This window comes from Mixophyes fleayi, chromosome 1, assembly GCF_038048845.1.
Source record: "Mixophyes fleayi isolate aMixFle1 chromosome 1, aMixFle1.hap1, whole genome shotgun sequence".
Classification (NCBI taxonomy): domain Eukaryota; kingdom Metazoa; phylum Chordata; class Amphibia; order Anura; family Limnodynastidae; genus Mixophyes; species Mixophyes fleayi.
Genome location: NC_134402.1, coordinates 12,421,380 through 12,565,558, shown reverse-complemented (window position 1 = coordinate 12,565,558; position 144,179 = coordinate 12,421,380). Strand labels below are relative to the sequence as shown.

The window sequence follows — 144,179 nt, the reverse complement described above, 5'->3', positions numbered from 1 at the left end:
CGGTTTAGTGTCCAAACCGCCGCATTTACTATAGGGCAGCGTGAGGCTTCAATTTAAAATGACTGGCGATGTATGGCGGATTGAAAAAGCTAAACCGCGGCGAGTTTGGATGAAACCGCCATCAAAACCACCATCCAAAAGACAGGACAGGACAGTTTTAAATCCAGCTTCAGAACAACTTGCTAGCTTAAACATGCTGTTTGAACTATTTTGCCATTCAGAACATAAGAGAAGCACCATTGACATTTAAATTATGTTGGCAATCATTATTTATTGATTAAGAGGCAAAATGAATTAAATATTAACTTATGAGGGAATAAAAAAAATTCATTATATTATATTAAGGAGATCAAATTATTTAATTATTATATTATTTGGACAATATGTCATGACAAATTGTGCAACATGAATAATTATATTCACCATTAACAATCAGTTAATAATATTTTATATTCACATTTTTACATAATATAATGCTATAATGAAAACCCCAACTTAGTAATTCCGGCTGTTTGTATGTTCATCATTGTTAAAATCGGGATGGCGGTTTGTAAAGTGGTGGTTTTGAAAAATGTCATTTCTGGTCGTTTTGACGGCGGTTTGGGCTTTAGTAAATCCGACGGTTTCAAAACCGCTGGAAAACTAGCCGAAAAGCGGCGCTTTGAGCAAACCGCCCTTTAGTAAATCTATCCATAAGTGTTAAAATACGTTTAAATGTACGTAATAATCGCAGAATAAATTAAGACTGCAGCAACAATGGGAAAAGATAAATAAATGTAGATCTAACATATTACAGAATAATTGTCCCAATTTAAGAACAACATATTGTACCAAATGATACTTGTGTTGCTACCAGACTTTCCTCGGTGGTATGAACACATGTACTGACCTCTGTGGATAAAGATTAATCCTCTACGAGGGTGATATCATAGGACCACAGCCGATATCACTACATGTCTCTACTTTCATACAAACTTTACATTTTATTTAGCTGTTCTTATCATATAGCGCAGGGAAACTAATTCAAAATGTATTTCATTGCATATCAATAAAGAATACATTTTATATATCAATGGTCTGTTATTGCAGCCTTTTTGTCTTTTGTATAATTTGGTGTTAATTTGGGTCTCGCCTCCTTCAGAGAAATGTAGACTGTGAAATAGAAGTATTAGATAATTGAGGAGATGAACAAGAAGATATGGTAACGTGTTATCCGGTGTGGACTCTACTTTTGTGTGTAAATAGCAATACACAACTTGTTGGTTTTAATTAATTTTATGGCTTCTATCAGAAAAATAATTTCTTAGCAACACTTTCAACTGTGAGTATATAGAAATGTCTTCAGTATACGTAATACAACCTGCTGCTAAACTCACTTTTATGTTTCTTTTACTCCATTGTTATGATGAGTCATTATTATAGACTGACCCCCAATGATTCTAATACCTGAAACTGATGTACAGGTGGAACAGGGCTCGTTAATCACAAAATACAGTTCAGCTGTACACTCTGGGCCTGATTCATTAAGGAAAATAAGGCAAAAAAAAATGAGTAAGTTTTCTCCTGGACAAAACCATGTTACAGTGCAAGGGGTGGCTGTTTTTTCATCTAGCACACAAATACTTGATAGCTTTATTGTTACACTGACATTAAAAATTTATCTAGGATATGCTCTACCCCAAATATAAATCTGTCCCCACATTTTAAATTTAGCTCAATCCTCCAATGCAACATGGTTTTGCCAAGGGTGCAAAGTTACTCGTTTTTTTGCTTTTCTTAATAAATCAGGTCCTCTGTATGGCAGTGGGTGGCTTTATCTAGGTTGGATCTGGCACATAGTCCTCACACCATCATGACTGGCAATGGTGGTGCACCCCTCCACACAGCAAGGAACCCCCCTGTAAATGCTTGTACTCTACCTATTTATTCATATTTATAACGTCACACAGCAGACTGAAACCTGGCTTTTTAAGTACAACATATAACTAAACATGATCCATTTATCGTGTGTTCCAGCTGTATCACCAGCTATAAGTAAATCAGTAATTATCCCACAGTCACTGAGCCACTTTCTGTGACATCGGCATACTGCAGGAGAACTGCCAGACATCAGTACATTGGCTTTCAATGATCACATGGTATGTGTGTCACGTGATCTTCAGAAGCCACCAACAGCCAATGTAAATAACACGAGATACCAAATAGATGGCTTGGGACACCATTGTTTATGTAATTTTCTCATTAATTGCATATAGTATGCTAAAATATGTTACATTTTTGAGCAAAAATAGTTTAAAATTCTCGTTTAGCAATAAACAATAGAAGACAGCCCAGAAATATCAGTTAGTTAAAGTAGTTCTATAAACATGCCCTGGATTTATCATCAGTTATAGGGACCATTGAAGGAGATGTCACCAGTTGCGTAATGTAAAGGTTCACATACATTGTCCAGCAGACACTGAACATTGATCCGTTGTGTTCTATAACGTAAACGTTCTATCATTCACCTACTCGGGGGTCTAGAGGGAACATTCTAAAGGGTTATGGAAGATTCTCTCTCAGTTATGGTTCTTACAGTTTACAGGGGGCAGTTTATCATGTAACACACAAATACAGTGTGCCCCCCTCGTTATCACGCCAGCCTCCCTGTAATGCCAGCGTTGGCCTGTGTTATAAAGAGGGATCACTATATACAGTGGGATCAGGACACCTGCACGGCTTTGTTCCCAGTTGGTGCAGTGACTCCGTGTACCGGGGGATGTATCTGACCCTCATTCCTCTCTCTTACAGGACGTCATTGCTGCGATCATACCCAAGACTGATCCTCCCAGTGCATAGCCTTGTGTGCCTTGCTGCCTTCGGACTGGCTCTCCCTCTAGCCATCAGTCTCTTCCCACAGATGTCCGAGGTAAGTGCCCAATGCTACCCACCTCATAGACAGCAAATCCACCTGCACCTCTGTGCTCTTTTATATTTATATATATATATATATATATATATATATATATTACACAGGAAAAGTGTGTGCTTCTACAGCTCAGGTATAATCAATAATCTGTAGTGTGGACACAGTGTCGTCATGATCTTGTCATGTCGGAGGACAATGCAGCCGCCATTTCCATATACACTGTATTGCTACAAATTGTGGGCATGTATAGCATCCATGTGTAAAACAATATCGCATCTACCTCAGACTCTATGTCGGGCTTAGACAACCAGCAGCTGTCCAGCTGTAATTGAACTACAAGTCCCAGCTTGCCACAGTTTGCCAATCTCTGCTCTAAGGCTGGGTACACACTACAGGTTTTTCACCCGATGATCAGGCCAATCACACGATAAACGACTGTTAGGTCTGATACTGCAGTAGTGTGTACACTGCAACAATCATGTTTTATCGTTCCAAAGCTCATCGTATCATTTGATTTGATTTTTAAACTGAATTAAGAATCTTGTTCAACGATGGAACAAGTCGTTCCAATCCTGCAGTGTGTATGTACTCAGGACCGGCAGTGTCCATAGATCTCTATGGTGTGTGCAGAGTCACCATCTTTTCAGCCGATGGTTATGACCGATGAGCACAGATGTGATGGTAAATCATGTAAAACGTGTACAGTGTGTACACAGGAATCAGCTGCTGATCGGGGCTTTCAGTCGTTGGTAAAATCGTTAACAATATCACATCAGGAGAAATTTTCTGTAGTTTGTACCCAGTTAATTTAAACAATAACAGATATTTCTAAATTGAAGTCTATAACTGTGACTGCTTCTGTATGTCCCTTCCTATATGTGTACTCATACAATGTACATACATGTGACTGCTTCTGTATGTCCCTTCCTATATGTGTACTCATACAGTGTACATACATGTGACTGCTTCTGTATGTCCCTTCCTGTATGTGTACTCATACAATGTACATACATGTGACCACTTCTGTATGTCCCTTCCTATATGTGTACTCATACAATGTACATACATGTGACCACTTCTGTATGTCCCTTCCTATATGTGTACTCATACAATGTACATACATGTGACTGCTTCTATATCTCCCTTCCTATATGTGTACTCATACAATGTACATACATGTGACTGCTTCTATATGTTCCTTCCTATATGTGTACTCATACAATGTACATACATGTGACTGCTTATGTTTGTCCCTTCCTATATGTGTACTCATACAATGTACATACATGTGACTGCTTCTACATGTTCCTTCCTATTTGTGTACTCATACAATGTACATACATGTGACTCCTTCTATATGTTCCTTCCTATATATGTACTCATACAATGTACATACATGTGACTGCTTATGTTTGTCCCTTCCTATATGTGTACTCATACAATGTACATACATGTGACTGCTTCTGTATGTCCCTTCCTATATGTGTACTCATACAGTGTACATACATGTGACTGCTTCTATATGTTCCTTCCTATTTGTGTACTCATACAATGTACATACATGTGACTGCTTCTATATGTTCCTTCCTATATATGTACTCATACAATGTACATACGTGTGACCACTTCTGTATGTCCCTTCCTATATGTGTACTCATACAATGTACATACATGTGACTGCTTCTATATGTTCCTTCCTATATGTGTACTCATACAATGTACATACATGTGACTGCTTCTACATGTTCCTTCCTATTTGTGTACTCATACAATGTACATACATGTGACTGCTTCTATATGTTCCTTCCTATATATGTACTCATACAATGTACATACGTGTGACCACTTCTGTATGTCCCTTCCTATATGTGTACTCATACAATGTACATACATGTGACTGCTTCTATATGTTCCTTCCTATATGTGTACTCATACAATGTACATACATGTGACTGCTTCTATATGTTCCTTCCTAAATGTGTACTCATACAATGTACATACATTTGACTGCTTATGTTTGTCCCTTCCTATATGTGTACTCATACAATGTACATACATGTGACTGCTTATGTTTGTCCCTTCCTATATGTGTACTCACAATGTACATACATGTGACTGCTTCTGTATGTCCCTTCCTATATGTGTACTCATACAATGTACATACATGTGACTGCTTCTATATCTCCCTTCCTATATGTGTACTCATACAATGTACATACATGTGACTGCTTCTATATGTTCCTTCCTATATGTGTACTCATACAATGTACATACATGTGACTGCTTATGTTTGTCCCTTCCTATATGTGTACTCATACAATGTACATACATGTGACTGCTTCTACATGTTCCTTCCTATTTGTGTACTCATACAATGTACATACATGTGACTCCTTCTATATGTTCCTTCCTATATATGTACTCATACAATGTACATACATGTGACTGCTTATGTTTGTCCCTTCCTATATGTGTACTCATACAATGTACATACATGTGACTGCTTCTGTATGTCCCTTCCTATATGTGTACTCATACAGTGTACATACATGTGACTGCTTCTATATGTTCCTTCCTATTTGTGTACTCATACAATGTACATACATGTGACTGCTTCTACATGTTCCTTCCTATTTGTGTACTCATACAATGTACATACATGTGACTGCTTCTATATGTTCCTTCCTATATATGTACTCATACAATGTACATACGTGTGACCACTTCTGTATGTCCCTTCCTATATGTGTACTCATACAATGTACATACATGTGACTGCTTCTATATGTTCCTTCCTATATGTGTACTCATACAATGTACATACATGTGACTGCTTCTATATGTTCCTTCCTAAATGTGTACTCATACAATGTACATACATTTGACTGCTTATGTTTGTCCCTTCCTATATGTGTACTCATACAATGTACATACATGTGACTGCTTATGTTTGTCCCTTCCTATATGTGTACTCACAATGTACATACATGTGACTGCTTCTGTATGTCCCTTCCTATATTTGTACTCATACAATGTACATACATGTGACTGCTTCTGTATGTCCCTTCCTATATGTGTACTCATACAATGTACATACATGTGACTGCTTCTGTATGTCCCTTCCTGTATGTGTACTCATACTATGTACATACATGTGACTGCTTATGTATGTCCCTTCCTATATGTGTACTCACAATGTGCATATGTGTAAACAACAGAAAAAAAGGCTTTAAGTATTGTAACTGATTAAATAATGAAATAATACATTAGTAGTAATCAAATAAAGTACACTTTTATTAGTAACAAGCACAATAAATGTAAAAGGTCAGTGCAATCACTGCGGAGGATAAAACAGTGCTGTGTTATACGTCTGTTCATTAGCTTTAGTTATTAGTGGTCTAATGGGCTGAGAAAATATATTTATACACACTAGATGCCACAAGGACGAAGATCCTTAGCAGTAAACAGTTGTCCCAATTTAGATATATATATTTAGTCTCTCCAAAATTGTCGCCAAAATGATGTTGCTGCAATAATTGTATATGGAGGAATCCTAGAAAGCGAACACTTAGCAACAGTACTTGTAGTTTAAATGAGTCTCGATCACCCCGGTGAGATGTCCTTCTCCAAAAAGAGGATAAACCAATGATTTTGGTCCACATAAAATGAAGTAATTATCTGGACACAAAGTCCAGGGACCCACTGATGCAAACTAACGCGTTTCGCTGTACCCAACTTCTTTAGTGCCCTCTTTCCCCCGGTTAAGCTGCTGCTCCCTCTATATATTTAATTTTAGAGACATAAGGGTATTTCTTCCTCTTCTTTTTATTTTAATAAATGTTCCTTCCTGTGTGTGGATGTATACTATGTAGATAATAAATGTTCCTTCCTGTGTATGGATGTATACTATGTAGATAAACCTGCAGAATTGTGAGCGTAGTTTGCATTAGAGGTGCAAGTTTATGTCTGCACCCTGGCTGTGCTGTTCTTATACCATTCCGTTAAAGAAACTTCCCCAACGTACTGTCGTTTGCCTGTTCTTGTGATCTTCATTTAACTATTTACTTATTTGTGGAAATGAGGAGACAAATTTGACGCATTTCACTAATGTGTCCGGTTTTTATTTTATGCCTTTTAATACCATTACTTTTCAATATACATATCAACTGTTACAATGCTTAAAGAATAATTCCACGTAAGAATTAGTTTGCCTAATTCAAATTATTATCCTGGGTACATTATCTTGCAAAAGCCCTGATATTTGAATTAGTTATTGTGCCTGATAACGTGTTTATTTGTATAGCACCACCATAATACACAGATAAGGCCCTGGTCGGAATCGAACCCATGGCCCCCAGTGCTGTAATGCAGCAATGCTAACCACTGTGCCACCGAATGCTGTAATAAGTGTTGAAAACTCACAAGCATACTGTTGTACGTATGTGGCTCGCAAACTGTAAGATGAAGGCCTTTGGACAATAATGGCTGTCTGGTCAGCCATACCGCAACACTTCACTGCCGTAGTGTGATGTTGTTCTCTTAGAGCTGTCTTTTCCCTTTAACGTTGGTGTCATCTATCCAACAACATCATGTGAATTCACTTTGTCTTGCAGCGCTCGCCAAGAATTATGTGGCCAGCAGCCCTGAGCTCCCTCAAATTTGTGGGGAATGCCAAGTGCCCAGATGCAATTAGTGGTTTATTTTTTTTCTCTATATGTCGTACAAATGTACTCTTTCCTCATTACATGCAGTCTGTGTTGGCTCTATTACCACCGTCTGAGGTCATATGGCCATCACTGATTTTATGATTAGCGAAATGATTAATAACAACATTTGAGAATTAATGAGACGGCTGCACTGACTAAAAATGAGCCGAGATCCAAGAACAAAACAAGTGTTATTCTTTCTGTTTTTATTATACCTCCTGCTTCTAATACCCTTTGTCATTCATGTATCTGCTGGTTCCATTTGCCCCTGCCCCTAACTGTAATACACTCAGTCTCATAAATGGTATCTCCATGTTCTGTTACCCTATGTGCTATATATCCTTATGTATCTCACATTTCTAAACCCATCTCCAGGTTCTGTCCCAGTGGTATATATTATGCCCCCACTTTATAGTGTCGTGCTCACTTAGCTCTATGTAAATGTATTAATTGTATTATATAACACCCTTTTTATAGCATGGCCCTTGCTATAATCACTGTAGCTCCCGGTTCTAATATCCTCTGTCTTATATATCTCCTGGTTCTAATATCCCCTGTCTTATATATCTCCTGGTTCTAATATCCTCTGTCTTATATATCTCCTGGTTCTAATATCCCCTGTCTTATATATCTCCTGATTCTAATATCCTCTGTCTTATATATCTCCTGGTTCTAATATCCCCTGTCTTATATATCTCCTGATTCTAATATCCTCTGTCTTATATATCTCCTGGTTCTAATATCCCCTGTCTTATATATCTCCTGATTCTAATATCCTCTGTCTTATATATCTCCTGGTTCTAATATCCTGTTTTATATATCTCCTGATTCTAATATCCTCTGTCTTATCTATCTCTTGGTTCTAGTGTTCTCTGAATTATCCATCTCCTGGTTCTAATATCCTTTATTTTGTATATCTCCCCGTTCTAATATCAGCTGTCTTATATATATCCCATTGTTATTATACTCTGCCTTCTATATCTCCCGGTTTTAATATCATCCATCTTATATTGCTCCTGGTTTCTAATAACTGTCATTTTACACATTTACCAGTTCTAATCTCATCTGTTTCATATGTCACCTGGTTGTATTATCTCCATCTTATAGATCTTATAGATTTAATATCCTGCATCTGACACATTTGCTAGTTTTAATCTCCATCTCGTATACATCCAGATTATATTATCCGCTTTCTCATACATCTTCAAATTCTGATAACCTCCATTTTACAGATCTCCAAGTTCTAATATCCTCTGTCTTATATATCTCCCTTCTCTAATCTCCTTCGTTTTATATATCTCCCGGTTCAAATATCCTCTGTCTTATATATCTCCCAGTTCAAATATTCTCTGCCTTCTATATCTCCCGCTTCTAATCTCCTCCCGTTTTATATATCTCCCGCCTCTAATCTCCTTCGTCTTATATATCTCCTGGTTCTAATATCCTCTGTCTTATATATCTCCTGATTCTAATATCCTCTGTCTTATATATCTCCTGTTTCTAATATCCTCTGTCTTATATATCTCCTGGTTCTAATATCCCCTGTCTTATATATCTCCTGGTTCTAATATCCCCTGTCTTATATATCTCCTGGTTCTAATATCCCCTGTCTTATATATCTCCTAGTTCTAATATCCTGTTTTATATATCTCCTGATTCTAATATCCTCTGTCTTGTGTATCTCCAGGTTCTAATATCCTCTGTCTTGTGTATCTCCAGGTTCTAATATCCAGGGGCAAACGCAGGATTTGAGGAGGGGGGTTTCCACAGCACACTACCAGTGGGCGTGACCAGCATGCATGGGGGCGTAGCTATAATTTTAGACAGTGCTAGGTAGCTATCCAACTCTTCCAATCCCCCTTTTAAAACACGAGCAATGCTGCGTGCACTACAGTTAAGTGCATGCATCTCCCCCTTCATGAGCAGAGCAGTGTGAAGTGGGACATACCTAACTGTCCCTGTAGTCGGGACAAAGTCCTGACTGAGTGGGTCAGTCCCCAAACTCAGGACTGCCCCACCAAAATCAGGACAGTTGGCAGACTGTCCTGCTATCTCCTACCTGTTCTTCCTGCTTTCAGTACTTGTTGCTGCTGCTCGTGTCCGTTGCGCTTGTCTGGAGCCTGGAATGTTGGGTCCCTGTTTGGAAATAGAATAGGTACATGAGATATAGAAATACAGGCAATGAGTGAACACAGTGGGCCCCCTGCCTCTATGCAGTCTGACATTAAATCAAAACAACTCATGTTTTATTATTAGTGACCCTCTCTTGTAACCAGCCCGACTGTAAAATAATTTTATTCACCTTTAGTAAAAATAACTATTTCCCCCAAACAACCCCAACATTAATTGTAATCACATTTATTAAATAAACCTATTTCCTACCATACATTAAATAACTTGCATTCACTTTTAAGAAATAGCAATCCTTTTTCCAAAACTCTGACTCACATTTAATTAATAGCGCCCACACCACCCCAACATTAAATGAATCATCCCAACCTACATTAATAAGTCTGCACCAACCCCACTATTAAATTAAATTGCCCCACCATCACCCCACAAACAAAATAACACCCATTAATTAGATACCACCTACCTCACACATTACATTGCCACAAGCCCCCTGTGCCATCACACACACAAACAATACATTGGCACAAGCCCCCTGTGCCATCACACACACACTACATTGCCACAAGCCCCTGCCATCACACACACACTACATTGCCACAAGCCCCTGCCATCACACACACACTACATTGCCACAAGCCCTGTGCCATCACACACACACTACATTGCCACAAGCCCTGTGCCATCTCACACATACTACATTGCTACAAGCCTCTGCCATCACACACACACTACATTGCCACAAGCCCCCTGTGCCATCACACACACACTACATTGCCACAAGCCCCCTGTGCCATCTCACACACACTACATTGCCACAAGCCCCCTGTGCCATCACACACACACTACATTGCCACAAGCCTCCTGTGCCATCACACACACACTACATTGCCACAAGCCCCCTGTGCCATCACACACACACTACATTGCCACAAGCCCCCTGTGCCATCACACACACACTACATTGCCACAAGCCCCCTGTGCCATCTCACACACACTACATTGCCACAAGCCCCCTGTGCCATCACACACACACTACATTGCCACAAGCCCCCTGTGCCATCTCACACACACTACATTGCCACAAGCCACCTGTGCCATCACACACACACTACATTGCCACAAGCCCCCTGTGCCATCTCACACACACTACATTGCCACAAGCCCCCTGTGCCATCACACACACACTACATTGCCACAAGCCCCCTGTGCCATCTCACACACACTACATTGCCACAAGCCCCCTGTGCCATCACACACACACTACATTGCCACAAGCCCCCTGTGCCATCACACACACACTACATTGCCACAAGCCCCCTGTGCCATCACACACACACTACATTGCCACAAGCCCCCTGTGCCATCACACACACACTACATTGCCACAAGCCCCCTGTGCCATCACACACACACTACATTGCCACAAGCCCCCTGTGCCATCTCACACACACTACATTGCCACAAGCCCCCTGTGCCATCACACACACACTACATTGCCACAAGCCCCCTGTGCCATCACACACATACTACATTGCAACAAGCCCCTGCTATCACACACACACTACATTGCCACAAGCCCCCTGTGCCATCTCACACATACTACATTGCAACAAGCCCCGTGCCATCACACACACACTACATTGCCACAAGCCCCCTGTGCCATCACACACACACTACATTGCCACAAGCCCCCTGTGCCATCACACACATACTACATTGCAACAAGCCCCTGCTATCACACACACACTACATTGCCACAAGCCCCCTGTGCCATCACACACACACTACATTGCCACAAGCCCCCTGTGCCATCACACACATACTACATTGCAACAAGCCCCTGCTATCACACACACACTACATTGCCACAAGCCCCCTGTGCCATCACACACACACTACATTGCCACAAGCCCCCTGTGCCATCTCACACACACTACATTGGCACAAGCCCCCTGTGCCATCACACACACACACTACATTGCCACAAGCCCCCTGTGCCATCACACACACACTACATTGCCACAAGCCCTGTGCCATCTCACACATACTACATTGCCACAAGCCCCTGCCATCACACACACACTACATTGCCACAAGCCCCCTGTGCCATCTCACACACACTACATTGCCACAAGCCCCCTGTGCCATCACACACACACTACATTGCCACAAGCCCCCTGTGCCATCACACACACACTACATTGGCACAAGCCCCCTGTGCCATCACACACACACTACATTGCAACAAGCCCTGTGCCATCACACACACACTACATTGCCACAAGCCCCCTCTGCCATCACACACACACACTACATTGCCACAAGCCTCTGCCATCACACACACACTACATTGCCACAAGCCTCTGCCATCACACACACACTACATTGCCACAAGCCTATGCCATCACACACACACTACATTGCAACAAGCCCTGTGCCATCACACACACACTACATTGCCACAAGCCCCCTGTGCCATCACACACACATTACATTGCCACAAGCCCCCTGTGCCATCACACACACACTACATTGCCACAAGCCCCCTGTGCCATCACACATATTATACTGCTACAAGCCCCCTTGTCAACACACAGACACACATTGACATCAGCACCTCTCACTTACCTTTAGCTGCATCCCTCCTCACTGCTCAGACAGGAAGTGAAGTGAGCACTTCCTGTCTGAGGCCAATCGGCAACAGACAGCCTCACGATTGGCTTCCTGTTGCTGCCACTGACCGCCAATGATTTGATTGTCGCGCCCCCCACTGTCTTATATGTCTCCCATCTCTAATATCCTGTGTCTTAGATATTAGCGTGTTTGGCCATTGCAGCCACACCCATTGATAACAGCAGCATAAAATCAAGCATACAGTCATACACTCTCCATAGTCACACAGCAGTAGAAGGTGTCGTAGAACAGCTCCGCAAAGCAGTCGGCCAGACAAGTTCAGAAAACCGGACCGTCGAGTGTTGAACTGTGTAGTGGGTAAAAGTCGTCTGTCTTTGATTGCAACAATTACTACCGAGTTCCAAACTGCTGCTGAAAGCAACTTCAGCACATGAACTGTTTGTTTGGAGCTTCATGGATTAGGTTTACATGGCCAAGTAGCCGCACACAAGCTTCAGATCATTATGCGCAAAGCCAAATGTCAACTGTAGTGGTGTACGGTACACCGTCATTGGACTCTGGAGCAGTGGAAACGTTTTCTTGAGTGACGACTCATGCTTCACCACCTGGCAGTCTGACAAATGAGTCTGGGGTTCTGCGGATGTCAGGAGAACACTTCCTACCCTAATGCGTACTGACAACTGTAAAGTTTTGTGGAGAAGGAGTAATGGTCTGGAGCTGTTTTCCTTGATTTGGCCTGTGCCCTTTGTTCCAGTGTAGGGAAATCTTTCTTATTGCTACAGCATACAATGACGTAATAGAGAATTGTGTGCTTCCATCTGTTCTGGCAGTAGTTTGAGGAAGGCCCTATCCTGTTTCGGCATGACAATGCCCCCATGCACAAAGCGAGGTCCTTCAAAAAATAGTTTTCCGTTTTCGTGTGGAATTACTGACTTGGCCTACACAGAATGATGACAGCAACCCCATGGAACACCTTTAAAATTAATTGGAGAGCTGACTGCGAGCCAGGCCTCATCACCCAACATCAGTGCCCGACCTCACTAATGATCTTGTGGCTGAATGGATGTGAATCCCCCGTACAAATGTTCCAAGATCTTGCTGAAAGCCTTCCCAGAAGAGCGGAGACTGTTTTAGCAGCACGGGCGGCATTTAGGGGGGGCCAATTCTATATTAATGTCCATGGTTTAAAAATGAGATGTTCACAAACACATATGGATGTGTTGTCTGGGTGTCCACATGCTCTTGGCCATGTAGTGTATCTCCTGGCTCAAATATCCTCAGTCTTGTATATCTCCTTGTTCTGATATGCTGCATCTTATATAGCTTCCAGTTGTATCATGCTTATATAGCCCCTGTTCTAATATCTTCTCTCCTCTATAGCTCCTCGGTTCCCTTACCTGCCTGGTGCACACTTCTACTTCTGTAGCTACCTGCTTCACTTAGCGGGCAATTAATGGGTTCCTCACTTGTCCGTATGTGTAACTGTTGCTTATTGCGCAATAATTACTTTTGTGTTTAAAATGTTACTATTCTAAGTTTCCATCTAGCACTGTTAGTTTCTACACAATAACAGCAATACGCAGGGGTCATTACCTGTCCGGGTATGGAGTATGTATCGCTATAACTCTGGAAATATGGTTCCACTTCTGTTGCTCCTACCATTGAACTTTTCTTTCACCATGAACTCTCTACCAGCCGTCTATGATTACATTTGTACATGAAAAGACTGTCTTTTCCCACCCTCACACCTCTCCTCCCAGAACAACAGCCCGCAGATCACATTGTTGTTTCCAATCTGTTTGAGCCTCCCAATTGCTGGCAGACCAAGTCAAAAACAGCAAAAGGTTAATGAGCCAATGTGCAGTGGGATTATTTCAGGAAGATGACAGTGAACCAGTAATTACTAATTAGATGCAGTTTAACAGGAGGAAAAAGTGAAATCTCCTCTTCACCAACTGTCAATAATTAGCAGAGCTGGTGAGGGTGAAATGTGTCCACAGTTAAAAGGCTGATGCTTTAATGAAATGCTGCTAAACAAAAAAACCTGTACAGAGGTCGCAGGCAGGACCCACGTGACACCTTGGTCCCCCTATTGAACTAGAACTGTGCGGTGATACTTATTGTCCGGGTGTAACTGGATGCTGGAGGTATAAAGGTACAGTCTGTAGCTCCAGCTACTAGATCCATACATGGTGCTACAAGCTCACTTACCTCCATGTATAGTCTCGTAACAGAAATGTTTTAATTGTATTATATACCACCCTTTTTATTGCACAACCCTTGTTATTATGACTGTAGATCCCGGTTCTAATATCCTCTGTCTTATTTATATCTTGGTTCTAGTGTTCTCTGAATTATCCATCTCCTGGTTCTAGTATCCTCTATCTTGTATAGCTTCCGGTCCAATTCCATTGTTTTGTAGAATTCCTGGTTCATATATCCTCTGTCTTATAGATCTCCTGGTTCTAATAACCTGTGTCTTATATCTCTCCCATTCCTAATATCCTCTGTATTTTGTATCTCCAGTTCCTAATATCATCCATATTATATGTCTTCCAGTTCTAGTATCCTGTGTTTTATATATCTCCTGGTTCTAATATCCTTCGTATTATATATCTCCTGGACATGTGTCACCGACAGCATACCCTCACTTATTAACTAGTATGCTCATTACTCACCCAGACTGCACCCCTCTCTCAGTGTACCTAATAATACCATTACCTACCCTCAGTACACCCCTCTCTCAGTATACCTATAATATCATCACCCACCCTCAGTATACCCTCTCTCAGTATACCTAATAATATCATCACCCACCCACAGTACACCCCTCTCTCAGTATACCTATAATATCATCACCCACGCTCAGTACACCCTCTCTCAGTGTACCTAATAATACCATTACCCACCCTCAGTACACCCCTCTCTCAGTATACCTAATAATACCATTACCCACCCACAGTACACCCCTCTCTCAGTATACCTATAATATCATCACCCACGCTCAGTACACCCTCTCTCAGTGTACCTAATAATACCATTACCCACCCTCAGTACACCCCTCTCTCAGTATACCTAATAATACCATTACCCACCCTCAGTACACCCCTCTCTCAGTATACCTATAATATCATCACCCACGCTCAGTACACCCTCTCTCAGTGTACCTAATAATACCATTACCCACCCTCAGTACACCCCTCTCTCAGTATACCTAATAATACCATTACCCACCCACAGTACACCCCTCTCTCAGTATACCTATAATATCATCACCCACGCTCAGTACACCCTCTCTCAGTATACCTAATAATATCATCACCCACCCACAGTACACCCCTCTCTCAGTATACCTAATAATATCATCACCCACCCACAGTACACCCCTCTCTCAGTATACCTAATAATATCATTACCCACCCTCAGTACACCCCTCTCTCAGTATACTTAATAATATCATTACCCACCCACAGTATACCCTCTCTCAGTATACCTAATAATATCATTACCCACCCACAGTACACCCTCTCTCAGTATACCTAATAATACCATTACCCACCCTCAGTACACCCCTCTCTCAGTATACCTAATAATATCATTACCCACCCTCAGTACACCCCTCTCTCAGTATACCTAATAATATCATCACCCACCCACAGTACACCCCTCTCTCAGTATACCTAATAATATCATCACCCACCCACAGTACACCCCTCTCTCAGTATACCTAATAATATCATCACCCACCCACAGTACACCTCTCTCTCAGTATACCTAATAATATCATTACCTACCCACAGTATACCCCTCTCTCAGTATACCTAATAATATCATTACCCACCCTCAGTACACCCCTCTCTCAGTATACCTAATAATATGATTACCCACCCTCAGTACACCCCTCTCTCAGTATACCTAATAATATCATTACCCACCCTCAGTACACCCCTCTCTCAGTATACCTAATAATATGATTACCCACCCTCAGTACACCCCTCTCTCAGTATACCTAATAATATCATCACCCACCCACAGTACACCCCTCTCTCAGTATATCTAATAATATCATTACCCACCCTCAGTACACCCCTCTCAGTATACCTAATAATATCATTACCCACCCTCAGTACACCCTCTCTCAGTATACCTAATAATATCATTACCCACCCACAGTACACCCCTCTCTCAGTATACCTAATAATATCATTACCCACCCTCAGTACACCCCTCTCTCAGTATACCTAATAATATCATTACCCACCCACAGTACACCCCTCTCTCAGTATACCTAATAATATCATCACCCACCCTCAGTACACCCCTCTCAGTATACCTAATAATATCATTACCCACCCTCAGTACACCTCTCTCTCAGTATACTTAATAATATCATTACCCACCCTCAGTACACCCCTCTCTCAGTATACCTAATAATATCATCACCCACCCACAGTACACCCCTCTCTCAGTATACCTAATAATATCATCACCCACCCACAGTACACCCCTCTCTCAGTATACCTAATAATATCATCACCCACCCACAGTACACCCCTCTCTCAGTATACCTAATAATATCATTACCCACCCTCAGTACACCCCTCTCAGTATACCTAATAATATCATTACCCACCCACAGTACACCCCTCTCTCAGTATACCTAATAATATCATCACCCACCCACAGTACACCCCTCTCTCAGTATACCTAATAATACCATCACCCACCCTCAGTACACCCTCTCTCAGTATACCTAATAATATCATCACCCACCCACAGTACACCCCTCTCTCAGTATACCTAATAATATCATTACCCACCCTCAGTACACCCCTCTCTCAGTATACTTAATAATATCATTACCCACCCACAGTATACCCCTCTCTCAGTATACTTAATAATATCATCACCCACCCACAGTACACCCTCTCTCAGTATACCTATAATATCATCACCCACGCTCAGTACACCCCTCTCTCAGTATACCTAATAATATCATTACCCACCCTCAGTACACCCCTCTCTCAGTATACCTAATAATATCATTACCCACCCTCAGTACACCCCTCTCTCAGTATACCTAATAATATCATTACCCACCCTCAGTACACCCCTCTCTCAGTATACTTAATAATATCATCACCCACCCACAGTACACCCCTCTCTCAGTATAACTAATAATATCATCACCCACCCACAGTACACCCCTCTCTCAGTATATCTAATAATATCATCACCCACGCTCAGTACACCCCTCTCTCAGTATATCTAATAATATCATCACCCACCCTCAGTACACCCCTCTCTCAGTATACCTAATAATATGATTACCCACCCACAGTACACCTCTCTCTCAGTATACCTAATAATATCATTACCCACCCACAGTACACCCCTCTCTCAGTATACCTAATAATATCATCACCCACCCACAGTACACCCCTCTCTCAGTATATCTAATAATATCATTACCCACCCTCAGTACACCCCTCTCAGTATACCTAATAATATCATTACCCACCCTCAGTACACCTCTCTCTCAGTATAACTAATAATATCATTACCCACCCTCAGTACACCCCTCTCTCAGTATACTTAATAATATCATTACCCACCCACAGTACACCCTCTCTCAGTATACCTAATAATATGATTACCCACCCACAGTACACCTCTCTCTCAGTATACCTAATAATATCATTACCCACCCACAGTACACCCCTCTCTCAGTATACCTAATAATATCATCACCCACCCACAGTACACCCCTCTCTCAGTATATCTAATAATATCATTACCCACCCTCAGTACACCCCTCTCAGTATACCTAATAATATCATTACCCACCCTCAGTACACCTCTCTCTCAGTATAACTAATAATATCATTACCCACCCTCAGTACACCCCTCTCTCAGTATACTTAATAATATCATTACCCACCCACAGTACACCCCTCTCTCAGTATACCTAATAATATCATTACCCACCCTCAGTACACCCCTCTCTCAGTATACCTAATAATATCATTACCCACCCTCAGTACACCTCTCTCTCAGTATACCTAATAATATCATTACCCACCCTCAGTACACCCCTCTCTCAGTATACCTAATAATATCATTACCCACCCTCAGTACACCCCTCTCTCAGTATACCTAATAATATCATTACCCACCCTCAGTACACCCCTCTCTCAGTATACCTAATAATATCATTACCCACCCTCAGTACACCTCTCTCTCAGTATACCTAATAATATCATTACCCACCCTCAGTACACCCCTCTCTCAGTATACCTAATAATATCATTACCCACCCTCAGTACACCTCTCTCTCAGTATACCTAATAATATCATTACCCACCCTCAGTACACCCCTCTCTCAGTATACCTAATAATATCATTACCCACCCTCAGTACACCTCTCTCTCAGTATACCTAATAATATGATTACCCACCCTCAGTACACCCCTCTCTCAGTATACTTAATAATATCATTACCCACCCACAGTACACCCTCTCTCAGTATACCTAATAATATCATCACCCACCCACAGTACACCCCTCTCTCAGTATCCTTAATAATATCATCACCCACCCTCAGTACACCCCTCTCAGTATACCTATAATATCATCACCCACCCTCAGTACACCTCTCTCTCAGTATACCTAATAATATCATTACCCACCCTCAGTACACCCCTCTCTCAGTATACCTAATAATATCATTACCCACCCTCAGTACACCTCTCTCTCAGTATACCTAATAATATCATTACCCACCCTCAGTACACCCCTCTCTCAGTATACCTAATAATATCATTACCCACCCTCAGTACACCTCTCTCTCAGTATACCTAATAATATGATTACCCACCCTCAGTACACCCCTCTCTCAGTATACTTAATAATATCATTACCCACCCACAGTACACCCTCTCTCAGTATACCTAATAATATCATTACCCACCCTCAGTACACCCCTCTCTCAGTATACCTAATAATATCATTACCCACCCACAGTACACCCCTCTCTCAGTATACCTAATAATATCATCACCCACCCACAGTACACCCCTCTCTCAGTATATCTAATAATATCATTACCCACCCTCAGTACACCCCTCTCAGTATACCTAATAATATCATTACCCACCCTCAGTACACCTCTCTCTCAGTATACCTAATAATATCATCACCCACCCACAGTACACCCCTCTCTCAGTATATCTAATAATATCATTACCCACCCTCAGTACACCCCTCTCAGTATACCTAATAATATCATTACCCACCCTCAGTACACCTCTCTCTCAGTATAACTAATAATATCATTACCCACCCTCAGTACACCCCTCTCTCAGTATACTTAATAATATCATTACCCACCCACAGTACACCCCTCTCTCAGTATACCTAATAATATCATTACCCACCCTCAGTACACCCCTCTCTCAGTATACCTAATAATATCATTACCCACCCTCAGTACACCTCTCTCTCAGTATACCTAATAATATCATTACCCACCCTCAGTACACCCCTCTCTCAGTATACCTAATAATATCATTACCCACCCTCAGTACACCCCTCTCTCAGTATACCTAATAATATCATTACCCACCCTCAGTACACCCCTCTCTCAGTATACCTAATAATATCATTACCCACCCTCAGTACACCTCTCTCTCAGTATACCTAATAATATCATTACCCACCCTCAGTACACCCCTCTCTCAGTATACCTAATAATATCATTACCCACCCTCAGTACACCTCTCTCTCAGTATACCTAATAATATCATTACCCACCCTCAGTACACCCCTCTCTCAGTATACCTAATAATATCATTACCCACCCTCAGTACACCTCTCTCTCAGTATACCTAATAATATGATTACCCACCCTCAGTACACCCCTCTCTCAGTATACTTAATAATATCATTACCCACCCACAGTACACCCTCTCTCAGTATACCTAATAATATCATCACCCACCCACAGTACACCCCTCTCTCAGTATCCTTAATAATATCATCACCCACCCTCAGTACACCCCTCTCAGTATACCTATAATATCATCACCCACCCTCAGTACACCTCTCTCTCAGTATACCTAATAATATCATTACCCACCCTCAGTACACCCCTCTCTCAGTATACCTAATAATATCATTACCCACCCTCAGTACACCTCTCTCTCAGTATACCTAATAATATCATTACCCACCCTCAGTACACCCCTCTCTCAGTATACCTAATAATATCATTACCCACCCTCAGTACACCTCTCTCTCAGTATACCTAATAATATGATTACCCACCCTCAGTACACCCCTCTCTCAGTATACTTAATAATATCATTACCCACCCACAGTACACCCTCTCTCAGTATACCTAATAATATCATTACCCACCCTCAGTACACCCCTCTCTCAGTATACCTAATAATATCATTACCCACCCACAGTACACCCCTCTCTCAGTATACCTAATAATATCATTACCCACCCTCAGTACACCTCTCTCTCAGTATACCTAATAATATCATTACCCACCCTCAGTACACCCCTCTCTCAGTATACCTAATAATATCATTACCCACCCTCAGTACACCCCTCTCTCAGTATACCTAATAATATCATTACCCACCCTCAGTACACCTCTCTCTCAGTATACCTAATAATATCATTACCCACCCACAGTACACCCCTCTCTCAGTATACCTAATAATATCATCACCCACCCACAGTACACCTCTCTCAGTATACCTAATAATATCATTACCCACCCACAGTACACCCTCTCTCAGTATACCTAATAATATCATTACCCACCCACAGTACACCCTCTCTCAGTATACCTAATAATATCATTACCCACCCTCAGTACACCCCTCTCTCAGTATACCTAATAATATCATTACCCACCCTCAGTACACCTCTCTCTCAGTATACCTAATAATATGATTACCCACCCTCAGTACACCCCTCTCTCAGTATACCTAATAATATCATCACCCACCCACAGTACACCCCTCTCTCAGTATACCTAATAATATCATCACCCACCCACAGTACACCTCTCTCAGTATACCTAATAATATCATTACCCACCCACAGTACACCCTCTCTCAGTATACCTAATAATATCATTACCCACCCTCAGTACACCCCTCTCTCAGTATACCTAATAATATCATTACCCACCCTCAGTACACCCCTCTCTCAGTATACCTAATAATATGATTACCCACCCTCAGTACACCCCTCTCTCAGTATACCTAATAATATCATCACCCACCCACAGTACACCCCTCTCTCAGTATACCTAATAATATCATCACCCACCCACAGTACACCTCTCTCAGTATACCTAATAATATCATTACCCACCCACAGTACACCCCTCTCTCAGTATACCTAATAATATCATTACCCACCCTCAGTACACCTCTCTCTCAGTATACCTAATAATATGATTACCCACCCTCAGTACACCCCTCTCTCAGTATACCTAATAATATCATTACCCACCCTCAGTACACCCCTCTCTCAGTATACCTAATAATATCATCACCCACCCACAGTACACCTCTCTCAGTATACCTAATAATATCATTACCCACCCTCAGTACACCCCTCTCTCAGTATACCTAATAATATCATCACCCACCCACAGTACACCCCTCTCTCAGTATACCTAATAATATCATTACCCACCCTCAGTACACCCCTCTCTCAGTATACCTAATAATATCATCACCCACCCACAGTACACCCCTCTCTCAGTATACCTAATAATATCATTACCCACCCACAGTACACCCCTCTCTCAGTATAACTAATAATATCATTACCGACCCTCAGTACACCCCTCTCTCAGTATACCTAATAATATCATTACCCACCCTCAGTACACCCCTCTCTCAGTATACCTAATAATATCATCACCCACCCACAGTATACCCCTCTCTCAGTATACCTAATAATATCATTACCCACCCACAGTACACCCCTCTCTCAGTATACCTAATAATATCATCACCCACCCACAGTACACCCCTCTCTCAGTATACTTAATAATATCATTACCCACCCACAGTATACCCCTCTCTCAGTATACTTAATAATATCATTACCCACCCTCAGTACACCCCTCTCTCAGTATACCTTATAATATCTTTACCCACCCTCTGTACACCACTCTCTCAGTATATCTAGTAATGTCATTACTCATAGTACACCCCTTCCCTATCCTTATTCTCATCCTTTCCCCTCTTCTCTCTCTACCTTTCCTCCTCCTTCCCCCTCTTCATTCTTCTCCATTCCTCTCCTTATTCTCTTCCCTCCCCCTGTTTGTTCTCCTCTTTCCACATCATTATTCTCCTCCTTTCTCCTCCCCCCTTCTTATTCATTTTCATCCTTATTCTTCTCTTTCCAACTCCTTTACTTTCTTATTCTGCTCCTTCTACCTCCTTATTCTCCGCCTTCACCCTATTTATTCTCCTCCCTCCTCCTCCTTATTCTCCTCCTTTCCTCACCTTCTCCTCCATTCCCCACCTTATACACCTCCTTTTTTATTCTCCTACTTCACCCTCTTTATTCTTTTCTTTCCACGTTCTTATTCTCCTCATGCCCCCTGCTTATTCTCCACATTCTCCATTTTTTTTCTCCTTCTCATTTTTAATTTTCCTCCTTCCCTATTCTTATTCTCTTCTTTCCCCTCCTTATTCTCCACCTTCTCCCTCCTTATACTCCACCTTCTCCCTCCTTATTCTCCACCTTCTCCCTCCTTTTTCTCTGATTTCTCCCTATTTATTCTTCTTCTTCCCATCCTGATTCTCCTCTTTCCCACTCTCATTATCCTCCTCCCCCTCCTTATTCTCCTCATTTTCTCACCTTATTCTCCACCTTCTCCCTCCTTTAAATTCTCCTTCCCCCTCCTTTTTCTACTTTTTCCCCCTCCTTATTCTCCTACTTTATCCTCCTTTCTCCTACTTATTCTACTCCTTCTCTTTCTGTCTTCTCCTCCTTCCATCTCCTTATTGTCCTACTTTTCCCTTATTATTCTTCTCCTTTTTCCTCTTTTCCCTCCTCTCCTCCTTCTATTTTTCCTCATCCTCCCCCTTCTTCTTCTTCTCCTCCTTCTTCTCCTCCTCTCTCCTCCTTATTTTCTCCCTTCCCCCTCTCTATTCTCCCCTCCCCCCTCTTTATTCTCCCCCTTTCCCCTCCTTAGTCTCCTCCTTTCCCCTCTTTATTCTTCTCCTTCCCCCTCTTTATTCTTCTCCTTCCCGCTCCTTATTCTTCCTCTTCCCCTTCCTTAGTTTCCCCCTTCCTCCTCCTTTGTCTCCCCCTTCCTCCTCCTTTGTCTCCCCCTTCCTCCTCCTTTTTCTCTCCCTTCCTCCTCCTTTGTCTCCCCCTTCCTCCTCCTTTTTCTCTCCCTTCCCCCTTTTTATTTTCCCCTCCTCATCTTCATTCTTCCCATTCTCCCTCTTTATTATCCCCCTTCCCCCTCCTTAGTCTCCCACTTCCCCCTCCTTATTTTCCCCCTTCCCCCTACTTATTCTTCCCATTCTCCCTCTTTATTCTCCCCCTTTCCCCTCCCTAGCTTCCCCCTTCCCCTCTTTATTCTTCTCCTTCCCCCTCCTTATTCTACCACTTCTCCTTCCTTTGTCTCTCCCTTCCCCCTCCTTATTTTCCCCCTTCCCACTACTTATTCTCCCCTCCCCATCTTCATTCTTCCCATTCTCCCTCTTTATTCTCCCCCTTCCCCCTCCTTATTCCGCCCCTTCCCCCTCCTTAGTCTCCTCCTTAGTCTCCCCCTTCCCCCTCCTACCTCTGCCCCTTTCCTCCTCATTAGTCTCCGCTTTCCCCCTCCTTATTCTGCTCCTTTCCCCCTCCTTAGTCTCCCCCTTCCCCTCTCTTTATTGTTCTCCATTCCTCTCCTTATTCTCTTTCCTTCCTCTCCTTGTTCTTTATATGATGTTATTAATCTCTCTTTGAGTAAACTTTAGAATGTCATTTCTGTAGGAGATGTTGTTATAATTGTTATTTTTACATTTCTTTATAGTTTTGCTCTTTGTTTCGGATAGTTTAATTCTCAATTATCATTGTTATTATTATATATTATTGTTCACTATTGGCCTCTGGTTGCTGTGACCTTTCACCATCAGGTGTAAAACCATTATCTCTATGAGATTACTATTCCCTGACTGCTTTTAACTTAAATAAAAGTAGCCCCAACAGCTCAATCTGAACATGAGTGATGGTGAACTACACTGTGTATTGGGATGATAATAGTAGTGTGGGTATAATGTAGGCCATGCTGAATGATGACAGCTCCATCCACGCCAGACTTATACTTTAGAGTCCTTCTTTTTACATTGCGATTATCACACACATGGGAAGCACAGAGCCATTCACTAACATCTTCCGGATAAGTTTGCTGACTATGGAGATATTCACATTACACGCACTAAATACATTATTAGGGACCAGAACGACCAGCAATGATACTTGTCATTCTTGTGTAATACCCTTTGGCTGACTTGCTCATTAGCTCTATTTCAGGGGTCAGGATGTGTCACAAAGTGTGTGTACACAAGTAAACACTCTATAATTAACCTCCGCACCGTGATCTTGTAATATAGCAAAACCATCTTCCGTTTAATTGATAATTGCCAATCAAACAGAAGTAAAAGCTGCCAGTTTAAGAACGTAAAGCCGGACACAAGCCGCATGCATTGTAATACAACCAGTACACAATCCGTATCAGTTTTCTTTATTAGTTAACAGTCCAGCCTTTGTTCCCTAAAGCGTACGTATTCTCCATACGTCTGCAATGTACACACCAGAGATGTGGCAGGACACCTCCGAGACACAGGGCAGCTTGTTCTGTTGACAAAAGCACAATTATCAAGTACCGGAAAAATGCTTCTGTCTTATCAAGTGCCTTTTAAGTGCTGCTTTCAACCCCCCGAAGGGTTAAGGGCAAGCTGTTTAGCCGGGGCTGTCGGATGTCAGCCTTTTTCCCTTTGATTCCTAATGGCTTCCAGCTATGGAGAGGCAATCAGTGCTGGAGAGGTAGGGTGTGTGGAATGTGTCCATGTCAGTGTCGCCCTCACACCTGCACAAGACGCTCTGTGGATACTTTACATACCTGAGCTTGTAAACAGCAGCCCAAATCCCAGCCTGCACCTGAACGACAGGGGCTAAGGAGGCATTTCCGGAACCTGCAGAAGGTACATTACCTGTTCTCGTGGCTGACAACTGTCACACAGTAGCCAGAATGGCTAAACAGCAGCATTATAGCTTCACGTAAGAGGCTTCTTGTCTAGTATGTGGAGATGGTACGTTGGTGATATAGGCTGACATCCATGTATCCTTATTAGCATCCACAAGTAATGAGCCCGGAGAACTCTGCAATAGTAATTAACATGTTATGGGATTCTTGGTTAGCATAAAATAGAGCAGAGGTGTCCAAGCTCAGTCCTCAGGGGCTACCAACAGGTCATGTTTTCAGGATTTCTTTAATCATATACAGGTGGGTTAATCTTATTGGCTGGTTCAGTAATTATCCCACCTGTTTCTACAGACAGAAATCCTGAACATATGACCTGTTGGTAACCCTGGAGCACTGAGTTTGGACACCTCTGGTGTAGAGTAGTAAATGAAGCTGGCAGGCCGCATCTCAGCCTTCCTTTGTTTGACCAGTTCTGTATCAATTTTGCACTTACGCGTTTCTTGATTTTCATGAGTGAGCCTAATTTTCTACCAAAGCGCACGGCTTTGTGGAGTAAGATGGCGGCGTTTGTTGTGCAGCAAACGTTTGCAGAGGGGAAAGGGTTGTGGGGGGTGGATGTGAGGATGTTCCTTGCTAAGGGGGGGAAGCGATTATTGAAATGAGATAGAGGGGTGGAAAAGCGCAATTTTAGGAAAGTCGCATTTTTAAGTACAGCTTACAGCCGGTTCTCATGTGACCCGTTTTGCGTCTTCGTGCTGCACTATTGCGCAGTATAAGGTAGTGTAGTAAATGTTTGCACCCCGCCTGCCTTCTGAAGTCACTGGGCTTCTTTACTATAAATGGGCCTGGTTCCCCTGAGTAATCCTTCTCTTACCAAGGAGTTATTACAAGTTATCACATTATATGCACTACCTGAGAGCTGTATAATAAGGTATTAAACATTTCTAATACTAGAGCTGTATATAGTGGTCTATAGTCCACGTGATCTATACTATACATACATCCAGGTCACAGCATCGGAGGCCGTCTGTCCTCTCTCTAGTTAGTAAAAGTTTCCGCGTGTTGTAGGCCAAATCCTCCCTCTCGCTCAGATCTGTCACCGGGCATCAGAGATTATTTAATGCATCTAAACCTTCCCATCTGTTCTGCAGTCTGACTGCTAATGTAAACGAGGACAAGTCACAGTTACATCACAATAACAAATAAGATATGAATGATTATGTCCTTTTTATGCAGCGCGTTCTCTCCTCAAGCTGTCATCTTTTCTTCTGACATAAGTAGGAGAACATTAACCTCACACAGCTCTTCTGCCACAATACATTCTCCTATCTACATTGTAGCTCTTTTTTTTTCTTATATTTGTAGTTTATTATGACACCAGCTTGCATTACACGCTAAATTAGCTGAAGAGAAAAGAGACAATGCCAAATCTGTCACTCAGAGCTACCTGTCAATTGTCAGCGTCCAGTTGTCACAAACTCTTCATCGCTTGTCCTAAAAATACCCTGGCCAATAGCAATATTACACTCAGGAAACCTGACGTGAGCTGTAAGGTCCATTGTGTCTAAATCTTACATCCCCAATCTGCCTGGTGTCAGTACAAGTGGTCCGTCTCCACTGGCCACGCTGTAGGGACACGCAAACAACTGGGTACGTTTGTGGTTCTACTAGTTCCACTCTGCCTGGCTGCCAGGGCCTGCTGGCACTTCTAGTTCTACACACGTCAATGGCTGTCATTGCTTGCTGGTGTTTGTAGTCCCACAAAAGGACTTCATTACTTCATAACTTGAAACCATTGCCCTTACAGCGACCAATGTTTTTAACGTTCTATTATTAAGATACAACATAAATTACGACGCTGTGAGATGGCGCTGATGTTATTTTTAGGTGGCGATTTCATATGAGACACTAACACACACTGGTGGTCTCAGTTCAATGAACAAGGGGGGGCTGGAAGCAACGGCAGCTGAGATCACTGGCTTCAGTAAAGGCTTCGTTCAAGCAAAATATACCAAGGAATAATCATACCAAAATATGGTTACAGTATTAGGCTCTTCCTTTGTGGTTTTACCAAGATCTGGTTTATTTAAATCTACAGGGTGATGTACAAAAGCTCAGAGACCACTACACAGCTCTACCACTTGTGGCTCTTCCAACATGGATTCATTCTACAAGATATAACTTACAAAGACTCTGATAACTCATTCCTTGAACTAGTCTCCTACACTACTGACAGATATGAAGTAGTGTTGACCCAACTATGACCGTGTATGTTATAAAGATGATTTCTCTAATGTAAAATTATTAAAATACTAGCAAGTCCCTTCTCCTGGCAGGAGGGAGGTTACATGCCCAAGTCCAGGTTGCCCCCCATACAGATGAATCCAGTGTATAACCCACCTACTATTGCACACAATTCGTAGCGGATTACCAGCCATCGGGGTCCCTGTGCCCGTCCTTGGAGGGCTTTTCTTTTCTCTCTTCTGAAGCTCATTTTAAGCCCAATTCTACATTTATTTAATTTTTTTAATGGATAGTTGTTTAAAGTTTATTATATATATTTGCCATTTTTCATGCCACTCTTCCTTTCACTTCCGCCCTTCTCTCCCCACCCCCCCCCCCCCATACATGTCTGGAGCATTGAGCTTTCATTCTGGGGTTTGAAGACAAATGGTGAATAGAGAAAAAAAGTAGAAATGACTGATCAACCTACCACCTCCTCCTGGGAGGACCCTAACAGTATGGGCCTGATTTATTAACAAGCTTAAACAGCGTTTTTTAAACAACACACGCACATCGGGCATACGCTCGTCTGTATTCAACAAGGAGCGGATGTAAAGATACGTCTAGTGATGAATACGGGTCTAGGGGCGCTCTGCTCTAACAGACAATACACTGCAGGATACGTCCAATACATATGTGGAATATCAAGACCCAAAAGAACGCACAGAAGAAAAAAAAATCAACTAATGTCACCTGTTAATAATATAGTCATTAATGACAAACATTAAAAAATAATAAAAAAAGGTTTTTTTGGTTTTCCATTTCAAAAAATACATCTATTAGGCCCTTCTTAATATCTAGTGTACATAAAATATTTTTTTTACAGTTGACCTTGATTGCAAACACATGTTCTAGCTGCATCCACAGCCGTCATCACTACTAATCAGCACGTACACCTGACCTGTAGCTGGTGCAAGTGATACGACTGGAAAATACGTACCTGAGAGATGCCCAAAGCTTGAATCCGACGCTGCTGCGTGCGCATGAGCTTGGCACGTCCTTACTGTACATTGATTATGTGCATACGCCCAGTCCCCTCCTTGTTCTGCCCCAGAGATTGTAAGATGTCGTAAGTGTCCTTTTGCTCGAAAACGAATTGGAACCTGCTGCGTTCTGTGGCGTATAGTCCGGATGTTGCCATGCGCAGAGTAGTTGTGCGCGTTATACGTATCATATCGCCCTTTACATTCCTTAATGAAACGGGCCCTATAGCTTTTTTTTACCCTTTGTATTTAGGAAGCGATCGATGCTTAAAACTATTTGTGTTACAGAAAAGTAGAAGAAAATACTGTTGACAAGCAGGCGCTGCAGCCATTCCCAGTAACACACTGATGTAACAGAGCCTGGTTAATGTGCCTTACTACAGTAGCTGCAGAGAGCTCCTGCTGTACAGGCTTCTGCAGAACAGGCCAAAAATAGCATCTGTGGCCATGTTGTGATTAGTAAGTATGGGCCAGCTGGTAGCAGAAGTCTCCTACCATCTTTCCATATATTCCTACTAGATTACAGGCCTTGGCGGCTCTCCGATATGGTGACACCAGCTATTAGCGATAGCTGCCCACCCTTCATTAAAAGTGCCCAGACTTATTAGACTGGTAAACAAAGATGCAGAAATGTAAATGGAAGCATTTGGTTTTATGTACAAGTGTCAGCATCTTTTTTATTGCCATTATTAATAGTAATATATGACCTGCCCCATTCTCACACTTGTATAATACTAAACAGCTGCATGTGTATTTCAGTTGTGTATTCCTTTCGCTTTCTCTGTCTATAGAATACAGTTTAGGTATTGCTCCTCGCTGCACCCTACCCTGCCTTCCCTTATAGTCTGCTCCTCCCTGCACCCTACCCTGCCTTCCCTTACCTTACAGACTGCTCCTCCCTGCACCCTACCCTGCCTTCCCTTATAGTCTGCTCCTCCCAGCACCCTACCCTGCCTTCCATTACCTTACAGACTGCTCCTCCCTGCACCCTACCCTGCCTTCCCTTATAGTCTGCTCCTCCCTGCACCCTACCCTGCCTTCCCTTACCGACTGCGCCGTCCCTGCACCCTACCCTGCCTTCCCTTATAGTCTGCTCCTCCCTGCACCCTACCCTGCCTTCCTTAACAGACTGCGCCTCGCTGCACTGTACCCTGCGTCCCTATCAGACTGCTCCTCCCTGCACCCTACCCTGCCTTCCCTAACAGACTGCGCCGTCCCTGCACCCTACCCTGCCTTCCCTTATAGTCTGCTCCTCCCTGCACCCTACCCTGCCTTCCTTAACAGACTGTGCCTCGCTGCACCCTACCCTGCGTCCCTATCAGACTGCTCCTTCCTGCACCCTACCCTGCGTCCCTAACAGACTGCTCCTCCCCTCACCCTACCCTGCGTCCCTAACAGACTGCTCCTCCCTTCACCCTACCCTGCGTCCCTAACAGACTGCTCCTCCCTGCACCCTACCCTGCGTCCCTATCAGACTGCTCCTCCCTGCACCCTACCCTGCATCCCTAACAGACTGCTCCTCCCTTCACCCTACCCTGCGTCCCTAACAGACTGCTCCTCCCTTCACCCTACCCTGCGTCCCTAACAGACTGCTCCTCCCTGCACCCTACCCTGCGTCCCTATCAGACTGCTCCTCCCTGCACCCTACCCTGCGTCCCTAACAGACTGCTCCTCCCTTCACCCTACCTTGCGTCCCTAACAGACTGCTCCTCCCTTCACCCTACCCTGCGTCCCTATCAGACTGCATCTCCCTGCAGCCTACCCTGCCTTCCATAACAGGCTGCTCCTCCCTGCACCCTACCCTGCCTTCCCTAACAGACTGCTCCTCCCTGCATCCTACCCTGCGTCCCTATCAGACTGCATCTCCCTGCACTCTACCCTGCCTTCCCTAACATACTGCTCCTCCCTGCACCCTACCTTCCTTTATAGTCTGCTCCGCCCTGCACCCTACCCTGCCTTCCTTTATAGTCTGCTCCGCCCTGCACCCTACCCTGCCTTCCCTAACAGACTTCTCCTCCCTGCACCCTACCCTGCGTCCCTAACAGACTGCTCCTCCCTGCACCCTACCCTGCCTTCCTTTATAGTCTGCTCCGCCTTGCACCCTACCCCGCCTTCCCTAACACAATTCTCCTCCATGCACCCTACCCTGCGTCCCTAACAGACTGCTCCTACCCTGCATCCCTAACAGACTGCTCCGCCCTGCACCCTACCCTGCCTTCCCTAACATACTGCTCCTCCTTGCACCCTACCCTGCCTTCCTTTATAGTCTGCTCCGCCTTGCACCCTACCCCGCCTTCCCTAACAGAATTCTCCTCCATGCACCCTACCCTGCGTCCCTAACAGACTGCTCCTCTCTGCACCCTACCCTGCCTTCCCTGACCCGATATACTGCTCCTCCCTGTACTCTTCCCTCCCTACCTAATAGTTTGCACATGGGGACTTAACCCTGCTTCCCTTATTTAATGTACTGCACCTCCCTTCACCCTACCCTGCCTTCTTTACCTGATAGATGGTTCCCTGCTGCCTCCTATGTGACTTCCCTTACCATTAAGATTACTTGTACTTGCACCCTCCCCTGCTTTTCTTACTTAATAAAATGGTCCTCCCTGACCAACATCAAGCTAGAAAAGTGCGACTAAATATACGACTACTAGTATTAAGTGGTGTGAGATCCCTGCAGATGTGTGACCTGTCTACTGTGCTGGGTGGAGACAGGGCGCTTGTTCATTATACGGGCGCCGCACTTGACACCAGGGATGAGCCGTAGACGCACTGCCTTGTGTCCTCCGCTGCTCTCCGGTATTTCTTCCGCAGGCTCAGTGTCTCCCTGGTCACTGATAATGGGGATAACTGAATCCCTGGACTGGCAGGTGGGTGAAAGTCATGTTAGAGCAGCTCCTCTGTATCAGGCACGGTGCCCCTATTATTAACAAGTACCCGAGCAAGAACTGGATGGAGAATAAGCTACATACATTCAGTTTGTTTAATTCACAATGGTCTATGGGTGGGTTGTGGATGTTTTTCACAACATGTTGCAGAACTTATATTTGCGTCCTGGACATTTCTGTCTTCATCCACATAGATTGCGCACTTTATATTTAGGACATGGCAGTAATCTGACATTCCGTGGTCTCTTTATGTGACTCTTGGCAGTAAAGCTGCAGATGTGTTGGGAATGATCAGGATGTGTGTACATGACGACAGACAGAAGGCATGTCTTAGCGGGGCTTATCGGCCTCTCAATATGACATGTCCAGGTGTGTTTCTTCATGGGTGACTTAATAGCCCGCTGGTTTTTAGACAAACCCCCATCGTGGTCAGTTTATTGTTTATCCTCGGAGCAGCCTGAGGTCACCTTAAAAGTGTTGTGAAAAAATGTAAAGTGCCCCGATTGTTACTTAGTGCTCGGTCTGCAGACTGATAAGAGTCTGTTACACGTCTTGTTCACATTTGTACTAAATCGGGATTCTTTCTACTGTGTAGTATTTTTGGTTTTGACTCCACTTCATGTACAGGTATCTGATATTAATACTAAATGTATATTCCGCTTCCTATTGGTTCTTTATCCTGGAAGTTCTATTTATAATAGTGAAGACAGAACATGCATCTCCTGCTGTACAAATGCCGTGTGCTCCGGTCTTTGCACAAAAGCGCCAGATTTTAAGCAGCGCGCAGAGTTTGCTCACAGAAATGTTGGCGCCTGCAGGTGTTTGCCCGTAGTCAGTGTACAGTAAGGGCGTGTGGCAATCTGGAGCGCATGCAGCAGCGTCTGATTCCAGCTCGGGGCATCTCTAGATACTTGTTTCTCAGCGGTATCTCTTGCTCCAGCTACAGGTCTAGTCTACGCGCCGATTACTAGTGATGACGGCTCAGTGTGCATGTTAGATAATGTGTTTGCAGTCAGGAGCAACTGTAAAAAATGAATGTACAGCAGACATTCATAACATACTAATAAATGTATTTCATTCTCTTTAAGGATATCCTTGTGTCTATCCCAAGCATATTTCAATTTCTCTACTGTATTATCCTCTACCGCCTCTGATGGGAGGTTATTCCACTTACCCACTACCCTTTCAGTGAAGTAATATTCCCTCTGAACCTACTTCCCCCCAGTGTAAGTACATGTACTTGTGTTCTAATACTTCTCTTCCCCCCCAGTGTCAGTACATGTCCTCGTGTTCTAATACTTCTCTTCCCCCCAGTGTCAGTACATGTCCTCGTGTTCTATTCCTTCTCTTCCCCTCAGTGTCAGTACATGTCCTCGTGTTCTAATACTTCTCTTCCCCCCAGTGTCAGTACATGTCCTCGTGTTCTAATACTTCTCTTCCCCCAGTGTCAGTACATGTCCTCGTGTTCTAATACTTCTCTTCCCCCCAGTGTCAGTACATGTCCTCGTGTTCTAATACTTCTCTTCCCCCCAGTGTCAGTACATGTCCTCGTGTTCTAATACTTCTCTTCCCTCCAGTGTCAGTACATGTCCTCGTGTTCTAATACTTCTCTTCCCCCCCAGTGTCAGTACATGTCCTCGTGTTCTAATACTTCTCTTCCCCCCCAGTGTCAGTACATGTCCTCGTGTTCTAATACTTCTCTTCCCCCCCCAGTGTCAGTACATGTCCTCGTGTTCTAATACTTCTCTTCCCTCCAGTGTCAGTGCATGTCCTCGTGTTCTAATCCTTCTCTTCCCCTCAGTGTCAGTACATGTCCTCGTGTTCTAATACTTCTCTTCCCTCCAGTGTCAGTGCATGTCCTCGTGTTCTAATCCTTCTCTTCCCCTCAGTGTCAGTACATGTACTCGTGTTCTAATACTTCTCTTCCCCCCCAGTGTCAGTACATGTCCTCGTGTTCTAATACTTCTCTTCCCTCCAGTGTCAGTGCATGTCCTCGTGTTCTAATCCTTCTCTTCCCCTCAGTGTCAGTACATGTCCTCGTGTTCTAATACTTCTCTTCCCTCCAGTGTCAGTACATGTCCTCGTGTTCTAATACTTCTCTTCCCCCAGTGTCAGTGCATGTCCTCGTGTTCTAATACTTGTCTTCCCCTCAGTGTCAGTACATGTCCTCGTGTTCTAATACTTCTCTTCCCCCCAGTGTCAGTACATGTCCTCGTGTTCTAATACTTCTCTTCCCCCCAGTGTCAGTACATGTCCTCGTGTTCTAATCCTTCTCTTCCCCTCAGTGTCAGTACATGTCCTCGTGTTCTAATACTTCTCTTCCCCCCAGTGTCAGTACATGTCCTCGTGTTCTAATGCTTCTCTTCCCCCCAGTGTCAGTACATGTCCTCGTGTTCTAATACTTCTCTTCCCTCCAGTGTCAGTGCATGTCCTCGTGTTCTAATCCTTCTCTTCCCCTCAGTGTCAGTACATGTCCTCGTGTTCTAATACTTCTCTTCCCCCAGTGTCAGTGCATGTCCTCTTGTTCTAATACTTCTCTTCCCCCCAGTGTCAGTACATGTCCTCGTGTTCTAATACTTCTCTTCACCCCAGTGTCAGTACATGTCCTCGTGTTCTAATACTTCTCTTCACCCCAGTGTCAGTACATGTCCTCGTGTTCTAATACTTCTCTTCCCCCAGTGTCAGTGCATGTCCTCTTGTTCTAATACTTCTCTTCCCCCCAGTGTCAGTACATGTCCTCGTGTTCTAATACTTCTCTTCCCCCAGTTTCAGTACATGTCCTCGTGTTCTAATACTTCTCTTCCCCCCCAGTGTCAGTACATGTCCTCGTGTTCTAATACTTCTCTTCCCCCCCAGTGTCAGTACATGTCCTCGTGTTCTAATACTTCTCTTCCCTCCAGTGTCAGTGCATGTCCTCGTGTTCTAATCCTTCTCTTCCCCTCAGTGTCAGTACATGTCCTCGTGTTCTAATACTTGTCTTCCCCTCAGTGTCAGTACATGTCCTCGTGTTCTAATACTTCTCTTCCCCCCAGTGTCAGTACATGTCCTCGTGTTCTAATACTTCTCTTCCCCCCAGTGTCAGTACATGTCCTCGTGTTCTAATCCTTCTCTTCCCCTCAGTGTCAGTACATGTCCTCGTGTTCTAATACTTCTCTTCCCCCCAGTGTCAGTACATGTCCTCGTGTTCTAATGCTTCTCTTCCCCCCAGTGTCAGTACATGTCCTCGTGTTCTAATACTTCTCTTCCCTCCAGTGTCAGTACATGTCCTCGTGTCCTAATACTTCTCTTCCCCCCAGTGTCAGTACATGTCCTCGTGTTCTAATACTTCTCTTCCCCCCAGTGTCAGTACATGTCCTCGTGTTCTAATACTTCTCTTCCCCCCAGTGTCAGTACATGTCCTCGTGTTCTAATACTTCTCTTCCCCCCAGTGTCAGTACATGTCCTCGTGTTCTAATACTTCTCTTCCCCCCAGTGTCAGTGCATGTCCTCGTGTTCTAATACTTCTCTTCCCTCCAGTGTCAGTGCATGTCCTCGTGTTCTAATCCTTCTCTTCCCCCCAGTGTCAGTACATGTCCTCGTGTTCTAATACTTCTCTTCCCCCCAGTGTCAGTACATGTCCTCGTGTTCTAATACTTCTCTTCCCCCCAGTGTCAGTGCATGTCCTCGTGTTCTAATACTTCTCTTCCCTCCAGTGTCAGTGCATGTCCTCGTGTTCTAATCCTTCTCTTCCCCTCAGTGTCAGTACATGTCCTCGTGTTCTAATACTTCTCTTCCCACAGTGTCAGTGCATGTCCTCTTGTTCTAATACTTCTCTTCCCCCCAGTGTCAGTACATGTCCTCGTGTTCTAATACTTCTCTTCCCCCCAGTGTCAGTACATGTCCTCGTGTTCTAATACTTCTCTTCCCCCAGTGTCAGTACATGTCCTCGTGTTCTAATACTTCTCTTCCCCCCAGTGTCAGTACATGTCCTCGTGTTCTAATACTTCTCTTCCCCCCAGTGTCAGTACATGTCCTCGTGTTCTAATACTTCTCTTCCTCTGTAGAATGTTTCCCTCCTGCACCTTGTTATAACCCTTGATGTATTTGAAAGTTTCTATCATGTCCCCCCTTTCCCTTCTCCGCTCCAATCTATACATATTAAGATATTTTAGTCTTTCCGGGTAAGTTTTGTGCTGTAGACCATGCACCATTGTAGTTGCCCTTCTTTGTAGGTCTCTAATGTATTTATATCCTTCTGGAGATACGGCCTCCAGAACTGAACACAGTATCTAGATAAGGCTGCACCAATGATCTATACAGTGGTATTATTACTTCTTTCTTTCTGCTACTGATTCCTCTCCCTATACAACCAAGCATCTGACTTACCTTCCTCATTGCTTTGTTACATTGCTCACCTGAGATAGTGACTCTTAGATCCCTATTCTCCTCAGTAGTTTCCATTATTATGCCATTAATATTTAGCCTTTGGGTTTTTGAGACCCAAGTACATGATTTTGCATTAAACTGTATTTGTCACTCTCTGACCATTCTTCTAGTCTACCTAGATCATCAGTCATTTGTATTACCCCTCTTGGTGGGTCGTCTACCCTGTTATATATCTTTGTGTCATCTGCAGTAAGACATATACTTTCCCTTCAATACCATTTGCAATGTCACCAATAAAGATGTTAAAAAGCACTGATCTAAGTACAGATCCCTGGGGTACTCTACTGGTCACCTTTTCCCCCTGTGAATGTTCTGCATTTACTATAACTCTGTGTGTTATATCCTGCAACCAAGATCTTATCCATTTAACCATCTTAGAATCCAATCCCAGCTTTCAAGTTTATTTAACAGACTGCGATGTGGGACAGGGTCACAGTCTTACTAATGTCCAGATAAATAACTTCTACTGCCCCTCCCTTGATCTATTACTTTAGTCACCCAGTCAGTAAGATTTGTCTCCTTGCGCTCAGTATTTGTACCTTGATGGATCAGACGCACAGTCTGCAGTATAACGCACAAGTGTAGGTGTAATATAAGGTCCCTTCAGAACACAGACCAACTAATATTATACTATAAAATAAATTAGCAACTCCAAACAGTATAATCATTAACATAAATATTGATTTTTAAAGACAGTGTTTTTTCCTACATTAAATATTTAAATTAAAGTGCTTTCAATGTGTGTTGTATATACAAAGCGTTTGTATAATCTGTTACTTTCCTACACGTGTCCTGTGCTAACTAGTGGCATCTATACGTGTAGTTCTTAAGACTATGCCGTGTCAGTCATCACTATCAGTTGCCACTTACACCTGTCCTGTAGCTGGTGGTAATGATACGGCTGAAACCAAGAGTACTTACAAGAAACCTGAATCGGTCGGAACGCCCTCAGCATGCCCTTACTGTACATGGACTACATAAGTCCTCCCCTTCCCTCCCCTCGGTCCGCCCCTTCCCTCCGCCCATCCGCCCCTTCCCTCCCCCGGTCCGCCCCTCAGGTAATTTGCGTTCGGACATGAATTGCGTTCATTGACAATTCTGAGCATGGGCAGAGCTTGTTCACGCAAGATACGCTGCACAAATGGACATTTGCATGAATCGGTCAGTATTTAGCAGGGAGCAGCTAGTTTGGGGGAGAGAACGTTAGTATAACATTTTCTTGGAGATTAGGGTTCTCTATTAATGTCTATTTTAATATCCTCTAGCGCCCACCCTGCAGCGCATAGGCGGATTAAGGGGGGGCACAGGGGCCCCCCTCTCTCTGAGGGCCCCCCGCCGCCTGGGAGGAGAGAAGCTGCTGCATGTTTTTAATCAGCTTTCTTTTTCACCCCCCCCCCCACTCGCGAGCGGGGGAGGGGGGTGCCGCGAGCGGGAGAGGGGTGAAAACGAGAGTTGATAAAAATATCATTGGTGGTCAGTGGCAGCAACAGGCAGCCAATCGTGAGGCTGCCTGTTGCTGATTGTCCCTCAGACAGGAAGTGCTCATTTTACTTCCTGTCTGAGCAGCGCGAAGTGATGCAGCAGAGAGCAAGGTAAGTGTGTGTGTTTGTTGACACGGGGCTTGTGTCAGTCTAATGTGTGCGAGGGCAGCAGGGGGCTTGTGGCAGTATAATGTGTGCGAGGGCAGCAGAGGGCTTGTGGCAGAATAATGTGTGCGAGGGCAGCAGGGGGCTTGTGGCAGTATAATGTGTGTGAGGGCAGCAGGGGGCTTGTGGCAGTATAATGTGTGTGAGGGCAGCATGGGGCTTGTGGCATTATAATATGTGTGAGGGCACAGGGGACTTGTGGCAATGTAATGTGTGAGGTAGGTAGTAGCTAATTAATGGGTGTTATTTTTTTTGTGGGGTGATGGTGGGGCAATTAATAGTAATTTAATTTAATGTTGGGGTGGTTTGGGCGCTATTAATTAAATGTGTGGCAGAGTTTTGGAAAAAGGATTGCTATTTCTTAAAAGTGAATGCAAGTTATTTAATGTATGGTAGGAAATTGGTTTATTTAATAAATGTGATTACTTTTAATTTAATGTTGGGGTTGTTTGGGGGTAATAATAATAATTTATTTAATGTCGGACTACATAGAGGCAGGGAGGCCTACTGTGTTCACTCATTGCTGATATTTCTATATGTCATCTACCTATTCTATTTCCAAACAGGGGACCAACATTCCAGGATCCAGACAAGCACAACTGAGCTTAGGACCCAAGCGGCAGTATTGAAAGTGGGAAGAACAGGTAGGAGAGAGCAGGACATTCTACCAACTGTCCTGATTCTGGTGGGGCAGTCCTGAGTTTGGGGGCTGACCCACTCAGTCAGGACTTTGTCCCGACTACTGGGAGCTGCCTGCACCTAACAGTAGTGCACACAGTATTGTCTGTGTATTGGTCTAAAATTATAGCCATAGTACACTTTAGGGGCCCCCCTGTCTAAAGTGCCCGGGACCCCCAGAGCCTTAATCCAGCTCTGCTGCAGCCTGCGTTAATGTGCTCATTGGTTGTGACTTGCCCTTTACGTACAATGCATGTTCCTCAGACCTTAGATGCCTGTGATCCTGGTGTTTGGGTGTGTGACCATTGACTGTAAATGATCGTGCAGGGATACGTCACCTGTGAGTGAGATGGGAGCGGAGAGGAATGTGCGTTGTAGGAAGAGATTACCGCTCTCTGACAGGTCTCTGCCTCTGGCGAGGAGATAGAGCACAAATCTCACCTAGAACCTGGTCCTCCTCTATGCTGATACGTTTAATGATCAGCTTAATTATCTGCTCAGCTGAAAGGGTCAGGAGTGCATGGTTATATAGTAGTAATACGGAGCGATGTAACACAACACCATGTCATTATACAGGTAGGGAGCCACTACGCTACTACAAGTCCCAGCATGCCCTGGCAATATTTTACTAGTGGGAGTATTCTTGGACTTGTAGTTCCACAACAGGTTGCTGAAACCTGATTTAACCCAATCATTGGCAGCTAGCTGCATCGCGGGGCAGAAATGTTTTATTCCCTTTGTTGGGAGTAGTCCATGGCTGTGTTACACATAGTCCATGGCTGTGTTACACATAGTCCATGGCTGTGTTACACATAGTCCATGGCTGTGTTACACATAGTCCATGGCTGTGTTACACATAGTCCATGGCTGAGTTACACATAGTCCATGGCTGAGTTCAGAGCCGGTGCCAGGGTCCTTGGCGCCCTAGGCATATCTGCGCCCCCGCCGCAGGTACCCTGTCAAAATCGGCGCTTCCCTCCCCTCCCAACGTCTTTCCTTATCTTACCTGCATTAAGCTGCTCCTCTCTGCTCTGTCTTCTCCCCTCCACTCACAGACACTGTCGGGCCGTGATGATGATGTCACGGCCGACAGTCAGTGAGCGGAGGGGAGGAGACAGAGCAGAGAGAAGCAGCTTAATGCAGGTAAGATTCATAACCTCTTCCCCCCTCCCCTCCCCGTGGATTTCTCGGAAGCTGTGCGGCGGCCGCCGCACAGTTTTAAACGACAATAGTCAATGTTTTTTAATTTTGAGGCGCCCTGCAGAGCCCGGCGCCCTAGGCAATTGCCTAACCTTGCCTAATGGGAGCGCCGGGCCTGGCTGAGTTACACATAGTCCATGGCTGTGTTACACATAGTCCATGGGCTGTGTTACACATAGTCCATGGCTGAGTTACACATAGTCCATGGCTGTGTTACACATAGTCCATGGCTGTGTTACACATAGTCCATGGCTGTGTTACACATAGTCCATGGCTGTGTTACACATAGTCCATGGCTGTGTTACACATAGTCCATGGCTGTGTTACACATAGTAATGGTCTGTTGCAGGGAGTGTGTGTTAATGCTGTGTCCTTATGATAACACTACTCCAACACTCCCTTATTTCGATGATGTTTGTAACACTCAGACTTTCCTTTCTTCTGCTCTTCAGTGATTGTGTTTCCTTCCCTTACAGACGTATTTGTCTTGGTCATGTGACATCTTACAAATTGCGCTGGCGTCAGATCTGCTATAGCTTCAAGTTTATACTTGTTTAGTAAATTGTCCCCTATGTCCTATCAGCGGTGAGCGGAGGAGAGGTAACGCCCCACACAGCACGGAGAGAGAGGAGTGATGATTAGAGTGGAGGCTGTTAGCAGCATGGGTGTCCTCGGCTGCTCAGGGTCCTTGAGTCCAAATACATACTGATAGGGTTAATTTTGCCACAAGCCAATTAACCTAGTGTGTCTATGTGAGTGTGTGCCCGAGTGTGTGTGTATCTATGTGTGAGTGTGTGTGTGTCTATGTGAGTGTGTACGGAGTGTGTGTGTATCCGAGTGTGAGTGTGTGTGGAGTGAGTGTGTGTGTGTCTATGTGAGTGTGTCTGGAGTGTGTCTATGTGAGTGTGTGCCCGAGTGTGTGTGTATCTATGTGTGAGTGTGTCTATGTGAGTGTGTATGGAGTGTGTGTGTATCCGTGTGTGAGTGTGTCTATGTGAGTGTGTGTATGTGAGTGTGTGCGGGAGTGTGTGTGTGTGTGTATGGAAGAGTGTGTGTGAGAGTTTGTGTGAGTGTGTGTATGTGAGTGTGTCTGGAGTGTGTGTGTATGTGAGTGTGTGTGGAGTGTGTGTGTGAGTGTGTCTGGAGTGTGTGTGTGTGTGTGTATGTAAGAGTGTGTGTGAAAGTTGTGTGTATGTATGAGTGTGTCTGGAGTGTGTGTGTGTATGTGAGTGTGTATGTAAGAGTGTGTGTGAAAGTTTGTGTGTGTGTATGTATGAGTGTGTGTGAGAGTTTGTGTGTGTGTGTGTGTATGTATGAGTGTGTGTGTATGTATGAGTGTGTGTGTTAAACCGCTTATGGTGGACAACATACTATACCATCTTTACCTTTACCAGAGATAAATTAACAGACTAGAATAACGACACAGAGACTTGAATTGGCGTTTGAAAGGTCAGGAATTTATTAAAGGCGAAACCTGCTGTGGAATCATTGGTGGCCAATATAAACAGACCAATCAGCATCCAGGCCACACCTACCAGTTGTAAATTCCGTCCAAACTAATTTGGACCCGACTAGGCGTAAAATGCCAAACTCCCCCATTTGGTATATTAGCTGAGGCCCGCCCGCCTAAGCGGAGCCCCTTAACCCCAAAGGGCTATTCTGACTAATTGCCCAATCCCTTTAAGGAGAGAATGCCTACTACGCCTTAAATGTAACGAAAATGGCCGCTGATTGGGCTGCTTACCGCCACTTGTAAACACAAGTACTAATACCAATACCAAAATAGAGGATGGGTGGGTAACAACTCCAGAGGCAAGAGGAAGTCATATCCTTTTCCTATATGTTATAAGCCTCCTCTGGGAACATAACCCCTCCCCTTCCGGCTCTACTGATTGGATAACTCAGATTTCCACCACCACCCAGATAAGTTAACTCCTGGTATGCCGGTACTTTTACCTCTGCCTGCCCCCTCAGCGCTTATATCACCTCGGTCTCATTCCATCCCTCTGTTATATTTCTCTGTGTTTATGTAAGAGAGTGTCTCTATGTATATGTGTGTGAGTATGTGTGTCTATGAGTGTGTGTATGTATGAGTGTGAGTATGTGTGTCTATGAGTGTGTGTATGTATGAGTGTGAGTATGTGTGTCTATGAGTGTGTGTATGTATGAGTGTGAGTATGTGTGTCTATGGGTGTGAGTATGTGTGTGTATGTGAGAGAGTGTGTTTGTGTGTGCATATATGATAGTGTGTGATTGTGTATGTAAGAGAATTTATGTGTGTGTGTGTGTATGATTATGTGTGTGAGAGAGTGTGTTTGCGTGTGCATATATGATAGTGTGTGATTGTGTATGTGATAGAGTTTGTGTGTGTGTGTGTATGTATGAGTGTGAGTATGTGTGTCTATGAGTGTGTGTATGTATGAGTGTGAGTATGTGTGTCTATGGGTGTGAGTGTGTGTGTGTGTGTGTGAGAGAGAGTGTGTTTGTGTGTGCATATATGATAGTGTGATTGTGTATGTGAGAGAGTTTGTGTGTGTATGTATGTGAGAGTGTGTGTGTATGTGAGAGAGTTTGTGTGTGTGTGTATGATTGTGTGTGTGTGTGTGTGAGAGAGTGTGTTTGTGTGTGCATATATGATAGTGTGTGTTTGTGTGTGTGTGTATGTGAGAGTGTGTGCGTGTGTGTGTGTATGCTTGTCTATGTGTGTGTGTGAGAGAGAGTGTGTATGTGAGTGTGCACTCATGATAGAGAACAGACTGATGTGAATGTATAATATTCTCTGTAAAGTGCTGCATTATATGTAGGTGCTACATAAATAAAGGTTAATAATTATTATTAGTATGAATTATATGGTAATATCTGCTGCAGTTCTGTTATATATTATATTGTAATAAGAAACATTCCACTAAATATTGAATAGTAAAGAATGAAACCTACAGAGCTCTCCACAGTCCTGCCCTCTTCTCCCGGACGTACCCCCAGGATCTGCCCCAGTCCTCTTCTCCCGGACGTACCCCCAGGATCTGCCCCAGCCCTCTTCTCCCGGACGTACCCCCAGGATCTGCCCCAGCCCTCTTCTCCCGGACGTACCCCCAGGATCTGCCCCAGCCCTCTTCTCCCGGACGTACCCCCAGGATCTGCCCCAGCCCTCTTCTCCCGGACGTACCCCCAGGATCTGCCCCAGCCCTCTTCTCCTGGACGTACCCCCAGGATCTTCCCCAGCCCTCTTCTCCCGGACGTACCCCCAGGATCTGCCCCAGCCCTCTTCTCCCGGACGTACCCCCAGGATCTGCCCCAGCCCTCTTCTCCCGGACGTACCCCCAGGATCTGCCCCAGCCCTCTTCTCCCGGACGTACCCCCAGGATCTGCCCCAGCCCTCTTCTCCCGGACGTACCAACAGGATCTGCCCCAGCCCTCTTCTCCCGGACGTACCCCCAGGATCTGCCCCAGCCCTCTTCTCCCGGACGTACCCCCAGGATCTGCCCCAGCCCTCTTCTCCCGGACGTACCAACAGGATCTGCCCCAGCCCTCTTCTCCCGGACGTACCCCCAGGATCTGCCCCAGCCCTCTTCTCCCGGACGTACCCCCAGGATCTGCCCCAGCCCTCTTCTCCCGAACGTACCCCCAGGATCTGCCCCCCTGCAGCACCGCTGTGTATCACACTACTACCCCCTGCAGCACCGCTGTGTATTACACTACTACCCCCAGGATCTGCCCCCCTGCAGCGCTTCCTGTCCTGTGGCAGCTGTATAGTTGTGATTGGCAGCCGCAGACAAGCTGCCTCTACCCCTAGTACATAGCTCTTTGGGGGATATAAATTCTCACAGTGACTGGCTCAGTGGTTAGCACTTCTGTCTTACAGCACTGGGGTCATGAGTTCAATTCCCGACCATGGCCTTATCTGTGTGGAGTTTGTATGTTCTCCCCGTGTTTGCGTGGGTTTCCTCCAGGTGCTCCGGTTTCCTCCCACACTCCAAAAACATACCAGTAGGTTAATTGGCTGCTAGCAAAATTAACCCTAGTGTGTGTGTCTCTGTGTGTGTGTGTGTTAGGGAATTTAGACTGTAAGCCCCAATGGGGCAGGGACTGATGTGAGTGAGTTCTCTGTACAGCGCTGCGGAATTAGTGGCGCTATATAAATAAATGGCGATGATGATGATGATATTCCATTTCTACCTGCATTTATCCCAGATTATTAATGCATTGGTTCTAGTAGTTTAAGGAGTTTATTTTGTCTTTTAATGCTCTGGTCACCTTGACATGGGGGTCACATGACACAGGTATAGGCATTGTGACGTGGATGGAGGCCTCAGCCTCTCGCCTGTACAGAGGCAGCTGGCTATACTAGTAAATAAACAGACAGGCGGGCACTGCTTCCCAGGTTTATCTCATTTTCACCTTGTCACAATAATACATATTTCTCCCCTTTCCTGATGAGTCACAGTTTCTATGCAGCGCATATGCTAATAGCACTTTGTGTGTGTGTTTTACATAAATTATACCCATAGATCAGCATTACGCAGACCGTCCGATAAAAGTACATTTCATGTAATATTCAGGTTTCCAATAATGCGCCTAGCACAGTGTTGGCTAACCTGTGACACTCCAGGTGTGTGAAACTACAAGTCCCAGCATGTTTTGCCATTAGAGCTTATTGCTGGAAGGGTATGCTGGGACTTGTAGTTTCACAACACCTGGAGTGTCACAGGTTAGTCAACACTGGTCTAGCAGGTTGTTCTCTGCAAGTACTGATCAGCCTATCAGCTCATCAGGAAGTCACATGACAAGCATGAGCATACATGCCTACTCCCGCGGAGTTGTCCAGGAGACTCCCGAATTTTGGGCAGTTCTCACGCAGCCCCTGGGAGCGCAAGTCTTACTCCCAACTCAAAGCGAGCGGGAAGGAGGCCGCAATGTCATTGGTGTCATTGATGACGTAATCGCACTTGCCACTTGACCTTATCGCACTTGCCACTTGACCTGAGCTCCTCTAGGGTCTCTCCAGTGGGGAGGTATCTAAAGTTGGCAATTATGGGTAAGAGGTACCTTGTGCCACGTGCCTCAGACATGTGACAGCTCCTAGTTAATTAATAGGCTGAATATCAGTTCATACCACAGAATGGCTGCCTACATTGAACACAAACTAGCCTCACACTCTATCCCGGTGATTGGGGAGTTCACACTGAGTCTCCTGTGATGTTGCCCTCCGCATGCTACCAAATGCCTCCATATGCTATACAGGGGTTTGTGAAACTAAATGGGCATTGTGCCTTTATACTGTATATCGTAACTAATTTGCTCAAATTTAATACATCGCTTTTGCGACATTGATGCCATGTTATATTGTTCCTGCACCACAATGCCCCTAGTAGGACTCTACTAATAGTGTCATCATCAGCGCTGTACAAGCCTAATGCTCGGATTATTAATTACATGTTTGCCAGCCACTAGTACTTGTACCCAGAGCCAAAAGGTGAGCGTAGTGTCTGAAGATTGTACTCAGGTGAGGGCTGGCAAATTTTATCTCGGGGGGGGGGGGGGGGGGTGGGGGGCAACACTCGGCTCAGCAGCCTATTAGGTACATTTTAAAGAAAAAAATATGCAGGTGGCCCAGCCCAAGGTAGCCCACAATGGGACCAGCCCGGGGGTCAGATGCCCCCTGCCCCTGAGTGTACTGCCAGTATCGACTTGAAGGAGAAGGGTCCCAACCACAGACTGAGAGTCATATAGTGGGAGGAGCAGGGTCCTCCAGCAGCACAAAGTATATCAGGAGATGGGTGATGTGTTAGTGAGGGCAGGGCTGCATGTGACAGGGGCAGTGACATGATGTGAGGAGGGGAATGGAGGCATCAGGAAGCACAGACTGAGAGTTATATAGTGGGAGGAGCAGGGTCCTCCAGCAGCACAGAGTATATCAGGAGATTAGTGATGTGTTAGTGAGGACAGGGCTGCATGTGACAGGGGCAGTGACATGATGTGAGGAGGGGAATGGAGGCAGCAGGAAGCCACAGACTGAGAGTTATATAGCGGAAGGAGCAGGGTTCCCCAGCAGCACAGATTATATCAGGAGATGAGTGATGTGTTAGTGAGGACAGGGCTGCATGTGACAGGGGCAGTGACATGATGTGAGGAGGGGAATGGAGGCAGCAGGAAGCCACATACTGAGAGTTATATAGTGGAAGGAGCAGGGTCTCCAGCAGCACAGAGTATATCAGGAGATGAGTGATGTGTTAGTGAGGACAGGGCTGCATGTGACAGGGGCAGTGACATGATGTGAGGAGGGGAATGGAGGCATCAGGAAGCACAGACTGAGAGTTATATAGTGGGAGGAGCAGGGTCCTCCAGCAGCACAGAGTATATCAGGAGATTAGTGATGTGTTAGTGAGGACAGGGCTGCATGTGACAGGGGCAGTGACATGATGTGAGGAGGGGAATGGAGGCAGCAGGAAGCCACAGACTGAGAGTTATATAGCGGAAGGAGCAGGGTTCCCCAGCAGCACAGATTATATCAGGAGATGAGTGATGTGTTAGTGAGGACAGGGCTGCATGTGACAGGGGCAGTGACATGATGTGAGGAGGGGAATGGAGGCAGCAGGAAGCCACATACTGAGAGTTATATAGTGGAAGGAGCAGGGTCTCCAGCAGCACAGAGTATATCAGGAGATGAGTGATGTGTTAGTGAGGACAGGGCTGCATGTGACAGGGGCAGTGACATGATGTGAGGAGGGGAATGGAGGCAGCAGGAAGCCACAGACTGAGAGTTATATAGTGGAAGGAGCAGGGTCCTCCAGCAGCACAGAGTATATCAGGAGATGAGTGATGTGTTAGTGAGGACAGGGCTGCATGTGACAGGGGCAGTGACATGATGTGAGGAGGGGAATGGAGGCAGCAGGAAGCCACAGACTGAGAGTTATACAGTGGAAGGAGCAGGGTCCTCCAGCAGCACAAAGTATATCAGGAGATGAGTGATGTGTTAGTGAGGACAGGGCTGCATGTGACAGGGGCAGTGACATGATGTGAGGAGGCGAATGGAGGCAGCAGGAAGCCACAGACTGAGAGTTATATAGTGGAAGGAGCAGGGTCCTCCAGCAGCACAAAGTATATCAGGAGATGAGTGATGTGTTAGTGAGGACAGGGCTGTATGTGACAGGGGCAGTGACATGATGTGAGGAGGGGAATGGAGGCAGCAGGATGTCACAGACTGAGAGTTATATAGTGGAAGGAGCAGGGTCCCCAGCAGCACAGAGTATATCAGGAGATGAGTGATGTGTTAGTGAGGACAGGGCTGCATGTGACAGGGGCAGTGACATGATGTGAGGAGGCGAATGGAGGCAGCAGGAAGCCACAGACTGAGAGTTATATAGTGAAAGGAGCAGGGTCCTCCAGCAGCACAGATTATATCAGGAGATGAGTGATGTGTTAGCAAGAACAGAATTGTGGTGTGAAACACAACTAAGTAAATGAAGTTCAGACATCCAGATGGACTAGGATAACAGCTGGGGTCCAGTAATGTGACTCACCCTCCCCTGCCCCCCCCCCCCTCCCATTTTCCACTGGGTGTGGGAAGTACTGAAATACAATTTTGTGATAATGACATTTTAATAGTCTGCAATGAGTATGTACGAATCTCCTAGTCGTTGCATTATTCTCTGGCAATCCACAGTGTTCTATTCATTGTATTTGTAAACAATATAATACTTCATTTTACATATCCACAGTCATAACAAGGAAATAAATGATTAATCAGGAGCTGGACCTTAATACATCCTGGCTAAAGAGGCTTTCGTTCCCTGAACGCTGAATTTGGGAGAGCTTTGTACATCTACAACATTAACCCCGGTTGTGCCAGGCATCTGGTTGTGCTGCGTACCTGGAATTATTATTCAGGAGTGGGAGCGAGTGTCTAATAATGGCACTAGGAGAAATATGCTGCATCTGTTATGGATAGATGTACAAAATTAGCTCCTCACACCTCTGACACCCAAGATGTCTCCACTCACAGTACTTTCCATCATCCCCTAATACAATATTGCAATTACTTCTCTTTCTGGAGTGTTAGCTACGCATCATTTCCTTTATATGTTTATATATTTCTCCTTCATTAGTGCTGTCTGAAGGGTGATTAGATCCTTCAAACATTTTACAGAGGTTAAACGTTGATTAAGATTTAATTATTACTGTAAATAGCTTACTACGGCATATGGTGTAAACCCTGACATATGTACATTTGAATAAATGAAGTGTTGTTTCCCATGATGCTCTAGTAGCTATTTAACAGCTTTCGCTGAAGGGTTATGTCGCACCTCACGGATAACTCGCTTTCATGTTATATTTTGTTGGTTTCTGCTGCTCAAAACTAAGAACATTTTTTTTCCAGCGTGTGTTGTCTGTTTTTTTCGTGTGTGTGTGTTTTTGGTTTTTTTTTTTTCAAACATTGAATATTTTAAATACCTAAATTGTTTGGTACAATGTTATACTAATTTGTCTAACTAGGTTAAACAATTTTAAGGACCTTGATTTTGGAGGGATGGGGGGGGGGGGGGGGAGGGAGGCTGTTGTGAATATTAAGTTTGGAATAGTTAGATGGATTTTATTCGTACATGTTTCAGAAGAGGGGAGTACGCCTATGGTCATTATCTGTCTGTCTTTGTGTTGTGGCGATGTAGTACGCCTAGGGCCATGTATGTGTGTGCGAATCTGACTACCGTCTCATAGGAGACAATTATATCATATAGGAAATATAATGACACATCCAGGTGTTGTGCCGACACCCAAATAGCCACTTATTTCTGCAGATAATCTTGTATAACGTACACAGGAAGAGTTTTCACGATACATCCTCTATTTCCTGCATATGTGGCGTCCTGTTTGAACATTAATATACATATGAGCATATTAAGCTCCCGGGTGACTGGTGGACATTGTCATGAGCCATCGCCTGGTTTTCACCAAGACCGAAACTAAAATTACCAACCGCTGTGCACTTACGTAACACTATAGTGTAATTAGTGTGGGCACGAGTAACGATGCCTACTCCCTATATCAAATTTTATTACCACCGTTATCTCGTGCAGTCCCCCAGACTGATTTACCTCTGTACAAGTTGTAGATCACAATCCTGCTGTTATGTTTTTGCTGCAATCTTCTATCTTCACTGCAGAAGCTCAATGTGATCCGTTTCCGATAACCAGGGAGATTACAGATGACACAGAACTTCTGTTTACAGAGGTTGGGGAAATATTTCCGTGGCTGTGTGCCACAGCTTTTTCCGCGGATAAATCTCATACTATGGTGTTAGGAGATGACACATATTATTAAAAGCAATTAGACGTAATGTGTTTCTGACCCAGAATTTGGAAGTTCTTTTCCTGCCATATTCCTGCCTCGGCTGATTCACCTGACATGATGTATATATTTAGGAGCCGACGTCTTGGCCATATGTTTAAATGTATGGTTCACTGACAGATTTGGTAACTTCCTACACTCTCTTCTGCATTATGGTGATATATAATACTTCTAATTAAATGTAACACATTACTGTATTCACTATCAAAACATATCAAAATAATAATTTGTGATGTACAGTAAATTAAGGAGCTTGTCAAGACTCACGCTCTTCCTATTGTAACTGTTACCTTTATATTCCAACTAAACACTAGCGGATTTTCATTTCTGTTGCTGGGTACACAAACCTGGATATTGCCAGCTATATAGTCCATCTGACCTGACCTTTCAGTGTGTGTTATCCCAAAATAGGACCCAACAGGGATTTAGTAATAATTGTTCAGATGTTTTTGACCGTTCATTTTTTTTTGCCCCTTGTTTTCCTACAGATCGAGACTTCACAACTGGAGCCAGAAATTGCGATGAACACCACCTCTCGGACGGTGGTCTACAACAAAGGATTGTAAGCCAAATTGGGTCCCCTCACCACCCAGCAATGAGGAAGAGCCCCCAGTCTCCCATCATGAAGCGAGAACCAGGGCACCTAAGCTCGTCTTCCTCCCTGACAGCTGGAACGAATTAACACATTCACAGAACTATCACCTCACCGGGGTAGAAGAACTACTCTTGTTCCACCGTTGCTAAGGCGGACACGGAATAGCACAATGTGGTACCAACATTTTTAGAAATTAGATTGCAAAAAAGACAAACTCACTGCATGAAAAGTGATTGCATCATCTGCCGAACCACAGAGACTGCTGTCACATGACACGGAGTCTAACATCACATGACACGGAGGCTAACATCACATGACACGGAGTCTAACATCACATGACACGGAGTCTAACATCACATGACACGGAGGCTAACATCACATGACACGGAGTCTAACATCACATGACACGGAGTCTAACATCACATGACACGGAGGCTAACATCACATGACACGGAGGCTAACATCACATGACACGGAGTCTTAACATCACATGACACGGAGGCTAACATCACATGACACGGAGGCTAACATCACATGACACGGAGTCTAACATCACATGACACGGAGTCTTAACATCACATGACACGGAGTCTAACATCACATGACACGGAGGCTAACATCACATGACACGGAGTCTAACATCACATGACACGGAGTCTAACATCACATGACACGGAGGCTAACATCACATGACACGGAGGCTAACATCACATGACACGGAGTCTAACATCACATGACACGGAGTCTAACATCACATGACACGGAGGCTAACATCACATGACACGGAGTCTAACATCACATGACACGGAGTCTAACATCACATGACACACAAAGCCTGACATCAGACGGCCTAATTCTCTTTCTGTAAGACACGGCCTACCGTCTTTATTCACAATAACAAGGGCCACGTGGAGCTCACATCCATGGAAACTACAGCTAGATATATTTGGCCACATATTAATGGCGGTTTTTAGAACCATTGACTGTGATTAGTTCAATGGACTGTTGAAACTTTCCCGGAGCGTCACCTACTGTAACTTGGGTGGGTGGTGGGGTCTACTATTATACTTTGAAAGATGTCACCAAATACACTGGGGATTTTCTTTACATGTCTGTCACTATAGAGACAAGATGTCCACCCATGTTCAGTCCAGTGGCCAATCAGGGCTACAAGCCGTAATGTGTCGGAAGAGTGGAGTCTCAAATATCTTCTGCCATCTGCAGTATGATAATCGGCCATTAGACTTTTCCGACGGGAGTGTGAGCAGACCCCGGCCGCTCCGGCATATTGGGGGAGGGTGTTCTAGTAGAACAATATCTGTATGGGTTGACATCCTACACATATGAAATGTGTAGAGTAAGATCTCCCTCAGTTGTCAGATAGATGTCAGTAATGCTGCCGTTACCCTACTAATGAGCCAGTCACTGATGCAGAGAAGCTTCTTACTGAACAGCCCCAAATTACGGAATCGACTTTAGTGTTTAAGAAAAGTCTTTAAACTTAGTTTTCTCTTAATTATCCCTTTTCCACATCTAATCTAAAGAATGGTTCCCACCGTTCATCGCAGGACTTGGTCTTCAAGAAACGTTCTATGGTATATTATATAAATAAGAAAATACAGAATATATCCTCTGCAGTACTTTGTATAAACATCATGAAGAGAGATCCAGCAGAGGGATATGGTATATCGGCACCTCCAGTACTGATCAGCTGTCCTATCATTCAGTGACCACATTCACGTCACTAAGGAGACTTCCACCATGTCGTCCATTGCTCACCGCTGGTGTTAGCTTCCGTAGCTCTCAGAGAGCACTCTAGTTCCTCAAAGCTAGTCACGGCAGCATGGTACTCAGAGGTAAATTACGGGGCCATAACCCCAAATTAATTCACAAGGATACAGGACAAGCTAAGTTTTGGGGGTGTTGATTGTGTTTAGCTTTAGGGTCCTGTCCCGCTTCCTCTCGTCATATCTCACTAGGCCGAGTCCTATCAGACCTCACTAGGCCGGGTCTCGTCATATCTCATTAGGCCGAGTCTTATCAGACCTCACTAGGCTGGGTCTCGTCATATCTCACTAGGCCGGGTCTCATCAGACCTCACTAGGCCGGGTCTCGTTATGTCTCACTAGGCCGGGTCTCGTCATATCTCACTAGGCCGGGTCTCGTCATATCTCACTAGGCCGGGTCTCGTCATATCTCACTAGGCCGGGTCTCGTCATGTTCACTAGACCGGGTCTCGTCATATCTCACTAGACCAGGTCTCGTCATCTCTCACTAGGCCGGGTCTCGTCATATCTCACTAGACTGGGTCTCGTCATGTCTCACTAGACCGGGTCTCGTTATGTCTCACTAGGCCGGGTCTCGTCATATCTCATTAGACCGGGTCTCGTCATGTCTCACTAGGACGGGTCTCGTCATGTCTCACTAGGACGGGTCCCGTCATGTCTCACTAGGCCGGGTCTCATCAGACCTCACTAGGCCGGGTCTCGTCATGTCTCACTAGGCCGGGTCTCATTAGACCTCACTAGGCCGGGTCTCATCAGACCTCACTAAGCTGGGTCTTATCAGACCTCACTAGGTTGGGTCTCGTCATATCTCACTAGGCCAGGAGTCATCAGACCTCACTAGGCCAGGTCTCATCAGACCTCACTAGGCCGGGTCTCATCAGACCTCACTAGGCCGGGTCTTACTTCTGGAGATGATTCTAATATATTTTTTACCTTTGTTGATAAACTGAGATAAAATGGCACAGCAATGCTAAAATGTTGAGCTTTTCTATTGTAAAATAGTTACTTGAGGTACATAAGGGCATCTTTCTTTTAGCTAATTTTTGTGTGTTCCTGTGAATAAAACCCTTAACATCTTAGATAATTACATAACTGCTCATCTCCTAGCAGTAAGTCCCAAGAGCAGGGTTGGGGGTTCTTCTGAAGTGAGTTGGGGGCTGCGCTCCTCACCCTAAGCCGGGCAGCATGAATGTACGTCTCGTCTTGACATTTTTTCTGTGTTTTTATTGTTAACCAATCATCAGTTATGTACACATACCATGTACTGATATGACAGGAGAGTAATTGTAGCTATAAACGATTATTGCAGATTAATTACACTTGCTATTAAGAATATTCATATTTGAATTGAGAACTGTGACTCTAATAGTGCCGAATTACACATCTCCCATAGCTTGGAGATCATCTCAGGGGGCTTCGCTAATACGTGAGTGGTCAGATTCCTCATCCCCGCAGTGTCCTGTCCTGCTCCTCGTCCCCGCAGTGTCCTGTCCTGCTCCTCGTCCCCACAGTGTCCTGCTCCTCGTCCCCACAGTGTCCTGCTCCTCGTCCCCGCAGGGTCCTGTCCTGCTCCTCGTCCCCGCAGTGTCCTGTCTTGCTCCTCGTCCCCGCAGTGTCCTGTCCCGCTCCTCTTCCCCGCAGTGTCCTGTCCCGCTCCTCTTCCCCGCAGTGTCCTGTCCCGCTCCTCGTCCCCGCAGTGTCCTGTCCCGCTCCTCGTCCCCGCAGTGTCCTGTCCCGCTCCTCGTCCACGCAGTGTCCTGTCCCGCTCCTCGTCCCCGCAGTGTCCTGTCCCGCTCCTCGTCCCCGCAGTGTCCTGTCCCGCTCCTCGTCCCCGCAGGGTCCTGTCCCGCTCCTCGTCCCCGCAGTGTCCTGTCCCGCTCCTCATCCCCGCAATGTCCTGTCCCGCTCCTCATCCCCGCAGTGTCCTGTCCCGCTCCTCTTCCTCGCAGTGTCCTGTCCTGCTCCTCGTCCCCGCAGTGTCCTGCTCCTCGTCCCCACAGTGTCCTGCTCCTCGTCCCTGCAGTGTCCTGTCCTGCTCCTCGTCCCCGCAGTGTCCTGTCCCGCTTCTCGTCCACGAAGTGTCCTGTCCCGCTCTTCGTCCCCGCAGTGTCCTGTCCCGCTCCTCGTCCCCGCAGTGTCCTGTCCCGCTCCTCGTCCCCGCAGGGTCCTGTCCCGCTCCTCGTCCCCGCAGGGTCCTGTCCCGCTCCTCGTCCCCGCAGTGTCCTGTCCCGCTCCTCGTCCACGCAGTGTCCTGTCCTGCTCCTCGTCCACGCAGTGTCCTGTCCTGCTCCTCGACCCCGCAGTGTCCTGTCCTGCTCCTCGTCCCCGCAGTGTCCTGTCCTGCTCCTCGTCCCCGCAGTGTACTGTCCTGCTCCTCGTCCCCGCAGGGTCCTGTCCTGCTCCTCGTCCACGCAGTGTCCTGTCCTGTCCTGCTCCTCGTCTACCCTGATTGTTAGCCTTTGTCACCAATCTGTTATTATAGCCCAGGTTATTGCAGTCGGCGAGGAAGCTGGGGGACTGCATACAAAACAATATTACTCTCTGGCAAAGGATCCCAGGGCTGCCGTAGTCGGCCACAAACGATAAAGAACCTTGGTTATGATATAAAATAATGGGTAGGTAATGACAGCTTTTGTGCACATTCCATTAATTTCTAATGAATTATCCCGCCCCGTGTAATGAGGCAGCAGAGTCTGAAAACAAGAGGCCACTGATTGTAGGACGGGGAATTCAGTGTGGCGGATAATGACATTACGCCAGCACTATGTAATTACAGAGCAGACCTATGAACCGCATGTAATTGATTTCATTCTGCATTAATTAATGGAAAACATGCAGGAGAGGGCAAGTGATGGGATTATGATTATAACGGCCATGTATCATCACACAACATGTTTGGATTACCCTCCAGGGGATTAAGAGGTGTCCTTAATCCAGTGTATCTCGGTGTGTTTACTCCGGTGCCCTCGTCTCACCTTTATTAGGGTACTTATTGCTAAATCCTGCAATATATCATTACTGTCTGTACGTGCCCCTAGTATAATGTATAGTACTGTACGTCAGGACCGGTCACACTGATACTGTGATATGTTCTACATCAAGGGTCAGGGAACTTTTTTACCTTTTACCCCAAAATATATTTAGATACGCCGACGTTACCCCCTTGATTTGAAAGGAGGGAAATCATATATTATTAATTATTGGAGTTCAAAATTTCATTTAATCTATTCAAAATTTCTTTGAAAGCTTCAACTTCAAAACTTCAGGTTTTGGAGAAATGATGTTGCTTCATTTTTGATACGAGAGCATCAATATTGGGGCATTTTGATGTCAGAGCAATTTGGATACAGTCTTCAGTGTCCAATCGATTTCTCTGCTTTGTTTTTATGTTCGTTAGAGTGGAAATCCTTGTTCACAAAGGGAGGTTGTTGCAAAAGGCAACACATTTTTGACTGACTCCTCGTGTGCAATTTTGATGCCTTTGCAGCTGTTGACATCCAAAAATATGACAGATCTGCTTTGTTTTCAAATGCAATACGTGCTTCATTATTGCATCGAAGCTCAAGAAGTGCCTCTGCCAATCCTTGAGGCTCTTCTGGTACAACAGCAATTTCACATTTAAAGGGGTCTACAATCCAACTGACAGCATGTGAATCGGCAGCATTACCCCCAGGAATTAAATTTTTACCCCAAGTGGGGTAATTTACCCCTGTTCCCTGAACACTGTTCTACATCATCCTCCAAGATGTCTGCGTCTTCTGATGTCTTAATAACACACCAGAGATCGTCACATTGCTGTCGGTGACGGGTACAGTTTAATACCCACATAAAATACAGTCAAACTCCCATTTTACAAGAAACCATGATAAATTGGTGTAATATATCGGGGAACATTAGGGAAACGTTTAACACGCCACAAACGTCAACTAAAAAAATGGGGGAATTGCTATGCAGTTGGCGACTGACCGTAGTGGATCATTGTATTTGTGCCATGATGTTAAATGACTTCACATGGAGCGTTTCATGACAAAACATCTATACAGGAAAATCAAATGTATCCTAATCTGAGAGAGATGAGCGAAATTTTCAAAACACGAGGGTGGAATGACGTAGATTGAAAAATCTCTTAAACAAAAAAAAAAATTGTGGTGTAAAATGAATTAATAAATTAGGCTGACCAGGTATACCCGTTTACTAAGTAGCAATTCAATTTAATCCCACATTATTACAGCAGAAGGAACTAAGCAACAATCAGGTTTCATTGGTTATTCTATAACAATGTAGTCGTTGATTTAAAAAAAAAAAGTTTTAAAATTTAAATGTTTTTGCATAAATAAAATAATTAGCAATTCAATGAATGATTTCTATTCACAAACCTAAAATCATGTTTTCATCAAAACAATTTAAATGAAATAAGTGTCAAAAATAACAAGGACTTTAAACAGTCCAATGCACTGTTTTACTCTACTTAAAACCAGGTATAGCATGTTCAGGACACATCTGAGGAGAGGAAAACAATTACGAGAGGCGCTCACAGTAGAACACATATTTGATAAGGAATGTCTTTATCTTTATTTAAAACACATACTTAGGCCATAATTAACAAACAGAACATTTACACATAAGTATCTTTGTATTTGAATTTGGTGTTATTTTAAAAACTCTTAATTAACTTAAATGAACATAGCCGAATACATTCTGTCATTGGATAACTCACTAAATATTGTGTCTGTATCTGTATGTTTGTATATATGTTGCCCATACACAAATAACATATCTGTCATTGTCGCTGTACACCAGACAGACGTTTAGTAGATTCTGGAACGTTTCCTCTCTCACATCCATTGGTTCGTGTTCCTCGCCTCCTTCAAGTCTTGCCATCACCTGCACATAGTAGAGGCAGCCATATTGTAGCCTGAACCAATACTCATAAGAATGGCGCTTACCAAGACCGCAGGATATAGTGACACATCTGAGGCATAAAGGGATGTCACGCCTTATTAACGTCGCTGATATCTGGCGGAGCGTAAGGCTGCTTTCTTATAAATATTGTTTCTCGTGTATTGGTCAAGCTTACAAAATGGCTGCCTCCGCCATTTTGCATCAAGAAACAGGTTCTCCTTGTCCAAGTCACCATCGTTTTCGGCACAAAATATAAATAAAGTTTCTAATAGCTATATATGTATATATAGAGGTCTGTCAGACATTTGCACAATTATATATAATAAAGGTATAGACAGTAAATCTAGTTACTGGATCAGCAGCCATGTACCTGGAGGAATGATGGCGCCAACACACCCCTGGTGTGAGAGCAACGTGGCTGTGGCTCCTCCTACAGCCGGGCATGGGGACTGCACGCACCTTATAATCTACTTGTGGGGCGAGGCAGATATTATGTCTTCCAACCAACAGGCACATATACCTCTCTCAGATGTAAAGCCACTTTTTATCTTTCACAATGTAACATTGAAATGTATAGAATAAAAGCACATGCGTTAACTGGACGCCCCCTTGTCTGCGTCGTGTTTGTCGCCTGACATTATAAAACCAACGGACGCTATATGTGTATAATATGTCACACAACTAGCCATACCGAGAGAAGAGGAGGAGAAATGAACAGAGCAGATATTATACATAGAAATAGAACATTAGACTGCACACTCTCCGTGTGTGGTACTACAAATCCCAATTATACAGTGCCCCAGGCTTGGGGTGGGGGGTTTCCAGGCACTCGGAAACCCCCTTGGTTTGTCTTTGCTATTCTGAAGCACTGTACATACATTCCTGACTTTCAGGCTCAGCAGTTACTTACAAGCTAATTTCCCTACCACAATCATGTAAACACACACACACACCGATCAGGAGTAATCTAGACAGATAGAATGAGTAACTGTGGTGGAAATGCTGGTTTTAGCAGTCAGAGCCTGCTGGGATTTGTAGTTCCCCAACCACGGAAGTGTAGCGCTTTCCTTACATTGGACCGCTGACAAACACCAGAGGGGTTAATGCTTCTTGTTTTCAGCTCCTCAGATTCTTGGGCCGCTGTTTGCCATCTCAGTCACCAGATCTTCTAACACATTATAAACCTCAGGAGAAAGAGAAAAAAAAGGGATTATCACTTGTAAGTCCTCACCTGTAGGAAGTCATCTGCAGCGGCCTCTGAGATCATATTACTTAGCGTCCCTGTCTTACGGTTTGACACCAATTACTTCCAGCGACAGCTCCTGGCCAGGTCCTGCGAGATGTGACTGCTCAGCTGCCAAACAGGTGTCATCCCAAAGGGTCTTCTAACAAGCTATGTAACGAACAGGGTCCAACAGCGCTAAACAAACAAACAATTACCCACACTGGCAGTCCGAGCACACCTGGGGATGGGAGAACCAGGAGGGGGGGGGGGGCTTCTCATCTTCCAGATAGTGCTGGAAAGACAATTTGCAGGAAGCACTCAGCCATGTAACACCAGTTATTCCCAGCGCTCTGCCTTATATGTTGGACATCTTTCTAGCTGCTATGCAACGGCCAACCCAACCTGCCCTGCTGGGACTTATAGTTCCACAGCGACTGGAGAGCTTCCAATTGCCTACCTCACTTGTAGGAGAATCTCTTTAGCTTTCTGTATGACAATTATCTCCATCTATTATGACAAATGTAAAGTCAAACAACCATTGTTTTATGGATACAGGGATTCGAATGGGTCTTGTCACTGGTGAAAGGAGCTGTTTACACTTTACCCTCTTATATTTTAATGGATTTACACCTGGAGCTAAGTACCACCATGATGTTTGTACTGACGTAACACCTGTTCTGTTACCGCATCTCAGAAAGGCCTTGGCCAGGGAGAAACGCTGAAAAAAAAATATTAATATTGTTTTTTTTTCAGTGCATTATATAATGTATGATATAATGTATATAATATATAACGTATAATATAGCATACATTATAGTTATTACTATGGGGCTGGTTTAAAGGGTGAAAATCTTTCTTGGTGACAAAGTGCGGGAGTTTTTGTCACCGAAAACGAAACATGAGGCCGTGAAGTGAGCCCTGATTGGCTCACTGACCCGGCCAATGAGACCACCGGACTTTAGATGTTCCGGTGAGCACCTCACACTATCACTGGCTATAGCCCCCGGTTGTACGCTGCAAAACCGGTTCTGTTAACGTCATCTCGATACAGTGGTGATAAATCAAAATCGTTTACAAGAAGGATTTTTTATCGTATAATAATAATATTGATAAATAGGACATTCAGCGCGGGACACAAGTGTCAGCGTAACTTGCAACTGAAGATGTTGCACACAAGTCTCTGCTCGTGTGACCAGCGTTGAAGATTCCGCCAGGGCTGATTGAGCAGCAGAGACAGACGTGTGACAACAGGCGCACCCTCAGACGCTGACGTCCAACTCGACAACATGTGCAAAAGCCTCTCATTGTATATACGTCACAAACGCAATTGCTATGAAGCATCATTTAAACTTTGAATAACCCAGCTAATACATCCAAGAAAAAGGGAAGCACAGAGTGTGTCTTTAATTCTTAAAAAACAATACATTGAATTAATTTGAGGGACGTCACATAAAAGCTCTGTAACAAATTGCCTTCCTGAGGTTCTTTTACACTCTGATTTATTAAAACACATAAAACTGTATATAATAAAAGATTTAATTTCCAGAATGGGCGAATATTTAATAGAAAACGTATGTCCTCGATACACAGGACATTATCACTGTTCTGCGTTGTACAAAATAAATGGTTGCGTGCTGCCTTCTCTACAGCAGCTTAGCGCCTGAAGGCTTTTCCGCTGTTCCACTGCTCCGTGAAGATCACTACTGCAGTCACTTGTATTAGTGCAGTGTTGGCTAACCTGTGACACTCCAGGTGTAGTGAAACTACAAGTCCCAGCATGCTTTGCCAATATATAGCAGCTTATTGCTGGAAGGGTATGCTGGGACTTGTAGTTTCACAACACCTGGAGTGTCACAGGTTAGCCAACACTGTATTAGTGCAACTAACAAATCCTGACGCGTTTCTTTGGCCCAGTACAAGTTTCATCAGAGGATGAACCTAGCTAAATCCGCAGCAACAACTTGTATTTCTTTACCTTTTGCAGCAACAAGCTCGGCAGATTCTAATCTATGGCCGTGCGGCAACTAAAGTCTCAAAAACATCTGTGAATCGTTCGCGCACCTCTAACTGCAAGCGGTTGGCCAGTTCGGGTGTTGGTCATCTTAGTCAACCACTATTTACACTTTCCCTGACCACCCGCTAATAACTTTATAAATCGTACCTGCGACTACGTCCTGGTCTGTATCAGTACGTAGCTGCTCGAGTGCGCCCTTACTGTACAAGGACTCTCCCCTCCCCCATCATGCCTCCTCAGGAGACGTAAGTGCCAAGGAGTGCGGTGGTGCGGTATGAAGAGAGGATCGGTGCAGGACGACGCTGTTTGTGTCATGACACGCCTGCCCTCTCGCTGAGCGGCGCTGGCATGAAGGTGCGATTTGCAATTTTCTTCCCTTGCAGGCAGGTAAGTGCCCTTGCCAGTAAGTTGGTTGCTGTAGCAGGATGTCTAACTTTCATCCAGGAGATCAACCAAACATTCTGGCAGCTATGTATAAGGAGGTGTTCTACATCCATAACTCATGTCCTGTTTTCAAGCGTTTGCTGGATACACTCTCATAGGCAAACCGAGGGGGGGTTTCCTATTGCCCTAAAACCCCCATCCAAGCTTGGGGCACTGTATAATTGAGGTGGCTGGACCCTGCCCCCGCTTCACACGGCTCAGCTCGAAAAGAGAGAGCTGCGTGCACCTAACAGTAGTGCACTCAGCATTGCCCATGTATATTATGGGGATAGGGAGAGTTGGAGAGCAGCCAAGCACTGTCTAATATTACAGCCACGCCCCCATGCATGCTGGTCACGCCCACTGGTGGCGTGGAGTGGAAACCCCCCTCTACAAATCCTGCGTTTGCCCCTGACTCTGTACCGGTTCGGCCATATTTGTTAGGCCAGGGGTACGTAGTCCTCTTCCTACAGTCACCCCCCAGCGCTGTGGCACAGTGCTCATCTCATCATCCTTGAACTTGTGTAGCACACAGAGCAATTTGTATTACCCAGGTAAAACTCCAGAGTCAGTATTCACACTTCTATATTAGTGTGTGGGGGGATCAGTTACAGACTAGAAATACAAATGTCACTTGTGTTCTGGCTCTTATGCTCCAGTCCCACGGTGCCGTCACACAAGTGAACATTGTGTGATACAGATGTGTGGTCTGCGGCCGGTTACCAGCCCAGGTCTGTGTGGAGGTCCTGACGCTCCTCACACCTGTGCCAGGTATTAAATGTCCGCAGGATAACATTTACCAACAAATTGGCCTCTTGTTTAACCTGCAGGACGCGCTGATAGAGGATGAAAGGCTGAGAAGTGACAGGAGGGCGAGGCACAGTGCACAGAGCCGGCCTTTTATCCTCATCTCCCCCACACACAACAGACAAACAATCAGCCCCTTCAGGCCATACAGAGCTCCTAAGGGTCACTTGCTGTCATTTGGCTAAACAGGAGCTGCTTGTTTGTACACAAGCTGCCGGGAGTCACCAGCGGATGTGTGTGTGTGTGTGCTGCTTTTTCTTGTAGAAATACAAAATCACCAGGCCAGGGTGCCGCTGGAAAGCCAAAAGTCAATACTAAAATTTCTATCTGGTAATGTCCCTGTTTGTCATTATTGACCAACATGTCCTTGGCAGGATCCCTACTCAGAGACCTAGAAATTAGTATCCATTGCTATATATCTTGTTCTGTGAACATGAAGAGCTGGCCGCTCCTGCCCCCTCTCCTGTGCCCCGCTCACACCTCTGCATTGCCGCGCTGCCCCTGTTCATCACTGCTGTGATGTGCAGAGCATAGCCCCCTTCCCGGGCCGGTCCCATAGTGGGCTACCATGAGCTGGGTCATCGGGTGACCTGCATTTTTTTCCCCTTTAAAATGTTCCCTTTAGGCTGCTGAGCCGAATCTCACCCCTGGGGCTAAAATTTACCAGCCAGCCCGATAGGAGGTATAATGTTTAGCTAGCTCTCATTATAATCTCCCTGACCTCAGTGACCCAGAAAGGTGTCATCGATTAGCGCTCAACCCTCTGCGTCTCCCAGTTATGTTTAGTATGTGACCATACATCCACACTCTGATACATGCTCTAATGTAAGATATAACATGTAACACAGCTCTCTCTAAGCCTGCCGTACATACGTGTACTTCCGATGCGTGTAATGTAATTTATCAGGTTGCCCATCACTGTTTTAGGGATAAATTCCTTTCTGGTAAAAAGAAAGTTTATCGGTAAGAAATGGATTATAAACCTCCTCTTACAAGTGTGGCTTCTGAAATGAGGATAATTACTGTTGCAGGAAGTCATATTGTCCATATTTATTTATAATTATTAGTTTGTGCTTTGTATAAATGTTATTGAACTTAGGGGTTGCATTTATTAATTGCAAGTTGATAAGAAATGGCTTAATTTAATTGACTTTTAATTTATGTGGTTCAAATGTGTGACAAGATGGACTGCCTATGCCACCCTGTCTGTTGTTGATGGGAACTGGCTGGGCTTACTTTGCCATCGTTCCCTTTCTTTATCCCACTTGCGCCCTCTAACCGCAGTAGGAGGGGCTTAAGCTGCTGCCACCACTGGACTCCTTAAAGGTATCTAAAACAGCGTTCCTTCTGGGTAACTGTCGCTGCTGATGTACACCTTTACTGGTACAAATGGCCTGGTACCCCTGACCTCTTACTATAGATCAGGGTACTGTGGATGGATCCCCCCTGGCCTATCACACTGGCCAGAGCTGCTGGGTAGCGTGCAGACCGGTGGTACCGGAAAGCTGGGTCCAAACCTCAGAACAGCCGTAAACGGATTAGAGTTGGGTCTAATCTGTAGGTCACAGGAAATTACAGCAGGTAAGAAGTTGTCAAAGTTGGATCTTGAAGCAAGTGATGTTTATTTAGCTCAAGTGTCCTGATAAGGACAGTTCACACTGGTTGAAGGTACCAGTGATCAGAAAGTCAGATGGAACAATAATGATACATTTCAGTAAAAACCAGTGATGTTTTACACAGTTTTGGACACAGCCTAGCCAGCCCCCTGAACTCTTTGCTGGCCCCAAGAAGTCTGAGTTATTTTTAGTATCAGGATGCAATATGTTTCCCAAAACAGGAATTTAAATGCAATGCAAAGTTAACAAAATTGACACTAATCTGCTATATCCCAAAACCTTCTGTGTGCATTATTCGGAGAGGATCTGTAATGCATGATACAAGCCACATAGACAGATGAGGGACTTTCTTTAGAAAAGTTATACAAATCCAATCCTGACATCCTGTCTCAGAAGATACAAATCAATACCTCAGAAATTATGGCATTTCCTAAACAAAGTGCCACACATAAAAAAATAAGTACATTTCCAATACACAGTATCAAGAATCAGTACATTTGCAATGATATAAATTGGCACACTGTGCTAATAATTAAAATATATTATTTCAATAAGTTAAACAGACACAAAATGTTATATGGACTTCTAAGCAGTATGCAGCGAGTTGGGGTGGTGACTCCACTCCTGGTGGTTGGTGACTCCGCTTCTGGTAGTTGGTGACTCCACTCCTGGTGGTGATGTCTCTGTTCCAGGTAGGTGATGACACCACTCCTGGTGGGTGGTGACTTCACTCCTGGTTGGGGGTGACTCCGCTCCTGGCAGGTGATGACTCCACTCCTGGTAAGTAGGGACACCGCTCCTGGTCAGGGGTGACTCCGCTCCTGGCAGGTAATGACTCTACTCCTGGTTTGTGGTGACTCCGCTCCAGGTAGGTGGTGACTCCGCTCCTGGTCAGGCGTGACTCCGCTCCTGGCAGGTGATTACTCCACTCCTGGTTTGTGGTGACTCCGCTCCAGGTAGGTGGTGACTCCGTTGCTGGTAAGTGGTGACTTCACTCCTGGTAGGGTGTGCCTCCACTCCTGGCAGGTCATGACTCCGCTCCTGGTCGAGGGTGACTCCGCTCCTGGTAGGTGGTGACTCCGCTGCTGGTAAGTGGTGACTTCACTCCTGGTAGGGTGTGCCTTCACTCCTGGCAGGTCATGACTCCGCTCCTGGTCGAGGGTGACTCCGTTCCTGGTAGGTGGTGACTCCGCTGCTGGTAAGTGGTGACTTCACTCCTGGTGGGTGGTGACTCCACTCCTAGTGGCTGATGAATCCACTCCTGGTAAGTGTTGACTCCGCTCCTGGTGCGGAGGGACTCTTTTTCTGGTTGGTGGTGACTCCGTTTCTGGGAGGTAGTAACATTAACTCCTAGTAGGTGGTGATTCCACTCCTGGTAAGTGGTGACTCCACTCCTGGTAAGTAGTGACTCCGCTCCTGGTCGGGGGTGACTCCGCTCCTGGTAAGTGGTGACTTCACTCCTGGTAGGGTGTGTCTCTGCTCTTGGCAGGTGATGACTCCGCTCCTGGTCGGGGGTGACTCCGCTCCTGGTAAGTGGTGACTTCACTCCTGGTCGGGGGTGACTCCACTCTTGGCAGGTGATGACTCCACCCCTGCTTTGTGGTGTCTCCGCTCCTGGTAGGTGTTGACTCCGCTCCTGGTAAGTGGTGACTTCGCTCCTGGTAGGGTGTGTCTCCGCTCCTGGTAGGTGATGACTCCGCTCCTGGTAAGTGGTGACTTCACTCCTGGTGGGTGGTGACTCCACTCCTAGTGGCTGATGAATCCACTCCTGGTAAGTGTTGACTCCGCTCCTGGTGCGGAGGGACTCTTTTTCTGGTTGGTGGTGACTCCATTTCTGGGAGGTAGTAACATTAACTCCTAGTAGGTGGTGATTCCACTCCTGGTAAGTGGTGACTCCACTCCTGGTAAGTAGTGACTCCGCTCCTGGTCGGGGGTGACTCCGCTCTTGGCAGGTGTTGACTCCGCTCCTGGTAAGTGGTGACTTCGCTCCTGGTAGGGTGTGTCTCCGCTCCTGGTAGGTGATGACTCCGCTCCTGGTAGGTGTTGACTCCGCTCCTGGTAAGTGGTGACTTCGCTCCTGGTAGAGTGTGTCTCCGCTCCTGGCAGGTGATGACTCCACTCCTAGTGATTCAGGGACAGTTGGATCATATGTGCCACTGTGTGTTGCCCCTTTAGTGCCATGTGTACCAGCGGCAGGTGCCCAGGGCATTTAAGGGGTGTTTTTTGAGAAAGGGCACTGTGAGTTACTCAGCGTTTCTGATGCCTGGGGACTCCCCCAAGGAGACATGACACCCCCCCAATGTGACATGGGACACTCCAGTGTAGAATGACCATACCCGCCACTCATGTGGTGGGGAGCGCACTCCAATCTGATTCCCACAACATAGAAGTTGGGAGTATCGTTTGCCATCGACGACTGAAGACGAAGCAGCAGCTCGTCGGGTGTGAGTTGGAACATTTATAACAAACAGTTGGAATTATTTCCGGCAAAGGACGGTAACCTCCAGGCATTATACAATCCCAGGAAAGTTATTTAATAAAACAAGTGCAATACATTTATAGGAGTGATACAAAACCTTTATAACAGTCTATATTTAGGGGCAGAAATGCATTATTACGTACAATTATGAAGAAATAGCAACACTGCTCCCCCGGCACCAAACATTTAGAGGAACTTAATATATAATAGTAAAATAAATAGAGTACAATGGGTGACTGATTGAAAATAGAGACTTTGGGCCAATGACCATAGCTAAATCAGCCAATAGGTAAACTACAGTCCCTTCTATGTTCAAGTGGGCACCAAGGGGCTCAGATTACCATCGCTAGTGGCCCAATCCAGTGATTACCTAATGTGACCTAAAGGATTAGTACATTGGGAAAAATAACGAGAGAAAATGAAGCACAATTATTGTCTCTTGTGGTCAGCGTCTAGGTCACCTGAGGACGTATTTAGAGCAGTTAATATGCCGTAAACTCCGCGTATCTGAGTCTGTCCAGCACAGCATCCGAAAATCATCATATTTATAGATAAACTGCACGGAGCTGATGAAACATTTCTCATTACAATCTTGGCTCAGCGCAGCGCGTTCAGCGCTGAACCTGTGAAGGGTCGCTGGGGTAGGTGACCCATGAATGTAATGGGCACAGATTGAATATAACGCATGATACGACTTGTTGGAAAGTCTCCCACAGGCTGGCGCGATCCCAACACAATTATCAGCCCAAGAGGATATGATTAACTGGGCGCTTAGATATTCTCTTATCATAGTCATTCACCTTTAGATATATTGTAATTTGGTGGAATGCTAAATATTCCTACTGGTGGGCATACCACACTGATCACTATACACAGGTCACACCGATACCACACTGATCACTATACACAGGTCACACTGATCACTATACACAGGTCACACCAATACCACACTGATCACTATACACAGGTCACACCGATACCACACTGATCACTATACACAGGTCACACTGATCACTATACACAGGTCACACTGATACCACACTGATCACTATACACAGGTCACACCGATACCACACTGATCACTATACACATGTCACACTGATCACTATACACAGGTCACACCGATACCACACTGATCACTATACACAGGTCACACCGATACCACACTGATCACTATACACAGGTCACACTGATCACTATACACAGGTCACACCGATACCACACTGATCACTATACACATGTCACACTGATCACTATACACAGGTCACACCGATACCACACTGATCACTATACACAGGTCACACTGATCACTATACACAGGTCACACCGATACCACTCTGATCACTATACACAGGTCACACTGATCACTATACACAGGTCACACCGATACCACACTGATCACTATACACAGGTCACACTGATCACTATACACAGGTCACACTGATCACTATACACAGGTCACACCGATACCACTCTGATCACTATACACAGGTCACACCGATACCACTCTGATCACTATACACAGGTCACACCGATACCACACTGATCACTATACACAGGTCACACCGATACCACAGTGATCACTATACACAGGTTACACTGATCACTATACAAAGGTCACACCGATACACTGATCACTATACACAGGTCACATCGATACCACACTGATCACTATACACAGGTCACACCGATACCACACTGATCACTATACACAGGTCACACTGATCACTATACACAGGTCACACCGATACCACACTGATCACTATACACAGGTCACACCGATACCACACTGATCACTATACACAGGTCACACTGATCACTATACACAGGTCACACCGATACCACACTGATCACTATACACAGGTCACACCGATACCACAGTGATCACTATACACAGGTTACACTGATCACTATACAAAGGTCACACCGATACCACAGTGATCACTATACACAGGTCACACCGATACCACACAAATCATTATACACAGGTCACACTGATCACTATACACAGGTCACACTGATACCACACTGATCACTATACACAGGTCACACTGATACCACACTGATCACTATACACAGGTCACACTGATCACTATACACAGGTCACACCGATACCACACAAATCATTATACACAGGATACACTGATCACTATACACAGGTCACACCGATACCACACAAATCATTATACACAGGTCACACTGATACCACACTGATCACTATACACAGGTCATACCGATACCACAGTGATCACTATACACAGGTCACACTGATCACTATACACAGGTCACACCGATACCACACTGATCACTATACACAGGTCACACTGATCACTATACACAGGTCACACCGATACCACACTGATCCCTATACACAGGTTACACTGATCACTATACACAGGTCACACTGATCACTATACACAGGTCACACCGATACCACACTGATCACTATACACAGGACACACTGATCACTATACACAGGTCACACCGATACCACAGTGATCACTATACACAGGTCACACTGATCACTATACACAGGTCACACTGATCACTAAACACAGGTCACACTGATACCACACTGATCACTATACACAGGTCACACTGATACCACACTGATCACTATACACAGGTCACACTGATCACTATACACAGGTCACACTGATCACTATACACAGGTCACACTGATACCACACTGATCACTATACACAGGTCACACTGATACCACACTGATCACTATACACAGGTCACACTGATCACTATACACAGGTCACACTGATACCACTCAAATCATTATACACAGGTCACACTGATCACTATACACAGGTCACACCGATACCACACTGATCACTATACACAGGACACACTGATCACTATACACAGGTCACACCGATATCACGCTGATCACTATACACAGGTCACACCGATACCACACTGATCACTATACACAGGTCACGCTGATCACTATACACAGGTCACACCGATACCACACTGATCACTATACACAGGTCACACTGATCACTATACACAGGTCACACCGATACCACACTGATCACTATACACAGGTCACACTGATCACTATACACAGGTCACACTGATCACTATACACAGGTCACACTGATCACTATACACAGCTCACACTGATCACTATACACAGGTCACACCGATACCACAGTGATCACTATACACAGGTCACACTGATCACTATACACAGGTCACACAGATACCACACTGATCACTATACACATGTCACACTGATCACTATACACAGGTCACACTGATCACTATACACAGGTCACACCGATACCACAGTGATCACTATACACAGGTCACACTGATCACTATACACAGGTCACACTGATCACTATACACAGGTCACACCGATACCACACTGATCACTATACACAGCTCACACTGATCACTATACACAGGTCACACTGATCACTATACACAGGTCACACCGATACCACAGTGATCACTATACACAGGTCACACTGATCACTATACACAGGTCACACTGATCACTATACACAGGTCACACCGATACCACACTGATCACTATACACAGGTCACACCGATACCACACTGATCACTATACACAGGTCACACTGATCACTATACACAGGTCACACCGATCACTATACACAGGTCACACTGATCACTATACACAGCTCACACTGATCACTATACACAGGTCACACCGATACCACAGTGATCACTATACACAGGTCCCAATGATCACTATACACAGGTCACACTGATATCACACTGATCACTATACATAGGTCACACCATATCACGCTGATCACTATACACAGGTCACACTGATCACTATACACAGGTCACACCGATACCACACTGATCACTATACACAGGTCACACCGATATCACACTGATCACTATACACAGGTCACACTGATCACTATACACAGGTCACACCGATACCACACTGATCACTATACACAGGTCACACCGATACCACACTGATCACTATACACAGGTCACACTGATCACTATACACAGGTCACACTGATCACTATACACAGCTCACACTGATCACTATACACAGGTCACACCGATACCACAGTGATCACTATACACAGGTCCCAATGATCACTATACACAGGTCACACTGATATCACACTGATCACTATACATAGGTCACACCATATCACGCTGATCACTATACACAGGTCACACTGATCACTATACACAGGTCACACCGATACCACACTGATCACTATACACAGGTCACACTGATCACTATACACAGGTCACACCGATACCACACTGATCACTATACACATGTCACACTGATCACTATACACAGGTCACACCGATACCACACTGATCACTATACACAGGTCACACCGATATCACAGTGATCACTATACATAGGTCACACCATATCACACTGATCACTATACACAGGTCACACCATATCACACTGATCACTATACATAGGTCACACTGATCACTATACACAGGTCACACTGATCACTATACACAGCTCACACCATATCACACTGATCACTATACATAGGTCACACCATATCACGCTGATCACTATACACAGGTCACACTGATCACTATACACAGGTCACACCATATCACGCTGATCACTATACACAGGTCACACTGATCACTATACACAGGTTACACTGATCACTATACACAGGTCACACCGATACCACAGTGATCACTATACACAGGTCACACTGATCACTATACACAGGTCACACCGATACCACAGTGATCACTATACACAGGTCACACTGATCACTATACACAGGTCACACTGATACCACACTGATCACTATACACAGGTCACACCGATACCACAGTGATCACTATACACAGGTCACACTGATCACTATACACAGGTCACACTGATCACTATACACAGGTCACACAGATACCACACTCATCACTATACACAGGTCACACCGATATCACAGTGATCACTATACACAGGTCACACTGATCACTATACACAGGTCACACCGATATCACACTGATCACTATACACAGGTCACACTGATCCCTATACACAGGTCACACTGATCACTATACACAGGTCACACCGATATCACGCTGATCACTATACACAGGTCACACTATATATAGGTCACACTGGCACAACCAGATTTCCTGAGCCCTCCAGTCATATTGTCTATTATCCCACCAGACATTCCCAGCTCCTGGATCAGCCCCGTGTGGTACCAGTGCTGTTGTCCTGCTGTTGGCAATGGGCCGGTATCCCTCCTCCTCCTCCTCAGACCTCCGCTGTGGCTGAATGGAGACGTGGGGGCCATAAGACATCTCATCCATACGATAAAGGGTATATGGGATTTTCTTGCAGCAGTGTGTTAACCCCTTAATGGATGTTGTGTTTTAGTCCCACTGTCCTGTAGAAGGACTATGGGGGGACGTATAACCCTGGGCAGGGGGTGGGTGAGCAGCCTGGCACAGTGGATACTGGGAGGAACACACTTTGGATGGATTGGAAAACAAACAACATGGGGAACAAATGTCTGTCTGTGCGATCATGTGTTATGTTGTATGAAGAACACAAACGGTGTCGTCTCTGACGTGTACAGAGGAGGCTGATTCATCTTTGGATGTAACCTGAGCTCAGCTTGCATGTAAAATACACGCATGTAACTTGTGTCCACATATGCTGGTATTCACATACAAGCGGATCTCAATATACGTTTCCATTGGAATCTGGGTGTAAAGGCACTGCCTAAATGTTATGTTACGTGCCGTATTATCTGTGTGGAGTTTGTATGTTCTCCCCGTGTTTGCGTGGGTGTCCTCCGGGTGCTCCGGTTTCCTCCCACACTTCAAAAACATACTGGTAGGTTAATTTCCTGCTATTCATCATCATCATCATCATCATCATCATCATTTATTTATATAGCGCCACTAATTCCGCAGCGCTGTACAGAGAACTCATTCACATCAGTCCCTGCCCCATTGGAGCTTACAGTCTAAATTCCCTACTATAGACACACACTCACACAGACAGACCGAGAGGGAGACAGACAGACAGACAAAGAGGGAGAGCCTAGGGTCAATTTTTGATTGCAGCCAATTAACGTACCAGTATGTTTTTGGAGTGTGGGAGGAAACCGGAGCACCCGGAGGAAACCCACGCAAACACAGGGAGAACATACAAACTCCACACAGATAAGGCCATGGTCGGGAATCGAACTCATGACCCCAGTGCTGTGAGGCAGACGTGCTAACCACTAGGCCACTGTGCTGCCCACTGTGCTATTAAGTTGCCCTTAGTCTCTATCCGTCTATGTGTGTATGTATGTTAGACTGTAAGCTCCTAGGGGGAGGGACTGATGTGAGTGAGTTCTCTGTACAGCGCTGCGGAATTAGTGGCGCTATATAAATAAATAGATGATGATGTAGACAGATAGAACACGGCAGAATACACACATGTATATGTGTAATATAAAGTGTCATCTGTACGTATGGAAAAAGAAAAATATTCTATACGATAAATCAACTCACAATGATATGGTTAGTAATAAAATATGTGTTTAAAAAAAAATTGTGTATTTTTTTTTTTTTACATTAAATACATAAATCAAGATGATTTTAATGCGTACTGGACATAAAATGAGTTTTATAGTTTCTCCAACACATGTTCTGTACTATCTAGTGACACACATACATATAACACAAAGACTACGCTGTGTCAGTCATCGCTATCACTCGGCACTTACACGCAATTAAGCTGCTGCAAATAATATGGCTGTAAAACACGTACTTAGGAGAAACCCAGGACTTGAATCGGCCGCATCCCCGTTAGCACGCCCTAGGCGCGCCTTTGCGGTACTTTGCTGTCCGTCCTTCCTTTTCCTCCCCCGTTCCGTAGGCAGCTGTAAGTGTCATTTGCATTGGGACATGAATTGCGCGCTGATACAATCATTGGTGTAGGTCCAATTCTGACGCATGCGCAGGGCTATATCACACAAGTTACGTCGCGCAAATGGACGTCCGTCCGAAGATGAGTCAGGCCCAGAGTCGGAGAAAACTACATGTGTCTGTCACGGTATTGATATTTGCACGTATGTTGGATGAGCTAGCCCTTTAACCTGCTATATTTTCTCTCCGTCTGATTTCCATCGTTAAACTGGTCAGTGCCAATGTTTCTGTCAGCTGGAGCCAAAAACAAGACACACGTGTGCTGCGTGCATTCACTCTGCAGCGTGAAGTGTGACCGCACCTATGTGATGCGGCATCTGGCTCTCTGCAGAGCTGAGAAAATAGCACCGAGGTCTGAGCGGAGAGAGGGATTTGCAGAGCTGCTCCGCAGCCAACCTGGCAGGCTTTGTTCTCAGACGTAGCATTTGTTGTTCTGGTGTCAGAACATAAATATTATTAAGCGTCTTACCAGCCCCAATGCCGACACTTTTATAAACAAACAAAGCAAATACGTCGGTGGATTCAGGATGGGTCGACCTGGTTGTTTGCAGACTCCAAGCAGCGAGCATCATGTTGGCAGCGATAGAGGTAAATATTTCAATGGAAGCTGGTATCTCGCTAGAGTCAGATTGCCCACTTACAGGAACATTGTACAGGAAGATTACTCTGTATAACGCTATTCGGCAGTGGTGTAGATGGTAGACGGCTTTCTTAGGCTTTGCAGCAGCTCTTTGGCCCCAAGACCATTCTCAGTTAGCCGCCATTGAGGAAGCTAAGTCTAGTTCCTGTTCCAAATTCACATTCTGGTGTGAGCGTATTAATATATAGTATTAATATATAACATTAATATATAATACTGAGAGCAGTTCTGCTAAGCAAGAGAGAACTGGGGCTACAGAGTACAGGGTATTGACTAAACCTCCATCCAAAATAGCTAACGTCATGTTTCGTTCTACGTGGCGTAGGGCAATCACAAGATTGTCTACCGTGTCGCCAAAGTTTTACAGTGGGAAGAATATCTGGGGCTCCCATCGGTTATTCTAGCTATTGAGTGGAGATTATTATGTAATTCTTATGCCCCGGTTACCCTTCAAACTATGCTTCCAGGTAGTGATTTCTCCCCAGCCAGCCGCCATCCTGGGGAGAATCTTAGCCAAACACCGGAGCCCCAGGATGATGGACCAGGATATCCCACCATGTATGTGCAAGGTGAGAATAGTGGACTCAGTCCTAATCTGGGTGAGATTTAGACCTGTATTCAATGTTATGTCAAATAATGCCTTTCTGGAGCAAAGAGACCACTGTTGACATTGTCTTCATCATTCTGGTAAAGTGTGGACAACTAGTCCTCCCGAGATGGGGCTCAGCCACCAGGGTACAGCAGCAGGGGATCTGCAGGATTCCTAGAGTTTCCACATAGACAGCTTATTAGTTTCTTGCAGTTATTAGTGAAATAAGAAGAGTTAATGCTGATCAGATTGTCAGACAGTCACCCGGTCGTCTCCCCGACAGATTCTGTCCCTGTCTCCTGAATCTTTCACTAGTGAAGCTAATTACATTTTAGAGTAAAATAACTAGTGGGGAATCTTATTGATGTTTTACTGTACACGAAGTCTCAGCATATCCTGATACATATCTTCATCTTATACTTACGGATTTGGGGTCAGACGAGCATCAGAGAGTGAAGGTTGGAAAATAAGATCACTGGAGCAAAATAAGTGACTAAATCCTAAATCTCCAACTGGAATCTGTCAGACAAGTGCTACAAATACTAAAGTCTTAAAGAATAAAATGACCATTTTGTCTGCGCGTCTGGAGTTTGTGTCTAGGTTACTTAATGACTCCTCAGTGAATCCATCTTCCGGCTTAAAAAAAAAGTCCAGAAATGGTTCTTGTCCTTGTACCGTTGACCCACCCTAATCCCTACTTATATGTCTTATAATCTGTTACCACACTCATAACTTACATCACCATCGGCTCACGCATGTTTCCTGGAAATTGAACAGTCTAGAAGCGAAAGAGTTAAAAAGCCAATGGACAGGCTGCTCTCTCATGAATAGTGGCCCCCGCCCACAAAATGGTACAGGCCACAAGTACACTGTAATAAATCAACCTATATTGTTAGGAGTAAAGCCAGTTAGAAGGTAAAACCAAGTGGCACTGCAGGGGGGGGGGGGGGGGGCATATTTAGAGATAGGAGGGGAGGGGGGCCCTAACTGCACTGTAAATCGCAGGTAGCCCATTGACCCAACCCAAAGTAGCCCATTAGCCTGGGCCTAAGTATGTGCCTCTATATGGTCACATAATTCCCTGGGACATTTAATATCAACACTACACGGTTCCCTCTCTAATAATCAGTGACTTATCACTATAACAAGCTCCACACTGTAAGATGCGTTTTGCAAAACTTTGTGATGGCAGAAAACAGCGCAAAAGTGCGCAGTGGCACATGGTTAGCATTGCTGCCTGACAGGACTGAGGTCAAGGGTTATGGGTTCAATTCTGACCAGCCCCCTATCTGTGTGGAGTTTGTATGTCCTCCCCGTGTGTGCGTGGGTTTCCTCCGGGTGCTCCGGTTTCCTCTCACACTCCAAATACATTCTGGAGAGTTAATTGACTTCTGATACAATTGCCACTAGTGTGTGTGATATGGAACGTAGAGTGTAAGCTCCAATGGGGCAGGGACCGATGTGAGTGATAAATATTCTCTGTACGGTGCTGCGCAATATGTTGGCGCTATATAAATAACACAGATGAATGTACAGTGCAGATTTATTAAAGCCGTGTTTGCTGCTGCAGCATTTACCATAGGGGCGGTTTGAGTTTGGGATGTCACATTTCTGGCGATGTTGTGACGGATTGAAAACTGTTAAAACTGCCAGCGGATTAGTCAAAACCGCCAGAAAAAAGACAGGTTTTTTAATGCCTGTTACTGATTGGCTAGGTACACGCTGTTGGGGGTATCTTACCATTCAGGGCATAAGAGGAATCACCATTGATTTCTGAATTATGGGGCAATCATTATTTACTGATTAAGGGGCACAATTCATTTATTATTAACTTATGGGACAAATTTTATTTTTCATTATATTAAGGCGGACAATTATATTGTATTATATTATGGGGCCAATATGAAAATATAATTAAATTCAGGAAGCAATACTATATGATTGCTAATTGGGGCAATTATTATTTATGATGCACATCTGTGGCCCTGCATATTGCCCCATTATATAATAATACAATAATATTGCCCCCTAAATGTAATGAAAAATAAAATTTGCCCCCATGAGTTAATTTTAAATTTATTTTGCCCATTATTTACTAAATAATGATTGTCCCATTATTTATATGTCAGTGGTGCTAAGATAGCGCAAACAATGTGCAGATTGGGCAACCTCACCACTCACAACCACCTCTTGTATCTGCTTAGTAAATCCCACTGTTTGTGTTTTGATCAGATTAAGAATCGGGATGGCTATCGGTACAGTGGTACTCAGTGACACTCTTGTGTTCAGCCAATTTCCTGGTGGTTGGGCTTTTAGTAAATACAGTGACTTTCAAACCACAGTTATAAAAACACAGAATACCCCCCGGGCTAAGCTTACACTTGCCTTTAGCAAATCTAGCACATACTTGCCAAGACTCCCGAAATTTGGGTAGGTCTCCCGGACTCCCAGGAGAGCAGGCAAGTATCCCGTATACGGCAACCTCTTCTTCAAAATGAAGCGATTTGCGGTGAATTGCGTCATTTTGGCACCGTCCCCTGCAACAAAACCGGCATTTTGTCGCGGGGACGGGTCCAAAATGACGCGATTCGCCACGCCCGCACTCCAACCACGTCCCCCTGCCTGAGATCTCCCAGAATTGAGTTTCCACAGGTTGGCAAGTATGATCTAGCATTAAATGCCTGATTGGCTACTGTGGTTCCCCCATGCACCAATACATGTGTCAATACATGTGTCACAGTGTGTTCAGACAGGAATCGCTCAGTACTACTTCCTTTTTCTCACTTCCTGGGCGCTTCTGGGAGTCAAAACGTTCACATGACATAACTCTGAGTTCATCAGCTAAATATTTATCTGGTTAATTATGAACCCTCCGCCTCCCCAAAGCTACAGAGACAAAATCCATCTTCCTTTTTTTTTTTTTTTTACCCTGAACCTGACTTCTACCCTATTTGCACACAATAGCCGTGGAAACGGAGATAGACATCAAACATACCGTGCAGATATCTAAGCACGCATTTATAGAACAGATGTCTCATACAATATCTATGTCTCTCCGGATGCGTTGTTGAATTTAGCTTGTGATGACACGACCAGTCAATGAGGGTCTTCTCCAATTCCATACACATTTCTATATGTCATATTGTCTACATACATATTATGGTAACATTACTTATTCATTATTGTTACTGTCTGCGTTGCACTTAGTTCGCGTTATGCCCTATTACCTGGGAATGACCTCTGACCTCTGTCGATGCGTTCTCCGTTCCGTTACCTCGTGTTAGACCACCACAGAAAAACCTCTGCCTTTATGTTTCCATATTATTTTTATTAACACACATTTACACACTAAATTGGTAATAGCTACTGTTGTTTTTTTTTTTTTTATCAGATAAAGAAAATAAATTAAAAAATTAAGGGAAGAAAAAAGAAGGGCGAAAAAAAGAGAGAGAGAATTTTAGCATTTTATCGATGGCCGTTTGTTTCGGCTGATAAAAGTCTTAGGAGATATAAGCCGGGCATTGGAACTCTCCTTTGTTTTGTATGACAAGTGCGTGACTTCCTCTGTAACACTGGCCAATGTCCTAATAATTCTATAGCAAGACACCGCGATGTTGAAATTAGGTGGCTACCATTCAGAATATATGTTTTCTTCCAGTATTTGATGCAACGAAAGTCTGTGGTCGTTTTGTGGTCTAGGAATCTGACCAGTTAGTCATTGGACGTCACGTCAATGTCTTCTCCGTTGGGCTGTTTGGTGGCCAATCTCCATCTGTTGATGTGGTGAGAACCTTTCTTCTTCTGGTCGGAGTCTGGTCCTTCCTCCTCCAATTTCTGCCTTTTGTACTTGGTCCTCCGGTTTTGGAACCATACTTTCACCTGTCAACATCAAAGAGTTTGGTTAAATTATGACCAGAGAACACAACTAAAACAAATGAATCAAAAGTATCATCATAGTTAACCATGAAAAATAAGACGAGTATTTTTTAAATGCTTGAGACCAAACCAGTAGCACCATTTTGCTTTATTTTACAAAAAGGGCACATGCTGTATACAAATATTCGATAGGTACACTCGGCTGAATTTTTTTAAATGGAGTTCTGGGAACGGCGAAGTTCAAACTGTCGGACTCCCTCATTTGTGCTTAGTTTCTGTAAGGTTATCCCAACATTTTTTCCCCCATATCTTTGTGAAAGAAACAAAGTGGTCTTTTTTCTTGACCGATACTTGGCCACATATTTATATCGTGTAGGTCTAGGAATGAGAGTCATGCTTTCCTTTGGCACAGTTTTAGGCTACTTTTTGGTGATTGTTGGGTATTAACCCTTGGCGGGTTGTTCCTGTTGCAAACTACGACAATATAAAAATCGTGCGTGCAGTCTATGCTCAGTGTATGGACTCCCAGGATGGATGATATCTAAGGCCTAATAAAGTGTTTAACGACGCCAGTAATATGGAACGGACTGAGGAGGGAGGAGGGAAACGATTGCACGTGTGAATAGAAAAAAAAAATAACATATATTTCAAACAGAATCTACTGGGTGAGAACTCAGCGTGATGGCAATTAAACACACTGACTAATTCCAAAATATGCAGCGTGAGCCACAAACTCTCATTTGGCCACAATCCATCGAAATGTGAAAATGCAAACTGCATATTTAATACTCCAATTTTAAGATGTGAGCGTACGTGATTATCTCGAGGAGAGAGCCAACCAGGCTTCCGATGGTAAACTTTTTCCTCTAGGACTACGGGTCACCCTACCGCAGAGATCTGCACGGCCACAGGACTGACTAGAATTTATAAAACCACACACTGGGGTCTATTAATTAAACAATTAAGCTTTCACAGTGGCGGCCTTGCTGCCCTCCGAAGTGACGCACCTCTCTTATCAGATAGGTCGGTGCAAAACAGTCGCAGAGAAGGGGAAATGAATAAAACGTGAACATATGAGATAATCTGCCGTAAACTGCCAGCGGATGATAAGAAAACTGTTGAATGTTAAATAAACTAAGTCAAGGAAGAAAAATCTAAATTTAAGGGGAATCCCTACTTCTATGACCTAATGTGTTCAGTGTATAACCCTACACCAGTCACATCCTCTCTGTTTAGTTAGCGCTAACTTCCTCCTTGCAGATGAACCATCAGTCTATTTAATCTTTCAAAGCAGAGTTAAAGTAAGGTACAATTACCATCAGCCATTTGTATTATTTAACTGGCTTCTATTTTGCTTCCTGAAAATGAATGGCTTCCTGATGTAGCAATTTGTCACTAAGGGATGTATTTAACTAGTTTAAGGAATCGTCATCATCATTTATTTATGTAGCGCCACTAATTCCGCAGCGCTGTACAGAGAACTCATTCACATCAGTCCCTGCCCCATTGGAGCTTACAGTCTAAATTCCCTAATATAGACACACACTCACACACAGACACAGACAGACAGACAGAGATTAGGGTCAATTTTGTTAGCAGCCAATTAACCTACTAGTATGTTTTTGGAGTGTGGGAGGAAACCGGAGCACCCGGAGGAAACCCACAAAGAACATACAAACTTCACACAGATAAGGCCATGGTCGGGAATCGAACTCATGACCCCAGTGCTGTGAGGCAGAAGTGCTAACCACTAGGCCACTGTGCATTATTTCCCGCGTACGTCATACTAAGAGCTTGGTGTACGGTTGACGTGAGTAGAGGTGGACATGTTAGACAGAGCTCACTGCTTCCGCCATATGCCACTAACACTGATCAGTGTGATGCACTAATGCAGTTTAGCGTAACCTATATATACGTTTCTACAGCTACAAATCCATTCATACCAGCTGGGGCGAACCTACCTACAGATCACAATGCAGATAAGCCACAAACATCACATTGATTTTTCATTCTGCATCTGCCCAGAGTTTCCTCCTTAATACTAATTAGTCACATTATGACGTAAGACCAACAGCTTCTCTAAAACACCAGCCTCCTAGGAATCAGCCGGGTTACCTGCTTAGTAATTGTATCACTGCCGTCTTTTGCTGCTTGTATTCTGTGGTTATTACAAGAACATCCGTGTAACCCATAGAACATAATAATCCCGCGTTTGACAGTCTAAGCTGGAATCACCTGTGTAAATAAACACGGGGATCAGCAAGGTGAGGAGCTATTAGCAGAGACCGTACTGAGAGACAAAGGAACAGAGGAAGCCTCTGACCTAAGCTTGTCTCCTTCATCAGTTCTCCTACTGGGAAAAGCAACTGGGCTGGTAACAGGGGTTTCATCCAATTGATTGACAAGAGCATCCATTGTGTCTCTGGACCTGTTGTTCCTTAGAAAATGTAACATTTGTGGATACAAAGGAAGCTTTGAAGATGTTCTGGTTCATTTGCCCCGTTGACAAAGCTTTTGGTCTCCTAACCTCAGTTGTTCCACACCTGCTAAGGACCCTTTGGTAGATCTCCGACAACGTCAGTAGCACATGTTAGAGTCCAGCGGCCTGGCAGCTAAGAAGGAGATAGCCACCCGTCCGATTCATACACTGGTTAATAGGTAAAGGAAAAGCCAATGTCATAGTCCTGGGTGAGATTTGTTACTCATCCAGGGATCCCACCGTTCGAAACCTTGTCGTTTTGGGAAGATGGATTCTCATCAGTCCAAATGGAGAAACTCAAAAACAGTTTTCTTACCGAGCTGCCTCCTGTGAAGTTTACTTGTTTACAGTTAATATTTTGGTTTAAATCACTTTCTGGGTGAGTCCTATAAAAAGAGTCCACAATTTAAGCAAACTGTGGCCACTCTGTGGCCCTCATTAGTACAATGATATCGGAATATCGGAACACACTTTTTGTTTAGTTACAAGATGCTTTCTCGAGCTGGACCAACCTGTACTTTAAATTTAGCGGCACCAGACAAAAGGCCGCTAAATACAGCATTCAATGTGAGTTCTCTAATGGGAAGCAAAACTTCCTCCCTGGGGCTGGTGGGAATCCCCAACAAGGACACACGGAATGATGTCATCGAGAAGACTTTTTTTTTACAACAGAACTGGACCAAACACCCATTCATTCTCCTCCAAGCCATCCGCCAGTACGTCACAAAGTTACAATATAAATACATAAATTAAAATTAAAATAAATAAATAACATCAAAACTAGGCCCTGTGTCTACCAGAATGTTACCAAACGATTTAGTTTGTTAAAAACCAAAAGAAGGAGGAATCACTAAGTACAAAACGCCCCATGTTAATTAATTATTTATTGTTAGTTATTACTAATTATTTATTGTTGGTTATTTCTGGATCCGCAGGGGTCATGAGTTCGATTCCTACCAGGGTCTTATCTATGTGGAGTTTACATGATCTCCAATGTTTGTGGGCATGTCCCCTGAGATTTACAGTTTGCTCCCACTGTCCAAAACATATTGGTAGGTTAATTGGCTCCTGACAAAATTAACCCTAAAGTCTGTGATAGGGGATTTAGATTGTAAGCTCCATTGGGACAGGGACTGATGTGAAAGGTTACAAGAGACCAGAAGTTGCATAGCCCCAGGATCTGATCCAGCATTAAGGCCTGCACCAAAGGGTAACAGAGGCTAAGAGGCGGTTTATGTTTCTTGCACGCTCCATATGTCATGTGTAAACATTGTGAGTAAAAGAGGTGTGGCCTGTGGATGGGGCGGAGCTTACGGTGCCAACGGTTGGTGGCTATAGGCTCTGATTATGCAAATACAGCCCTACGTCGCTTTCAACAAATTAAAGTTTTTTCCAAAATTATTTTTGTCATTTTTTTTTTTATGATGGATTTATCCAAAGATTTAATTAAAAAACAACAAGTATTTCTTTTGAAAAGGTAAGACTGGTGGCACTATATAAATAAATGCTAAGAAATAAAATAAGAGAATTCAGTTTTTCTTTCTCTTAGGGACAACAACATATCTGCTATGTACGTACAAATCTATCCAATGCCAACGAGATGATCTGGGGCTAAATGTATCAAGCGGACAGTTTTCCGGCCGGTTTGAAAAACCAATCAGATTCTAGCTATCATTTATTTAGTAATTTCTGCAAAATGACAGCTAGAATCTGATTGGTTGCTATAGGCAACATCTCCACTTTTCAATCCCGCCGGAAAACTCTCAGCTTGATACATTTACCCCTTGGAGTTGTATCAAACGTAGGCACAAATACACACATCTGCCCGGACAATAGACTTCTATGAAGGTGGACATCCGCTTTGAGCTCCGACACGAAAATGATAACAAAACAGAAAAGACTGGGGAGAAAAAAAATATAAAAAAAACAGTTAAAAATCAACCCAAATAAAAAAACAAAACATGAGCGTAATTTTCTCTGCGTCTTTTTGCTCCAAACTGACAGCGTAACTAGTTATATTGTCACCAGTGGGTCATAATCCTAACAAGTTCATGACATTATTTGCCCCCCCTGTGTCTCACTGATTGCCTCAAATCCCATGTGAAGGGTGGAGGGCAAAACTCAAATCCTTGGAAACTATTAGACGCTAACGATATAAATCATTCATGTGCAGAATGATAATGATAAAAATTGTTTTCAACATTTATTTATTTTCCCTTGATTCATTAACTTTCATAAAATATCACATGCTAATTTTCTAAACACTTTATGTATTTAGTATTTAAAAAAAGAGAAAAACATTGTAAGAAATATTTTTATTAATAATTATAGTATTAATAGTTGTAAATTTATTTTATAAAATATGTTTTTTTGTGCATGTGTTGTGATGTGCCTTTATATCGCACATATGCATGTGTGTATCCTGCACTTTGGTCTGTCTATCTACATACGGGCAGTAACGTTTAGCCAGAGAGTACTTACATCCAGATTCAAATGCAAATGTATATATTGAGATCTGCTTGTATTAGAATACAATCGGAAGTACGCTCAAGTTCTGTCATTTTAAAACGCAAGCTACGCCCGAAGATGAATTAGACCCTTATTTTTCAGAATATTTATTTATTAAAACAGAAAAAAACCTCACTTGTTCCAGCCATAAAGTGCCATAAAACTGCTTGGAAAATGTTCATATTTAAAGTCGTGAGCTGTCATATAAAATAATTTTTTCTGATGTCTTCCTCTCTCGCTTTAAGAACGTCGGCGCTGTGTTTAAAACCTCTCAGTGCAAAAATGGTGCAGGGTCTAGAACTCTTCCCATGAAGCGAATTGTCTAACGCTTAGAGGATAGAAAAGAAGAGTCGAAGGACAGGACTGAAACTCTCAAACACATAAATGGTATGCACGCGGTTAAAGAGGGGATTCTTGTCCTTATTGAAGACTGTTGTCAGAAAATATTGATTTACCGAAATAATAGTAAATGCCTGTAACGCACTCGCAGGAGGTGTAGTACAAAGGGAGCAGCAGTAAAGGAATTTAAACATGACTGAGGATACGACAGTATTCAAACATCTATTCTGAGGATACGACATTAAATAAACAAAGTAAAAAAAAACAACCAGTCAAAATACACACAAAGGGGCAGATTAGATGGACTTACTGGTCTGTTGCCCACATTTTATTCTAAGGAATCCCATCTCGTATTGTAGGGAGCATTGTGGCTGTGTCTTGTATAGAACCCCTAAGTTGTTCTTTATATAATTATAATGTACAATAGACGGAACATTATCCACTAATGTGAGTACGTTGCTTTTCCTTATTATAGACTAAAGCTGCACGTGTTTGTAGTTTTATAAATAATAGTAATAATTCTACTTTTAAGATGAAGAACTATACGTTCCACAATAATCTGTCTCTTGTCAGTGGGCGGTAAATGCTACCAGTCTGCGGGATTGTTACCGTCTGATAGACTCTAAAATCCCGTCAAATGCTGATTTTTCAAAACAAGTGTAAAATTCGACTACTTTCAGCTGCTTATTTAAAAGTGAGCCGAGGCTAGTTTAGGTGATAGTATTTCTAAATTACTTTTTTCCGCTTCTCTTACCTGAGGTGTTCTTCTATGTCAAAAAATTGTAATTTATACAGACGTCACCCCTGCAAGGCAAGGATCCCGCGATATCGCACTGCTGAGTCATTTGCATATCCATTAGTGCCTCAGCCAATGGCAGGCCGCCTCCTACCACCAGCATTCTCACCCCTCCTATCTGTATGCAAATGCCTTTGCGCTCAAACTGGCGGACAAAGAAATGTTTTTATATTCCTGGCAAAAAAAAGAGAGCCAGCCTAGAAAACACTGTGGGGTGGAGGAGACGAGCACATTGATAGGTGAACAACAGCATATGGTGGGATTATCGACAAATATATTACTTGTAGGTGGTGAACTGTATTAAGCGTGTTTGATTTGCATGCACTGTGATTTCATCTATAAAAAAAAACTCACTATGCCTCTTGTAATATATTAGAAATGTTAAGTGCTTTTACAGTGTTGGGACTGTCAGAAATTGCTATTTATCAACACGGAATATATTTTCCCATCCCAAGTCATCTGCTAACTTTTAGCTATTTTGAACAGTACAAGGGTGCTGAGAAAAAGAGATATTGCTTCTTATATTGGTGTCCTATCCCTAAAGCTGCCCATATCCTAGTAAACCCCTTTACAATGGCTAAAAAGTAAGAACATGCTCTAGATTGTAAGCTCATACGACCAGGGTCCTCTCTACCCTCTGTCTCACGCTTGCACCTTTTCCATCAACTCCGTATGCCCTTGTTTTACATATGACTTGTTTTTATTATGTATGATTGGCTGCGGAGTTCTGTGGCTTCTTACAAACAAACGATGAGGACCGTTCATGGTCTCACCTCTCCCTTACGGGAACGATAGACGGTATTACATTCATGATACATCTGCTTTATGTTTAAAAATGTCAACATCCTGTTTTAAGAACAAAAATACATATCTCTATTTATATGTCAGTATTTAAACTTCAAAACCCACAACAGGGTCACTTGGCCCCTTATGGGAGAGACTACTAGTAGCAAAAATACACCAGCATCTCTTTCCATGATCCAAAGCCTATCGACAGATTGTTTACTGTCTTCTACTTCTACTGCTCTAGTGAACTGCTCAGAAAATCTATATTTCCATATGCTCCGGTCCAAACACATCCTTGTATGTCAGTATAATGAGCCCTTCGTGTGCGTGTGAGAAGATGGACCATGAGGATCGAGGTACAAGTGGTTCGTCCAACGTTACTCATGATCCAGAAGACCTACGTCTGCTTCTAACCAGCATCGCAAAATGTTTCCCAATCAACTTCCTCAAAATACCAAATATTGTTACCAACTGTATACAAATCATTCAATATCCTTATCTGTGGATAAGGTGGCACCGGAGATCAGGAAACAGTTTGTAAGAGAGATATTTTCATCTGGACCTGAAAATGTCTATTGGCAGGAAGCTGGTTTATTTCTAAGGTCATCGTACTGTTTGCTCAGCAGATATTCTTTCACAACCCTCTTTTTGGGGGCATATTTATTAAAGGACAAATAGCTCTATGACCACAGAAATGGACAAATCTGCAGGACGGAGGAACCATAGACTATATATATGGTTGGTGGGGCACCTGAAGAGGTAGAGGTAGCAACAAGTACTGAATTAAGCTGCCATTTACTGGCTGTCCAGCCGTCAGACCACATTTCACATTGTCCATGAGTGTAACCATGTGTGGCAAAATCTGAGTTATCCGTGTCCGGCCACCATTAGAACTTCTGGACGATGTCCACCATCTGGCTGAACTTACTGTACATTCCAAGCGACAACTGTTGGATCCCCATCTCATGCTGATTAGGATAAGCCATACATGCTGCCATTTGTGGTCAGTTAGGTCTAAACTAGCCTCGTTGGCCATTACCATTGGAGGGTGTGTAGAAACCTTCAGATGTGGGAGATCCCTCAGCCTGGAGATTCAATTCCCAACAAAATGAAGACGTGGAACGCTTGATCTGCTCGAGGTCAGGAGGACGTGTCTACAAAACCATAGTATGCTCATAAATGGGAGGTCTTAATAGTATAGTGCTATTTTTTGCCTCCTAGTAAGGAAGCTACAGGTCTCTCAGTAGGGTGCTGACATTACATATTATGAGTCATGGAGCCGGCAGTGGTGCAAAGAAGAGGTCGGCAATATGTTGCTCGGGCCTAGGTAGGTTTGGTAGGGCAGGCCGAGACTAGTAGTTTGACAACTGCTGCACGTTATCCACCGTACAGGAACTACTTTCGTTTCTTTTATCATTAACAGTAAAATTAATTGATGTAAGTGCATGAAAGGTGGTTGTATATGGTAGAGGTCCCGTATGGACATTTAATTTTGCCCGTTCAGTTGGTGGAATTTGGTCCTACACCAATCAGACCACACAGCAGAATGAATTGACCGTCTTTCATCTCAGCTCTATTCACAAACTATAATATTCACAATGCGAATTTACAGAAACGTTGCGTAACGTTATTCTGTGGAATCACAAGAGTAAAATACAGAACTTGAAGATTGCGTTTTCAGAACTTCGCACCTTTGCAAAACACTCTTTTCTGCTGCAAAACCTGATCCACGCAGACTTCACTCATCTCTATCACTTCCAAGTGGTTATAATTAGCTTGCCTGACTTTATTGTAGCAGCAGTGTATATAGGAGCATGCGACTGCAGAGCCGAGTCTGGATAAGCGGTTATTAATGGAAATATTAGCATACAAAGCTGAAGAATCTCACAGATGGTTTCAGGCAAATGCGTCTCTGTATATACACAAATATCTGAATGTGTCCAGCTGTGATTGCTGCCTGTCTGTGTATGTAATGACACCACACACAAGGAGCTAGGGGCGGATCATGTACAAGGAAAACCCGTGATCCGGTCTAGGGCTTAAACCAAAACCGTGAGAACCTGCCCTTCTTCTGGATGTAATAAACAGGATTTAATTTCCATGTTCTATCCAGGTCTCGGTATTCTATTAGCATTTCAGATCAGCTTGAACACTGATGTACTCAAGCAAAGGACTTGACCATTACATCGACTCATTACAGATTATTGTGCCACATCGCAAGGGCCACCGAGGTAATCTTGTGTTCTTCAGACACATTTCCCCAGCATGATCACCTCCACCGAGTCCCCATGGAGGTCCAGATACTTTGTACCCACCGACCCTACATAACGCCTACTGCGATTGGTTCTTTCAGTCTGTTCACCTGTGAATAGACATGTTATCACTTGCATGTGTGCTCGTCCTGTGTATAGACTATTATGACATACATTGTGTGCATGCTTGGAGCTGGGTATATCTCTGTGCCAGCCAGCCTATATGATATAATACAGTATACATGATATGACTGTGTACACTTATGACAGTAGACATATTTGGCATTGTACATGAAATCACTGTGTACATTCATAGCCATAGACGTGTGTAACAACTGATGAGCATGACATTAATTACCTGTGTTTCTGACAAGCTGAGGCTGCTGGCCAGTTGTTTTCTCTCTGCCCCCACCACATAATGGTTCTTCTCGAAGGCCCTTTCCAGTCGGAGCAGCTGCGAAGGGGAGAATGCGGTTCTGATTCGCTTGGGCTTCCTGGCAAAGGGTCCGTGCAGCAGCAAACTCTCCTGAGACACGTCACTGCCTGGAACACAAGAATGCAAAGGTTGGGTGAACATTAGAATGGGTTATTATTCACTATCCAGTCAGCTCTGCACAGTAGTCATGTCAATGCCCTCAGAGATCATGGACATGATGTTAATACCCTCAGAGATCATGAAGATGATGTTATTTCCCTTACAGATCATGGGGATGGTGTCATTGCGCTCATAGATCATGGAGATGATGTCAGTGCCCTCACATATCATGGGGATGAGGTTACTACCCTCACAAATCATACAGATGAAACTATTACCCTTACCGATCATGGGGATGATGTCAATGCTCTCACAGATCATAAAGACAATGCAATTACACTCACAGATCATAGGGATGATATCAATGCTCCCACAGATCATAGGGATGATGTCAATGCTCTCACGGATCATAGAGATGATGTCAATGCTCCCACAGATCATAGGGATGATGTCAATGCCCTCACAGATCATAGAGATGATGTCAATGCTCCCACAGATCATGGAGATGATGTCAATGCTCCCACAGATCATGGAGATTATGTCAATGCTCCCACAGATCATGGAGATGATGTCAATGCTCTCACAGATCATGGAGATGATGTCAATGCTCTCACAGATCATGGAGATGATGTCAATGCTCTCACAGATCATAGAGATGATGTCAATGCTCTCACAGATCATAGGGATGATGTCAATGCCCTCACAGATCATGGAGATGATGTCAATGCTCCCACAGATCATGGAGATGATGTCAATGTTCTCACAGATCATGGAAAAGATGTCAATGCTCCCACAGATCATGGAGCTGATATCAATGCTCCCACAGATAATGGAGATTATGTTAATGCTCCCACAGATCATAGGGATGATGTCAATGCTCTCACAGATCATAGGGATTATGTCAATGCTCTCACAGATCATAAGGATGATGTCAATACCCTCACAGATCATAAGGATGATGTCAATGCTCCCACAGATCATAGGGATGATGTCAATGCTCTCACAGATCATAGGGATGATGTCAATGCCCTCACAGATCATAGGGATGATGTCAATGCTCTCACAGATCATAAGGATGATGTCAATGCCCTCACAGATCATGGAGATGATGTCAATGCTCTCACAGTTTATGTAGATCATGTCAATGCTCTCACAGATCATAGGGATGATGTCAATGCTCCCACAGATCATAGAGATGATGTCAATGCTCCCACAGATCATAGAGATGATGTTAATGCCCTCACAGATCATGGAGATGATGTCAATGCTCCCACAGATCATAGAGATGATGTCAATGCTCCCACAGATCATAGGGATGATGTCAATGCCCTCACAGATCATGGAGATGATGTCAATGCTCCCACAGATCATGGAGATGATGTCAATGCTCTCACAGATCATGGAGATGATGTCAATGCTCTCACAGATCATGGAGATGATGTCAATGCTCTCACAGATCATGGAGATGATGTCAATGCCCTCACAGATCATGGAGCTGATATCAATGCTTCCACAGATCATGGAGATTATGTCAATGCTCTTACAGATCATAGGGATGATGTCAATGCTCCCACAGATCATAGGGATGATGTCAATGCTCTCACAGATCATAGTGATGATGTCAATGCTCCCACAGATCATGGAGATGTCAATGCCATCACAGATCATGGAGATGATGTCAATGCTCTCACAGATCATGGAGATGATGTCAATGCTCTCACAGATCATGACGATGAGGTCAATGCCCTCACATATCATGAAGACAATGCCATTACACTCACAGATCATAGGGTTGATGTCAATGCTCTCACAGATCATGGAGATGATGTCAATGCTCTCACAGATCATGGAGATGATGTCAATGCTCTCACAGATCATAGGGATGATGTCAATGCTCTCACAGATTATAGGGATGATGTCAATGCTCTCACAGATCATGGAGATGATTACAATGCTCTCACAGATCATAGGGTTGATGTCAATGCTCTCACAGATCATGGAGATGATGTCAATGCTCCCACAGATCATGGAGATGATGTCAATGCTCTCACAGATCATGGAGATGATGTCAATGCCCTCACAGATCATGGAGATGATGTCAATGCTCTCACAGATCATGGAGATGATGTCAATGCTCCCACAGATCATGGAGATTATGTCAATGCTCCCACAGATCATAGAGATGATGTCAATGCTCCCACAGATCATGGAGATGATTACAATGCTCACACAGATCATGGAGATGATGTCAATGCTCCCACAGATCATAGAGATGATGTCAATGCTCCCACAGATCATGGAGATGATTACAATGCTCCCACAGATCATGGAGATGATTACAATGCTCCCACAGATCATGGAGATGATGTCAATGCTCCCACAGATCATATAGATGATGTCAATGCTCCCACAGATCATATAGATGATGTCAATGCTCCCACAGATCATGGAGATGATGTCAATGCTCCCACAGATCATGGAGATGATTTCAATGCTCCCACAGATCATGGAGATGATGTCAATGCTCCCACAGATCATGGAGATGATGTCAATGCTCTCATAGATCATGGAGTTGATGCTATTGCCATCACATATATTTACCTTTGCCTACATTTAACCTGCCAATAGCTGGAGGAGTATTACAAGTAAAGGATTTGTTTTATATATATTATATACATAAACCTGAATCCTGGCCCTTATGATCATTACAGTTATTTTCTCTTGGCTATATGTGCTCGCTAGTGCACAAGACTCTCACTAAGTGAGGACAAAGAGGTACAATCCAGGGTCTGGACACTGTTTGTCACATAAGAACAGTGAACACCATAGAATGTATCTGTGAAACATGATGCATGTGAATCTTATCAGTCACAGAGTGCTGTAATTACGTCTTTGTTACATAGGCCGACATATAAACACGTAATTATCACTGTCACTAGCGGCACAACATTGCCACAAGCTCCTGAGATAACCACAGAGTCTGTGCGCTAATCTCAAAGTAATGTCATTATAACATTACAATGAGGTCATTATAAGGTTGTGGATACTCTCCGCAGACTGGAGCTGGAGGCAGCACTTTGGCTCTATGACTCTAGGAAGAAGATAGAACAATGGTTAGGCAGAGGACACAATTACTATGGGCACAGTGAGATTTCGGGATGCAGGTACCCCTCTGATCACTCTTGGTAATGTAACATTACTGACCTGGGCTGATACAACATGATGTAAAAACGGTGACTGTGGATGTATATTCTCTGCTCCATAATACATATACAATACTCAATGTGTAGAATCTACTCACACCTGTAATGGAGCCACACCTCTGTCACATCTAATGCTTCTTGTTGCTCTCACATCATATATATTATACTGTCTTCAGTACCACAAAAATATTATGTCCAGTATTACTCTCACTTCCCACTGCAGCTGCCTTAACAAATTATTCCCTCCATAACAAACAACTAGGTCACACTTTTAAAGCACATTGTGTTGCTCTAGACACAATATGGCAATATCCCTGTATGTGCATTTACCATTCTACAGATTTCATAGAACATTTCTGTTCCCTGAGACACTGAGAAGCCAATCACAAGGGCTCATGGACTGCAGCAGAGAGATGCAAAGTAGAGGAGCACCACCCTGAGAGGAAACTGGGTGACAATGTCTGATCTCTCAGACAGATCGAAACCATGCTGGACCGGTATAGTTAAATACTAATACCTTTTATTTCTATCTATCTATCTATCTATCTATCTATCTATCTATCTATCTATCTATCTATCTATCTATCCTATCATCATCACCATTTATTTATATAGCACCCCTAATTCAGCAGCGCTGTACAGAGAACTCACTCACATCAGTCCCTGCCCCATTGGAGCTTACAGTCTAAATTCCCTAATATACACACATACACGGACAGAAAGAGGCAGACTAGGGTCAATTTTGTTATCAGCCAATTACCCTACCAGTATGTTTTTGGAGTGTGGGAGGAAACTGGAGCACCTGGAGGAAACCCACGCAAACACGGGGAGAACATACAAACTCCACACAGATAAGGCCATGGTCGGGAATTGAACTCATGACCTCAGTGCTGTGAGGGAGAAGTGCTAACCACTGAGCCACCGTGCTGCCATTCTATGTATCTATCTATCTATATAACTAAAATCTCTCTCTCTCTCTCTCTCTCTCTCTCTCTCTCTCTATATATATATATATATATATATTCTATATATCTATATCATATCTATTTATCAAATATCGATTCTATCTATCTATCTATCTATCTATGTCATATCGATTTATCTAATATCTATTCTATCTTATATCTATTTATCTAATATCAATTCTATCTATCAATCTCATATCAATGTATCTAATATCTATATAACTAATATTTATCTATCTGTCTATCTATCTATCTATCTATCTATCTATTCCATCTATCAATCTCATATTTATTTATCTAATATGTATTATATCTCATATCGATTTTACCTAATATCTATCTATCTATTTATCGATCTATTTATCTATCTTTCTAATATCTATATAACTAATATATATCTATCTATGTACCTCATATCTATCTATTACCTGTCTATGGGAGGAATACAATTGGCCACGTTACTGTAAGAAGTGACGCTCCCTGCACACTATCTGCTCATTAGCGTAATAACCATAACAGTGCGCTTAATTACCGTTACTAGGGTGATTTCAACGCCGGCTTTTTGCTCGCAGCTCCCTGAGCCGTGAGCAGAAAGCCGGGTTGATTTTACCGTAATAACGGCATTATAGTTATTGAATTCCCCCCATTTGTTATTGATATTATGTGAAATAATGTAAAATATAGTCCACTGTATAGTAACAATATATTTATAATGCTGATAACATGACCACTATTTATTACAAAAGAGTAAGGGAGCCGGTTATATTAAGGGGATGTTCAAACTGGAATAATCCCTTTAATAACTACCAAAAACCTCCACAACATTACACCAAACAGCGACTCCACACTGGAAATGTCCGCTCTCCCTTAGTAGAGTAAGACGGAGCAGATCAGACAATTTTTTGCAAATTAAAAATAAAAAGAGATGAAGGGCTAGATTTACTAAGCTGCGGGTTTGAAAAAGTGGGGATGTTGCCTATAGCAACCAATCAGATTCTAGCTATCATTTTGTAGAAGGTACTAAATAAATGAAAGCTAGAATCTGATTGGTTGCTATAGGCAACATCCCCACTTTTTCAAACCCGCAGCTTAGTAAATCTAGCCCGAAATCTTTTCATTCACAGCAACTTCTTAACTGACTTTTTTTTTACATTTCCAGAATGACTTTTTAGTCAAATTTCACATCATTTTGACACATCTATTACAATAAGGACTACAAGCGGTGTTACATTATACGCAAAAAGCCTCCAAAACCAACATGTAGCTGTCCATGCCCTTTATTCTATGTCTGACGTAGTTCTAGTAGCAATAAATATATAGGAAATAAAGTAAAGAAAATAGGAATACCCTGCACAGCGCAGCCACAGAGATTGCTATCATCACTGCAGCACAATACAGAGAGATCTGCGGAATCTTTATTCCCCTGTTTAATAAATGTCTAATGCCGCTCTCTCAGCAGGTAAACATCCGCATTAACTTTATACTGTAACTCACTGACCAGAAGATCTGGGTAAGTGATCAGACTGGAACTGTGAACAAGTACAAGTACATAGCTTCAGTGTGGACCGACCTATCGTGATACAGACTGAGGCAGTTGTCTAAGGCAGCTGGGACCGACAGAGAGGGCAATAAGTAAAAAAGAATCCAGTTTTGGACACCTTGCAAAATACCTATGCCTACAAAGGCATACTGGATGCAGATTGCAAAACGCGTTGGGTTCCATCAGATCACAAAACGCGTCGGTTTCCATCGGTGCGCCTAGATGGTCTGCCCAACACACTTCAAATTGCACATCAACTCTACGCTCTCCGAAGGCGCCAGCGCCAACTAAAAGTGCACCTATGTGTGCGGAGAGATGGAAAAATCTGAAGGGCTGCGCAAAAGTGTAAACGCTAGAGCGCCTGGGCAAGTTTGTTTGCTATTTTTGCAAGAAAGGACAATTACTTGCCTGGGTGCACGGTTAAAACAATGACACATTCATCCAGGATGTTATGTTTAACCTTTTATAATAATATTGATATTGGTGCGCTTGGCAATGAATCAGCGTTTGGGTGGGAGGTGTGAAAGGCGCAAGGTGATGCCCCATTGTGATATGAACACACCCCCTTTGTGGTGTGGCCACGCCTCTGCACTGAGTCATGGATCTGAAATGTTGAGAGGTTTGTGCGCGTGTGTGTAAGAGAATTTTGATTGTAAGCTCCACTGGTGCAGGAACTGAAAGTTAAAATATTTTCTGTAAATCGCTGCCTATTACGTAGGCACTATATAAATATAAATGTTAATAAATAAATACTTTTCGAGGCCCAATATGGTAATACGGTTGTAGTAGGAACCTGGAAAAACAAAGTACAAGTGTTACTCTACTTAAAATAGAGCATGTTCCTGTCACCAAGTGAGATGGAGCCGGGAGCCGGTGATATAGCTGAGGTGCTTATGTGCCTCAGAGACGGACAGAGACTATTCCTAATGCCAAGATGAACTGTGTTCTCATGGATATCGCTTCCCTGCACAAAATGGCCGCCTGCACCGTGTGTGTAGGTGACAGGATCACTTCAAGATAAGATGAATCTTCGATTTTAATTCTTCTGTTGACATTTTAGACCATTTGCCCCCTTCCTTTGACATTTCCTGGACTGTTTGCAGCACAACTCCCACATTTTAGAATTTTTAAATCGGGAGAGGGCGGGCACTAGATGGGGGAGTGGTCAACTGCGCAGGGGCGTGGTCGTGTCATGCTGGGACAATCTACGTCCACCCAGGGGCGTGTTCAGCACTTCCACCCATCCATTAGTGGGACATATCTCCCAACTGGGGCAACAGTCGTCCTCCGTGGGTCAGTGCCACAAATCGGGCCAGTTGGGAGGTATGTTTATGGAGGATAAAGGGCTACCAGCATCCAGGCTGTATGATTCATAATCACTGAGGGGTATAACTTCCCTCCAGCTGGTCAGATCAGGGCGTGTCTCTACCCAGCCAATCAGATTAGGAAGACATAACTATTTAAACTGGCATGAGGGCTCATTAACTAACACTGCTATTGGGAGTCACAGCAGCCAATCAGGGACTTGCTTTCCTGGTCTTCTTGCACTAGACAGCTAAAAGCTAATTTCTGATTGGTTGCCGGTTGGTCTCTACATTTGCTGGAATCTGGAGAGAATATCACATATTTTGGGATCTGGGGCCTGATTCATTAAGGATCTTAAATGAAGAGAATTCTTATTTCAGTCTCCTGGACAAAACCATGTTACAATGCAAGGGGTGCAAACGAGTATTCTGTTTTGCACATAAGTTAAATACTGACTGTTTTTTCATGTAGCACACAAATATCAACTTTAAATTTCAGTGTACAAATAAGCTATCAAGTATTTCTGTGCTACATGAAAAAACAGTCAGTATTTAACTTATGTGCAAACAGAACACTCATTTGCACCCCTTGCATTGTAACATGGTTTTGTCCAGGAGACTGAAATAAGAATCCTCTTCATTTAAGATCCCTAATGAATCAGGCCCCTGGTTTGGATCTACTGTGCTGTAAGGGAGGAAGGAGCATAAATAAAAGCCTCTTTTATCCCATTGTCAGTAATGCAATTATCAATCACGTGTCCAGATAAAGGGTTGGCAGATCAAGGGTTAAATTTATGTAAAAGCTAAAAGAAGTGTTTAGTGCAATGTGCAACCACCTTACATCATTGTCGTCATTATGGTGCACTAAGGATATAAGTATAGAGGAGGGATCTGATGGTGCACACTGGTGGTGTGATCTGATGGTGTGATCTGATGGTGTGATCTGATGGTGCACACTGGTGGTGTGATATGATGGTGTGATCTGATGGTGCACACTGGTGGTGTGATGATCACACTGTGATCTGATGTTTGGATCTGATGGTGCACATTGGTGGTGGGATCTGATGGTGTGATCTGATGGTGCACACTGGTGGTGGGATCTGATGGAGTGATCTGATGGAGTGATCTGATGATGCACACTGGTGGTGGGATCTGATGGGGTGATCTGATGATGCACACTGGTGGTGGGATCTGATGGAGTAATCTGATGGTGCACATTGGTGGTGGGATCTGATGGAGTGATCTGATGGTGTGATCTGATGGTGCACACTGGTGGTGGGATCTGATGGAGGGATCTGATGGAGTGATCTGATGATGCACACTGGTGGTGGGATCTGATGGAGTGATCTGATGGAGTGATCTGATGATGCACACTGGTGGTGGGATCTGATGGAGTGATCTGATGGTGTGATCTGATGATGCACACTGGTGGTGGGATCTGATGGAGGGATCTGATGGAGTGATCTGATGATGCACACTGGTGGTGGGATCTGATGGAGTGATCTGATGGAGTGATCTGATGATGCACACTGGTGGTGGGATCTGATGGAGTGATCTGATGGTGTGATCTGATGATGCACACTGGTGGTATAGATGGCGTCTCACAGGACACAGACTATACACTGGTGGAGGAGACACACATTTAATAAAATGCAGTGACAATATAGGCACCAGTTTAAGAGATTAAATCCAATTGTGCACAGTGGTGGAAGAAATGCAATCTAACCATGCAGGTTAATGAAAGAAACGCCAACTAATAGTTTGCAGTAAAAGAAATGTGATCTAATTATGCGCGATAGTAAACCAAATGTGATTTCATTGTGCATAGACAGCAGTGACAGAGACGCTCTAATATATAGTGCACCTCTGTTATAGAGACGCTCTAGTAGTGCACACCAGTGAGAGGGATTTAATAGTGCAAATTAGTAAACGAAATGTGATCCAACAATGAGAGACACAATATTTTATTACTCACTAGCAAGCGATGCAACTAATAATGGACATCAACGAAAGAGATTTGCACAGAAATAATAGAGCCCTACTAGTGCACAGATATAATAGAGCCCTACTAGTGCACAGATATAATAGAGCCCTACTAGTGCACAGATATAATAGAGCCCTACTAGTGCACAGATATAATACAGCCCTACTAGTGCACAGATATAATACAGCCCTACTAGTGCACAGATATAATACAGCCCTACTAGTGCACAGATATAATACAGCCCTACTAGTGCACAGATATAATAGAGCCCTACTAGTGCACAGATATAATACAGCCCTACTAGTGCACAGATATAATACAGCCCTACTAGTGCACAGATATAATACAGCCCTACTAGTGCACAGATATAATACAGCCCTACTAGTGCACAGATATAATACAGCCCTACTAGTGCACAGATATAATACAGCCCTACTAGTGCACAGATATAATACAGCCCTACTAGTGCACAGATATAATAGAGCCCTACTAGTGCACAGATATAATACAGCCCTACTAGTGCACAGATATAATAGAGCCCTACTAGTGCACAGATATAATAGAGCCCTACTAGTGCACAGATATAATACAGCCCTACTAGTGCACAGATATAATAGAGCCCTACTAGTGCACAGATATAATAGAGCCCTACTAGTGCACAGATATAATACAGCCCTACTAGTGCACAGATATAATAGAGCCCTACTAGTGCACAGATATAATACAGCCCTACTAGTGCACAGATATAATACAGCCCTACTAGTGCACAGATATAATACAGCCCTACTAGTGCACAGATATAATAGAGCCCTACTAGTGCACAGATATAATACAGCCCTACTAGTGCACAGATATAATACAGCCCTACTAGTGCACAGATATAATACAGCCCTACTAGTGCACAGATATAATAGAGCCCTACTAGTGCACAGATATAATAGAGCCCTACTAGTGCACAGATATAATACAGCCCTACTAGTGCACAGATATAATACAGCCCTACTAGTGCACAGATATAATAGAGCACTACTAGTGCACAGATATAATAGAGCCCTACTAGTGCACAGATATAATACAGCCCTACTAGTGCACAGATATAATACAGCCCTACTAGTGCACAGATATAATAGAGCCCTACTAGTGCACAGATATAATACAGCCCTACTAGTGCACAGATATAATAGAGCCCTACTAGTGCACAGATATAATACAGCCCTACTAGTGCACAGATATAATACAGCCCTACTAGTGCACAGATATAATAGAGCCCTACTAGTGCACAGATATAATACAGCCCTACTAGTGCACAGATATAATAGAGCCCTACTAGTGCACAGATATAATACAGCCCTACTAGTGCACAGATATAATACAGCCCTACTAGTGCACAGATATAATAGAGCCCTACTAGTGCACAGATATAATACAGCCCTACTAGTGCACAGATATAATAGAGCCCTACTAGTGCACAGATATAATAGAGCCCTACTAGTGCACAGATATAATACAGCCCTACTAGTGCACAGATATAATAGAGCCCTACTAGTGCACAGATATAATACAGCCCTACTAGTGCACAGATATAATAGAGCCCTACTAGTGCACAGATATAATACAGCCCTACTAGTGCACAGATATAATAGAGCCCTACTAGTGCACAGATATAATAGAGCCCTACTAGTGCACAGATATAATAGAGCCCTACTAGTGCACAGATATAATACAGCCCTACTAGTGCACAGATATAATACAGCCCTACTAGTGCACAGATATAATACAGCCCTACTAGTGCACAGATATAATACAGCACTACTAGTGCACAGATATAATAGAGCCCTACTAGTGCACAGATATAATACAGCCCTACTAGTGCACAGATATAATACAGCCCTACTAGTGCACAGATATAATACAGCCCTACTAGTGCACAGATATAATAGAGCCCTACTAGTGCACAGATATAATACAGCCCTACTAGTGCACAGATATAATACAGCCCTACTAGTGCACAGATATAATACAGCCCTACTAGTGCACAGATATAATACAGCCCTACTAGTGCACAGATATAATACAGCCCTACTAGTGCACACTGGTGAGTCAGCCAGGATCTGTACAGCACAGTAATGTCACTTATAATCGCTCGTTGAAGCCAGCGTGGGATTTGCTGCCTTGTTACAGGGAAAATCTTTTAACAAAACACAGATGTTTAATTATACGGCTGTAACAAGTAATAATTAGACAGTATGGTTATTAAAATATAATATGTAATAATTAGCAGTTATTAGCTCTGGCTGTAAAATGAAAATGGGAGGGCTGTAAAAATCAGAGGCTGATAATTGAATTGAAATTCATATGTAATATAATACAGAGTGTAAATGAAGACGAGTTGTACTGTCTCCAGTCTCACCCTGCAACACTTACTTCTTATTGTTACTGCTGCAAAACTGCGGATCGTATTAACCCTCTAAGGCTAAGCACAGCATCAGTGTACTATCTACCAGAAATCGTATAATAATCATTATATACAGCAACTGCTGCCATGGTTTGCACGAATAATGTACAGTATATATATATATATATATATATATATATATATATATATATATATATATATATATATATATATATATATATATATATATATATATATATACATATAGTGAAGGCATGCTCTTACTGAAATTGTGCATAGTGAGATGGTAAAATGGATTTCGGGTTTCTATTGCGATCTGACTGTGAAACTAAAAAATTAAGGTTTGCAAATGTAACCTGACACCATAGTATCACGAACCCCAATTCCCACACCCGTTCCTGGCACAGACTTACTGGAATGAATAACATACTACCATGCCTGCAGCATGAAATAGATTTGACATCATCCAAGAATATACGGATAATCTAAATTGATATGTTTGGTATGTGGTATTAAGTATCTGAGAGACAGGGAAGAAAGATGCACACTCACCGGATTCTTTTTTTTTTTACCGGTTATATTTTGTTTGACAAATTAGTTTTGGGTTTTATGAAAGTTATTCAGCCACATAACTACTGACTGACGCTGCGTTTCCGATGCGCTTTAGTCCCTGTGTAGCCGCCTCTGGCTACACTCGTCCAACAAACGCCGCCTCTGCTCCCAGACAGGGGAGCCGGGTGTCACTGGCACTTTGCAGCTAAATTATATAACAAAAAAAATTCTTAAATTACAGATTTGGGACACCCTTCTATGGTGGTTTTCAGTCCAGAGCATTAGGAATGAGTGATGGGCTGAGGGCGGGTTGGGTGAGACATTTACCCCATAATGGACTAATTTGTAGCTTTTAAAGAAAGAAAGTGAGTTTCGTCTCAATTACAACTTAATCATATTTTTAGACTGCTGCAAACTATCGGGGTCAGGGGTGGAACGGCTCCAGGACACTTACACCTCAGTCATCAATTAGCAGGAAAGTCAAATAATATTTTCAAGCACATTAACATAAAAAAGTTTATTTTTTTCCCGGAGTACTCAGCACATACATGTTATGTGTTATCAGCTCTCACACACGTGTGTTATAATTCCGCATTTATTATTGCAATAGTTGTATTATTTTCCTATAAGAGCACAGATACATTTATATTGTGTACTGCTGATAGAAAAGTCTTATGTAATAATGGTACGTATTGTACTATTAATAATAATTTTATTAAGATTATTGTGATTACTATCTGCCACAAAGGTCTATTGTCTCTGAATTAATAAACGTTATAACATCTCTTTATGATGTACAGAAATATGTGTATAGTAGTGTACTACTGATATACAATTATATATATATATATATATATATATATATATATATATATATATATATATATATATATATATATATATATATATATATATATATATGTCGAATACATCCTGCCATATATTATCATGTAAGTACAATGTTTCCATATACACCCCGGGATACTCCCCCATCCATCGCTGGAATAAAGGTGAGTTCCTGACACCCCGGATTGAGGTATTAAAATCATTACTACAAAACCGTCCTTACTATTTACACCTATTAAACCACTGTATAAAGTCAGTAATCATGTTTAATATTAATCGCACAGGTGGGAAAATATAACGTGACACCAAACACTATCAAGTAGACCAGGGAGCTTGCAATCTAATCGGCCTCAGAAAGCTGAATTCTTTAGACAAGTTACAGCTCGGAGCCTTGTTTAGTCTTAGAACAAATCTAAAATTAGTGTCACCATTATGTTTCTGGGTGACTGTGACACTCTTCCTTCTGTATTACCGAATAAGTACTTGCTATAGATGCTGGTTAGCAATGTGGTATCTCCATTCTGTATTACTGAATGGATACATGCTTGAATGAATGAATGAATGAATGATTGAATGTATAAGATAGTGAACGAATAAGATAGATACTGGGTAATAATGTGGTATTATCCTTTCTGTATTACTGAATGAATACATGGGATAGATGCTGGGTAGTATTATGGTATTATAGTGGTATTATATTTTCTGTATTAGTGAATGAATACATAGGATAGATATTGGGTAGTATTATGGTATTATAGTGGTATTCTATTTTCTGTATTACTGAATGAATACACGGGATAGATACTGGGTACTATTATGGTATTATATGGTATTATATTTTCTGTATTACTGAATGAATACATGGGATAGATACTGGGTAATAATGTGGTATTATCTTTTCTGTATTACTGAATGAATACACGGGATAGATACTGGGTACTATTATAGTGGTATTATATTTTCTGTATTACTGAATGAATACATGGGATAGATGCTGGGTAGTATTATGGTATTATCCTTTCTGTATTACTGAATGAATACACGGGATAGATGCTGGGTACTATTATGGTATTATAGTGGTATTATATTTTCTGTATTACTGAATGAATACATGGGATAGATACTGGGTAATAATGTGGTATTATCCTTCCTGTATTAGTGAATGAATACATGGGATAGATGCTGGGTAGTATTATGGTATTTACCTTCCTGTATTATTGAATGAATACACGAGATAGATGCTGGGTATTAATGTGGTATTATCCTTTCTGTATTAGTGAATGAATAAATGGGATAGATGCTGGGTAGTATTATAGTAATATGGTATTATGCTTTCTGTATTAGTGAATGAATACACGGGATAGATGCTGGGTAGTATTATAGTATTATGGTATTATGCTTTCTGTATTAGTAAATAAATACACGGGATAGATGCTGGGTAATATTATGGTATTATAGTGGTATTATCCTTTCTGTATTACTGAATGAATACATGGGATAGCTGCTGGGTAGTATTATAGTATTATGGTATTATGCTTTCTGTATCAGTGAATGAATACATGGGATAGATACTGGGTAGTATTATGGTATTATAGGGGTATTATCCTTTATGTGAATGGAGCTGTCTGACTCCTGGATGTCCCCATGTCTGTAGCTGTTTTGGTTCTGACTGGAGGAGGGAGCTGCAGGGAGCAGCCAGAGAACTGTTTATTGCAGAATGAAGACGTGAAACACATATGTGTAGGGTGACAATTATCACATATAAGGAGGTGGTAGATGGGGGACACTAATAACCATCCCCCCTCCCCCACAGTCACCGGCGGAGCCCACAGGAATCAGGGTCTGGGGTCTCACCCCCTAATGACACAGGTCACCTCCTGAGATAGTGGGGCTTATTAGCCAGAAGTGGAGGCAGGGATTAGATAAACTTCAAAGTAATACTATAAATAAATAATATAATAAAATAATATACGTGACAGAACAGTATTTCTAATTGCGCAGTTCAAAATAGTTAATATTATACAGTATATATATTTAACAATTTTTCTGAGATAAATATTACACTTATAATTATATAAATTGTTTTACCACTGCTAATTAAGGAAATAAATATATCTTTCATATGCACATATTTACTATATATATATATATATATATATATATATATATATATATATATATATATATATATATTAATATATACACATATATATATATATATATATATATATATATATATATATATATATATATATAAATATATATATATATATATATATATATATATATATATATAACTGTAACATAAAAAATATATATATATATTTAACTTTTATTTGTTATCTGCGCTGACATTGTGTATTTGTATCTAAGTCTTATCCATAATAACATAATAGAATATTTTAGCCCACCTCATAGACAGTGCGTCTTTAGATAAAAGTCCTCTATTCGTTTATAACTGTTTGCGGGGATATTGTATATGTGTTATATATATGTATATGTGTTATACGGGTGATCGTACATAGACCCGGGCTCAGGCTGTACATAGATTATTTTCTTATAAACAAATCATTCTGAACAGTTTCAAGTAACCGGATGCATTTATGAATATCAAATAAAATAACAGATACAAATAACAAATGATATAAGAATATCTTAGTAACATTTCGATCGTCTGATCTCGCTGGACGCGGCTACAATGTATCTTAGTATGGGAGGGTGTAATACAACGGGTTATATAATAAGATATCTGGGATATGATTCGAATTAGAAGAGAATCTCTCATACAATTCGGTAGAACAGGCTGTATAATAAAGCCGGGATATAATGAAAAGAACAATACAGCGGGCTATATAAAATCTATTCAAATGCCTTATAATATATATCGGAAATAATTAAATACATAACAGAATTTATTTTACCGCCTGATCTACTAAACACCGAATTGTATCAGAGAATTATTATATAACTTTAGCACGGATTTGTATCAGATATGTATTATACAGTCTGATCTACGAAACACCGAATTATATCAGAGAGTTATTATATAACTTTAGCACCGAATTGTCTCAGACAATTAATATACAGCCGTATTTATAAAACACTGAATTATATCAGACATTTATTGACAGTATAATATGCTTTCTAATCTCTGCATGGTTAATAGTAACATCGCTGTATGACAGTGCTCAGACAATACACAGACACTGCAGGGATCATTCATAATTAACTTTCCCGAATGTTCACAACTTCTATTTCCCTACAATGTATATAATAATAATAATAATAATAATAATAATCATAATAATAATAATAATAATAATAATAATAATAATAATAATTTATAATCAAATAATAATAATGATAATATTTATACCTGTACGCTCTGCTGCCACAATACAGAGAACAGAAGTAATTAAAGACCAATTTATCGGTTTATATAAGGAAGTGAAGTGTTGTTTAAATAAAGTGCTGCTGGTTATAATTACCCGCTTACTGTTATGTATTACACCCCTCCACTCATTATATCATTATGATAAGAACTTCCTCTGAAGTAAGTCATTGTAAGTAGCAGTGTGGTGTTGTGTCTACTACACAATCAGTGTTACACATCACATACAGAGTACACAACCAATCCGTGCAGTGCCGTGCACACATCATAATAACTACACCCCAGGATTGGAAGGCGGTGCACCCCAAATATTAACATAACACAAACACCCCAGTATTTCAGTGTTGTGTAACACAAATATTAACATAACAACAAATACATTATACGCTATTGCATTGCTGTGCCTCAAATATTAACTTTACATAACTACACCCCAGTACTGCATTGCTGTGTACCCCAAATATTAACATACTACTAAACAGCTCACTAGTACTGCCGTGCTTTTCACCCCAAATATTGACATGACCCTAAATATACCCTAATATTTCAGTGTTGTGTACTCCAAATAATAACATCACAATAAGAACACCCCAGGGTTGCAGTGCCTTGTACTTTATCAGCTACTATGGCCCCAGTACTGCAGTGCTGTGTACCCCAAGTACTAACATTACCCGCAGTATGGCAGCAGTACTGTGAGTCTATATACACTGCGCCGCCCTATATTGTGGTTCAGATATTAAACAGCAGCCTAGCAGGGCTGCCTATCTCTAGTAGTATAATAATCACCCCAATAAAAATCACTATTATAATTTTCCAATGAAGGGCACCATACAATGCACACCCCAGACTTCAAGTGTGATGCATCCAATTGTCTACACACAGTGCAGTGTTAAACATCACATTACTAAACATTACACTGCTAAACCTTACACTGCTAAACATTACACTGCTAAACCTTACACTGCTAAACCTTACACTACTAAACATTACACTGCTAAACCTTACACTGCTAAACATTACACTGCTAAACCTTACACTGCTAAACCTTACACTACTAAACATTACACTGCTAAACCTTACACTACTAAACATTACACTGCTAAATATTACACTGCTAAACATTACACTGCTAAACATCACACTGCTAAACATTACACTGCTAAACATTACACTGCTAAACATCACACTACTAAACATCACACTGCTAAACCTTACACTTCTAAACATCACACTGCTAAACATCACACTGCTAAACCTTACACTGCTAAACATTACACTGCTAAACCTTACACTGCTAAATCTTACACTACTAAACATTACACTGCTAAACCTTACACTGCTAAACATTACACTGCTAAACATCACACTACTAAACCTTACACTGCTAAACATTACACTGCTAAACATCACACTTCTAAACATCACACTGCTAAACATTACACTGCTAAACATTACACTGCTAAACATCACACTGCTAAACATCACACTTCTAAACATCACACTGCTAAACCTTACACTGCTAAACATCACACTGCTAAACCTTACACTGCTAAACATCACACTGCTAAACATCACACTTCTAAACATCACACTGCTAAACCTTACACTGCTAAACATCACACTGCTAAACCTTACACTGCTAAACATTACACTGCTAAACCTTACACTGCTAAACATTACACTGCTAAACATCACACTGCTAAACATCACACTGCTAAACATCACACTTCTAAACATCACACTGCTAAACCTTACACTGCTAAACATCACATTGCTAAACCTTACACTGCTAAACATCACACTGCTAAATATTACACTGCTAAACCTTACACTGCAAAACATCACACTGCTAAACCTTACACTGCTAAACATTACACTGCTAAACATCACACTGCTAAACCTTACACTACTAAACATCGCACTGCTAAACCTTACACTACTAAACCTTACACTGCTAAACCATACACTGCTAAATATTACACTGCTAAACATCACACTGCTAAACATTACACTGCTAAACATTACACTGCTAAACATCACACTGCTAAACATCACACTGCTAAACCTTATACTGCTAAACATCACACTGCTAAACATCACACTTCTAAACATCACACTGCTAAACATTACACTGCTAAACCTTACACTGCTAAACATTACACTGCTAAACATCACACTGCTAAACATCACACTTCTAAACATCACACTGCTAAACCTTACACTTCTAAACATCACACTGCTAAACATCACACTGCTAAACCTTACACTGCTAAACATTACACTGCTAAACATCACACTGCTAAACTTCACACTTCTAAACATCACACTGCTAAACCTTACACTGCTAAACATCACACTGCTAAACCTTACACTGCTAAACATTACACTGCTAAACCTTACACTGCTAAACATTACACTGCTAAACATCACACTGCTAAACATCACACTGCTAAATATCACACTTCTAAACATCACACTGCTAAACCTTACACTGCTAAACATCACACTGCTAAACCTTACACTGCTAAACATCACACTGCTAAACCTTACACTGCTAAACATCACACTGCTAAACATCACACTGCTAAATCTTACACTGCTAAACATCGCACTGCTAAACCTTACACTGCTAAATATTACACTGCTAAACATCACACTGCTAAACATCACACTTCTAAACATCACACTGCTAAACCTTACACTGCTAAACATCACACTGCTAAACCTTACACTGCTAAACATCACACTGCTAAACCTTACACTGCTAAACATCACACTGCTAAACATCACACTGCTAAATCTTACACTACTAAACCTTACACTGCTAAACATCGCACTGCTAAACCTTACACTACTAAACCTTACACTGCTAAATATTACACTGCTAAACATCACACTGCTAAACATCACACTGCTAAACATCACACTGCTAAACATCACACTGCATTACACAGCTAAACATTACATTGCTAAACATTACACTACTAAACATAACACTCCTAACATTACACTGATAAACATCATACTGCTAAACATCACACTGTCATGCTCTCAGACATAAACCTCAACAATAGTTGTATCTACATACATATAATCACATATGTAAATCCATGTGCAGAGCACTGACATTAAACTTAGACTACACTGCAGGCAAGTACTCCAGAATTACACCAACCATAGCTGACTAGCAAAATATAACCACTGCTATCATAACACTGCACACAATCAACTCTCCCTTCCAGTGTTAACCGTGCTGCATTTTCCTATATTTTAATGCAGGGCCTCCCAAATACAAAACATGACACTACACATCCAAAGACACAGAGTACAGTGTGTCTCCAGTGTCAGATATCACACTACACATCCACAGACACAGAGTACAGTGTGTCTCCAGTGTCAGATATCACACTACACATCCACAGACACAGAGTACAGTGTGTCTCCAGTGTCAGATATCACACTAAACATCCACAGACACAGAATACAGTGTGTCTCCAGTGTCAGATATCACACTACACATCCACAGACACACAGTACAGTGTGTCTCCAGTGTAAGATATCACACTACACATCCACAGACACACAGTACAGTGTGTCTCCAGTGTCAGATATCACACTACACATCCACAGACACAATACAGTGTGTCTCCAGTGTCAGATATCACACTACACATCCACAGACACAGTACAGTGTGTCTCCAGTGTCAGATATCACACTACACATCCACAGACACACAGTACAGTGTGTCTCCAGTGTCAGACATCACACTACACATCCACAGACACGCAGTACAGTGTGTCTCTAGTGTCAGATATCACACTACACATCCACAGACACAGAGTACAGTTTGTCTCCAGTGTAAGATATCACACTACACATCCACAGACACAGAGAACAGTGTGTCTCCAGTGTCAGATATCACACTACACATCCACAGACACAGTACAGAGTCTCCAGTGTCAGATATCACACTACACATCCACAGACACAGTACAGTGTGTCTCCAGTGTCAGATATCACACTACACATCCACAGACACACAGTACAGTGTGTCTCCAGTGTCAGATATCACACTACACATCCACAGACACACAGTACAGTGTGTCTCCAGTGTCAGATATCACACTACACATCCACAGACACACAGTACAGTGTGTCTCCAGTGTCAGATATCACACTACACATCCACAGACACACAGTACAGTGTGTCTCCAGTGTCAGATATCACACTACACATCCACAGACACAGTACAGTGTGTCTCCAGTGTCAGATATCACACTACACATCCACAGACACACAGTACAGTGTGTCTCCAGTGTCAGATATCACACTACATATCCACAGACACACAGTGCAGTGTGTCTCCAGTGTCAGATATCACACTACACATCCACAGACCAGTACAGTGTGTCTCCAGTGTCAGATATCACACTACATATCCACAGACCAGTACAGTGTGTCTCCAGTGTCAGATATCACACTACATATCCACAGACTAGTACAGTGTGTCTCCAGTGTCAGATATCACACTACACATCCACAGACACACAGTACAGTGTGTCTCCAGTGTCAGATATCACACTACACATCTACAGACACACAGTACAGTGTGTCTCCAGTGTCAGATATCACACTACACATCCACAGACAAGTACAGTGTGTCTCCAGTGTCAGATATCACACTACATATCCACAGACCAGTACAGTGTGTCTCCAGTGTCAGATATCACACTACACATCCACAGACACACAGTACAGTGTGTCTCCAGTGTCAGATATCACACTACACATCTACAGACACACAGTACAGTGTGTCTCCAGTGTCAGATATCACACTACACATCCACAGACAAGTACAGTGTGTCTCCAGTGTCAGATATCACACTACATATCCACAGACACACAGTACAGTGTGTCTCCAGTGTCAGATATCACACTACACATCCACAGACCAGTACAGTGTGTCTCCAGTGTCAGATATCACACTACACATCCACAGACACAGTACAGTGTGTCTCCAGTGTCAGATATCACACTACACAACCACAGACACAGAGTACAGTGTGTCTCCAGTGTCATATATCACACTACACATCCACAGACACACAGCACAGTGTGTCTCCAGTGTCAGATATCACACTACACAACCACAGACACAGAGTACAGTGTGTCTCCAGTGTCATATATCACACTACACATCCACAGACACACAGCACAGTGTGTCTCCAGTGTCAGATATCACACTACACATCCACAGACACAGTACAGTGTGTCTCCAGTGTCAGATATCACACTACACATCCCCAGACACACAGTACAGTGTGTCTCCAGTGTCAGATATCACACTACACATCCACAGACACACAGTACAGTGTGTCTCCAGTGTCAGATATCACACTACACATCCACAGACACACAGTACAGTGTGTCTCCAGTGTCAGATATCACACTACATATCCACAGACACAGTAGAGTGTGTCTCCAGTGTAAGATATCACACTACACATCCACAGAACAGTACAGTGTGTCTCCAGTGTCAGACATCACACTACACATCCACAGACACAGTACAGTGTGTCTCCAGTGTCAGATATCACACTACACATCCATAGACTAGTACAGTGTGTCTCCAGTGTCAGATATCACACTACACATCCACAGACCAGTACAGTGTGTCTCCAGTGTCAGATATCACACTACACATCCACAGACACACAGTACAGTGTGTCTCCAGTGTCAGACATCACACTACACATCCACAGACACACAGTACAGTGTGTCTCCAGTGTCAGATATCACACTACACATACACAGACACACAGTACAGTGTGTCTCCGGTGTCAGATATCACACTACACATCCACAGACACACAGTACAGTGTGTCTCCAGTGTCAGATATCACACTACACATCCACAGACACAGTACAGTGTGTCTCCAGTGTCAGATATCACACTACACATCCACAGACCAGTACAGTGTGTCTCCAGTGTCAGATATCATACTACACATCCACAGACACACAGTACAGTGTGTCTCCAGTGTCAGATATCACACTACACATCCACAGACACACAGTGTAGTGTGTCTCCAGTGTCAGATATCACACTACACATCCACAGACACACAGTACAGTGTGTCTCCAGTGTCAGATATCACACTACACATCCACAGACCAGTACAGTGTGTCTCCAGTGTCAGACATCACACTACACATCCACAGACACAGTACAGTGTGTCTCCAGTGTCAGATATCACACTACACATCCACAGACTAGTACAGTGTGTCTCCAGTGTCAGATATCACACTACACATCCACAGACCAGTACAGTGTGTCTCCAGTGTCAGATATCACACTACACATCCACAGACACACAGTACAGTGTGTCTCCAGTGTCAGATATCACACTACATATCCACAGACACAGTACAGTGTGTCTCCAGTGTCAGATATCACACTACACATCCACAGACACACAGTACAGTGTGTCTCCAGTGTCAGATATCACACTACACATCCACAGACCAGTACAGTGTGTCTCCAGTGTCAGATATCACACTACACATCCACAGACACACAGTGCAGTGTGTCTCCAGTGTCAGATATCACACTACACATCCACAGACACAGTACAGTGTGTCTCCAGTGTCAGATATCACACTACACATCCACAGACTACTACAGTGTGTCTCCAGTGTCAGATATCACACTACACATCCACAGACACACAGTACAGTGTGTCTCCAGTGTCAGATATCACACTACACATCCACAGACCAGTACAGTGTGTCTCCAGTGTCAGATATCACACTACATATCCACAGACACACAGTGCAGTGTGTCTCCAGTGTCAGATATCACACTACACATCCACAGACACAGTACAGTGTGTCTCCAGTGTCAGATATCACACTACACATCCACAGACTACTACAGTGTGTCTCCAGTGTCAGATATCACACTACACATCCACAGACACACAGTACAGTGTGTCTCCAGTGTCAGATATCACACTACACATCCACAGACACACAGTACAGTGTGTCTCCAGTGTCAGATATCACACTACATATCCACAGACACACAGTGCAGTGTGTCTCCAGTGTCAGATATCACACTACACATCCACAGACCAGTACAGTGTGTCTCCAGTGTCAGATATCACACTACATATCCACAGACCAGTACAGTGTGTCTCCAGTGTCAGATATCACACTACACATCCACAGACACACAGTACAGTGTGTCTCCAGTGTCAGATATCACACTACACATCTACAGACACACAGTACAGTGTGTCTCCAGTGTCAGATATCACACTACACATCCACAGACAAGTACAGTGTGTCTCCAGTGTCAGATATCACACTACATATCCACAGACACACAGTACAGTGTGTCTCCAGTGTCAGATATCACACTACACATCCACAGACCAGTACAGTGTGTCTCCAGTGTCAGATATCACACTACACATCCACAGACACAGTACAGTGTGTCTCCAGTGTCAGATATCACACTACACAACCACAGACACAGAGTACAGTGTGTCTCCAGTGTCATATATCACACTACACATCCACAGACACACAGCACAGTGTGTCTCCAGTGTCAGATATCACACTACACAACCACAGACACAGAGTACAGTGTGTCTCCAGTGTCATATATCACACTACACATCCACAGACACACAGCACAGTGTGTCTCCAGTGTCAGATATCACACTACACATCCACAGACACAGTACAGTGTGTCTCCAGTGTCAGATATCACACTACACATCCACAGACTACTACAGTGTGTCTCCAGTGTCAGATATCACACTACACATCCACAGACACACAGTACAGTGTGTCTCCAGTGTCAGATATCACACTACACATTAACAGACCAGTACAGTGTGTCTCCAGTGTCAGATATCACACTACACATCCACAGACACACAGTACAGTGTGTCTCCAGTGTCAGATATCACACTACATATCCACAGACACACAGTGCAGTGTGTCTCCAGTGTCAGATATCACACTACACATCCACAGACCAGTACAGTGTGTCTCCAGTGTCAGATATCACACTACATATCCACAGACCAGTACAGTGTGTCTCCAGTGTCAGATATCACACTACACATCCACAGACACACAGTACAGTGTGTCTCCAGTGTCAGATATCACACTACACATCTACAGACACACAGTACAGTGTGTCTCCAGTGTCAGATATCACACTACACATCCACAGACACAGTACAGTGTGTCTTCAGTGTCAGATATCACACTACACATCCACAGACACAGTACAGTGTGTCTCCAGTGTCAGATATCACACTACACATCCACAGACACACAGTACAGTGTGTCTCCAGTGTCAGATATCACACTACATATCCACAGACACACAGTACAGTGTGTCTCCAGTGTCAGATATCACACTACACATCCACAGACAAGTACAGTGTGTCTCCAGTGTCAGATATCACACTACATATCCACAGACACACAGTACAGTGTGTCTCCAGTGTCAGATATCACACTACACATCCACAGACCAGTACAGTGTGTCTCCAGTGTCAGATATCACACTACACATCCACAGACACAGTACAGTGTGTCTCCAGTGTCAGATATCACACTACACAACCACAGACACAGAGTACAGTGTGTCTCCAGTGTCATATATCACACTACACATCCACAGACACACAGCACAGTGTGTCTCCAGTGTCAGATATCACACTACATATCCACAGACACAGTACAGTGTGTCTCCAGTGTAAGATATCACACTACACATCCACAGAACAGTACAGTGTGTCTCCAGTGTCAGACATCACACTACACATCCACAGACACAGTACAGTGTGTCTCCAGTGTCAGATATCACACTACACATCCATAGACTAGTACAGTGTGTCTCCAGTGTCAGATATCACACTACACATCCACAGACCAGTACAGTGTGTCTCCAGTGTCAGATATCACACTACACATCCACAGACACACAGTACAGTGTGTCTCCAGTGTCAGACATCACACTACACATCCACAGACACACAGTACAGTGTGTCTCCAGTGTCAGATATCACACTACACATACACAGACACACAGTACAGTGTGTCTCCGGTGTCAGATATCACACTACACATCCACAGACACACAGTACAGTGTGTCTCCAGTGTCAGATATCACACTACACATCCACAGACCAGTACAGTGTGTCTCCAGTGTCAGATATCATACTACACATCCACAGACACACAGTACAGTGTGTCTCCAGTGTCAGATATCACACTACACATCCACAGACACACAGTGTAGTGTGTCTCCAGTGTCAGATATCACACTACACATCCACAGACACACAGTACAGTGTGTCTCCAGTGTCAGATATCACACTACACATCCACAGACCAGTACAGTGTGTCTCCAGTGTCAGACATCACACTACACATCCACAGACACAGTACAGTGTGTCTCCAGTGTCAGATATCACACTACACATCCACAGACTAGTACAGTGTGTCTCCAGTGTCAGATATCACACTACACATCCACAGACCAGTACAGTGTGTCTCCAGTGTCAGATATCACACTACACATCCACAGACACACAGTACAGTGTGTCTCCAGTGTCAGATATCACACTACACATCCACAGACCAGTACAGTGTGTCTCCAGTGTCAGATATCACACTACACATCCACAGACACACAGTGCAGTGTGTCTCCAGTGTCAGATATCACACTACACATCCACAGACACAGTACAGTGTGTCTCCAGTGTCAGATATCACACTACACATCCACAGACTACTACAGTGTGTCTCCAGTGTCAGATATCACACTACACATCCACAGACCAGTACAGTGTGTCTCCAGTGTCAGATATCACACTACACATCCACAGACACAGTACAGTGTGTCTCCAGTGTCAGATATCATACTACACATCCACAGACACACAGTACAGTGTGTCTCCAGTGTCAGATATCACACTACACATCCACAGACACACAGTACAGTGTGTCTCTAGTGTCAGATATCACACTACACATCCACAGACACACAGTACAGTGTGTCTCCAGTGTCAGATATCACACTACACATCCACAGACACACAGTACAGTGTGTCTCCAGTGTCAGATATCACACTACACATCCACAGACACACAGTACAGTGTGCCTCCAGTGTCAGATATCACACTACACATCCACAGACCAGTACAGTGTGTCTCCAGTGTCAGATATCACACTACACATCCACAGACACACAGTGCAGTGTGTCTCCAGTATCATATATCACACTACACATTAACAGACCAGTACAGTGTGTCTCCAGTGTCAGATATCACACTACACATCCACAGACACAGAGTACAGTGTGTCTCCAGTGTCAGATATCACACTACACATCCACAGACACAGAGTACAGTGTGTCTCCAGTGTCAGATATCACACTACACATCCACAGACACAGAGTACAGTGTGTCTCCAGTGTCAGATATTACACTACACATCCACAGACTACTACAGTGTGTCTCCAGTGTCAGATATTACACTACACATCCACAGACACAGAGTACAGTGTGTCTCCAGTGTCAGATATCACACTACACATCCACAGACACACAGTACAGTGTGTCTTCAGTGTCAGATATCACACTACACATCCACAGACACACAGTACAGTGTGTCTCCAGTGTCAGATATCACACTACACATCCACAGACACACAGTACAGTGTGTCTCCAGTGTCAGATATCACACTACACATCCACAGACACAGTATAGTGTGTCTCCAGTGTCAGATATCACACTACACATCCACAGACACAGAGTACAGTGTGTCTCCAGTGTCAGATATCACACTACACATCCACAGACACACAGTACAGTGTGTCTTCAGTGTCAGATATCACACTACACATCCACAGACCAGTACAGTGTGTCTCCAGTGTCAGATATCACACTACACATCCACAGACACACAGTACAGTGTGTCTCCAGTGTCAGATATCACACTACACATCCACAGACACACAGTACAGTGTGTCTCCAGTGTCAGATATCACACTACACATCCACAGACAGAGTACAGTGTGTCTCCAGTGTCAGATATCACACTACACATCCACAGACACACAGTACAGTGTGTCTCCAGTGTCAGATATAACACTACACATCCACAGACACAGTACAGTGTGTCTCCAGTGTCAGATATCACACTACACATCCACAGACACACAGTACAGTGTGTCTCCAGTGTCAGATATCACACTACACATCCACAGACAGAGTACAGTGTGTCTCCAGTGTCAGATATCACACTACACATCCACAGACACAGTACAGTGTGTCTCCAGTGTCAGATATCACACTACACATCCACAGACACACAGTACAGTGTGTCTCCAGTGTCAGATATCACACTACACATCCACAGACACACAGTACAGTGTGTCTCCAGTGTCAGATATAACACTACACATCCACAGACACAGTACAGTGTGTCTCAAGTATAATAAATGTCTTACACCTCAGTGCAGTGCTTTAGTGTATTTTAATTCCAGTACTAAATAAATGCATCCTCACACACAGCAGACCATTTAGTTGAACATCCTGGGCCTGAGTCATTAAGAAGAGCAATGCATAAAAAAGGAGTAACTTTGCATCTTGGCAAAACCATGTTGCATTGGAGGGGGTGGTACATATAAAATATGTGCACAGATTTATAGTTGGGGTAAGGCATGTCCTATATCATCTTTAAATGTCAGTGTAAAAATAAAGCTATCAAGTATTTGTGTACTACATGAAACTGCAGCCAGTATTTATCTTATGCACAAAATAATAAACTAATTTGCACCCCTTGTATTGTAACATGGTTTGTCACGGAGAATAAGTATATCATTATCATTTATTTATATAGTGCCACTGATTCTGCAGCGCTGTACATAGAACTCATTCACATCAGTCCCTGCCCCATTGGAGCTTACAGTCCAATTTCCCTAACATACAACACACAGAGACAGACACAGACTAAGGTCAATTTGTGAGCAGCCAATTAACCTACCAGTATGTTTTTGGAGAGTGGGAGGAAACCGGAGCACCTGGAGGAAACCCACGCAAACACGGGGAGAACATACAAACTCCACACAGATAAGGCCATGGTCATGAATTGAACTCATGACCCCAGCGCTGTGAGGCAGAAGTGCTAACCACTGAGCCACCGTGCTGCCTTTTTATAGCTCCAGAAGAAAACATTATGTTGCAATATTCACACAGGGCAGTCCCAGTACTCAACACTCTGCATACTGCACTCCAGGCACTGGAGTGTGTGTGTTCCATGTTACTGTCCTATATGCAGTGCACTTCACTCAGTAACTATAATATTTTGTGTGTACACTGTTATTACATATACACTTGTGAGCACCAATAGTATATATATATCAGGCGAACACATATATATATATATATATATATATATATATATATATATATATATATATATATATATATATATGCATGTGAGTAGCTCTAGTATATATGTCAGGCGAACACTGTTATTAAATATATATATATACACATATATCCATTTACTGCTGGGGTGCACATTAAACATTGAATACACTAATAAGGAGGTGAGGAATGGCCTCACATGAGTGCAAGATGGTTTATTGTAGCATTTATCAATGTCTATATGTATATATATATATATATATATATATATATATATATATACATGTGAGTACCTATAGTATAGATACAATGGCTACCGCAGGAATATGTTCAGTTAGTACCCATAACATGTACACCAGGAATACAGGATATTAAAAATTCCATAAGCTCCCATGGGCAGGGCCCCCTGTCCTCCTGTGCACCCCCATCCGGTATCTTCTGCCTGGTCTCTATGTTACCTCTGACTGTGTCCTATGTACGGTACGTGGGCTCTCTGCCAGTGCACAGGTCTGCCTCACGCTGGTGTGATATATATATATATATATATATATATATATATATATATACACTGTATATGTACACACTGACGTACATGCAACCGAGACATTGATAAATGCTACAATAAACCATCTTGCACTCATGTGAGGCCATTCCTCACCTCCTTATTAGTGTATTCAATGATGAATGTGCACCCCAGCAGTAAATGGATATATGTGTATGTATATATATATATATATATATATATATATTCATATATATTTATGAACCAATAATAAAATACACCTGGAATACAGTACACAAATGTAAAAGTATCCCATGGAGGCTTCAGACTTGCACCAAAATTACTCTCCCCCAGCTTTACACTACTCTCCCCAGTTTTATAGTACTCTCCCCCAGTTTTATAGTACTCTCACCCAGCTTTATAGTACTCCTCCAGCTTTACAGTACTCTCCCCCAGCTTTTTAGTACTCTCCCCCAGTTTTATAGTACTCCCCCAGCTTTACAGTACTACCCCCAGCTTTACAGTACTCTACCCAGCTTTATATTACTCTCCCCAGCTTCCCAGTACTCTTCCCACAACATCCAAGTACTCTCCACCTTCTTCCAGCACTGTCCCCAGCTCTCTAATTGCACCCAGCCAGGCCTAGTACAGCTTGTGCTGTCTGTTCTCCACTAGGTTGAGTTACTCATGTAGCCTGTGCTCTGGGTGCTGCATTATCATTACTGGCCAGTGGTGATGGACCACAGAGCTAGCACTCTATCAGGAGTGCAGCGCTGATTCTGTCTGCAGTATGTGAAGTACCAGGAAGGGGAATTCTCAGGAACGGATCATATTTTATGGAATCCCCCCTTCACCTCTACGGGGGAACCTGTGGCTCTTCATCTGTTGTAGAACTACAACTCCCAGCGTGCTTCTAACCCCGCAGCTGCCATAGACTGCCCACCTCCGTACATTGGAGATCTCCCCTGTCATCCAGCAAGACTGCGGACATCACTCCACACATGGAGCTGAGATACCAGAGACACACAGACAATTACACCAAGTGCTGCTAAATACACCACTAATAATGGAATTAGCATCAGTGTCAGTGCAGGAATAACGACATGTATTTATCTAATTACTGGGCACACAGAGAAAGTGTCTGTATAATTATTATTATCCCCAACCAGCGGCTCGCACCATCCCTGGGATATATAGATATATATATTATATATATATATATATTACATGCAGACCTCAGCACCCCCACAATGCAGTCTCTGGGTGCTGCTTACAGCGAAATACAATAGACCCGGGACATTTATGTCACTAGAAATACAAGTGGTTATTCTATGTCTATTGATTGTACTTGGGATAGTCTGTAACACAATTTACAGCAGGATATCCCCGAAGAGATTAATCTGTAACTAAAATTATCTATTGCAAAATGATGGGGTGTTAGTGAAAGCAATTACAGTGTTCTATTGTTTTCAATGTTATACTAATGAGAAACACATGAGGATGATTTTATATTTAATTAATAATTATTATGAATTATTATTATATTATCATTATTATTAGTACTAATATGATCATTATTATTATTATTATTAATTATTATTATAATTCTTATGATTTTTATTATTATTGTTATTATTTTATTATTATTATTATTATTATTATTATTATTATTATTATTATGGTTTTTAGTATCAATATTGTTTTTACTGGTGTTTATATCTCTGATGTCAGTGATCTCAGGGCTGCGCTCAGCCGCAGGGCAGAGGACAAGGTACACGAGCTGGCTAATAATTAGCGTCATGTTTTGCGCTCCTCTGTCCGCAGAAGTTATCAGTGGATGATCAGAGTGACACAGTAATCCCAGCTATCTGCCAGGTCTCAGCAGTGGTACATAGCCGGGGGCAGAGGGGGGTAATTTGCTGCTCTGGACGGAGATAAAGTAATCTGTTCCCCCCACTCCCAGAACAATGCTGGTCTTTGATGATCCGGCTTTATAGTCCACGGAGTGAAAGCCGGCAGTGGATTTGCATTTAGAGAGCGGTAATGAGGAGGGGGGAGGTTTGGCCCCCTACACAAATAGGAATTAACGTGTAGAAATGATGTACCTGCCACTCCACATCCTAATGTTACCTCTGAGGCTGCTCCTGTCACCCTTCAGCAGCGACAACAATCATAATCAATAATTATCATAATTATTATTGTTATGTATGTATTGATTCATTTAGTATTTTAGAAGATTATTTTTTAAAAAATGGGCCCTATAAAATATTTTGACATTTACTAATTTACTTTCTAAGCACAAAAAATAAAAGAGACTCTTATATCTATTTGTATCTGGAACGCGGGAATGTATAATATACCGGAATATTATCACAGTGAGGTACCGTGCGGACACACAGAGAGCCTAATAGGTTCATGCTATATATATATATATATATATATATATATATATATATATATATATATATATATATATATATCAACAAATGTATTACCAATCCAACATAACACTATATATATATATATATATATATATATATATATATATATATATCTATATATATCTACATATATACATATATATCTATATATCTATATATCTATAGATATATAGATATCTATATATATATATATGTATATATACACACACACACATATATATATATATATATATATATATATATATATATATATATATATATATACGCACACACACACATATATATATTTTTATATATATATATATATATATATATATATATATATATACATACACACACACACACACACACACACACACACACACATATCTATAGCGTTGTGTTTAGGAAGTAACATGGAGCGGGGCCACCAGCCCCCTGACCCCTCTTGAACGAGCTCTGATATATTTCCTGTAATTAGAATTCGTTTATTTGACTGACACTAAATAATTAGTTCATTTCTGTTTGTTGATTTAAGTACATTTGTTCCAGCGTTTATCTAGGAAGTTTCTATCTAGGAAGTTTCTGTACATGAAACAGAATCGAGAATTTAATATTGTGACCATATTGTATAATACCAGTAAATAAACACAGATTAAATGGATTTAACAAGTTTCTTGGCTCCCGGAGAATTACTCAGGTAATTGGGCTTTCTCGTCTATGTCAGTGGGATGAATATACGTATGTTTATTAACTAAATATAGATAATAATGTTTTATTATAACTATACAGTATACATATTGTAACAGATCTGTGTAAGAATACATGTATTTACTGTATCAGTATAAGTATGTAGTGTAAATGTGTTACCAGTTCAGCATAATAATATATGCATTCACGGTTTCAGTATAAGTATGTAATATATATTGTAGTATGTATGTAGTAGTAGTTATATTAAGAGCAGAAAGAATATATTTACTTAATATGTCAGTATGTGTTAGATACATACATCAGTATAAATATGTATATAGTTTGAATTTAGCATGGCGCTGTAAGTATATATGTAACATATATTAATAATAACATCAGTGAATATATATATATATATATATATATATATATATGTAGTATGTGTTTAATAATTATGTTGGTGTAAGTATGTATGTAGTGTTTATTAAGCATGCCAGTGTATGTAGTGTTTTTTAATAATTGCATTAGTGTAAGTATGTATGTAGTGTGTATTAATAATTAAACCAGTATAGGTGTATGTAGTATGTTTAAAATAAATTGCATTAGTGTAAGTTTCTATAAGGTATGATTTTAATAATTACATTAATTTAGGTGTATGTAGTATGTTTTAATAATTACATTAGTTTAGGTGTATGTAGTATGTTTTTAACAATTACATAAGTTTAGGTGTATGTAGTATGTGTTTAATAATCACATCAGTTTAGGTGTATATAGCATGTTTTTAATAATTAAATTAGTGTTCGTGTATTTAGTATGTTTTTAATAATTAAATTATCGCAATACAATTAGTAATTACATCAGTCTTAGCATGTATGTAATATGTATTTAATTATTGAATCCCTATATTACTATTAATAATAACTTCAGTTTAAGTATGTATGCAGTATGTTTAAATAATTTAATCAGTAAAAATATTAGAGCTAATAATCATATCAGTTAAAGTACTTTAAGGTAATAAGTGTACCAGCTTTGTGTGTTTATTTAGTATGTATAGGTGAGGCATGGTTGTGTATGTCTATGTACACATGCAGCATGTGTTTAGTATGTCAGTGTTGATGTGTGGCATGTATTTAATATGTCAGAATATACATGCAGCATGTATGTAACATGTAGGTGTGAGAATCCTTCCGTATGTCAGATAATGTAGATGGGAGACGTGCTGTCAGCTACATACTATCGCTGCTTGTGCTACACAATCACAACACAACAAAACACAACACAACACAACACAAACACAACACAACAAAATACAACACAACACCTGCAGGCGACTCGCTGCGACCAGATCGTTTACCTTGAAATCTGTGCCCAAAGAACCTGTTCCTCAGCACCCAGGGGTAAAAGTTGAGAGGGTCTCGGTGCTGGGACCCAAAGAAGGAGTGTGGGTGCTGGAGGTGGGATGCCCCCAGCTGGTGAGGGTGCACAGTCAGAGATGGGTGGCTGACAGCCTCTGGGAAGACCAGCTCCGGGTTATTGTACAGGGACCTGCCAGCCGGGCTGGAGAAGCCATTGACAAAGGCTTCAGCTGTGGAGCTGGGGTAGCTGAGAGCGGTGGGTCTGAGGGGCTCTTCTGAGGTCAAGTGACTGTCCTTGGCCACTAAGGACTCAATGGTAAAGCAGCGTTTTCCTGGTGGCTGGAACATGGTTCCTACAGTCTAAAGTCCTGGAGATTCTTCTGCACAACCAAACACACAAAAACACAGCACCACCAGCGGAATCCAGCCCCCCACCCCCCAAAACAAGGGTAACTCTCCAGAAAGAGGAACACCAGAGGTCAGTTGTGCGTCCAGGGGTATCTGCAAGCTCCTGGCTCCATGCAACTTGTCCCTTAGTGTGCTGAGATCTCCCCCATCAGCCTCCCTGAGTCTCCTCCAGACAAGTCTCCTAAAGATGAAAGAGAAACTGTTACCTGTCCAGCTCACCTGCTCTGAGGCTGGGGAGGGAACTAGAGGAGAGATCACCCCCCCAAACACAACTAACTGCTCTGAGATGGAGAGGAGGGCTGCAGGGCGTCTGGGTGAGTGCTGCCTCTCCCACCTCATGAATCTCAGATGAGGGGAGGGACCCGGCTGTTATTAACCCCTGACAAATCTCTGCTCTGCGATTACTTGTAGGGATATTGGAGACATCAGGCAGAGACGACGGGGGTCTGCACCCCCTGAACTAGAGATGGCAGTCATGTGACATGAACCCTCAGTTTCAGTCTGCTGCGCAATAGCAGCCCCCTTCACACCCAAAGATGACGAATTAACGTTCCCCCCATATAATGTTAGGTGTTTATACACTTCACTGTGTACCTGAGAGATTGCAGAAGTATTCATATACACCCTGCAGCTCTGGATAACTAACAGAAAATAACAACATACATGTATTAATTACTTTAATCTAGATTTATGTTAAGTGATAATACTAAATGAAGATATCTATATCTATATCTATATACACACACAAACACACACACAGGCTCTGACACATATATACTTCTACAGTGTATATATTAGAGTTGAACAAAGTTGCTGAAAAATTTTCCGAAAATCGAATTTTGCCGCATAATTGGCGCAAAGGAGCGAAGGTCCAGCCACACAGTCTTAGGAGCCGATTCAATTATCCGCAAGGTTCCATAGCAACCTTACGGCTTTGTTACCACACAGCGTAGTAGGTCATTATCTTCGCTCATTTTTGCTGGCACCTCATAAAACATATATAATGTTTTCATTACTGTAATTGCAGTTCATACGCGCAGAATCTCTAATGTATAAAGTTCCGTTTTTTGGCTCACCTTTGCGCACTGTGAGCCTGATGCAGAGATAGGAGCAAAGCAAAGGAAAGGAGCAAATTTGCGCCTGGACAAACCATCTTACAATACAAGAGGTGCAAATTGATTTATTTATTTTTGCATGCAAGGAAAATACTGACTGTTTCTTCATCTAGCACACAAATTCTAAATAGCTTCAATTTTACACTGAAATGAAAGCTGATCTAGGACATGTCATACCCCAACTATATATCTGTCCCCACGTTTTACATTTTCCTCCCCTCTAATGCAACATGGTTTTGCCAAGGTGAAAATTTGCTCCTTTGCTTTGCCCCTAACTCAGCACCAGGCCCTGTGTCTGGCTGTATGTCCCATATTGGTGGCAACAGTGTCAATTCATTCACTTTGGTGGTGGGTTCGGGGTAGGGTGAGGAATGGAGGGTGGAATACAAATGATGGGGCCAATTCTGCACAAAAGTCTGAAGACCAAATTCTGAAATAAGGGGTGCAGTGTTATCTGTAATAAGGGGTGCAGTGTTATCTGTAATAAGGGATGTAGTGTTATCTGTAATAAGGAGTGCAGTGTTATCTGTAATAAGGGATGTAGTGTTATCTGTAATAAGGAGTGCAGTGTTATCTGTAATAAGGAGTGCAGTGTTATCTGTAATAAGGGGTGCAGTGCCCTCTGTAATAAGGGATGCAGTGTTATCTGTAATAAGGGGTGCAGTGTTATCCATAATAAGGGGTGTAGTGTTATCTGTAATAAGGGGTGCAGTGTTATCTGTATATATGGAGTGCAGTGTTATCTGTAATAAGGGGTGCAGTGTTATCTGTAATATGGAGCACAGTGTTATCTGTAATATGGAGTGCAGTGTTATCTGTAATAAGGGGTGCAGTGTAATCTCCAAAGTAGGGTGCAGTGCCATCTGTAATAAGGGGTGCAGTGCCCTCTGTAATAAGGGGTGCAGTGTTATCCATAATAAGGGGTGTAGTGTTATCTGTAATAAGGGATGTAGTGTTATCTGTAATAAGGAGTGCAGTGTTATCTGTAATAAGGGGTGCAGTGCCCTCTGTAATAAGGGATGCAGCGTTATCTGTAATAAGGGGTGCAGTGTTATCCATAATAAGGGGTGTAGTGTTATCTGTAATAAGGGGTGCAGTGTTATCTGTATATATGGAGTGCAGTGTTATCTGTAATAAGGGGTGCAGTGTTATCTGTAATATGGAGCACAGTGTTATCTGTAATATGGAGTGCAGTGTTATCTGTAATAAGGGGTGCAGTGTAATCTCCAAAGTAGGGTGCAGTGCCATCTGTAATAAGGGGTGCAGTGCCCTCTGTAATAAGGGGTGCAGTGTTATCCATAATAAGGGGTGTAGTGTTATCTGTAATAAGGGATGCAGTGTTAGCTGTATATATGGAGTGCAGTGTTATCTGTAATATGGAGCACAGTGTTATCTGTAATATGGAGTGCAGTGTTATCTGTAATAAGGGGTGCAGTGTTATGTGTAATAAGGGGTGCAGTGCCCTCTGTAATAAGGGGTGTAGTGTTATGTGTAATAAGGGGCGTAGTGTTATCTGTAATATGGAATGCAGTGTTATCTGTAATAAGGGGTGCCGTGTAATCTCCAAAGTAGGGTGCAGTGCCATCTGTAATAAGGGGTGCATTGTTATGTGTAATAAGGGGTGCAGTGCCCTCTGTAATAAGGGTACAGTGTTATCTGTAATAGGTGTGCAGTGTTATCTGTAATAAGGGGTGCAGTGCCCTCTGTAATAAGGGGTGCAGTGTTATATGTAATCAGGAATGCATTGATATTTGTAATAAGGGGTACAGTGTAATCTCTAAAGTAGGGTGCAGTGCCATCTGTAATAAGGGGTACATTGTTATCTGTAATAAGGGGCACAGTGCCATTTGTAATAAGGGGTACACTGTTATCTCTAAAGTGGGGTGCAATGTCATCTGTAATAAGGGGTACAGTGTAATCTGTAATGTGGTGTGCAGTGTACCATGTGATCTGGGGTGCAGTGTTACATGTGATGTGGGGTGCAGTGCCATTTGTAATAAGGGGTACGGTGTGACCTTTATTAAGGGGTACATTATCTTTTATGATGTGGGGTGTGTTAAGGAGTACAGTGGTATCTGTGATGTGGGGTGCAATATACCATGTGATGTGGGGTACAGTTTTATCTGTGATGTGGGGTGCAGTGTACCTTGTGAAGTGGGGTACAGTGTTATCTGTGATGTGGGGTGCAGTGTTATCTTGTCAAGTTGGGTAAAGTGTCATCTGTGATGTGGGATGCAGTGTATCATGTAATATGGGGTACAGTGTTATTTGTGATGTGGGGTGCAGTGTTTTCTGTGATGTGGGGTGCATTGTATCATGTAATATGGGGTACTGTGTTATCTGTGATGTGGGGTGCAGTGTACCTTGTGATGTTGGGTACAGTGTATCATGTTATATGGGGTACAGTGTTATTTGTGATATGGGGTGCAGTGTTTTCTGTGATGTGGGGTGCATTGTATCATGTAATATGGGGTACTGTGTTATCTGTGATGTGGGGTACAGTGTTATCTGTGATATGGGGTACAGTGCCATCTGTATAACGAGGTATACTGTGTGCCATGTAATGTGTTATACAAAGCTCTCTGTGCCAGGGCGGCAGAGCGTGCTGGCAAGGGTTAGTGTCACATTATTACAGTTTTGTTAGCCCCCATGAAGAGGGCTGATCTCTCACCTCCACTACAAAGAGCCTATTTTCCACTCCAGTGGGCTGCAATGCTCTGTGCCTGTGATGTTCCCCAGCAGGGGGGGGGGCAGGTAACGGGGCAGATGGGGGCTGGTTATACATGTGTAATATGTGACTTACACTATAGGTAGGTAGAAGTGTGATCCTAACTCCTCCTATGTAATCACTGCTCTGAGTGAGAATCTACACATCATTGTATTGATACATTGTATTTCTGCAACACTTTATCAGTGTGTAATTACACAGCAGGAATAACAGGAGCCGACTTGCTGGAAAACTCACCCTAATTTACTTGTTGAATAAATGCCTCAACAGCCACTTATCACCCAGCCATAAATCATTCATTGTCAGAGATAACCATCTCCCCATATCCCTGCTGGAGAGGGAGCACTGGCCACAAACAGGCTTCTTATTAACCTAATGATACACTGAAACTTTCCACAATATCACTTCCTTATAATTACCCATTCTGTGTGTTACCAGGTACAGTAACCCGCAGACTGCAGACAATGTAACAGATTTATTCTATATCACCTATTCCACTAAATGAAGTGTTTAATAGTAGATGTGCTGCAGAAAAGGTCAGTAAAGAGATGTTCATACTGTGAGATTATGGGGCCCTAATTCCTGTGTAGGGATCAGTACTGATGAGCGATCTATCTATCTATCTATCTATCTATCTATCTATCTATCTATCTATCTATCTATCTATCCATCTATCTCATATCTATCTATCTATCTATCTATCTATCTATCTATCTATCTATCTATCTGTCTATCTATCTATCTATCTATCTATCTCATATCTATCTATCTATCTATCTATCTATCTATCTATCTATCTATCTATCTATCTATCTCACATCTATCTATCTATCTATCTATCTATCTCATATCTATCTATCTATCTATCTATCTATCTATCTATCTATCTTATATCTATCTATCTATCTATCTATCTATCTATCTATCTATCTCATATCTATCTATCTATCTATCTATCTATCTATCTATCTATCTATCTATCTCATATCTATCTATCTTTCTATCTATCTATCTATCTATCTATCTATCTATCTATCTATCTATCTATCTATCGCATATCTATCTATCTATCTCATATCTATCTATCTATCTATCTATCTATCTATCTATCTATCTATACCCTATATATCTATCTAACAGATAGATTTGTGAATAACAGGGGACATGTGACAATAGGGGATATGTGACAACAGGGGATATGTGACAACAGAGAATATGTGACATCTGGGGATATGTGACAACAGGGGATATGTGACATCTGGGGATATGTGACAGCAGAGAAGATGTGACATCTGGGAATATAAGACAATAGGCTGAATAGGGGATATGTGTCAACAGGGGATATGTGACAGCTGGGGATATGTGACAACAGGGGATATGTGACATCTGAGGATATGTGACAAGAGGGGATATGTGACATCAGGGGATATGTGACAGCCGGGGATATGTGACAACAGGGGATATATGACAGCTGGGGATATGTGACAACAGGGGATATGTGACAGCTGGGTATACGTGACACCAGGGGATATGTGACAGCTGGGGATATGTGACAGCAGAGAAGATGTGACATCTGGGAATATAAGACAATAGGCTGAATAGGGGATATGTGTCAAGAGGGGATATGTGACAGCTGGGGATATGTGACAAGAGGGGATATGTGACAGCTGGGGATATGTGACAAGAGGGGATATGTGACAGCTGGGGATATGTGACAACAGGGGATATGTGACAACAGGGGATATGTGACATCTGGGGATATGTGACATCAGGGGATATGTGACAGCTGGGGATATGTGACAAGAGGGGATATGTGACATCAGGGGATATGTGACAGCTGGGGATATGTGACAAGAGGGGATATGTGACAACAGGGGATATGTGACATCTGGGGATATGTGACAACAGGGGATATGTGACATCTGGGGATATGTGACAACAGGCCTAAGAAGGGATATCTGACAATATAATATACATGTGTGTATCTATCTTTCTATCTATCTATCATTCTGTTTGTCTATCTATCTATCTATCTATCTATCTATCTATCTATCTATCTATCTATCTATCTATCTATCATTCTGTTTGTCTATCTATCTATCTATCTATCTATCTATCTATCTAGTTATCCAGCATTACACTGGCCCGCCGGCGTGCCGTGCTACTCCCCGGTGGGCCCTGATGCTTGGTGAGGTGAGTAGCTAGTGTGTTTTTTTTATGTGTGTGTGGGGGGGGGGGGGGTCACGGAGGGGGGGCGAGTGCGGTTGGTGCGCAGTTGCGGTGGGGGAGTAATCAGTGGCATTGATGGTCAGTTGACAGCAACAGGCAGCCAATCGCTAGGCTGCCTGTTGCTGTATGGGCTCCCACAGTGCTGTGCGGCAGACAAGAAGTCTCGCTTCACTTCATGTCTGCCTGATCGGCGGAGCCTAAAACAGCTACAAGTAAGTGAGCAGGGAGCGTCTTCGCATTCTAAGCTATAGGGATGGAGGGACAGGGGCTGCCTATACTAAGCTATAGGGATGGAGAGAGGGGGGCTGTCTGTAGTAAACCATAGGGATGGAGGGAGGGGGGCTGCCTATACTAAGCTATAGGGATGGAGTGAGGGGGATGCCTATACTATACTATAGGGATGGAGGGAGGGGGGCTGCCTATACTAAGCTATAGGGATGGAGTGAGGGGGCTGCCTATACTATACTATAGGGATGGAGGGAGGGGGGCTGCCTATACTAAGCTATAGGGATGGAGAGAGGGGGCTGCCTATACTAAGCTATAGGGATAGAGGGAGAGGGAACCTGCCTATACTAAGCTATAGGGATAGAGGGAGAGGGGGGCCTGCCTATACCAAGCTATAGGGATGGAGAGAGGGGGCTGCCTATACTAAGCTATAGGGATGGAGAGAGGGGGCTGCCTACACTAAGCTATAGGGATAGAGGGAGAGGGAGCCTGCCTATACTAAGCTATAGGGATAGAGGGAGAGGGGGGCCTGCCTATACCAAGCTATAGGGATGGAGAGAGGGGGCTGCCTATACTAAGCTATAGGGATGGAGAGAGGGGGCTGCCTACACTAAGCTATAGGGATAGAGGGAGAGGGGGCCTGTCTATACTATACTATAGGGATGAAGGGGGGGGCCTGCCTATACTAACCTATAGGGATGGAGAGAGGGGGGTCTGCCTATACTATACTATAGGGATGGAGAGAGGGGGGCTGCCTATACTATACTATAGGGATGGAGGGAGGGGGGCTGCCTATCCTAAACTATAGGGAGGGGTTGGAGGGCTGCCTACACTAAATTATAGTGGGGACTACCTATGCTAAACTATAAGGAGGGCGGGCTATAATGTGAGAGGGAATGGGGAGCTTTCCTAAAAGTACATGGGTTTAAGGTGGGCTATTAATTTAATGGTGGAGTTTAGGTGGGGGGCTAATTATTTAATGGATGCAATTTTATCTGTGGGGTGATATTGGGGTAATTTAATTTATTGGTGGGGCAATTTAATTTATGTGGCCTATTAAATTTAGATGGGGTGATGGGACCTTTAATTTAATGCTGGGGTCGTCTATTATTGAATGTGGGGCTGAGTTTGGGAGGATGGTCGTGGGAAATGGTTATATTAAACGTAACTGTTATTAATTTATTGCTTTGGCAGTTTAGAGGGAGGGTATTAGGTAATAAATGTGAATACTATTAATTTAATGTTGGGATTGGCTGGAGGGAAATAGATCTATTTGTCAAATGTGAGTACTAATATTTTAATGTTGGGGCTGGAGTGAGGCCTAATTATTAAATGTGGGCGCTATTGATTTAAATCTGGGGACAGTTGGAGTTTTCTGTCATCTACCCATTTTTTTTTTCAATAGGGCCTCCAACATTCCAGGATCCAGACAAGCAGAAACTAATCTAAGACACCAGCAGGCACAGGTGGTGAAAGTGACAAGAACAGGTAGGAGAGAGGAGGACAGTCTGCCAAATGTACTGCATCTGGTGGGGCAGCCCCAAATTTTGGTGACTGTCACGCTTAGTCAGGATTTGGTCCAACTACAAGGAGATTTGGGAGGTATGTCCTGCTTCACACTGCACTGCTTGTGAAGGCTGAACTGCTTGCACCTAACAGTAGTGCAAACAATTTTCCTGTGTATTTGTCTAAAATTTGTCTAAAATGATAACCCCTTGTCTTAATTGCACCAAGCCCCCAAACACCCCCTTTGCAGCGCTACATGGTATTAGGTGTGTCCCAGTCATTGGTTTCCCCAGTGGGCCCTTCATGCCCCAGATTTGAGAATCAGGACACTTAACTGGAACATTTAATGAAGTTTCTCCAAAGATTCTCCACTAGTCTGGATTCACTTCAGGAAACATTGGCGGCACCTGGGCAGTCCGTCCCACCAGTGGATACAGTCCCACCTGTGTCTGCTGCCTCTCAGTTACGTATTCCTAACCCTCCTAACTTTGACGGGGATCCTGAATCCTGCAGAGGATTTCTTATTCAATGTGCCATACAATTTGAGCTCCTTCCCGGGAACTTTCCCAGTGAAAAGGCTAAGGTGGCCTATATTGTTTCACTGTTGTCTGGCCAAGTCCTCGTATCGGCATCACCCCTATGGGAGCAGAATGATCCTCTACTCCACAACTGTGCTAACTTTCTGACCATATTGAAGAGGATCTATGATGAGCCAGGCAGAGTTTCTAGTGCAGCAGCCGCAATTCTGCATTTACGCCAGGGCTCCCACTCCGTTGGTCAGCATGCCATACAATTAGAACTTTGGCTTCTGAGCTGCGTTGAAATGACGAGGCTTTAACTTAAACATTCTGGCAAGGGCTGTTTGACGCGGATTAAAGATGAATTGACCTTATGGGAATTTACTTCTTCTCTTGATGTACTTATTTCCTTGTGTAACAAGGTTTACCTCCATTTAAAAGAACAAACACTTCAGAAGACTCAGCCTTGTTGGTCCAACTTTTAGTCTCCCATCGCTCCGCCATTTGGATGGTTCCGTTTCTCTAGTGAGGAGAGAGAGAGAAGATTGAAGAACAAATATTGTCTGTATTGCGGTGACCCTGGTCACATTTTGGGTATCTGCCCTAAAAGGACTGGTAAACGATGGGGCCTAACGGGTTCAGGAGAGGTGTCATTAGGTTCTCTTAGTCCATCTCTAGCATCTTCTTCTAGTGACACCTTTGGCATCTCGGTTCTGCTCACTCACGGTCCCAAAACTATCACTCTTTCAGCATTCATGGACTTGGGAGTAGCAGGTAATTTCATATCAGCTTCCACGGTTGCTCGTTTGGCCCTTCCCACTATACCACTGGAACAATCTCTCCACTTTACCGCCATTGATGGAATTAGAATCTCAGATGGTGTCATTCGGGTTCGTACAGTTCCCTTAGCTATGCAAATTGGATCCCATTATAGGGAGGACATTTAGTTTCTCATTATCTCCAGGGCCATCAGCCCAGTGGTATTAGGGCTTCCGTGGCCTCGCTTGCTTTCTCCTGTATTAGATTGGCACGATGCTCAGATTTTTTCCTGGGGTTTCTGTTGCCTTTCTCATTGTATCCAGAAAGTGGTTCTGCCACTTCATCTGTCTACATCCGACCTTTCTCCAGAATTATCTCTACCCTCCAGTATCAGGTTTCCTCCTATGTATTCTGTGAACAAAGGGCAACCGCTCTCACTCCACACAGAGTTTAGGATTGCAGAATTGAACTCCTGCCTGGTAAATCCTCTCCTCGGGGTCGAGTGTACCCGCTTTCCATCTCTGAGACCAACGCTATGACAGAACATATTCAAGAAAATCTAGAACGTGGATTCATCCGAAGATCTTCCTCACCGGCTGGTACTGGTTTCTTCATTGCTAAAAAGAAAGACGGTGGCCTGCACCCGTGCATTGACTACCGGGGCTTGTACGACAGTACAGTAAAGAACAGATATCCAATTAGTTTAATTACCGAACTGGTCTACCGGATCAAGGGTGCCACAATCTTTTTCAAATTGGACCTTCAGGGAGGGTACAACCTCATCCGGATAAAGGAGGGGGACAAATGGAATATGGCCTTTAACACCAGAGACGGTCACTTTGAGTACCTAGTCATGCCATTCTGCTTATGTAACGCTCCTGCAGTATTCCATAGTTTCATCAACAAAATTCTCTCCTTTATCAATATGTAGTGGTATATTGGATGACATCCTCCTGTTTTCCCCAGATCTTCAGTCTCATCGAAGACATATAGTTGAAGTTCTTACTCGACTCAGAACTAACCACTTATTCTGCAAACTTCAGAAGTGTATTTTTGAACAAACCCAATTACCCTTCCTGGGTTACATTATGTCTGGTACTGGACTCCATATGGACCCCACCAAGCTCAAAGCCATTACTGACTGGCCTCAACCTTCAGGTCTGAAGGCTAGTCAGCGCTTTTTAGGTTTTGAGAATTATTATCGCCAGTTTATTAGGGGTTAATCCGATTTAATCGTGCCCATCACCGCACTTACCCAGAAAACATCTGACGCCTGAGCGTGGCCCGTGGAAACGGTGTTAGCCTTCAATTCCCTCAAGAAGGCCTTTTCCTCTGCTCCAGTCTAGCTGCAACCCAACTGTCAGCGTCCATTTTTTCTTGAAGTTAATGTCTCGTCTTATGGGACTGGGGCTGTTCTCTCTCAACTCGATTCCTCTGGGAAACTTCACCCCTTTGGGTTTTTCTCTCACAAGCACCTACTGGCCGAGAGGAATTATGGCATAGGGGAAAAGGAACTCCTAGCGATCAAATTGGCTCTCTCTGAGTGGAGACATCTGCTAGAAGGTGCTTTGTTTCCAGTAACAATTTATACCGATCACAAGAATATCTTGTATTTACAGACGGCACAGTGTCTGAATCCCCGTTAAGCAAGATGGTCTCTGTTTTTGTCCTGGTTCAATCATATACTCACCGACCGCCCGGGTTTAATAAAACAAGAAAGCAAATGCTCTGTCACGTTCTTTCAATCCCTCTGACACTGAAAGTGTGGTGACGTTAACTCCCGTAAGATCTACCCTCTGTCCTCCAGGTAAGATTTTCGTTACTCCTATTTACATACTAAACTTTTATACTGGGCCCATACTTCTCGCTTCTTGGAACATGCTGGAGCTAAGAAAACCTGGGAGCTGAGCAATCGAAGTTACTGGTGGCCATCTCTTCGCATCGATGACAAGCAATTGATCTACCACCTTCCAAATCCTGCACTGTCATATGGTTCATCGTAGATCATTTTTCCAGAGTCGCCCTTTTTGTACCCCTCAAGGGTCTTCCCTCCGCCTCTACCTTAGCTGACCTTTTTCTCAGTTCACATCTAAATTCTGGAGAGCCTTTTGTAAGATTATTGGCATCAAACTCAATTTTTATTCGGCCTACCACCCATAAACTAATGGATTGATGGAGAGAACTAATCAGGAACTTGAGAAATTTCTTTGCATATTCGTTTCTGCCAATCAAAGCAACTGGGTGGATCTAATACCATGAATTCATCCCCAATAATCACTACCATGAGGCCATCTCCAACTCTCCTTCTTTGTACTGTACGGCTGCCATCCCAAGTTACCCACCCTTCCCCAGGTTCCATCCTCAGATGTACCGGTGGTGGACTCTCTTTTTCGGAATTTCTCAGTCATTTGGACTCAAGTAAATGAAAGTTTAAGTCTTCCACACGGAACAAGACAGTCAGTGATAGAAGTAGGCGTGCTGTTCCTAATTGGAGACCCGGAGACAAAGTCTGGTTGTCCACCCGCAATCTTCGACTACGGGTCCTTAGTATGAAGCTAGCCCCTAGGTTTATTGGTTCCTTTTAAGATTATTGAGGTCATTAATCCTGTAGCCTTTAGGTTGCAGTTGCCTTCTTTCTTAAAAGTTACCAACGTGTTCCATGCTTCTCTCCTGAAACCCGCTGTCTTCAATCAGTACTCTTTTGGATTCTCGCATATCCAGAGGCACCTTGCAGTTTTTGATCGATTAGAAGCGTTATGGGCCAGAGGAACGCTCCTGGGTTAAAGCTACTGATGTACATTGTCCTCAGCTACTTAAGATTTTCCACAAAAAGTTTCCTGACAAGCATTTTAGGGTGTCCAGTGTCCACCCTTAAATGATGGGGTACTGTCACAAACCTCCCTGAGCTTCTGATACCCTCTGTCTCTATGTTAGATCAGCACTTCCTGGTTTGGGCGGTCACATGATTGTGGCTGGGAGGTGGAATATTCTGCAGTGTATATAATAATATATAAAGCTCACTCTGACACTCTAACAGTGTCAGAGCAACAGGTTTCCATACCCATACTGACTCCCTGATATGCTGTATTGCTGCTGTCCTTGATTTTCCTTGTGAATCCTCCTTGGAAAGTGCTTCTGCCTGTTATCCCCTTAATGTACTAGTCCTTGCTTGCTTTGACCTCTCTTCCCCGGATCCTGATTTTGTACCTTGCTGCCAGTGTACCAGTCCTCAGCTAGCTGACCTGCTTTCGGATTTTCATTTCTCTCCGCTGTGTTACGCCTAGTGACTGTTCAGATGGCCGCGACCTGCTAGTTCCCGGCCGCTAAAGTCCATCCTACCTTGCGGCGGTTCTTGGTGAAGATCGGGGAACCCGTTAGACTCCGCGCCTCTGTTCGGCTAGTGCTAAACCAGGCTAATACGTGTATCCATATCCCCAGAGATCTCTGCGTTCAGACAACGAGACAATCGTTACAATGTGAGCACCATCTCCCGTATTCTGTACATTTGGGCTTTGGGTAGGGTGACATGACAGAAGACATTTTTCACAAAAAAGAAACAAGGTCATCTACATTATTCAACAGAATACATTCAATCACCCTAAGCATGTGGGAACATGTCTTCTGGCCTGATGAGACCAATGTTGAACTTTTTGAGCTCTAAGAGGTATGGTTGGTGAACAGACAATGCAGCTCATCACCAGAAGACCAACCACTATGAAGCATGGAGGTGGCATTGCTTTGGGCAGCTTCTCCCCAGCTGGGGCAGAGGACTAGTCAGGATAGAGGGCCTAATGTATGGATCCAAACATCAAAATATTTTCGTAAGAAACTTGTTGCCCTCTGTCAGAAAGATGAAGATGAATTTCACCTTCTACCATATTAACAATCCAAAGACACCTCCAGTCACCCAAGGAATGATCCAGTAAGATCAAGTCTTGGAATTGGCCATGTATATCTGCCTGGCTATAGTGGATATGAAATGTCTAGAATGTGTAGAGTGTGTGGAGATGGAGCCATGTGACCAGTGTATAATGATATTAGTATAGAATGTGTAGGGTGTGTGGAGATGGAGCCATGTGACCAGTATATAATGATAATAACATAGAATGTGTAGGGTGTGAGGAGATGGGGCCATGTGACCAGTATATACTGATATTAGTATAGAATGTGTAGGGTGTGTGGAGATGGAGCCATGTGACCCAGTGTATAATGATGATAGTATAGAATGTGTAGGGTGTGTGGAGATGGAGCCATGTGACCAGTATATATTGATAATAGTATAGAATGTGTAAGGTGTGTGGAGATGGAGCCATGTGACCAGTGTATAATGATAATAGCATAGAATGTGTAGGGTGTGTGGAGATGGAGCCATGTGACCAGTATATACTGATAATAGTAAAGCATGTGTAGGGTGTGTGGAGATGGAGCCGTGTGACCAGTATATACTGATAATAGTATAGAATGTGTAGGGTGTGTGTCGAGATGGAGCCATGTGACCAGGATATAATGATAATAGTATACAATGTTTAGGGTGTGTGGAGATGGAGCCTTGTGACCAGTTTATATTGATAATAATATAGAATGTGTAGGGTGTGTGGAGATGGAGCCATGTGACCAGTATATAATAATAATAATAATAGTATAGAATGTGTAGGGTGCGTGGAGATGGAGCCATGTGACCAGTATATATTGATAATAACATAGAATGTGTAGGGTGTGTGGAGATGGAGCCATGTGACCAGTATATATTGATAATAGTATAGAATGTGTAGGGTGTGTGGAGATGGAGCCATGTGACCAGTATATACTCATAATAGTAAAGCATGTGTAGGGTGTGTGGAGATAGAGCCGTGGGACCAGTATATATAATAATAGTACATATGTGCTATATTCATTCACTTTGTTCCGTCCTTTCTGGACTGAATCTTCTGTCAGATACAGAGATACATTGTGTGAGGTTGCTATATTCAGCTCCAGCTTGTTCTTTCCTACACAGCAAGGAAATGGAAATAGTTAATACATGTGTCTTCTCATTGTCCCTTTTGTGAAACTCCCTAGTTTTATTTTTAAGGTAACCAACACGTTCAGTATTTCACAACCTGCAGATGTAGGTAAGACAGCGCTGTCTAACTGCCATGTATCCCACCAGCAGACGGACAGTGGTGCCCACATATGAACGCTCTCAGTAACTGCTTCACCTTCCCTTATACCGACCAGTGGTATCACTAGTAACATCTACAGAAGCTGCACAATCGGTGAAAGTTGTGGGGCTTCAAAATATGATATTGCCATAATTCCACTGGCTGAAAACCCCTGTGGTCTCACTGGACAGAAGCTCTGCACATCCACTGGACTGAATGATGGCGCTTCCTCTTAACTGACTCTCCACACTAACTGGGCAGACTTACCAGTGCTAATGTGGTGAGGCCTGTAACCACTACACGGTGGTAGGACTGGGGAACGTAGGGAGGGGGAAGCTTAGAGGTCACAGGGGTGTCAATCTGGGCACAAGACAGTATGTGTTGGGCATGAGGCTGTTATGCTGAACGCAGGGCTGTATGAGGGGAGTATAAGACTGTCATATTGGGCATATAGATGTATATGATTGGCATGTTGTACAGCACTGCAGTTGTTTTCCAGGGAAAAGATAAGTGACATGTCATAGTAATTGGGGGGAGTATGTGGCTAATTTACTAACATTGCATTTAGGTGCAACATTTGCAGTAATGACAGCAGTCTATGGGATACTTGGTTAAACTATGTAACTATCAGCATAATTAGTATATGAACACTAGTGAGTCTATCCCTATTTCCTTTAGATGGATATTTTCTGAGGACACTAATTAACAATAATAATAATACATAATAATAATAATAATAATAATAATAATTGTGATACCATTTAATATTAAGGGGCAGTGTATGCTGTAAATATCTACCCCCTGTAGATGCTGGTAAGGGTGTAGGAGAAGGTAGATGGGGTGCTGGGAGATTACAGCGGGTATAGGGTGCAGAGGGTTATTGGAGGTGTTAGGATGTAGGGTCACGATAAACTTTTGCCTGACATATGTATTGTGACAAAGTCACTGGATTACTGTATGATGGCAGGTAAATTTTACCTAGTTTCCTAACCTACTTGTTTTAAAATCCCAGGAAAATGTGTATTGTGTGTACGCTGCTGAAGGGCTATAGGAAAGATGGAAAAGGATCCTGGGGTTATGGATGGAGAGTGAGGGCGGGCTCCATCCATTATTTCCATTAATTGGGTCTTCCGAGTTACCAGTGATTCTGCTGGTAATCAGGAGCTGCACCTGAGTGGTGCTAGTAAAAGGAGAGAAAGTCTGATATCTGCCTGTAAGTAACTGTGCTGAAATGTCTTTTTGTTTTGTCTTAGTTTGTTAGTCGGGAGTGACCAGTGTTTAGCTAGAGCCGGACGGCAAGGTGTTTATTGTGGAGTTTTCTCTTGTTTTCTTACTGAATAAAACTGGCTGAGGCCAGGTGCACGAAATCTTGGACGTGTGTGAAATCTCTCGGCTGCTATAAACACCATCTACCCAAGGAGAAGGTACCGGGTCCTGCTACCTGGTCACTCTATGCAATGAAAAGAAATAGAAATTATATGGACAGGTTCCCAATCCCCCTCTGTCACAGGGACTAGCATTTATGTGGTAGAGAGGGTGTTTTAGCTGTAGGTGGTGGAACAAGTCTAGGGGTTGTTGGAAGTGTAGGAGAAGTAAAGGATGTAGGCGACATAGAGAGATTAGGAGTGTTGAGTATTTAGTTGGAAGTAAGGGTTGGAGGTGGTGTGGGGTGATTATAGTGTGTAATGGTGTACTGTTTGTAGGAAGTGTATGGCACATGGAAAAGATAGACGTAGTAGTTGTAGGGGTTTTGTGGGTATAGTGTGTGTAGAAGGTTTAGGAGGGGTACAGTTGAGCTAATGTCTTAGGAGGTGTAAGAGCAGGACACATGTCAACATTAGGCAGCTGCCTAGGGAGCAAGGTTCTGGGGGCGGCACTGAGTTTGAATACAAACATTAAAAATGTCTCTTAATGAGACACAGGGACGGACCTAGACTTTTTTTAGGGGGGGTGGTGGGCGGATTTAGCATAACAACACTCCTCCTTCACTCTGATTGGCTCCAGTTGGCCCCACCCCCTCCTCCCCTTTGATTGCATCTCTCAGCTGCAATTTAAAGGTTTGTAGAGTGCTGCTAGGGGGAGGCGATTGCCCCGATCATCCCCCTCTGGATCCACAACTGATGAAACATTGTTAGTATGCTGCCACACAACTTGTATAGTACTGGGGTCGGGAGTGGCCATTGATAGGGCAGCATGGTGGCTCAGTGGTTAGCACTTCTGCCTTACAGCATTGGGGTCATGAGTTCAATTCCTGACCATGGCCTTATCTGTGTGGAGTTTGTATGTTCTCCCCGTGTTTGCGTGGGTTTTCTCCGGGTGCTCCGGTTTCCTCCCACACTCCAAAAACATACTGGTAGGTTAATTGGCTGCTATCAAAATTAACCATAGTCTCTCTCTCTCTCTGTCAGCCAGTCTAAATTAGAGAATTTAGACTGTAAGCTCCAATGGGGCAGGGACTGATATGAATGAGTTCTCTGTACAGCGCTGCGGAACTAGTGGCGCCAGGGCCGGTGCTAGGGTCCACGGCGCCCTAGGCATTTTTAAAAAAGCGGCGCCCCCCCCCCCCGCAAAAATCGCCGCCCCACCCTTCCCGCAAAAATCGCCGCCCTCCTCCCTCTTCTCCTTACCTTGTCTCACCAATGCCGCCTCTCTGCTCCGTCTCCTCCCCTCCACTCACTGACACTAGTAAGTGGAGGGGAGGAGACGGAGCAGAGTGGCGGCGGTGGTGACAAAATAGCCTCTTCCCCCCTCCCCGTCCATCTGAATGCTGTGCGGCGGCCGTGACAGGTATGGTTGGCGGTCGCCGCACAGTTTTGAAGTATTTTAGAATTCTGTGGCGCCCTCCAGAGCCCGGCGCCCTAGGCAAGTGCCTAACCTTGCCTAATGGGAGCGCCGGGCCTGAGTGGCGCTATATAAAGAAAAGGTGATGATGATGTTGATGATAGTGATGTCACACGTACATAACACTTATTGACTGAAAGGCATGGTCAACCTATGATGGTAGGCTAAAGCATGTCTAGGGGGCCGGTGGAAGGTGTAAATGATATTGGGATTGTAGGTGGTCTGTGGTAGGTATACAGAGTTTTATATTGTAGATTGTAAAGGGTTTATAGTCATAGAGGGAGTATGAGATGTAGGTTAGAGTTGTAGGGGTATAGGGAATGTTAGGGTTTAAGGTGTGTAGAGAATTTAGGGGTGAGACTATGAGTAGAAGGTGTGACCATAGGGGTGTAGACGGTATAAGGGGTGTATAAGATGTAGAGGGTCTGGGAGGAGTAAAGGCTTTCAGGGTATAGGAAATATAAAGTACTTCATAAGAATATAGGGGTTACGAGTGTTGGTTGTATAAGGGGTAAAGAAGGTGTAAAAGGTGTAGATACTGTAATGGGCACAGGGAGTATTGAACGTGTAGGAGATATAAGGGGTGTAAGGGATGTAAATGGCTTAGAAGTGTTGGGGATATTGAAGGTGAAAAAGGTGCAAAGGGTGTGGCATATGTAGGAGATATTGTTAGTAAAGTAGGCGTGAGGGGTGTAGGAGGTGTAAGTGGTGCAGATGTTGGGGGTATTAGAAGTGTAAGGAGCACAGAGGTGAAAGAGATGTAGGAAATAGTGTATAGAAGGTGTAAGAGGTATACCCAATATACCTCCTATGCCCCGAAACCCACCACATGCTCTACACCTCCGACACCCTAACACCCCTACATGCTCTACACCTCTTACACCACGTATATCTTCTATATCCACTATACCTTATACACCCCAACACCTACCACATGCTCTATACCTCCTACACCCCTTATACCTTCTATACCCACTATACCTCCTACATCCCAACACCCACTAAATGCTCTACACCTCCTGCACCCCTTATACCTTCTATACCCAATATACCTGCTATGCCCCGAAACCCACCATAGGCTCTACACCTCCTACACGCTATCACCCCTACATGCTCTACACCTCTTACACCACGCATACCTTCTATACCCATTATAGCTCCTACATCCCAACACCCACTACATGCTCTACACCTCCTACACCCTTATACCTTCTATACCCAATATACCTGCTATGCCCCGAAACCCACCATAGGCTCTACACCTCCTACACGCTATCACCCCTACATGCTCTACACCTCTTACACCACGCATACCTTCTATACCCATTATAGCTCCTACATCCCAACACCCACTACATGCTCTACACCTCCTACACCCTTATACCTTCTATACCCACTATACCGCCTATGCCCCAACACCTACCACATGCTCTACACCTCCTACACCCTAACACCCACTACATGCTCTACACCTCCTACACCCCTTATACCTCCTATACCCAATATACCTCCTATGCCCCGAAACCCACCGCATGCTCTACACCTCCGACACCCTAACACCCCTACATGCTCTACACCTTTTACACCACGTATATCTTCTATATCCACTATACCTTATACACCCCAACACCTACCACATGCTCTATACCTCCTACACCCCTTATACCTTCTATACCCACTATACCTCCTACATCCCAACACCCACTAAATGCTCTACACCTCCTGCACCCCTTATATCTTCTATACCCACTATAGTTCCTACATCCCAACACCTACCACATGCTCTACACCTCCTACACCCTTATACCTTCTATATCCGCTATACCTCCTACATCCCAACATCCACTACATGCTCTACACCCCTTATACCTTCTATACCCAATATACCTGCTATGCCCCGAAACCCACCATAGGCTCTACACCTCCTACACGCTATCACCCCTACATGCTCTACACCTCTTACACCACGCATACCTTCTATACCCATTATAGCTCCTACATCCCAACACCCACTACATGCTCTACACCTCCTACACCCTTATACCTTCTATACCCAATATACCTGCTATGCCCCGAAACCCACCATAGGCTCTACACCTCCTACACGCTATCACCCCTACATGCTCTACACCTCTTACACCACGCATACCTTCTATACCCATTATAGCTCCTACATCCCAACACCCACTACATGCTCTACACCTCCTACACCCTTATACCTTCTATACCCACTATACCGCCTATGCCCCAACACCTACCACATGCTCTACACCTCCTACACCCTAACACCCACTACATGCTCTACACCTCCTACACCCCTTATACCTCCTATACCCAATATACCTCCTATGCCCCGAAACCCACCGCATGCTCTACACCTCCGACACCCTAACACCCCTACATGCTCTACACCTTTTACACCACGTATATCTTCTATATCCACTATACCTTATACACCCCAACACCTACCACATGCTCTATACCTCCTACACCCCTTATACCTTCTATACCCACTATACCTCCTACATCCCAACACCCACTAAATGCTCTACACCTCCTGCACCCCTTATATCTTCTATACCCACTATAGTTCCTACATCCCAACACCTACCACATGCTCTACACCTCCTACACCCTTATACCTTCTATATCCGCTATACCTCCTACATCCCAACATCCACTACATGCTCTACACCCCTTATACCTTCTATACCCAATATACCTGCTATGCCCCGAAACCCACCATAGGCTCTACACCTCCTACACGCTATCACCCCTACATGCTCTACACCTCTTACACCACGCATACCTTCTATACCCATTATAGCTCCTACATCCCAACACCCACTACATGCTCTACACCTCCTACACCCTTATACCTTCTATACCCACTATACCGCCTATGCCCCAACACCTACCACATGCTCTACACCTCCTACACCCTAACACCCACTACATGCTCTACACCTCCTACACCCCTTATACCTCCTATACCCAATATACCTCCTATGCCCCGAAACCCACCGCATGCTCTACACCTCCTACACCCTAACACCCCTACATGCTCTAGACCTCTTACACCACGTATATCTTCTATACCCACTATACCTCATACATCCCAATACCTACCACATGCTCTACACCTCCTACACCCCTTATACCTTCTATACCCACTAGACCTCCTACATCCCAACACCCACTAAATGCTCTACACCTCCTGCACCCCTTATATCTTCTATACCCACTATACCTCCTACACCCCAACACCTATCACATGCTCTACACCTCCTACACCCTTATACCTTTGATATCCACTATACCTCCTACATCCCAACATCCACTACATGCTCTGCAGCTTCTACACCCCTTATACCTTCTATACCCAATATACCTGCTATGCCCGAAACCCACCATATGCTCTACACCTCCTACACGCTATCACCCCTACATGCTCTACAACTCTTACACCACGTATACCTTCTATACCCACTATAGCTCCTACATCCCAACACCCACTACATGCTCTACACCTCCTACACCCTTATACCTTCTATACCCACTATACCTCCTACATCCCAACACCTACCACATGCTCTACACCTCCTACACCCTTTATATCCCTACATGCTCTACACCTCTTACACCACGTATGTCTTCTATACCCACTATACCTCCTACATCCCAACACCCACTACATTTAGAGCATTTAGGGGTGTTGGAGTGTAGGACGTATAATAGTTATAGAAGGTATAAGGGTGTAGGAGGTGTAGAGCATATAGTGGGTGTTGGGATGTAGGAGGTATAGTGGGTATAGAAGGTATAAGGGGTGTAGGAGGTGTAGTGGGTATAGAAGGTATAAGGGTATAGGAGGTGTAGAGCATGTGGTGGGTGTTGGGGTGTATGAGGTATAGTGGGTATAGAAGGTATAAGGGTATAGGAGGTGTAGAGCATGTGGTGGGTGTTGGGGTGTATGAGGTATAGTGGGTATAGAAGGTATAAGGGTGTGGGAGGTGTAGAACATGTGGTGGATGTTGGGATGTAGGAGGTACAGTGGGTATAGAAGGTATAAGGGGTGCAGGAGGTGTAGAGCATGTAGTGGATGTTGGGATGTATGAGGTATAGTGGGTATAGAAGGTATAAGGGGTGTAGGAGGTGTAGAGCATGTGGTGGATGTTGGGATGTAGGAGGTATAGTGGGTATAGAAGGTATAAGGGGTGTAGGAGGTGTAGAGCATGTAGTGGGTGTTGGGATGTATGAGGTATAGTGGATATAGAAGGTATAAGGGTGTATGAGGTGTAGAGCATGTAGTGGGTGTTGGGATGTAGGAGGTATATTGGGTATAGAAGGTATAAGGGGTGTAGGAGGTGTAGAGCATGTAGTGGGTGTTGGGATGTAGGAGGTATAGTGGGTATAGAAGGTATAAGGGGTGTAGGAGGTGTAGAGCATGTAGTGGGTGTTGGGATGTAGGAGGTATAGTGGGTATAGAAGGTATAAGGGTGTAGGAGGTGTAGAGCATGTGGTGGATGTTGGGATGTAGGAGGTATAGTAGGTATAGAAGGTATAAGGGGTGTAGGAGGTGTAGAGCATGTAGTGGGTGTTGGGATGTAGGAGGTATAGTGGGTATAGAAGGTATAAGGGTGTAGGAGGTGTAGAGCATGTAGTGGGTGTTGGGATGTAGGAGGTACAGTGGATATAGAAGGTATAGGGGTGTAGGAGGTGTAGAGCATATAGTGGCTGTTGGGATGTAGGAGGTATAGTGGATATAGAAGGTATAAGGGTGTAGGAGGTGTAGAGCATGTAGTGGATATTGGGATGTAGGAGGTACAGTGGATATAGAAGGTATAAGGGGTGTAGGAGGTGTAGAGCATGTAGTGGGTGTTGGGATGTAGGAGGTACAGTGGATATAGAAGGTATAAGGGTGTAGGAGGTGTAGAACATGTAGTGGATATTGGGATGTAGGAGGTACAGTGGATATAGAAGGTATAAGGGGTGTAGGAGGTGTAGAGCATGTAGTGGATATTGGGATGTAGGAGGTACAGTGGATATAGAAGGTAGAAGGGTGTAGGAGGTATAGAGCATATAGTGGATGTTGGGATGTAGGAGGTATAGTGGGTACAGAAGGTATAATGGTGTAGGAGGTGTAGAGCATATAGTGGATGTTGGGATGTAGGAGGTACAGTGGATATAGAAGGTATAAGGGGTGTAGAGCATATAGTGGATGTTGGGATGTAGGAGGTATAGTGGATATAGAAGGTATAAGGGGTGTAGGAGGTGTAGAGCATGTAGTGGGTGTTGGGATGTAGAAGGTACAGTGGGTATAGAAGGTATCAGGGGGAGATGGAGGTATGAGGTACATAGGAGATGTTGAACACAGAATCACATATCTATATTGTTTATAGATTATTCTGGATACATAAAGGGCATAACATTGATACATCCATGGGCTCCTGACACCAATTCATACCTAGTAAAATGTTGTATATTAAGTTCAGTAGTAAACTCAAGTTGTGTTGATGCAGAAGACAATTAAACCTAAAAACACAAAAAAGCGATAGGACTCAATATCGCATCGCCCTATAACCTCACCCTGTGTGCGTTTGGTGACCCGTGAAGGTTCTGACGCTGGACCTGTGCTGCTAGTTGTTTCATTTTTTTTAAATGCATGGCTCTTTAAATAATAATAATTTAATCACATAAAGTTTATTAATGTAGGTGAAAATCACATTATATGTAAAATAACTTGTATATTGTATATAATGTTATTTATAGATGTGTGTTTGTTTGTTTTTATACTTTTTTTACTTTTCTAACTAATGGAAATGGATCCTTTGATTCGCCCAGATTAGCACTACTCAAGTAAGGAGCGAAGTCTAACGGGGAAACGGTTTTCACCAGGGACCGCCGCAAGGCGGTTTGGTCTTTGCTGCTTCTGTCCTGCAGGTCGAGGCCCCTACGACGAGTACCAGGCGAAACCTTTAGGGGAATGTGCAGAGATGGTCAGCAATGGTAGACAACACAAGGAGAGGAGAAGTAGAGGTAGCAGGCTTCCACTGGAGGAAAGACGGTGAAATACTCTGTAGAGCGTCAGCTCTGCGGACAACAGGTTACCACTGGAATGGTGGAAAGTACACTGTGGAATGACAGCTCTGCAGTCAGCAGGTTACCACTGGAATGGCGATGAATTCTCTGTAGAATGTCAGCTCTGCGGACAACAGGTTACCACTGGAATAGCGGCTAACTACTCTGTCGAGTGTCAGCTCTGCGGACAACATGTAGAAATGGAAATCAGTCCACCTGAGAGGTAACTAAAAGAACAGGCACCAACCATCAGGAGGAGGCACCAACCATCAGGAGGAGGCACCAACCATCAGGAGGAGGCACCAACCATCAGGAGGAGGCACCAACCATCAGGAA

At 43.3% G+C, this 144,179-nt stretch overlaps 2 protein-coding genes across 3 annotated transcripts in view; one reads left to right on the top strand and one right to left on the bottom strand.

Moving 5' to 3' along the window:
• Window positions 1–56,961, top strand: part of SFXN5 (sideroflexin 5) — a 185,600-nt gene extending 128,639 nt beyond the window's left edge. The window contains exons 13-15 of one of the 2 annotated variants that reach the window (XR_012679705.1): window positions 2,791–2,908; window positions 49,564–53,509; window positions 53,677–56,961. Coding sequence is in view for 1 of the 2 variants with exons in the window: in XM_075189508.1 (XP_075045609.1) it covers window positions 2,791–2,908; window positions 49,564–49,641 (196 nt within the window). In the remaining variant the exon portion in view is untranslated. Of the gene's footprint in view, window positions 1–2,790; window positions 2,909–49,563 lie in introns of both variants that reach the window. The other variant, XM_075189508.1, reaches the window with a different exon arrangement.
• A 19,510-nt stretch (window positions 56,962–76,471) lies between these two features.
• On the bottom strand, window positions 76,472–120,956 carry EMX1 (empty spiracles homeobox 1). The gene is made up of 3 exons (XM_075188113.1): window positions 120,295–120,956; window positions 86,486–86,670; window positions 76,472–76,970 (listed from the first exon to the last, which is right to left on the bottom strand). Exons 1-3 carry the CDS (start codon window positions 120,641–120,643, stop codon window positions 76,803–76,805), a joined length of 702 nt encoding a protein of 233 aa, XP_075044214.1. The 5' UTR covers window positions 120,644–120,956; the 3' UTR covers window positions 76,472–76,802.
• Window positions 120,957–144,179: the final 23,223 nt, after the last annotated feature.

Bases quoted from the DNA above. Each gene is read 5' to 3' on its own strand.
- EMX1 (XM_075188113.1), bottom strand. From the start codon at position 120,643: ATGTTCCAGCCACCAGGAAAACGCTGCTTTACCATTGAGTCCTTAGTG. The intron at 86,671-120,294 runs GTAAACGATCTG...CTTGTGTTCCAG, and splicing joins CTTTGGGCACAGATTTCAAG to GCAGTGACGTGTCTCAGGAG. The intron at 76,971-86,485 runs GTAATTAATGTC...TGATGTTGACAG, and splicing joins TCAGCTTGTCAGAAACACAG to GTGAAAGTATGGTTCCAAAA.